General features: G+C 31.9%; 2 protein-coding genes across 3 annotated transcripts; both read right to left on the reverse strand.

Annotated features, from left to right (window-relative positions):
• Window positions 1-17706: 17706 nt before the first annotated feature.
• Window positions 17707-107303, reverse strand: LOC126737367 (homeobox protein unc-4-like). 2 transcript variants are annotated; one of them, XM_050442236.1, is made up of 4 exons: window positions 106840-107303; window positions 65364-65548; window positions 32786-32990; window positions 17707-19356 (listed from the first exon to the last, which is right to left on the reverse strand). In XM_050442236.1, the coding sequence occupies exons 1-4, from the start codon at window positions 107078-107080 to the stop codon at window positions 19088-19090; spliced, it is 900 nt and encodes a 299-aa protein (XP_050298193.1). In that variant the 5' UTR covers window positions 107081-107303; the 3' UTR covers window positions 17707-19087. The 2 variants fall into 2 exon arrangements, with proteins under 2 accessions (XP_050298193.1, XP_050298192.1); XM_050442235.1 differs by having other exon boundaries at window positions 106834-107303.
• Window positions 107304-132685: 25382 nt separating this feature from the next.
• Window positions 132686-134419, reverse strand: LOC126737366 (uncharacterized). Its single transcript, XM_050442234.1, has 2 exons — window positions 133947-134419; window positions 132686-133560 (listed from the first exon to the last, which is right to left on the reverse strand). The coding sequence occupies exons 1-2, from the start codon at window positions 134122-134124 to the stop codon at window positions 132761-132763; spliced, it is 978 nt and encodes a 325-aa protein (XP_050298191.1). The 5' UTR covers window positions 134125-134419; the 3' UTR covers window positions 132686-132760.
• Window positions 134420-144179: the final 9760 nt, after the last annotated feature.

The following is a 144179-nucleotide window of genomic DNA, read 5'->3' on the forward strand; positions in this document are numbered from 1 at the left end:
ATTACAGTATTCCGAGATAATGATTTATTTTTATCTTAGATATAAATTACAATAAAGCTTATTTATAATTTTATTTAATAAAAACCTAATAGAAATTCCAAGCAGTCAGCCTTTTGAAAAAATAAATTATGTGATATTTTATGTTTGAAAATATTTATTTTCTTTTTATAAATATGTTAAATGAATTAAACGTTTTTTTTTTCCTTAATGATTATAAAAATTTTGGCAGATTCTGATAAGCTTAGCAAAAGCTAAATCATTTTTGGGTCTTAAAAAATTAAGCAAATACCAGCTTGATTTGAGTATGGGATATCGAAATTAGTATCGGATGTGTTTTGAATGAGTACAGAGTTCCAAGTACTATACCCATTACATATATTGTTCACAAGTATACTTGCTTGAATTTCAAGTGTCTGTATTATCAAACCTTCGATAATAAAGGTTTGGTCAGATCCCGTTGTGATCCTGACAAACAAAATCAAATCCATATTTAAATGTAAATTAACGCTACATCATAGCTATTAACTTAATTAAAGAGTAGTATATCTTTATTTTTAATAAGTGTCGAAGCAAAACTTTTTATAATTAAAGTTTCAGTAGAAGGGCTTATCGCTTGAACTGTTAAAGGCAAATTAAGAGTGGCGCGATGAATTTACTCTATTTTTTATAATTTTAGGTTGTATTTTTGCTATAACTGTTAAATTTATTTTTGTTAATTTTTTTCCATTTATATTTATTTGAAAAGTTTACCTTTTTAAAAAGGATTAAATATATTAACTGTTTTCTTATTTGCAACAAAGTATAATCCATTGTTTAGATATATATTTTTTTCATGGAAATGTTAACAAAGAAAACTATCAGTATTGGTCTCACAGAAATCCTGTGATCTAATTGCTGAAGTGTATTTAAATATTTAGAATGAGATAAGTTGATGGTCTCGTTAGTCAAGCAGTAGAAAGCCTCAGAGACTAATATAAAACCAACGTTTAAATGCCGTGCTCTCATATATTTTGAAAATTATATAAATGCTAAATGCATTGAATAAACTAAATAAATAATCAGATACTTCTGGGCTTTACCAGGTGTTGCACATTAATCAAAACATAAGAACTTGAAACTGATAATTTCTTGTTGTGTTATAGCTTATAGATTCGTTTTGCGTATCAGTTTTACTATGAGATAAAATAGGATTATTTGACACAACCTAGATTTAATTTTTATTATTTTCTTTTAGCAATGTTTACATTTTAAGGCTCCCGACATACTTATTGTATCATATTACATATCACATTACAAAAAAGTGTCAGTGAATAAAAACTCATCTTTACAATGTAACATGTATCTATTGTGTGTTACATATTCTATTTTTTTCTTAAATATTAATAGACTCTCATTAGCTTTATTGATTTTCTTAGTAATATTCAGAATTCTTTGTAGGCCATTATTTTGTTGCTCTAATTGTCCCTTGAGGTTTTGTATAAGATTTTTTGCAATAATTCTATTATTCTATTTATTTTATTTACAATTTCATAAGTTTCTTTTAACTTCCTGACTTGACGCTGACCACTCATTTTATTTACTGCATGCACGTTGTTCAAACAGGCTTGGAATCCATAACTATATAGTTGGTTAAAATCAAGAACTACCCATAAATTCTTTTCTATCCATTTCTAGAAAAAAAAATTAAACTAATAATTTTTCTTTTAAAGAGAATAATAATTGTAATAATAAAATAACATAAAATAAAATATCTTTTATGACTGTTTTGAATTGAGATTTTTCCATTTATGTATGAGGAAAAAAAAAAGGTATTGCTCTTATTATCCTAACTTTATTTAGCGTTTATTAAATTAAATTTGTGATTATTGCATAGCAGTATATTGTTTATACTAGATGTAAGGATAAATTAAATAATGACCTAAGCTAAAGTGGATTTCTGTATACGGGAATATACAAATGTATTTACTACCAAGGAAGAACTTATACTAAAACTGTTGAGGCCAGCACTGCAATGGGGCATGTTCCACTTACATAAATATGGTGTATTATATTGTCGATGGTAGACGTGGTTTTTATCTAAAAACCTGTCAAGAAAAACTGCCGTCACCTAAAGTGTTTATAGGCAATAGGCCTGACTTAATTTTTACTGAAGACTATAGAAAGGCTTTTAGATAGGTATATAACAGAGGAAATTCTAACAGAATCCTTTAAGGATTCTCCCAAGCATACGCGGACGAAAGACTAGTAATGGTCACAGGTAAATTCGTGAACACAATCTGTGAGCGGATGCAAGCCGCGTGCGAGATAGTGCCTTACTTTGGGGCAGCAGATCAAATAATTGAGACTTACTTTAAACAGGAAGCTTACCTTTAAAACTCACGTAGAGCAGGCAGTACATAAGGCAACAACTCTAATATGGCAATCACGGCTAACAATAGGTATAAAATGGGGTCTAAAACCCCATATTCTCTGGTGGCTTTATACTGCCGTTATACGACCGAGGATCTCACACGGATTCGTGGTATGGTGGCCAGGTGCATTAGAGGTCATTAACACCTAAAAAACTGACTAGACTGCAAAGACTTCTATTTGAGAATTACTGGAGCCATGAGAATAACACCTGCGGCACCACTAAACATTCTTCTTGCGAGGGAGGCCATGGTGGCGCATAAGATGATGAAGGATAGCGGAGAGTGAAGCAATATTCACTTAGGACTAGGCCATATGATGACTGCTCTCAGGATGTGTAAGAACATACCAATTCTGATATTCGGATGCACTACAGCGAGTGGCAAACTAAGGTTAAAGAAGTTAAGTCTTTTCAGGATGAAGGGAAGAATGTTCATCGAGCCAAATGGTTTCCAGGCCTAGTACACAGATACGTCATGGACAAAAAGCACGAATTCGGCCAGAGCCGGAGTATACAGGATGGAAACAAACAGAAAGGAATCCTTTCCGCGAGGAAAACACACCACAGTTTTCCAAGCGGAGGTGTTTACTTGAAGTAACAAACCAACGGAAAGCATGTGAAGGTAACGGGGAAATTTACATCTACTCTGATAGTCAAGCTACCCTTAAAATAATCCAGAACACCAGGACCAGCTCAGCGCTAGTCCAGAAATGCAGAGATGCATTGGAAAAACTTGCAGCACATAGGGAAGTGAAGTCGATGTGGGTCCCAGGACACCAGGGTGTCGAGGGCAATGAGCGGACGACGAACTGGCAAGACAAGGTTCTATTAGCCCTTTCATAGGCCTCGAATCGTGTCTCATTCTCAGTTAAAAACAAATCTCCTAGATACTTATTAAATGGGCCTGGGAAAAAAACAAGAAAAAATTGGAGAAGGTCAGAAGGATGTAGGCAGGCCAAGGATGACACCAGACCATGGCCGCTCAAAAGTAAGACGACTGCTTGAAAAGACCCGACAGGATATCAAAGACTTGATGAGAATCCTGACTGGCTATAACGGTCGAAACAGATATCTATACTTTTTTGGTATAAGAAAAAGCCTCCGCTGTCCGAATTGCGGTACAGGGGAGGAAACTTCATATCACATGCTAGGTATCTGTAATAGGTGGAGTCGCCTGAGAAGGAAAACTTTTGGGGCAACGACACTCCAATAGGAAGATCCTAAAGATCTGGACTGGAATAACGTGCAACCTTTTATTAAAAGGACTTCATTAAAGGGCCGACTCAGTGAAAACCGCGCACTGAGAATGGAGGCGTAGAGGTAAGTAATTCTGGGGTTGGCGAAAAGAGACTGTTTAGGCCTACTTGCCGAGCTCTAGCTCCCCTACCTTTACTATTATTACTACTGTTAATAACTTTTAAGGTAGTTAAAAGTTTAATCAATAAAATATTGAAAATTTTTAGTAGTAAAGGTCGTTCCTGGGATATCTGGTAAAGCAAATTATTGAGTCTTTAGACGTCAAATTACACTGTACTCTAGAAATCGGTAGAAGCTATATAATTAAGATATTTTAATTAAAAATCACATATCATGGATATTTGACATTCAGCTTTTAAAGATTTTACTCTAGGAAGGTTTAAGAAATATACGGGATACAGTTTTTTACTGGAACTGAAGAATTTAGATTGACATGAAAAAATTAGGAAGATTAACTTATTTTTAATTTGGCTGAAAAATTAGACCGGGTTAGCACTAGTTAAAAAAGAAATTTCTGCCAGGGAAAATCTTAAGTATTTATTAAAGGTAGAGCAGATTTGCTGCAAACATTAAAATAATCAAGGACTAGATCTAAGAAAGATTTTTATAGGCTTCATGATAGAATGTGTAGAAATTGAGTACAAAGAGCTTTCTTTTTAATGCAAAAAGATTGTGCTCTTTGCTGAGGAAGAGAATATATTTATAAGGTATATAAAGTGTTGCTTAGGGCATAATATTTTATTAGGTTTTAATGAAGATATAGCAAGATATATTCCAATTAAAGGGAAAGAGATAAAGGCACATATAAGATTAAAAAAAAACAAAATGCATATGGGGCAAAGGTTCAAATTGATACTAATAATATTGAAAGATGCAATATTATTGGTGTATCAAATCGCTTTCAATTAATCAATAGTTTATTCATATCAATGACATAAAATATATTAACACATGTCAAATAATATGGACAAATAGGTCCTAAGAGTAAACGATAATTAAAATTACAATTTGAAATATAACTACTATATATTAAGACTAATATAAGAAAACAGATCCAGAACTATCACAACAAATTAAAATTTGAATTAAAAAATGCTTCATGGGAATAGAAAGCTTGACTAGTAAGAAACATTTTTATACGAGTTTTAAATAGAGACATTGGCAACTCTCTTATTCTAAGAGGTAATGGATTAATAAAAAAAATATCTAATCGCCAAATACCCTGGGCTATCTTGACATCTGTGTAGGCGACGGTAAGCATGAACCAAATCGTCCCTTCCCTTCCTAGCACGAGTTTTATAGCTGTTCACATCCCGATTAGTTGGAAACACGAGTTAGTTTTCCCTTACATACACGAGACACGCAAACAAATAAAGACAAGGCACATTCTATAACCTCTATAACCTAACACACTCTATAACCCAAACCAGGTATCACCCTAACAGCCTTTCTCTGCAATCCAAAAACTCTATGTCGCCCAGGCGAATGTCCCCATGCAAGAATTGCATAGCTAATGTGAGAATGAAGAACTGCGAAATAGGTTGTTCGCCTTATTGGTGGAGACACACTGACAAATATGCTGAAGAAGATAAAGGTCCTTTGTAAGTTTTTTTGCAAGGGCATCAACATGCTCACACCATTGTAGCTTGGGATCCAAGTTCACACCCAGAAAAGATTCTGCCGAGACACCCAGTGACTCCCGTATGTCTCGAAGAGAAAAAATTACCATCTGTGCCTTTTCTGCATTCAACAGTAGCCTGTTAGAGCAGAACCACTTTTCTGCTCTCTCCTGTGCCAACTTGGTAGCCTCCAATGCCTTACCCAATATATCAGCACCAAGAGAAACAGTGGTATCATCAGCAAAGATAGTATATTTGGCTATTAGGTCACTATAAGGAAGGTCATTGATATATATTAAAAATAATATAGGCCCTAGAATTGACCCCTGGGGTACACCTAATCTCACTCATTGCTGAGGACACCCCTTCCTACTCTGACAACTTGATGTCTGTATTCTAGGTATGAGCAAATCATGTTCACACATGTGGTGTCAAAATTATAATATTTAAGCTTTCGAAGGAGGATGCCATGGTCAACACAGTCGAAGGCTTTGGTCAAATCCATAAATAAAACATACTGTATATTGTGGAAAGCATTCAAAATGGCAGATACAAGAGCTGCTATTCCATGAACTGTGTTTCTTTTTTCTGAAATCAAACTGACATGGAGAGAGAATATTTTCGGTATTGAAAAAATTCACCATTTGAATGACCATACATTTCTCCAGAAACTTTGAAACTACAGGCAGAAGAGATATTAACATGTAGTTTTCAGGTGGACCCAGATACTCTTTCTTACAGATTGGAGTCACACTTGCAATCTTTAGAACATCTGGAAACACAAGTTTTTAAACATAGATTGATTAATTTTATCAGAGGAACAAGTATTTTATTTTTGACTGATTTTAATAGTCGTATGTTAAGGCCATATATGTCGACGACTGTGTTTGTTACTTAGATGATCGAAAATATTCCTTATATGATTAAAACTTACTTCCTTAAAAGAGAAGGCAGATTTAGGCTTGATGACATTGTTAACATATGTTAAAGGATCTGTTTCTGAGTTTGGAATTTTGCAAATTATATGGTCAGTTATATTAGAAAATAATATTAAAATCATTAGGACTGAGCAAGGATTTTATCTGAGGATTTCATCTAAGACCCCATGACGGTACTTATTTATTATTTGCCACATGATCTTATTGGGATTTGTAAAAGTAAAAATTAAGTGGTCATTTGCTCTGATTTTTGCCTCAATTATAGATTTCCTATACCTTTTTTGATAAGATTTGTAAGAGTAGTGGAATATTATATTGGGCTTTGAGCTTATATAAAAGATTAAGTTGTTGCCGCATTGCCCTAAAATATTTGCCAAACTATGATATATTACAAGATTGGTCAGATCTTACAATATAAGACTTTTCCAGAAAAGATTCTAGATATCCATTTTTCAAGATGTTTAAAAACGATTTGATTCTTGATGAGCATTAGTGTTTCATTAATAAAATCCCTGGATATTTTTTTAAAGAACAGGAAGAGACCCCTTTTTATTATCGGTCTGCATAGCTTACGAGGCTAAACATAATCATCTTTCACACTATCAACCACACTGTTTAACACTTAACCCATATGATCTGATACATTCAACTCTACAATATTTACAGAGCTCACAGTCACACTGGGGCTTACAAATAGATTATCCAAACATGCTTCCATTCTTGGGGTCTGGAAAATGGTTATGTCTTAAGCCTAAACTTTCTGCAGTATTCCCAAATCTTACTGCATTGGGATGGCCTGTATTGAAATGGATGTTAAAATCGCAGGCAATTATGATGTTAGTACCATTCTTAAAACCAAACATAATTAAAATAATTAATATAGACGGAACAATATTCAATACACTTATTAATAGTAAAACTAGGATTTGTACTGTCTTTTACCTCCAGGTGATTTCTAACAAAGAATATGGTGCCACCACTTGTACTCTCACTCCTTGCAGAGTACCCTGCTACTTTAAAACTATTTAATTGATAGTTACTAGCTTTCTCCTGACATAGCCAGTGTTCTGAGATGCATGCTATGTCCATATCTTTGTCCTCTACAAATGCTTCAAGCTGACCATCTTTAAAAGTATAAAAATGGTATCGCTGCTTTAGTAAAGATTAGGTATGTCTAGGACAATATGCAAAACTGTGTAATATTGTTGGATTAGGATATTTAATGAGTTATAACAAAAAAGGCAAATAATATGTCTGTTATAGGTATTTATCAAGATTGTTCATAGATTACAGAAAGATACACTTTGGGAAGTGTATCCTCTTAATAAAGTAAATATTAGTACGTTAAATCTTTAAAGAGATTTTTATTTAGAAATTCCTCGATGAGCCAGGGGATGTTGATATAATTTTCGGAGCTTTTTGAGTGTACATTTCGGAGAATTTTTGTAGAAGGGAGAATAGAGCTTTGTGCTTGTAAGCTTAGTTAACTATGGAAGTTGGATTCTTTCAGGGAATAATATAAGTGCAGAAAATTGTTAAAAAGAAAAGAAAAAGCTTCTGAGCACAAAAATTCAGTTCTTTCTTTTTAAAAAATCTAATAGATTTTCTTACACCAAATATCATTTCGTAACCATACACCGTACCTTGAATAGATTATACCATGTATTGTCTAATTGCTCAACAAAATAATTTACCGACATACGAAATGGCATCGCGAATCCATTAATCAAAAATTGCTCTCTCTTGAATAGCCTTGCGTGTCTCAGAGGGGCATCGAAAAAACACCAGCGCATACACCAACAAAAGATTTTCGTTTTAATTCTTCGGCTTACGCTATTGCCGCTAAAATAATAAATTTATTGTAGGCTATAATTAACAAGCCATAATTCTGCTTATAAAGGCAGCAAGATTAAATTAAGATTAATTTACTATTCACCTCGCTTTAAAATAGAATTATATGCACGCCCAGGTTTGGACGCCGCGCCGCGGTTTTCATACCTGACTATCGAAAAAGGGTTAGTTGAGGCTTATGGACCATCTGCACCAACTACTTTATAGATGTCAATAATATTCAATCAAAATCAAAATTAACCAATCACGAAACTATCAGGCGCTTCCCAAGTAGTCTTGAGAAGCCTTGAATGAGATTTAAATTGAGATAGGTTTTCATCGAGACGAGAAATCTCGTCTCAAAGGCGATTTCTCGTCTCGTCTCGATCATCGAGACGAAATTTTAACAAATTCTCGTCTCGATGTTTTTCTCGAAGACAATTTCTCGATCTCGATTCTAGATTCTCGAAATTTCAAGAATAACAATATGTACAGCTCTGTTCTCGTTTTTAAATAAGGAGGCAAAGTTACCAAAACGAAATGCTTTGCGGGCAAAAATTTATAATAAATATTGTTCCATGCAAGAACAGCTTAAAAATTATTTTAGAGTCAATAACAAAGTCAAACAAAGGATTCAAGGTATAACTACAGATAGCGCAGCATCAAATTTTACATTTGCTCAGTATTTATCTAACATGATTGAAAATTTTGACAGTAAATACAATCATTTCGTTTGCTTTAGTCACGTTTTAAATTTAGCAGTACAAGATTTACTTAAAATTATAAAAGCTGACAGTAGCATGACAGACGCAAAAGATCTTGAAATTTTTTTTATTGATGATGAAGACGAGATTTACGAAAAACTTGCCGATACTGAAATTGTTAATGTAAACGATAAATCGGCAGTAGATAATATTAGAAGTCTAGCTCTTAAAATTAAAAGATCGGTACAGATTAAGCTTAAATTTATTAACTGTTGCAAGTCTGCCGATTCAACGATGTTGATGCTAGTAATTGATGTTAAAACGAGATGGAATTCAACATTAAATATGGTAAACTGGGCTCTAAGAATGAAAAAACCTCTAAATATTTTGTGTGAAAATAATGACGACTATCTTATTTCGTCTCAAGATTGGGAGCTAGTAAGCAGAATTTTTAATTATTTAAAAGTTTTTGAAACATTATCCGATTCATTTCAAGGCGAAAAATACTGCACATTACCTATGGTCGTCTTAGGAGTTAATATGCTTTTAGATAAATTGGAAACCTGGGCTTTTGGACTGGATAATTGTCCAAATAGGAATACAACCAGCGAAAAATTTATAGAAGCTCTTCAAGCAGCAAGGGATAAAATCGTCAAACACTATTCAAAAACCAATTGGATGTATTGTGTTGCATTAATATTGGATCCACGACATAAGACTGAGACATTTAACTTTACGAACTGGGGAAAAAACTTAAAACAAAAAGCCATAACTAAATTCGAAAACTTATATAAAGAAATGTATTACGTTAGTTCTAATATTGATATTCCTTTAGCATCTCAACCTTCGACCGTGATATTGATGACAATACTGATGACCTTAATCTGCAAAGTTTGTTTGAAAAAAGCAATGGCGACAGAGAGAACTGGAGAAAAAAAATTGATGAATATTGTTTATCTAAGAGAGCTGAAGGCAATCAAGATATTTTAGAGTGGTGGAGAAAGAACGAAGCCATTTATCCAAATTTATCGAAATTGGCTCGTGATTTTTTAGGTATACAAGCCACTTCAATTCCTGCAGAAAGACTGTTCTCAAGGGCAACACTGACAATTAGAAAAGAACGAAGCCGATTGACTGGAGAATCGGCTCAATTTTTACTATATTTAAATTCTTGGCTATGGAACAAAGATATATTTATGAGTGCATAAGCAATAATTTTGTTATCTATACTTTTTGTATTTCTATTAATCTTTATTTTATGTTTTGTTCATTTTTAAATGTTTAGAATTTATGTTTTAGTTTAGAAGTTTTTTTCCTTAAAAAATATAAAATTATTTGAGTTTTTACCTTTGTTATGTTTCTTTTCTTTCTATGTCTTCTTTTGCTTTGTTAATTTTCTTATGCGTAAAATGAATTAAATTTATTTCTCAACATAGTTTTTCATTTTCATTCTTCTAACCTTTTAAAGGCTATTGAGTTATTGCAGCATCTACAGTCTTTCGAGATCGAAAAATGTCGAAAAAATTTCTCGATCTCGAAAAGTCTCGAAGTGATTTTCTCGATCTCGTCTCGATAAAACAACCTCAGTCTCGTCTCGATCTCGTCTCGAAATCGAGAACGAGACGAGCTGAGAAATCTCGAATTTCGAGAATCTCGTGAAACCCTAAATTGAGACTTCTGCTTAGCCAAACCATAACCCGAATATTGTGGTTAGTGGTGGTATATTTACTAAATGTTGCTAAAAGCTGAAGAAGATCAGTTATAAACCCTTAAAGGCGACAGATAATGCATCTTCTAATATTTTTTCTGAATCTGAATTTTTTCATAAATTTCTGAGAAGAACAAAGACATTTTTTGTCATTTTCTACTTGTGCAGTATAAAATAAATATTGAACTTTGTTAGTGACTTTCGCTCATTTATAATTAATAATGTAATTACATTGTAGAAATTATCAATGAAAAATCCATTCAGTGTGTACTAGTAGTCATTCTGGCAGTCACTCTAGTTCGTAGTAGATAAAGCCAATTTAGAATTAAAAGTAACGTCTTAGTTTTTCTCATTTTTAGCAAAATATTTTAAAGAAATTTTGCCTTGGCTTAAACATATAGTGTGGACAACTTCAGTAAATGTAGCAGTTCTCCTTTATAATATCTTTTACATGAGATATTATACAAAACAAAATTCTTCGACTTTTGTATTATTATAAGAAAAAAAGGTTAATTTTTTGTCTGTTACATATAATAGTTATTTATGTAATAAGTGTGTAAAGTGATCCTTTTTTTACGAATGAGAAATTTATCGACAACGTCCATGATTAAAAAAGGGGATTTTACACGCGTGTTATATACAAAATTTTTTCTACTACCGAAGAAAACATTAAAAAAAAATAAAAATTAAAATTAGTAAAAATGACTTTACGCATTTAAACGACTTTACGGTAAAAAAAACGTCAAAACATATGTTGAGAAATTATAAATTAAATGTGAAATAAACGTCAAATTACTTTTTACGCACTAGTACGTAAAAAGTGAAGTTACTATAATACAAAGTTTTTGAAAGACTTTACAAAGACTTTTTTAGGCGCTAGTGCTTAAAAAGTGGAACCTTACACGCTCTAAAAAGTGTGTAAAATAAGTACTTTAGGCACGATAGTAGAAAAAAAAGTATTAAGAAACTTAGTTTATGTCAACTAGGATGCTACAGTTAATCTCTAGTACTTTTAAATAATTTCGTCGATTTAAAATTCTTTAATGATTATAAGTACCCAAGAAACTCATTATAATGATTAAGAAAAGTAAACGGCTTCCCATGCAAGTCTCTTTTTCTTTCTAATTCCGACGAAATTGATAAAACAACAACAACATAATTTACTTTTTAATCGCTCAATGAAGCAATTACATAGAAAGCTTAACGACCCTTTTTCAAGAAACCATTAGCATTAACTCCACTAAAGAAAACATCGAGGAGTTCTGGGGCATTCAATTAACAACACCTAGTGAATGCAACCTTGACACCGAATCGCTGACTAAACAGAGAGCTTTTTAGAATTCGCTATGGCATCTTGGCGAATAACAATAAAACTTTAGGTGCCTTACGGTAACTGCATTGGAACTAATATGATTCATATTCGTAGCGATATATTCCAGGGAAATTCCTTAAGTCCACATTGGTTCTGCCTTACCATGAATCCACTCTCTAGCCAACTGAATTGAACTAGGTACGGATTTAGTTTAAAAAAGGATACTAGAGAACTAACAAGAGTAAACCATCTACTTTATATGGATTACTTCAAAATTCTTGCGGTAACTCGAAATCAACTAGATCAGATGCTTAAAATAGTGGAAAAATTCTCTGATAAAGAATGACCAAATTAAGATGACCCAAATGATCCCTTTTACATTTTGGACATAAATAGGAGAACGAACTACACTACCTCGACATGAGGGCGGAAGAGGAATGGCCGACATAGAGAAGCAGCTGACTCAGCAAATTAGTAACTTGCGTCCTTTTTTTGTAAGAAAGGCTAAAGAATTACATATTCATTGTGTCGTATGTGAAGCAGACGACTTAACACCACTTAAACTACAGAACCTTGAGCTGTCCATACACCATAGCACCGAGCAAGAAAAAATGCAAGCTTGGATGGGAAAACCACAACATGGAAGGCATGTTTCCGAGGTTCAACAAAAGTATGTCGACATAACGTCGTCGAACTACTGGTTGACTTCGAGACAGCTTTTCCCCGAAACTGAACGGTTTCTTGTGGCTATTCAAGATCAAGTAATACCAACAAAAAATTATTTAAAGTTTTTCGTAGGTGACCCGAAGTACAAAGTGCTAGATGTAGGTATGGATTTGAGACAACGGAGCCTATTCAGCATGTCACCGGTAGATGTCAAACTTTTGCACCAACGGAATATAAAGAACGACATGATCTAGTTGCAAAGATACTGCATCCAAGAGCTCGCAGAAAAACTAAACCTCTTATCAACAGCCAAGGTACCATATTATAACTATAGGCTAGAACCAGTTCTTGAAAATGATCAACACAAATTGTATTGGGATCGCAGTGTTTTTAAAGACCAGCGAGTAAGTAATAATAGGCCTGACCTAATACTAATCGATAAACTTTCTATGAAGACAACCCTTATTGATGTAGCTATTCCTAATAATAACAAGCTAAGAGTGAAAATAATGAAAGAATTAATAAGTACAGGGATCTAGAACACTAGATACGAAGACAATGAGAAATGAGAGAAGTGCGGACAGTTCCAATTATTGTGTCAACAACCGAAGTAATACCAAAGAGCCTGATTGAAAACATAAGACTGCTCAACCTTAAGGCAAACATCTATAAGCTAATGCAGAAATCTACGTTATTTTCCACATCTCGAATATTCGGAAAGTTCATTGGAAATGCAGATAGTTTAAGAAACATATCATGTAATTTTAGTTTAAGTATATTGGGTAAATAAAGGTAAAGAACAGAGTTCGATAGCATGGAAAGGACTCCATAAGAGCTTAATCCTTGTGATATCTGGGATAAGTGGATGTTCCTCCCTCCCCAGGGGAGAGTGCGATTGCCGTTTGGCATGAAATCTTTATAACAATAATATCATAGAGTTTATCTAGACCAATGGATAAGGTGCTATCGGGACCTGTATCGTAGCCGATTAGTATTTTCTTTTATTAGTTATCTTTATGTGTTATTCTTGGAAATCATAGCTATACTACTCAGATATTATCTAAAGCAAGTTGAATATTATGTTCTACATATGGTTTATCACCATGGTACAAATAACACATTGAAACTTTGAAAAACAAATATCTCAAAAACTATTTATTTAGACACTTCTAACAAATGGACCTTCTCTATTGTGGAAATACGGGAAAACAAAGTTTTTTGGTCAGTTGTTGCGTACAGGGTATACAGAAAATGTCTGATAAGTTATATACCGAAATAGTATTATAAGTAGCGCCCTCTAGAAGTTCATAATTTATAAGAAAGCCATAAAAAGTAACAGAAACCTTCTTATACCGAGTTTTATGTCAAAATCTAAAATGCTTTTAAAGAAATAAAGTAAAATAGAAAAATAAAATTGTAACTTTGACACCTTTTATCTCGCAAACTATTAACTTTTAGACAAAGATATATTTCGGTCGATTCACATATTTTGATCTATAGTATTTCTAGTTTGGACATTTCTTTTGGAGAAAAAAAACTTGTTTTAATGAATTTTTGTAGACTTTTTTTACTGAGTATTTAAGATGCATAAGAATACTAACTTTGTATTAACAATTTATATTTAAGGATATTGTCATCTCTTTTTTAATGAATATATAAATCGTAAAATTAAAAATATAACATATCCTCGTATTTTAACTTACAAGAAAAAAGAACCAATTTAACCCTAATAAAATAGTTAATTACAGGTCAGGTCTAAAATGACCTATTATTAATTTAACCCTACCAAATACCCTATTTGACCGAAAGAAAATAATTTTCAACAATTTTAACAAACACACACACGATAGGAAGTGGCGTGTGAATAGTAACAGCGGCCAACAACCGATTTTCTGTTGATCTGATATCAGATTAGGGCGGTGATTTTTTAGCATATATAAGCTAATGACTCAATCGCGCGGCCTCAATGTGTTTCTTTATGGTTAAGAAAATGATAGGTTTAGACACGGTTATGTGGGTAATAAGCCCTCTTTTAAAATAATCAAGAAAAAGGGCTAGAATTAGTACTAATAAAATATGACTAGGAAATTTTGAAACTTATTTTTTGGTTGTAGGAGTATATATGCGCAAATTTTGATTTAATTGAGGTTACATTGAGTAAAGGAGGTTTCAAAAAGTTTTTCAATTTCTTTGAGTAAAAATTGTATCAGTTGTAAGTTAACCCTTATAGTTCACGCAGGCAATGCAAGTAAAAAGAAATATCATATTAATCCAAATGAAAGATGTTCTTTACGTTAATGACGGCAAAGAGAATTAACTTTAGATTTTCATTATCCTAGCATATCTTTCGCAGACATAAAAAACTTACAAAATGAACTCGCAAATATATGAGTCACGCTACCTCTACAATATTATTCAGGACTTAGATCAACTAGCCAATACTAGCTTATTGTCATTCCTTAGTTGGTAAATTTACAACCTGGTAATGATGTATTTTAAAAGCCAATCGGATTAATAGATATTAATCATCGATAAGGAAAGTATCGAAATCTTGTCTTTCACTGACATTCGCTTAAAAATAGCATTAAACAAAATCTGATATGTTTTACAAATTTTAATGATTTTGCCAATAAAAATTAGTACTTGTTTTACTTATGGTCAGTATTAAGAATAAATTCGGTAGACTTTGTATTAAGTCATTTTTAACGAAAATAATATAGAATTAGTGTTAAAATAGCTTTTGGTGTATTAGATCGGGTATAGTTTGATAAAAAACGACAATAAATAAAAAATCGAACTTTAAAGACGCAAAGATATTATAAGAGAGTATAAATTTAGGCGAAACTTTTGTTATCCATAAAAGTCAAAGTTGCACAATTTTGGAGACTTCCAAAAACATTACTGCAACTGCCTAAATGAATTTTAACCAAAAATTAAATAGCTGTGGATAATCGGTTTTTTCTGTTATATACAGGGTAAATTAATATTGCACGAAAATTTAAGAGCGTATTTCTTGGGTCAAAATATTGTAAACACTTCTTATAAACCTATGTCCGAAAATGCTTCCATGTGAATATACAGGGCCTTGAAATTTTAATTTTATTTTTTATTTTTCTAAGTGATTTGAAAGTAAACGAAAATAATCATATGCAATTAGGTACAGAGAGGTTTTTTGAGATGCTAAATTTAAATTTCTTTATAGTTTTGAGGTCACTAATATAGGGCGCAACGTATTACATTTTGAGTGTTTTAAATGAAAACAACCATTTTATTTTTTCAATTTAATTCTTATAAGATCAAAGGTATTAACAAAAGGAGGTTTTTATTAGAAGTTATAAAAGTAATCGTCTTAGGTAACCCCAGACGAAATAATCTCATGAGTTTAAATCGGGAGATCGTGGAGGCCACGCTTGTGAACCTCCGCGGCCTATTGAGCGATTGGGATATTCTCTATTTAAATATTCTCGAGCAATTAAGCTAAGGTGCGCTGGAGCACCATCGTGCATAAAATACGTTTGATATCTTAGCTCAAAGGGAACTTCTTCTAATAATACAGGCAGTTTCTTTTGGAGAAAAAGCCGATAAACATCACCAGTTAATCGTTCTGACAAAAGAAAGGACCAATCAAGTTATCTCCAATAATTCCCACCATACATTAACCGAAAATTTTTGCTGGTGCGGAGTTTTAATAATTCCATACGGATTTTTGTATGCTCATATGTGATTATTGTAAAAATTCACATTTGCGTTTTGTGAGAAATCTGCTTTATCTGTGAATAGTATTCTTACCACGAATTAGGGATTTTTTCTATTTTTTGTTATAGCTATAGACAAAATGCGAGTATTTGAACAAAATCACCTGATAAAAGTGTTACTTACACTCGCTGTAATGGTATGGTTATAAGAGTTCCCTCTTCACTATTCTGGAGACTGTCCAATGACTAATATTTAGTGTTGTAGCAATCTCTCTTGTGCTTGTTGTAGGGTTCTCCTTTATTTGGTTTAATACTACCTCTTTCGGCTCTTCCGCTCTACAGTACGAAGTCATTCATTATATCAATTTCTCGAAACTGCCATTTTCACCGAGTCGCTGATGGAGCCGAATAAACATTTGACTATGTGGAATAGCACGATTCAGGAATATTTCTTCGTAAATACGCTTTGATTCGTAGGCATTGCCGTTCGCAATACCGTTTACAAAATGCATATCACATATTTCTCGGTTACTATAATTCATTTGAAATGAAAATTTTAAAAACTGTAACAAAAACTTAAAGGTAGAGTGTATCTAAATTTTGACTGACAATCGCCTTTTTTTATTGCATTCTTTGGGACGTTCGAGCGATGTATAAATATGTTTTTCTTTGGCAACAAAAATTAAATGAAAGTTCCCATATTTTTTTTTTAATTTACTTTTTATTTTTGTTTAATATTTTCGGCATTTTATAAGCATTTTTAGACATAACTTTATAGGAAGTTTTTATATAAATTTAATATTTTGACCCAAGGAATACGCCCTTAAGTTTTCGTGTAATACTAATAACTCACCCTGTATGTATATATAATCCTCGAAATGTATTTTTATTCTGCGCTACAGGTTAAGAATTTAAAAAAATGGCTCTACTTTCAATCTAATAATTCGCGACGGCTTAAAGGTGTTAAGGATAAGGATAGCTGATATGAACTTATTATTATAATTTTTTATCCAGAATTATTAGTGTATGATATTGCAGTTGACGCACAAAAAAAGATTATTATGCTTAATTAGTGATTCAATAATTGTAAAGGCTCTAACAATCTTTTGTTAAAAGAATTAGAGAAGTTGCGTTTGTTTAGAAGATGCAGGACTATTTTTTTTAGAGTTTTTTATAGTGTTTAAAAATGTTAAGAATGTAATTGAGCTAATTCATCTATGGTAAATAATTATTCAGATATGTCTTTATGGGTTCCTTTTAAATAAAAAGGCAGCTCATTCTAATCAAATTAAAAATTTATTTCATAGACTTATAGTAATTTAAAATTAAATTACAAAAAAATTATATTTTAAGAGGTGTGCTTCAGAGAAGTATAACTCATTTAGAGGAGCTGTAGGAAATAAAATTATTTAAATTTTGCTTGCAAGCTACCTAAATTCTGGAGATTACTAGCATATTATAGCATACCTTGTCCATCTTTCTGTGCTGGTAATACTCTGCCTATAAAGACTTGTACTATGTGACTTAAATATGTACACTAAGAAAGTAGAACGGGAAATAAAACCAATTTATAAGGAATAAATACTGAATTTATTTCAACCTAATTATATTTTAGTTTGTTATTTCCAACAAAAAATGTGACCACACTTATTTATCCAGGTAATAATGTATCTTCGATGATTCAGTGAAAATTGTACAAATAAAAGTGTCAAGTAATAGGTTTTTTGGAATATTCTAGGGCAGTAAATTTTGACACACCCTGACTTATTCCCCTATATACTGCTTTAAAATCTTTGATCTAACCTATTGATTTATTATTAAGGTACTTTTAAAGTTCTATAAATACACTCTAGCCTATTTAAATGTTTTCTTTTTACATGCATTATGAAAAAGCTAAAAATATCTGCACTTTAGTTACATGTAAAATAAATATACAGCTGGTTTTTACACAAGGTATTATGGACTATTATGTACAGTTATTTAAATAAATTATGTCAGTTATAACTAAAGATATGTATTAACTCTATATGTACAATTCTTAAGTAGTATAACAGGAAGAAGTATCACAAAATAATTAGTTATTGTTGCAATGTACATTTTTACAGAATATAATTTTATAGTACGGACTAATTTTGCTCTGATAAAAATAAAATGGCTGGTTCAAGTTTTTTCACTATTTTCATTTAAATACCAAATATTTTAAATGTTTTTGGTTTAAAACTTGCTATAAAGTAAGTTCCTGGCGATTACAATAATTATGAGTGGACACAATTTTAATTATAAAATCAAATAGGAGCAATGGGTTCGACGACTTCTGCCTTCAGTTCCTTTTTTCCAAGTCAAATTTATGAAAAGTGCTCTTTAGATAAGATAATGTTTAGTTCTTTTTTCAATTTTCAAGATCTACATAATTTACAAATTCCGATGTTTTTGTGTCGAGAAGATTCTATTAAAATTTTTCTAATTAAAAAAAAAAATTTTAATAAAAAAGTTAATAGACAAAATATAAATATATATTTTCCATAACATAATTTTGATCAAACCAATTTAGAAAACCATTTTAAATTTTACTTGATTTTATCTTTCTCTAGTCACTTTTCAGTTTTAGTTCTCTATATTTTTGGCTATAAAAATAACAATTTTAGGTATTCAGTAGTGCCATTCATATATTATAACGCTCTTATATATAAAAATAAATTAATGCCTTTGAACAATAAAGAGAAAACCGTATTGCACATTATAATAATAACTTTAAAGAAAAACAACAACCCTATATAAAAACTATTTATAATAAAGCACTTTTAATCAGAAAAAAGAAATTTACCCGCCTAATTAAAAGAAAATCTTGTATACATTCGCAACATAAATTTAAAAAAAAAATAAATAAAATATTCTCAAACACAACAATGCCCATAATATTTACACGGCCCAAAAAAATCTACGTTAGTTCAAGTGTTGTTGTTTAATAAAGAATCTATGCTAAACGGATTCGGCCGCACTCGGCTTTTATCGTCGTGCTCGTGCGGGTTTGAACTTAGGTCCATACCGTTATCACTACTTTCAGTCATAGAGGGCGCGAACATCGAGTTATCACCGAAGTTTTCAGATTCTGCGCCCGAATCCCCAACGACGTCGATATCTGAATCGCTGTCCAGCGTGTCGGTGCCGCGTTGGGCGAGGTATTCTTTTTTTAAGGCTATTAGGTCTACTGGTATTCCTGAAACAATTTTAAAAATTAGATTATAAATTTATTTAAAAGAAAAAATATGTTATTTATTTTTCACTAGTTAAAAAAAACTGTGGTATATACAGGGTTTCTGCAAAAAGTTGGAAAATCTTGAAACCGGGATTCACATTTATTTTGGTCTGTAGCACGACCAAAATATGTTAATTAACCCACATATACCTTAGTCCAAAAGTTTTTTCAATTTTTTGAAGAGCAATTATCCATTCTGCTAGAAAATCTTCCATTACAAACATTCATGAGTATGTGGTTTATGCATGACGGCTCTTCACCTCATTTTAGTTTATTATTTAGAGAGCATCTATTTCTTTTTTTGTAGTGATTTAAAACGACGCGTATACGATGCATCAGTAAAAAATAACTAAAGGTGATCTTCGACAAAGAAGTTCCCACCATAGCCAGGAAATGAAAAATAAAATCCAAATGCTTTGGAAAGTGGAGCAAGGACTAGTTCGTCGAGCTCGAGAGTGTTTAGATAAGGTGGTGCTCATATTGAGCAATTTTTTTATTTATTATTTTCTTTTATTAGTATTTTCTTGTTGCCATCCTCATTTGTTATTATTACAAACCATAGCAACAATACTCAGATATTATCCAAAGCAAATTGATCATTACGTTGTACATATGTTTTAGCATAATGGTATAATTATACAAATAATACTTATTTGCTTGGTGCTGTCATTTCAACAGGAACCACCCTTAATACATTCTTAACAAACAAGTTTTTTTTTGCCAGATTTAATTTTTTTGGCATTGTTGTATAGACATTTTAATGCTGCGCCACACGATGAAGGTTTCCATTTGATATATAAAAGAGAGGTTGGCTAGAGATGAGTAGGTGATTGACAAAACCTTGTCAAATATAAAATTAAATGTCCCTTTGTATATCTAAAGTGACGTAATTTTTTTTAAGAAGTTTTTAAGGATGGTTCGTTTTGAAATGAAAGCACTGTCTAGTGGTAACTTTTTAAAATAAATATATTGAAAACAAATAATTTTAGACAACAAGTGGAATTTTTTTGTTTGCTGAATTATGAGAAAAAAAGATTTTTCGGTCAGTTGTTGTATACAGGGTAGTACAAAAAAAAGGTACGATAAGTTATTTATTTAATAGTGCTGTAAGTGGCACCCTTTAGAAGTTTGACTATAAAAAGTAACAGAGCTGTTAAGTTCAAAAATTTGTCACACACGCGGCAACGCCGCCAGCCTTGGTTTTGTAACTGCTCCGAACGAGACGATCGCTCTCTTCTCTAGCAGCCGCCGCCATGCTCGCATCATTAATATTTTGTTAGTTATAAAAATATACAATTTAAATCAGTTTAAGTCTTTTAATGCGGAAAATTAATTAAAAGCGATACAGTTTAGGAGAAAACAACATTTTATGGTCCTTCGCAGCTCGGATTGGATAAGATTAGATGGATTTCGGGGTGTACAGTGTTATTAAATTGCATGGCCGGCGGCAAACCTGTGTGTGTAAGTCTCCATTTTCCTTTGTGTTTATTCCTACTCGTTTAGTGGTTTAGATATTGTTTATTTTAAATAGGTGTGCCTTATTAATAGAATGAATAATCCCTGTTGAGATGATCTAGGAATAAATTGCCATTTAGTTATAGAAATTGAAAAATTCGCATAGATTTTATTGCCGTTGTCTGTTTCGCTAGTCTAGTCGCAGGGCGCCACGGTCCAAGGCTCCTGTTTGCACGACTCGGGGGAGTCTTGGCATTTCAGAATAATAGTGAGTCTTCGCGCGTCGTACGTTAAGTTATTGTTTTGGAATTTCGTAAAGAATAATACAATTAACAGACAGAATTATAGAGTAAAAGGGTATTAAGCCACTAATTAGCCAAAATGGGAAAAAATAGTGTGCAGGGCGAAGAAAATCTTAGTAAACTGTACAAAAGGGTAGAACAGTTAAATTTACAGCTAAAAAGATTTGTAGAATTTTTAGATAGAGTAGAAGGGGAGCAACACTTAGCGGAATTAGAAATTAGATTAGGAAAAATAGAAGGGCTTTATACAGAAATAGATACCGTTTATTCGGAAATAGAGTTGCTAGATGAAGCATTTGATGGAAATCAGGAAAGGGGAGAATTTGAGACCCATTTTTACAAGGCACTTGCTGACGCAAAACGTTTTATAGATGGACTTAAAAAAGATAGTTTAAAAAATAGTAATTTAGGTTTGCAGCAAGATCTTGCGTTGGATATTGCAGGTTTGGGTGGAGTTTCTGGCGGTGCTAAGCTTCCTAACTTAGGGCTACCAAAATTTAAAGGCGAATACGACAAGTGGACACAGTTTTTTGAAACTTTTCAAACTTTAGTAGATAAAAATCCGCAGTTAGATGAAATTCAAAAATTTTATTACCTCCTTGATTCAATAGAAGGGAGCGCCCGCAAGGTTCTAGATTGTCTAGAAATTAGTCGTAGCAACTACCGAGTTGCTCTAGAGCTTTTAGAAAAAAGATTTTTCAATAAGCCTGTAATTATTCAAACTCATTTAAAAGCCTTGTTTGATACCCCAATAATCCATAAGGAAGGGCATTTCTTATTAAGATCTTTAGTGGACTTAATTAATAAACATCTTAGGGCTTTGGAGACTCTTGGTGAGCCAGTGGAAACATGGGATAGGCTAATAATCTTTTTCATGAGCAGGAAATTAGATATGGCTACCAAGGTTGAGTGGGAAGAAAAATCCGTAGAGTCGTTTGAGGGTAATCCCAACTTAGATAACTTTTTAAATTTTTTGATCAATAAATGTAGGGTTCTAGAATCGGTGGGCTGTAGTAACAGTAGTAATAAAACTATGAAGCAACAAGACAAGACTGTATATAGATCATCCTTGCCAGCAATAGGCACTAACAATCAAATAAAATGCGAGTTTTGTCAAGGTCCACACTTCGTTTATCGGTGTGAGCGTCTTAAATCATTACCGGTTTCAGAGCGTTTAGAAAAGATCAAAATGTTAAAGCTTTGTATAAATTGTCTTAGGTCTAGTCATGAGGCTAAAAACTGTAGGTCTTTTGGATGTAGAAAATGCAACCGACGACACAATACGTTATTGCATATTGATAGAGAGACAGACAATTTAGAAAATAGAACAGCCGCCAACATATCTATTAATAATGGTTCGGAGTCATATAAACATGCAGAAACTCCAAATCAAGTTGTGGATACGTCTAATATAGGAGCGGCAGCGTATAGTATGGTAAAAGCCAGTAGTCAAGTTATTCTTTCCACGGCAGTAATCGATATTAGGGACAAAAAAAGGTAGCTACGTTAGATGTAGAGTACTGCTGGATAGTGGTTCACAAATAAATCTCATCACAAATGATTTAGTTCAAAGATTAGGTCTTAGCAGTCAAGAGACTAATATACCCGTTACAGGGGTAGGCCAAAAGGTAACAAATATTTTAAGACAAACTTACGCAACTATCAGATCTTTACACAATACGTATACAACTAAGATTTTGGTTTTAATAATAGAAAATGTGACGGCTCATATCTCAGCAAAAACTTTTGATCTTTTAGATTTAAAAATTCCCTCACATTGCAGGTTAGCTGATCCAAACTTTAATCTGTCTGGTAAAATTGATATGCTTATTGGGGCCTCGTTATTTTACGATTTGCTTTGTACTGGCCAAATAAAGTTGGGAAGAAATCTTCCTACTCTTCAAAAAACGCTTCTGGGGTGGGTTGTTTCTGGGCCATTCTTCGAAAATAAAGATAAAAATAAAACGTTAGCTAGTCAAGATGTAAGCCTTTGCAATTTTTTGTCAACAGAAGAGAAAATACAAAACCAGTTAGAGCAATTTTGGTGTTTAGAAGAATGCTCGAATAGTGAGCCATTGTTTTCCTTAGAAGAACGAGATTGTGAAAAGTCATTTATAAATAGTGTGACGCGGGATAGATTTGGTCGTTTTAGCGTAGGTTTACCATTAAATGAAAGTTTAAATAAATTAGGGGATTCCTTTGAACAAGCGAAAACACGTTTTTATAATCTAGAAAAGAAATTCATTAGGGACCCAGAGTTGTACAGTAAATACTCATCTTTTATTAATGAATATGAACGGTTAGGCCATATGACTAGACTAGGGCCAGATGACATTTCCACTAATAATCCTACTTATTACTTACCACATCACGCTGTAATGAATGACTCTAGCATTACAACGAAGCTTAGAGTGGTTTTTGATGCAAGCGCCAAGACCTCAACTAATATTTCTTTGAATGACATACTTAAGGTTGGGCCAACGATACAGAGTGATCTGTTTGATATTCTTATTCGATTTCGTAGACATAGCGTAGTCATAACAGCGGACATAGAAAAAATGTACCGTCAAATTAACCTTTTGCCTAAGTATCGCGATTTACAGCGGATAAAGTTTAGCTCAAAATTTAGCTAAGTTAGAAAAGAATAGCTTAATTAAAAATTACTGTATGCAAAATAAAATAGAATGGCAGTTTATTCCCCCAAGATCCCCTCACCAAGGTGGGCTTTGGGAGTCATCAGTAAAATCGGCAAAACACTTAATTCAACGGGTAATAGGGAGTCAAAATCTTATATTCGAACAGATATCAACAGTTTTCTGTCAAGTTGAAGCCGTGTTAAATTCCAGACCACTAACTCCTTTATCCCCCAGTCCAAATGACCTCCAAATTTTGACACCTGGTCACTTTCTCATTGGAGCATCACTGAATGCCGTGCCGCAACAAGATGTTTCCTGTATTCCAACCAATAGACTTAATAAATATCATATGCTGCAACAAATGGTGCAGCATTTCTGGCAGCGATGGTCTCTAGAATACTTGACGACTCTGCAACAGCGCAACAAATGGTATAACACCGCAACTATCAACATTGGAGACATGGTTGTTCTTAAGGAAGATAATACCCCGCCACTCATGTGGAAATTAGGCCGTATTACAGCTGTTCATCCTGGTAACGATGGTGTGGTACGAGTCGTTAGCTGCCGTACGTCCAATGGAACCGTTAAGCGTCCAGTTCAGAAGATTGCTCTGCTGCCGTTTGCAGATTTTAATGAGCAGTAAAAGAAGACTGTATGTAATGTGAATAGCCTACATTATTTTGTGTTAGTCTCCTGAAACTGGTTTCAAATTCAAATACTTATGTAGTATTGATGTATAGTGTCTCCTGTGAAACAATGTTTATTTTGTAATGTGATCTTAGTGCATTAGGATATTACTGTTTATTTCTGTTAAATAATTCTTAGTATACATAAGTAACATTTTTAGAATTTATTTTACTTTTGTTTGTTTATGCTTTATATTTCCATGTAATATTATTTTTTGTTTTTTCGGATATTATTGAAAGCCATACTTTCAATGGCCGGCGGTATATGTTAAGTTCAAAAATTTGTCACACACGCGGCAACGCCGCCAGCCTTGGTTTTGTAACTGCTCCGAACGAGACGATCGCTCTCTTCTCTAGCAGCCGCCGCCATGCTCGCATCATTAATATTTTGTTGATTATAAAAATATACAATTTAAATCAGTTTAAGTCTTTTAATGCGGAAAATTAATTAAAAGCGATACAGTTTAGCAGAAAACAACAAGAGCCTTGTTTCTTATACTAGAAAACCTTCCTATACCGAGTTTTATGCCAAAATCTGAAATTCTCTTTAAGCAATAAGAAAAAATAAAAAATAATTAAGTAACTTTATGTCTCGCAAGCTATCAACTTTTGGACTAGGTATGTTTGGGACAATTCAAATACTTTGGACTGCAGTATCTCCAGTTTCGAGATTTCCCTGCCTTTCCCAGACACCCTGTATATAAGGTCACTTTTCTGCAAAACATCAGTACCCCATCTTGAACGAAAACTTGCAGAAAACCTTTTTTATTATCTTAGAGATTTAATAAGGTATAAACTTCTTAGTTGGTTTTAAATATTCATTTTTTGAGGGACTTTAAGGGATGTGGGGATATTTTTGACCAATTGTAAATTCCGCCTTACATTTTAAAGGGCAGATTTTAAAATGAAATAATATACTAAAAAAAACAATTTTATGCTATTTAGGAAATTAATATACTATTTATAATTTAGCAAAAAAATGCAAATATTTTTGAGTTTAGGCTAATAACTAATTGTCTCAATGGCAACTTAAAAAGCAGTAGAATAAGACTGGAGCCACACAAACAAATTAGGTAAAGTAAACTCCAATAGCATGGAAAGCTGTCAATTCTCTGAAACACTTGTATGTGAGATGTTATAACCTATTTCATATGTCTCAACGAAAAGACTCATTGGTGGAATGCAACTAAATCGAGAGAGTTCAACTCCCGTTCATTTACTCATCGAACACATCCGGGATATGATAGGTAGAAGTGTAGGACTGTTTCTGAAATCTTTAATGAACTTATCATAGCCGCATAGTGTTTTACAGATTGCCCAGAATGACGTGCCGTCGCCTGGGTATTTAAATATGCTTAAGCGACTCGTAGAACGTAGTTCTTTAAATAGATTAGCAATATAATATCCATTCCGGTTAGGAAAGATTATAAGATTTTTTGTATAAAATTCGATAAGGTTTTAAGAAAGCTGGATCTACGAAATTTTATCACTAATAAATACCAGCAAAACACCCAATATTCGACATATGTCTGGGAATGATATAAGTATGAAAGTGAACGGGAAGATTTTCAAGAAAAAATGAGATATTACGTAAGTACTAACCAACAAAATTAAACTCAATTGATGCGACCCATAGTTTAAATTAAAAAAAAAAATAATGTAATGCCTTACATATCATGACATGGCCCTTTCTACATGAAAAAACTAGGGTTAATATCGCTGATGTTAAAATTAATGATTTAATATAGAATTCTGTCAAAACAAACCCTCTGAAAACAAAAGCAGACGGATTGCAGTTTTTTTTTAATTTTCACACTCTAAACTTCACTATACTCTCTTCGATTGGTCACCTTGCATAAAGTAGCAAAAATTCATCCTTATAACATTAAATTTAAAAGAGCATGTTGCGAATTGCTAAAGATTTAATAAATAATTAAAAATGGAATTATTGTTGATGAAAGGACAAATAGGAATAATTCCTATTTAAATATACTGTTAAAGATACTAAAAGAAGGGCCAAAAAAAGGCGTATTTTGACAGTGACAGTTTTAAAGCATAGAAAAAACGTCAAACCAAAATTGAGATTTTCTAAAATTAAGTTCTTAGTGGCAAAAACAAAACATTAATTACGAAAAACCTGCATTGATATATTTTCTTCACGGATACACTAAAAAAATATTCTTGGATTCTATTAAATTAAGATTTTAAACGCCTTCAAAAGAACTACTTTATTTACGAAGCCAAATTAAAATATTATAATAATTTTAATTTGGTCTGATATGAACAATAATTAAGCTACTATTAACTTTTCTATTAAAAAAAATATAAAATTCAAGGTCTGCTAGTATTAGTTCACTCAAAGATATACCGTTGATCTTTTGACCGCAATAAAACCCTTATTATTTGTTGGGTCATAAAAAGACGCAAAATTATCATATCTGTAGTCAGAGCCGAATTAGAAAATTAATATTTACCTGTATTGCAAAATAATAAGTAGGTACAATTTAAGGCAACAAATGTGAATATGTGTATACATTTATACCTAAGTTTATTCCGAAATAAAACTGTAATCTTAGGTCTGTAAATATTATACCTACCTTACGTCTGTCAGTACCTACTTTAGGTCTAACATTAAGGAGAAGAAAACGAGTGTGACAATTTAGTTTTAATTAAGTTCTTTAAAAGTTTACTGAAGGGGCTATTGTTGTTGTAAACAAGTGAATTAAGCAAATTGTTTGTTTGTTGCATTTTAGCGCAAAAATGTGGTGACCACAGGCGAGTGCTGATACTCGGCCATCCTGTAGTAACACCTTGAGAAGAAGGTATTTAAGTCCCGATGTACCAATCTTTACTATCAAAAGATTTTAACCCTGGCGAGAGTGTGCCTTGGCAAAAATACCTTTGTCTACAGTTTAGGATATAGTGTGTCTCCTTTTTCATAGGGACAGTATTGCTATCTCCTATACTATAAAAGATACGAGGGCGGTTGTATTAGAAAAGAGTTGCGGCATTTTATTCTGATTAAAAAAGTGTATTTAGATTTTTTATGCGACGTTTCGTTTTTTAGATATCATCATCAACTTTTTTTTTTTAAATGATATATTTTTAATAAATTCAAATCACTCTATTCCACACATTTTAACGAGCCGAAGTCGTTTCGCTTTCTCCTACAAATTGTAGATTTTCCTATTATACAGGGTGTCTCCTTTTTCATAGGGACAGTATTGCTATCTCCTATACTATAAAAGATACGAGGGCGGTTAAATTAGAAAAAAGTTGCGGCATTTTATTCTGATTAAAAAAGTGTATTTAGATTTTTTATGCGACGTTTCGTTTTTTAGATATCATCATCAAATTTTTTTTTAAATACGGACCTGGATTTTTTATTTTATATTTAAAAAGAATTTTTATTTTCCTTTTCAACAATGTATAACCTAAATGTCTGTCTCGACGTTTCGGTATAAAAATAGCAGTTTTCAAGCTTTTTTCTTTAATACGGACCTGATTAGTATTTACAAAATTAAAATACCCTTTGAATGCATATTTACCTATTTATCTTCAATATCAAACATAAAATTTTAAAACTACAGTGCCCTTTTTTTGTGGGTAAGAAAAAGAAATTCGAAAATTTGGTATGGTTCTCTTAATTTACGAGTACTTGCTTTAGATTTAGACGGGGAACAATAAATATGTAAATAAATTAGAATTTTACACTTTTAATAAGAAATATTTTATTTACTTTAAAAACAAATGACAAACGTGTATTAACCAAAAAAATAACAAAACAATACGATTTAACTAAAGAAACAACATTCTCTTTATATACATTAGGCAAGAAAAGTTGACTTTATTTTTTAAAAATCCCCATAAGAAGTAATCCAGAGTATTAAGGCATGGGGAACGAGGAGGCCACCTTACAGGACCGTTTGTTCCTACCCAGCAATTAGGGAAATTTGTGTCGAGAAAATCTCGGGCAACAGCGGAATTGTGAGCGGCACAGCCATCCTGCATAAACCACCGAATACTTCTTAATGTTTCCAATGGAATTTCATCCATAACTTCCGTCAATAGGTTAACATACCTTTCATTATTTAAATTTCCATCAATAATTTTGGGACCTATTATGATGATTCCGCACCACATATTAAGACTAAATCGATTTTGAGGCTTAGTTTCTTCTACTAAATGTGGGTTGTTTTGCGCATAGAAATGCTTATTTTTTCGGTTAAACATGCCACTATTAGTGAATGTAGTTTTGTCGGTCCATAAAATGGTCGTAGAGAACATAGGGTCTGCATTTAACATATCTTGATACCAACGGCAGAAAACAAGTGTGCGTTCTGAATCACCTGGATGCAGTTTCTGAACCGGTTGGAACTTGTAGTCATGATACCTATGTTTCTTTAAAATTTTTCCGACCACTGAAGGATGTATCCCACATTCAGAACCTATAATTCTTAATGAAGACCCCGGATAAAGATGAATTTAAGCTAAAACATTAACATCGTTGTGTGTATTCTTGGCACGGTATTTTCCGCGTTTTTTTGATACACATCCAAATTCGGTGAGGTTTCTTGAAACCAAATAAAAAGTTTTTCGCGCTGGAGCAGTTCTGTTTGGATATAATCTAGCATACTCCCTTACTGCATCATCAACCTTTCGATAACATCCTATAAAAACATCGTACATGTCCTTTTTTTCACTATCACTATACCGTACCATTTTACAACTTGTATTTATTTTGTTAATATTGAACTAGGAAATTGCTAAGGAAACAACCAAAGCTTTTAAACTAATTTAAGAAACTAACTTACGGCAAAACGTTAAAATATCAAAGTAATATTTTAATAATTTTGTTGTAATTAATACTAATAATTGTTGTCGTAGCTACGACATATTTTTGTTTTCATGGCCTACCTAAATAAGTCACAGCCGTAATAAATCTGACATTGTTATAAAGTTTGAACTATTCGGCAAGCACGGTGCCATTTTCATTAAAGGTGGCTCTCCATACAGCTTTGAAAATAGATTTTCGTTATTGAATATTAATATCGAACAAATCACATATCGTAATTTTTTTCCTAACCACATAAAAAAATATCAGCCGCAATTGATGTTAGTGAATAATATTAGCAGCTAACCCAACTCAACCCAAATCTGCCGTATTTTAATTTTGTAAATACTAATCAGGTCCGTATTAAAGAAAAAAGCTGGAAAACTGCTATTTTTATACCGAAACGTCGAGACAGACATTTAAGTTATACATTGTTGAAAAGGAAAATAAAAATTCTTTTTAAATATAAAATAAAAAATCCAGGTCCGTATTTAAAAAAAAATTTGATGATGATATCTAAAAAACGAAACGTCGCATAAAAAATCTAAATACACTTTTTTAATCAGAATAAAATGCCGCAACTTTTTTCTAATTTAACCGCCCTCGTATCTTTTATAGTATAGGAGATAGCAATACTGTCCCTATGAAAAAGGAGACACCCTGTATAATAGGAAAATCTACAATTTGTAGGAGAAAGCGAAACGACTTCGGCTCGTTAAAATGTGTGGAATAGAGTGATTTGAATTTATTAAAAATATATCAGCTGTATGAACAACAATCAATGCCTACTGTGGTTAACCTAAGAAAAATTTACCGAAAATGGGTTTAAAGTATAATACGATTTATAAACGCCAAACCATCATGGAGTCTCAATGGGATTACGGGAATGACGTTATAAATATTTAACGGCTATAAGACAATATAGGGATAAAACAAAATAAAGGAACGAGGATAACAATAATACATGCAGGCTCAGAAAGTGTCTTTGTTCCAAACTGTCTACTACTTGCAGCTAAAAATATAGCAGTTTCTTTTCTGGATTATCACCAAGATTCTATACTCTATTTCAGAAGTGTATAGAGCAATAAACTGGGGAATTCCGTTCTGTTTGGCTACATTTCGTGGTAGTTCATAGGCGCAGGTACTTATAATATTTATGAATTTAATTTTCACGGATTAAATGCCTTTATTTTGAAAGAGATTAAATACTTTTAATCCTTTTGTATAGGTACCTATCTTTTAACGCTTTGTAACATGCAAAAATAGGGTCAGGTAATATATACAGACTATAAATACTTTTAAATCATATTTTAAACGTTAGTAGTCACTGCTACGCTGTAGTGTAATCACAATAATATTATCCCAATATTTAAAAAATGGAGGTATTCAGTCCAACGAAAAGATGTACTAAAAATTCTCCACTATCGCTGAGTGAAAAAGTTATTATTTTAAATGTACATGATTGCATAAAACACGATTACCCTAGTTTTACTGTGCAAGAAATTGTTGAAAAATGTTCTCGAATGAGTGGAATTGGAAAGTCCACCATTTTCAAATTGTTGCGGGAAAGAAAAGTAGCAGGTCAAGTGGAATCTCCCAAGCAAAAGCCAGGACGACCTACAAAAGTCCTTGATGAAAATGCTAAATGTATAATTCGAAGAAAAGTTCACTCTTTTTATTTTAAAAAGGAAATACCTACCCTAGACAAAATTTTAATGGAGCTTGGCCGAGATGACAGTATTTCGTTGATAAGTAGAAAACTTTTAAAAAAATTTGATAAAAAAAGAACTGCTGGCAATAGCAAACTTACACAAAACTCGTTTCATGAAATACGCGGTGGAAGATATAGCCGAAAAATATAATATAACTGTACTGCGCTTACCGCCCTATCATTGCGAACTAAATCCTATAGAACTGATATGGCCGCAGGTAAAAGGATTTGTAGCAAGACAAAACACGACTTTTAAAATAAAAGATGTTAAGCTACTGTTTGATCAAGCCATTACGGAAGCGACACCAGAGAATTGGCGAAAAGCAGTCCAGCATGTAATTAAGCAAGAGGACAAAATGTGGGATCTTGACAACCTCATCGATCAGACAGTCGATCCTTTAATTATAATGTCAAGAGGTGATGACAGTTCGTCAGATGACGAAGAAGACTACAATCTATTATAATTTAAAATTGTTATACACTGTTCAAAAAGTGCCAGATCCAAAAGTGACATTTTCAACTGTTTTACTCTACATATTATGTTCAATAAATTTGTGAAAAAAATATATTATTCCATTTAAACAAAAGTAACTTTCTAAAATAAAATAGCATTTAGGTACATTAATTATAAGGTAAAAAACAAGTCCCAGTTGCACGCCTTTGGCGAACCGTTTTCAATGTTTATCAGTGGGTAACAATGAGCAAAACTCATAACTTGACCCAAAACCGGGTGGCACTACCTGCAATCAACGAAAAGAAAGAATTTTACATTGAAACTAATACCCAACTAAGGTAGTGGCATAAAATATTGGTGGATCACCAGGTACCACTTTTGCATACCTAATGAGGTTTTATTGCTCTACACACTTCTGAAATAGAGTATAACTACAATTTTTTCATTGGTTTGAAAATCGGCTTCTTAAAAATATTTCTAAAAATAGTATTATGGTTATCGATAATGCTAGTTATCATAGTCGTCAACTTGTCAAGTGACCTTCTTCTAATAGTATTAAAGCAGAAACTCAAATTTTATGGTAGACAATAGCATATATTTTAAAGAGACGTACAAAAATAGAGAAAAGACCAAATTAAAATTATTATACAACATAAGTTAAAGGTAGAAACTTCTTACGCGTCTATAAATACCAATGTTGTTCGGCCCTTAGGTTTAAACAATGATAGTAGTAGTGAAACAGAATTAAATATTGAAATTAAATAAAGTAGAGTAAGGTAGAATAAATTATTGAACAGTGTTTGAATTTATAAGAAATAGTTGTATTTTGTATTCTATATTATTTTCCTATTTTTTTATTAATTTTATTTACTCTTGTAATTTTTTATAAATAAATATTATTTAATTATTTCGTCACTCTGCCGTACCTTGAAGAAGAAAGTAAGTAATATTATTAAAATATTGGGTATTTTTTGTACTTAAAATACTATTCTTTATTTAATTATTAATTTTCATTTAGAATCATTTTTAAGCTGACTCTGTTAACCTTTATTATCTCTGAAAAAAGTTGGATATTGCACAATGGAGCTTAATAGTCTAGTTGATTTATGGTAGTAGGAGTCAACGAAATATCTTTGAATGAACTATAAAGTTTTCATATTGAAAAATCGTATAATGAAATGATTTAGTTTTATTTATAGGAAAAAATAGCATACACAAATTTTGGACAAACTCGTTTGACAAGTGACGCAAGTGAGTAGTAGTGACACGTAGTGAATGTTAGGTTGTTTTAAAAATGATTAAAATGGCCTACCTTTCGCTCTAAGTTTCCGTGCTTGTCTCTCCAAAGCTTTTTGTAACTTTTTTCTTCTTCGCGCCCGCTCTCTTGCCTTAAGTTCCGCCGGAGGAATGGGTTCTCCCGAACAAGATTGAGGATGTGCATTGTGCGCTGGTCGGCCCGGTCCTTTTTTTGTGTGTTCTTTTTTTCGCCATTTCGCACGTCTATTTTGAAACCATACCTGAAAACAAAAACAGTTTAAATAGTCTATATATATATATATATATATGTAACTTAGATGAGCATATTTTTTGTAATACTATATGTAATGAAACTAATTACAGATAGCATGAGCAAGATACAAAATATTTCTTAAGAATTTAAAAGACTTTAAAATTCAAAATTAGTGTGATGAAAAGTTGTATGTAATTACGTCAAAATAATTACTAGGTGTTTATTCTTTTAATAAGAGGGTCTTAATGTTGTGTGTAATCAAGATCTTAATTGGCTGATAGGGAAGCCACTGTAAAGTTTTTTTGTAACAGCAGATTTCGACCGTTTAATTTGTTAGTTTAATATTTAGCCTTCAACAATAGAGAAGAAACGAATTATAACTTTTTTTATTTTTTACGTGGTTACTCTAAAAATACAGTGCATCTGTAAAGTAGCCGATAAATTCAATAAAAATGAAAGGGACCGTTTCTGAAAAAAAATGCTCGAGTCCGTCAATTTTAATATTTGGTTTAGGGTTATTCTACGTGGAAAGTAAATATACAGGGTGATTCAAAAAAAGATATGACGACATCAATATGTTTTTTAAATAAAAACCACAATTTTTTATTGCAGAATTAGAAAAAACGCATTTTTTTACCAAAGATATAGTATAAATGAATAATGGTTACAAAAGCAATTTTTTTAGTCAGTGTCAAAAAGTAAATGTATTTTGATGCAACTATTTGAAGTATTTTTGTATTTGCCAGTAGTATTTATTCTTTTTAAGAGGCGAAAGCAGTATCTTCCTGCGTTTTTTTAGTAACTACACTTTACTACCTACTCTTATTGTATGAAATATGAGAAAACTAACCGAACGTTGTAGCGTTTTATTTTTCTACTCCTTATGTTCACTAACGCTCCATTGATATTTCATTAATTTCAATAATTACATTAATAATTTCAGTCAACTTCTTTTATTCATATTTCTTTAAATTCACACGTCAATGACACATTACTACTGTAACGCATCACTCTCATGGTTAAATTATCCATGCTTTCTCTTGACGGTCTTAATTCATGTTTTCTCCGATTGGCTGATATTGACAGCTCAGGCGAGAGGTGGGGTCGTTACTGATTTAGTCGGTACTGGGTCCATTATTCGAGGACTTGTTCCCGTGTTGCAGGTAGGAGCGCACGTAAAAGGCGAGTTTTTATTTCCGAAGTTTGTGAAGCAGGAAATGGCCAATATGGTTTGTAATTTATAGTCCATAATCTTGTTCCTTTGGGAACCGTTTAATTCATAATCCTGGTGCAGGATGCCAAAGATTTTTATGGGTAGATAATGAAACTTAACAAGATGAGTGTGTCACATTTTTAACGCCATTATTTTTTTTATGGACAGTAAATACAATGGCAACCGTTGTTTTAGGGTTTTACTTCTCCGTTTTCCTCTTTATTCTCCTTCAATTGTTGATGACTGCAAGCTTTTGATTTTCCCAAAAATAGCTGAAAGCGGTGGAGCTGGAGCCAGAGTTAGAGCTAGTATTAGAGATTCCCAGTCCTGATAGCTGAGCTACAAATGGCATACATTCACAGCCTCGATTTTGAAGGCTAGCCGTTCATTTCTTGGAGGAATATACTGGCCAGTTTATTCCATTTATTCAAATATTACTAACCATAAATTTGTCTCACTTATTTAAATTTTTATTAATATACCTTTTATTTCAATTTAACGTTACAAATATTTAATCAATATCATAATTTAATACGTCAATTTCTTATCTATAATTTTAGTTATTTTTTTACAGTATTTTTCAGTACCCTTTTTGGTAGTTAAATAGATATAACACGGTTAAGGCTGATATGCCTTAGGTAAAAAGGTTCATCAACTTTCCCCTGCGTACTACAAATATATACAAAAAACTTTAATAGTTGCAATTTATTTTTCAAGTGCTGAAATTTACCTAGTAGTGAAATCATAATTTAAATGTTACTTTTGTCAAATTCATTTTAATCATATCAACATTATTCATATTTTAATTCATAGTAAGTTATTAACATTTATCAGATTAGAACATGAGGTGTATACATATCTTTGATGTAAATATAATTTGGTTGTATTGTTGAGATTTTTTTGCCTCTTTAAATTTACCTTATCCAGGGTCATTTAATTGTTAATTGAAACCTATATACCAAGTCTTTTTCTTAGTTTTCTTTCATTTATAAAAAAAACTAAGTGGCGCCCTCTTATTTAATAGTTATAATCAAGTTTAGATTCTTTAATAGCCAGTCATAAGTGAACCTTCGAACAATCCCAAGCCTCCAATGATTCTGAGCTACCGTCTGCTAACTCTTGGCAAAATAGTAACACTGTAAAGTTAACGCCTCAACGTGAATGAATCGAAATCTTGTGCATGATTGGTTTCGGAGATATGTGGCGTACCTACTCAAAAGGACGTGGTTCAGTTATTTAATGCAACTCATCCTGATCGGTCGCTTATTAGCCAAAGCATGGTAAGCAGAGTTGAAGCAAAGTTTCGTGAATTCGGGCATGTTAAAAAGATTTGATCAATGAAATGAATTTTGTGAGCAAATGCAGTAATTATGTAATGATACCAATAATTTTGTAAAACGGATAATATTTTCTGACGAAGCAACATTTACTCTAATTGGCCATGTGAACAGACAGAATTGTCGATACTGGGCGACTGAAAACCTTCATTGCTTCACAGAATGTCATACAAAACACCCTCAAAAAGTCAATGTGCGGTGCGCTATGGTGGAAGGAAAAGTTTTAGTACCTTACTTTTTTGATGACACTCACTGGTGAGTGGTATTTGGAGTTTTTTCAAAATTATTTTATCCCCGCTTTAACAACTTTGTATCTGGATTTGGAAGAACCCGAAATGCACCAACATGATCTTTTTTTCAGCTAGATGGAACCCCGCCAGACTATGCTTTATCGTTGGATACGAGGGTTCATTGAATGACCACCCAGAATGCCAGATTTAACTCCCTTCGATTACTTTTTATAGGGATACTTAAAAAGTAAAGTGTATGTCACTGAACTAGCGAGTTTAGAACATTTAAAAGAACAAATACGCCTGAAAATTAGAAATATTACTCCAGATATCATTGACAACGGTCAAAAAGAATTTTTAGATTGTCTTGGTTGTTGTCAGGTGGTTAACAGTGCTCAATTCGAACATTTAATTTACATAGATATTTCTTTAATTTTACATTTTCTCATCATTATTCGTTCAAAATTGCTTATGTAACCACTATTTATTTGTACCATATCCTTTGTAAAAATAATACGCACTTTCTGATTCCGCATTAAAAAATGATGTTTTCTATTTTAAAAACATATTGATGACGTCATATCTTTTTTTTTGAGTCACCCTGTATATTTAATTTCCACGTAAAATAAGCCTTAACCAAATATTAAAATCGACGGGTTCGAGCATTTTTTTCAGAAATGGTCCATTTCATTTTTATTGAATTTATCCGCTACTTTATGGATGCACTGTATATGAAGTTTGGTGGAAAATTATTAAATTATAATTTAAATTTTAAAGATTAGAAAAAATTATAATTTATCACCTAATATAGAAATTATTTTTAATATTAAGTTAAATTAAGATAGCGGTATTGACGTACAATTACCTAATGGTCTTAATAGCCAATAAAATGGAGCATTTAAATACAACGACATTTATTTTAGAGATCAAAATTGACGACATAACACGAAATTTATCTGAAATCGGATCTGATTAATATCCTAATTATTTGAATTATTAGAGAATTCTTTGTGTTTTACTTTTTATTTGTTAAGCGCATAACATATTTATGATAAATAAAACACCTTTATACAATCAATAATAAGATTGCAGTGTGAGGATCAAATCTGCAGCAATTATCTGCCTAGCGATCAATTGACAAACTATGACAAAATCAACGAACAGAAACTAATAAAAACTAAATGTTCTTGGGAACCTTTCTTAAAATAGCTCTCAGTAATATTTTTGTCTAATAAATATTCGGTTTTGATCCCACTGGCTAGTAATAACTTCATTACGTTAAATCTAAGAGGGTCGTTAAGCTCTACTTAAGCCACAGATTTCTGACTTCTAAAAACGAACACGGAATTGCTCCTAACAATTTTTTAATAACGGGTATTAACTCGAGGTTTTTCTAAAATAAAATTAATTTGCTTTCACGGAAATTTCTTTACCTTGATGGTCGTCGTAGTTTCGGGACCATAATTACGGTTTTTGAGTCGATAATAATAAAGTGGAGTAAATATTTTTTAGCCCGAATTTGATTGAACCCGCAATTATGTCGAGTATAATAATGGTTTCGTAGTAAATAAAATTCTATTTGTGCGGAATAGAGGAACTATTTAGATTCTTTGGTATTTTTTTAGGTTATGAGGTTGGTTTTCTTTTACAATGTTTTATTATCTATTTTGTTATTTTACTAACTCTAATAAATGCTCAGTAAATTTTTAAAGCGTTAAATTTTTCAGGTTTTTGATTCAAAACTTACTAATTCGGTAGAAGTTTTGTACCTTCTAACATAATAAATTAAGATATACGACTTTGCGAACTATAGAGCTAAGACACCGACTACCTCTCATTTTTAAAAAAGCGTTAGATGATTATTAAGGCGTTAATTATAAAAAAATCTATTATTATGAAAACCTTTTACTTTATGCACGGCATAACTTAAGTGAACATTATTAGTGTGACTTTTGTGATTTGTGACTTTCCTTATATATATTCTGACTCTCCTGTTAATTGCCATCGAGAAAATCGACCAGTTATTAATGAAGCCGCAGGAATAGCAGTTTTGTAACACGTAGTATTTGATAATACAAAAAGCACTGGACTCGCTATTTCATTAAGATTCACGCGTTTAAGAGTTCAAAGAATTTTCACAGACTATAAGTGTAATCAAGAACGCAAATAGGTTATTTAATTTTTGTTTTTCGGATGAAAGTACCTTCTACTCATAACGCTGGAGCCATAAAATTCACATTTGTTTCGAGAGACACACACGCAGAATCCAAAAAAAATTAAATGTGTGGGCCGTCATTATCAGAAATCATATTATAGGAACTTTCTTCATTCCTGGACACTTGACAGACGAGACCTAGACTTATAAAAAAATACAATAAAGCTAAAAATTACCGAAAAAATAGAAGCTCTTTTAACTTGTCATCGAGATTTCCGGATGTAAGTCCTTAAGATTACTTTCTTTAAGAGCATTTTCATTCGCTGAGCATTGTAAAGATTTTAGTAGGAAGCCAGATTTTATTCAAAATCTTCGGGAGCGTATTACGCCTAAATTTGATGAACACCATTAAAAGAAAGAAACTAGAATACCTGGGGCATGCTATAAAAAATAAATATTGATACTTTCTACTGCAAACTATAATACGCGGAAAGGTATTGGTTAAAAGAGGGCCTGAAAGAAGAAAAACATCATGGACTTGATTGGGGAGAAGTTTAGTAGAACTGTTATGAAGTTATAATTGCTGACATAATTGATAACATCCGAAACGAATAGGTACCTGAAGAAGTAAAATACATAAACATCTAAAGAAAAGATTTAAACAGTCTTTAATGCATGGAGATAAATTATTACTTTACCACATTGACTTACATAGCTTTTTATAGAAAATTAATTTTACTTGAACTGTAATATACATGTAAACTCTAAGTTTTTTTAGGGTTTGGAAAGTTGTTTATTCTTAAAGTAAAGTCTTATAACTATAGGAACTATATTGAACTATTACTATTCTTAGGATATAATGCTTTTTTATTATTTCCAGAATTTTATTACCCACAGCGCCGGTAAATGCTCAAAAGGCGATCGTGTGGTCTAAGGTTCGAATCCTGGCATGAGCATGGTTGTTTGTGAGTGTTCGACTAGTTTTAAGGTGCCGGTGTTTACTCATCGTAATCACACCGGTAACCAAGTCAGATGATGTTAGATGGTGGGGTGATATCGTACAAGTTTTAATATTGTGATATTGTAAATAGATAATGGTGCTAAACATAAGGCCAAAAAAAGGTGAAAGTTTTATTGGATTTTAAGAAAGTCCAGGATCGACAAATCGGTTTTAGCTTTCACTCCAAATCCATGGTTTTCTTAATAATGTGACAGATAGCATGGTGATTACGATGCATATATAGAAGGCATCCCATCAGAAGGATAAGCTATTCTGTATTGTTTTGTTTATTATTTTTTATGTTTAAAATGATATTGCAAAATCGACATTAATTGTGAACAAGACCATACACATAGTAATTTTGACGAAAAAAACTAGAACTATTTACATTTTCGCGTCACTTAGTACTGTGGTTAGGCATAATAGTTGAACATCGTAGACGTTTATATTTAGATATAGTGATAAAAGATTTGTATGTTTAAAGCGGTTGGAAATTTTCCTGGTGCAAAAATACAAAAGAGAATTATAATACATTTTTACATACTAGGACTTTAAATCGTATGTTAAAGATTAAAAAGGTAAGCTAGGCTGTTTTCATTTCTACAATATGTGCGAATGTTAAGATCTTATTACCGAATCAGGTTATCACATAATCAAACTGCTTTCATTAATAGTTTTTTTTTTCACGTTTCTAATCACGTTTTAAATCTGGGCGAAGTTTGGAGCAATAGTTGTAATTTTAAGTGAATTGCAAAATAGATATTATTATGACTAAATTTGATTCTAGAGAAATTTTATTTAAAAGTTAAACTATATGAGATTGAATATTATATGAATTCATCACATTTTTTGTATGTGTATATATTCATATGTACATGCTTCTCTTTCATTTTAGCACTTTGACATGATAACTAACAGATTACGTTGGACAAAAGAAAATGGCGGAAGAAAAGTACATTGCAGCTACATAATTGCATATTGCGTTTTTTTATTGATGATGAATTTGAGTTTGTTTATTCATAATTGGTAAGTTATAAAATATCTTTCTATGTCTATATAGTTCCTAAGAACCAAATATTTTGTTAATGTTAATTTTTAGATTGCATATGTAATATATATATATATATACATACTACATTTTAGGTTTTGGTTTATTCCAGAATTTCTTTTTATTGAAATAAATTATATATTTATAGTTGTTATACTATATTATTGTTTTTTTCATCGAGCCATTTGTACTAAGCAAAAAAACTAGTTTTAGATAAAATGACAGAGGAAGTTCTGGTGACCTGTTCCATTATCACAATCAAAATTTTTGTTAATAGTTATATTCGTTATAGCTTCTGATATTCAAACAGAAGTATTTTATTGGGGTAAGCTATTCGATTGCCAAAATAGACGTTTCTTTTAATGGATATCAATATATTTGATATTCATAATACAGGATCCGGCAAAATGATCTTCCACATTTTGCGCCGCCACTGAGCCCGAATCACTAAAGAGGGAGCCAGTTTAGCGTAGTCGGTTGGCTGCGCGTGCCTTGCTATTTCTGATGTCGCCATGAACTGGACGGGCGAGCATCGTGCCTTCGTTATCGAAACATTTTTCAAAAGTAACGAATCTGTGATTACGACACAAAGAAATTTTCGTACTCACTTCGCTCTTGGTTGACATGATCCAGTTCCAGATCGCTAAACAATACTGTTGTGGGTTTCACATTTTAGAGCTACAGGTTCAGCCTTAAAAAGAAAATCAACTGGTAGACTCAGAAGTGTTAAAAACATGAAACAGCTGAAAACATTGCAGCTGTAAGAGAAGCAGTTGGACGATCTCCTAGTTCAGCTGTTAAACATGCCTCTGCTTTGCGTTTGTCAGATCGTTCTGTGAGAATTTTGCACACCGATTTCGAAGTTCCACCCATACAAAATGATGATCGTGCAAGAACTTAGTGAACGGGACAGGGAAAATCGCCGAGAATGTTCCAATAATATTCTTCAAAATGTCCTATAAAATGCGCTTTTAATAACGAGCGACGAGGCTCATTTCCATTTGTCTGGCTGTGTGAACAAGCAGAATTTTCGCTACAAGGCGCCAGAAAATCCGCGGCAGCTCTATGAAAGGCCACTTCACAGCCAATGTGTTACCGTTTGGTGTGCTGTTGGTTCTTTTGGTGTTTGGAGTCCCTATTTTTTTGAAGGAGGGGTAACGGTTACCGTAACTACTGGTCGATATGTCGACATGCTACATAATTTTTTGAAACCAAAACTTAGGGAACTTGAACATCCGGATGTGTGGTTTCAACAGGATGGGGCTACAGCTCATACGGCAAGAAGGACAATGGACCTGTTAAGGGAAATGTTTTTACGACGCGTAATCTCGTTACGTGGAGACGTTGCGTGGCCTGCGCCTTTATCCGATCTTGCCCCATGCGACTTTTTCCTTTGGGGCTACCTGAAAGAGATGGTTTTTCAACATCATCCCCGAACCATTGACGAATTAAAAGCAGCAAAACGCCAAGAAATTACAGGAATATCGCCTTAAATTACTGCTCGAGTAATGGAAACTTTTAGAAATCAGCTTCGAATGTATGTCGAAAGAAATGGTCGCCACTTGGACTCTGTAATTTTCAAAACTTAATAAAAACAAAATGGCATACCATATATTTTTGGATTTTTGTTTTTAAATGAAAGCAACATTTATTAAGGCATTAAAATATAAGGAATATCTTGGAAATGCATATAAAGGAGGCTTATCTCATTAGATGAACTAAGTAACATTCAGTCTCATTAGATGAACTAAGTAATAAAAAGCTTTCTACTTGAAAAATGTGAAATTTAATTACGTCAAACCAATAATTACGCATTAATTAAATTTCGATCACCAGTTTAATTTAAGTTGTAAATTGAATTTTGATCAATAAGTTAGGGTTTGAAAATATCTTATCAAAATTATTATTTATAGAAAATGTAATAAATAAACACAACACACACTTAAAGAAAACTCGCATAACACTACAATAAGACTTGAAATCAAAAATTATTTAGCTCTTCCAAAAATAAACTAAGCTAGTTGCCAGTAAAAACTTAAGCTTTTAAAAATGTTTATAATTTATGTATTTTATGTTTATGCTTTTTATTGAGAAAACAAAAAATCTGTAACGTAGTACCAAAACTCCAAAATATTATAAAATCTTAGTATCGATAATAATCTAAGTTAAAATAAATATATAGCTAACTCACGATATAAATTTAAGTAACCTGTTTGATATATCCATTTAATATTTTATTTTAATTTTTTTTGATTATTTTAACATTTAATTGTCCACAATTAAATATTAATATCCTAACTCTGTTTCTGTAATAGCAGTTAATGCTTTGCAAACATACATATAATAGGCATATATACGGTTATATCTATTAATATCTAGTGATACCTAAGGTGCCTCATATTTAAAAGTAGAGTAGTGGAATAAGTACAAAAATTTATTAATACATTAATTTTTCACGTTACTACAATTATACTCAGTGTGAAATGCCAACTTTATATTTCCTCATAATATAGTGACCAATAAATCGATCAAGAATTGAACACCATTAGCACAAATATTAGTTTATCCTACACGTATAAAGTTGTATAATCAACGCCTTTACAGCCTTATTCGCTTTAAAGGCAATTTGCAGCAATGCCATTTATAATCGTTAATTTAAACCTGCTTTAAATTCAATATCCCATGGATGCGAAGGCAAATTTGTTGTTGGTTTCTTAGTGCCATCGAATTCAGTAGGAACTTTAAGGGAATTTTGATTTATTTATAAGTTACAATGACTTAATTAAATTTTTGCAGTATGAAAATGAAAATATTAAAAAATATATAAAATTTTATGTCAGTGCTTATTCGAATTTTATCACGTTTTTTTGTTAAGTAAATGCTTACCCTTTCATGAAAATGGATTTTAAATGACTTAATATTTCGTCATTATTCCAATTTTGGTCGTATACCTGTATTAGTGTTAATAATTCGCCTTTTTTTTGGCCGACGTTCTTGCGCCGCTATATAATTATTTTCAAATTATCCCTGGTATAAAGTCATTTTGAGCCGTAACACGGCCACTAGGCTTTAAAATATTTTGGGTAACCAGTGGGACGAAATCATATAAAAATTATAACTCAAAAATATCATAGAATTAGGTAAAATACATATTTCCTAAATTTAAAAAAAACTAACTTTATTTTTCAAATTAAAAGTTCAGTTTCGTAAGCCAATAAAATTCAAATGAGTAAAAGAGGGCACGAGCCTTTTTCCTTAAGGGACCATTTGTGCAAATCGAAAATAAGAGTAGGCATCGGCCACATTTCCACAAGCAATTGGAAGAAAAATACTTGCGTATAAAAAGAATATCGGAATATAAAGCAGTGCTGTAAAAAATATTTTGCAAAGAAAAAAAATACCTTCATTTATATTCTTGCAGAATACTAAAAAGCATATATTCAACATTATACAATGACGTTTTTTTTTTGCATTTCAATCTGAAGAATATGATATGCGATAGAACTTTTTCGTTTTTTTAATCGGGGATTACTGGCTAAAAATCTTAGTCAATATTTCTGTGCTTTTTTTACTTAAGCCTGTTTATAACAAAATAAAACTTTCAGTAGCTATATTTCTCACCAGAAACAAACGCCTTTAAAATGTTTACATCCTAAACCATATTAATTCCAAAACTTGACTTTAAGAGGTCAAATTTATGTTTTTTTATCTTTGGATACTGTTATTAAAATAATTTTATGAACCGTGTGCCCTTCTAATATTTTTTACTAATAAAATTAAAAAAAAAACATAGATAGCTTAAGCTATAGGGTTAATTTCATAATAATAATAATAATAATAATATTATTTATTTAAATATAATTTCAAATTCATATATAGCCAAATATATTAACATAAATACATAAATAAACATAAATAGGACCTGAAGCTGTAAACGTTGTTAGGACAAGAAAAAAAACAAAATCCGTGAAAAGTCCATATAGAAATAGATATTTCTGATCCATTTCGGGGTTTTACACACGTTAGGGGCAATTTACCTAAATAACTAACTAGAGTTAATAACATCTTGCCATAGACCATGTAGTACATACCTTACAAACACATTAATACCTATTGATTGTTCAAATTATTTTAAGCATGTTTCTAGTTACGAAGCATATGGACTCTTTTTTAAAAGTCTTCCAGTCTTTTAATTTTATTTTAAAGGATCTCTTATTACCTATTAAGAGTTTTAGAGTTTCTAGAAAGCAATTATAAAATATTGCTGCTAAGTAGGAAGCAGATTTACGACCATATTCCTTTTTTGAATCAGGAACCATTACACAGTCAGTGTTGAATCGTGTTGGTCTATTTCGTTGAACAGGTTAGGGAATTATTTTGTTTTTGGCAACACACGTAACAATATTGAAAAAATATATCTCTGGATTCAGCAAATCTGCTTGCTTGGATAAGTTTTATTTTTATTGTAGAGGACTTTAAAAATCCATTTTTGAATTACATCTATGTATTTATGAGAACAGTTTCTCGCACTTCCTCAACCTACATATTAAATTGTTTTAAGTTTGTCAACTTTAAGTATTGTTTTTAAATGGGAAAATTTGTTTACAAGGTCCCTAGTTTTTTTAGTTACATAGTTAATCTGTTGGTCCCATTTCAGGTGACTACCTATCATATTGCGGAGATATTTGACAACATTAGTTTTGGAGATTCTGACGTTTATATTGAGTTCTAGGGTGGAAAAGCTTGGCAAAAAGAGAATAGGATGTAAATAGCAAAAATTTTGATTTGTGCTCATTTAGTATTAATTTGTTTATTTGAAACAACTTATATATTTTGTTAAAATATAATTCAATGAATTCTTTTATTAAACATTATTCCTTCATAAAAAAAGTTCGTCGGTAAAACTAAGTATCAGTCCCTGTAAATGTATTTTTAAAAGATCATTTATATAAGCAACAGTAGCGACGCCTGGGGGGGGGGCAGAGGGGGCCGGGGTCCCCTCTGAATTACAGCCGGCTCCCCCTGAATAGAAAGCTAGATTTCCAGTTAGATCTTTTTTGAAAATATAAAAAAATTAAAGATAATGAAAGTCATAAAAAAACGCCTACATCACAAATTATACGAAAAGTCGACTGCCGATCACATGGTCAATTCTTGCGAAAATAAGATTGTCTACTAAGCATTTTTAGGGGAATCACCAGACTAGCACAACAATGGCGATTGGCGTCTTGGCGATCACTCGAAACGGGCTTGAAGGACACGTGCACTTTGCGCTTCGGCCGCTTTACAGAAACGTTTTTTGTGTGTTTTAGGTTTTAGTCAATCATCAGCTATTACTAACTGGTTGCGTACGTTAATACCACGACAAGTAAACAATTTTTGTGTGCTTTTTTTAGCATTTCGTTTTCCATAATTTTTCTGAGAATTAATAGTGTAACACCTGATTCAGTTTTATTTTTAAACTACAGGTGATTTTTTTTTTATTTAATAACTAAAAATGCATACAAAACTGTATTATTCTTAGAAACCAAAATGGCCAGTAAGGGTTCAATAAAAGATTACTTTTCAATAAGAAGAAATCACCATCATCAGACCCCAATAAAAGAAAAAATGAAAATGGTGAAGTAGCTGAGTTAGGCAAAAAAAGAAAAACCGAAAATAATGAACAGATTGAAAGAGAGAAACTTGAACCAGAAAGCGCGGATAGATCGAATGAAGATCTCAGTGATGCCCCAACGTCAAGTTGCAATGTGGAACGAGAAGAACATAATTGGAGTCAATTTTCTTTCCCCCTAGATTTGTCAAAAAGTCCTTATGAAAAGCCCTCACAACCAATTTTATGAGAATACCCAGGAACAAAAATAGAACATCGTTTAAGAGCTTTTAACAAAAATTGGTTTAAAATATTTCCTTGGCTGAAATATTCTGTTATAGAAAACAAAGCTTTTTGTTTCTACTGCAGATTCTTCTGCAAATCAGATGTGAAGGAAAAAACATTTATTACTGGGTATAATAGGTGGAAAAAGGCTATGGAAACTAATAGCGGATTTACTGCACACAGCAACTCATTGGCACATAAAGAATGTTTGCTAAAATATAATGAATTTAAAAGGTCTTCTTCCGTCGGTGGCGTAGAAAATTTAATTAAAAATAAAAACTAAGAACTTATTGAAAAAAATTGGTATTACATTAAAACACTAGCCGAAATTTTTCTATTAACTTGTAAGTTAGAAATTGCACAAAGGGGCCACAATCAATCCACTGGGAGTGCAAATAAAGGAAACTTTTTGAAATTAACGGAGTTTGTCGCTAATCACGTTTCTGTGTTTAAAAAAAAAGTCTGAAGTGCTGCAGGTAATGCAAAATACCTTTCTATTTCTTTCTATTTTTCTTTTCTTCATTCTAGTAGACAAAATGAGTTACTGCAAATACTTTCTAATGGTAAGTTCTGCAATCTGCAAGAGATGAAATTAGCGAAGCTAAATTTTATTCAGTCTTAGCCGACGAAACTAAAGATTTATCGAAAAAAGATCAAATGTCAATACTTATTAGATACATTTATAAATCAGAAATTAAAGAAATATTTTTAGGATTTATTCCCTGTGAAAAGTTAGATGCGACCTCATTATTTGCAACAATTAAAAATACCCTATTAAAAAACGGTATTTTGATGGAAAACTGCGTAGGACAAGCATACGATGGCGCTAGTGTAATGAGTGGCCATCTGAATGGTGTTCAAGCGTTATTTAAAAAAGAAGTTCCCAGTGCAGTTTACGTACACTGCTACAATCACGTCTTAAACTTAGCAGTCGTAGATTGTTGTAAAGGTATACCAGAATTCTCACAATTTTTTAATATGACAGAACAGTTATATATTTTCATGAGTCATTCATCTATACACACGGAATTTTTAAATGTGCAAAAAAGAATTTATCCTGGCAAACAACTCAAAGAACTAAAATGCCTACAACAAGATGGTCCATTCAGTACAAAATGTGTAGCGTGCTTGAAGATACATTTGAATCTCTATATGCTACTTTATATTTAGTATCTTTTCGTAATAGTGACAGAAGGCTAGAGGCCAAAGGACTATTGCATTCCTTAACCAAAACATTTATCACTTACATAGTATGTTTTAAAGATGTTCTCAACATAATATCTTCCTTATCTGACTATTTGCAATCAAAAGATATGGACTATGCCCGAGCAAATATTTTGGTAGAAGAGACCCTTAAGCAACTACAATTAATGAGAGTTGAAAACTCATATTGGGATGCCATTTGGGAAAGAGTAAATATATTATGGTCGCTAACTGGCGGTGGCGATTCGTCAGAAGCAATCCCCAAACGTAAAAAACAACTACCCGCTCGTTTTAAAATGTTTTTTACAGAGCTTGAGGCCGAAAATGAATTGGATACATAGAAAAAAGGTCTAAAGATTGGCGTTTTTTTTCAGTTTTGGATAAAATAATAACTGAACTTCAAGCTCGCTTTTCAAATAATAAAAAGCTATTTAATGGATTAAGTTCATTGCAGCCAGGACACGAACACTTTTTAAAGCTATCAGACCTTTTGTTAATTGCTGGTTCCTATACCAATATCTGCTCAGATTGGGACGAAGCTGAATGCAATAAAAGCTAAATGCATCCTTTTAAAGAGATTAATGACTTAAAAATCGGAAATTAAAACACTGAGAGAATTATTGAAACTGCTGGACGAATATTATCCAGCTTTTGAAAATATCTATGTTTTAACAAAAATAGCCATGACAATACCTGTATCAACTGCTTCTTCAGAGAGATCATTCTCTTGTTGAAGTAGAGTAAAAACTTATTTAAGGACTACAATGCTGAATGAAAGACTTTCCTCAATTTCTATTTTAAGCATTGAAAAAGATCGGATTAAAAACATTGATTTCAATAATATTGTGGATACGTTTGCGAAGAATCATAATAACAGAAGAATCTTACTGCTTTAAATAACGAATTGCTATACGTTATAAGTTTGGACATTTCACGTTTTTTGTATCTTTTAATTGTAAATAAAGTGTATGTTTATAACCTTTCTTTCTGCTTATAATTATTTTAAATATTACCATAGAACGCTATTTCAACGTAAGTTAAATTAAACGTAGGTAAGTACCACAGCAAAATGTAAAAGTAAGTGCCTCTCCTAAGTTTTTCTGGCCCTGTCTGGCCCCCCCTAACAGAAAACCCTGGCGTCGCCACTGATGTAATGAATAAGTAACCCGCGGGTTACAGTCCTTGTGCTACTTTTAAGTCCTTGAAAGTTAAGAAACCGGAACCTGTTTCCTAAATAACTTTTTAAGAGTTTCAAAGCATTTCCTCGTGTGCCCAATTTTTCCAATTTCCCTATAAATTTTTTTTGACAAATCTTATCAAAAGCTTTTTTAAGATCTATAGGTACAGAGATGCATGATTTTCTTTTATCATGAGCCTAACAGAAATTTAGGCTAACAGCATTTTCGGTTGATTTGCCTTTTCTAAAGCCAAATTGATTATCAGAGATAACATTATTTTTTCCAAAAAAAGTAACAATTTGGGATTTAATAATGGTTTCTAAGATTTTTGACAAATTAGGTAAAAAGTGAATTAATTTCTCCTATTTTAAGGGTATCTGAAAATGTTCGAATTTGAAAACAAAAATTTAATTAATAAGATGAGATATGTGCTATTTCATAGACAATTTCTTTAAGAAGCTCGGAACGAACTCCATCATGACCTGAAGACTTTTTTGTTTTTATTTCTCACTACATAAAGTTTATTTATTTTGTGAAATAAAAATAGGCTCTTTGGACACCATTACAATCTGTCCACTCGATGGTTAAATAACTTTTCGATTTTTGTTTTTTGAGTAGGTTTGTTATAAATTAATTAACACAATTCCAAATAGCACTAGTTTGACTTTTGTTTCGGGAATTTAAGTTTTCTGCGTATGATTTTTTAGCATTTTTGATTAAATTTCGCAATTTATTATTAGGGTTTTTGTGACTTAAATTATATAAATAATTTTTATGCCTAGTTGTTCTTAACAATCCTTTCGTTATCCATAGTTGTTTACCGGTTTTTGTATTTGTTTGTTTTATTGTCTGGGTATTTTCATGTATAAGGTCAATTAGTGTTTTAGAAAGTTATTAAAGGCCAAATTTATGTCTCGCCCTTGGTAGAGTGTCTGCCAAGAAATATGTCCCTTAAATGTTCTTTATTATCTCCCTTTACAAAAAAATGGTCTATACATGTCCTTGACTAAGGTCTAGTATTTCTATATATGTATGAACTAAAACCATGTATAGACAAAACACTCTTCTATTCAATGTAGTTCTTATAGTTTCTAAAAATCTCTAAGTTAATATCTCCAGTAATAATATGTGTTTTTATATTTTGACTTTGATGTAAATAGCTGCCAAAATTTTCTTGAAAATTTATTTTGTTAGTTGTTGGAGATCTGTAAATGCATTAAGGTAGAAACTGTTAGTTCTTTTCGGAGACCTTAATTTCGACACACTTGACTTCACCAAGAAATTTTAACTTATGTTCATGTGAAACAGTTTCCTTAACATAAATAACTAACCCATAAAATTTGCTAAAGACACCCGAATTATATATACAGTGATATTCAGGCTAAGTTAAAGAGTTGTAAATCGTATATAAGATGGGTTTCAGACAATAAAATAAAGTCAAACTGATTGGTAGCCTGATTTAAAAAGAATTGAAATTCTTTAAAGTTGGTATTTAGTCCACAAATATTTAATTGAATTATTCTAAATGTTTTCTATATTTTCTATTCGGTTAAAAAAAAATTAAATCATTAATTAAGTACGTAGCAGCTATGGTTTTATCTCTAATAAAATTCTCCATCATGATTGAGTGTTCTATACTTAATGCATTTATATAAAATATAATAATACATATTTTAAAATTTAAATAACAATGACGAATATTACACATTAAAAATGTACCAAATATTAAAAAAAAAGTTTAAAAATTTTAGAAAGCATTACGGTCTAAAACATGCACCTGATATAATACAAAAAAAAAATTGATTTATTTATAAAATTAATTTTATCAAAATAGACAGGTAAAATTAATTAAAGTACCTATATGTCTATTACTTCCGTAGCTTTTTAATTGGGGGGGCTGCACACGTTTCTTTCTGAGTGTGTGATTGCTTACTTTTAATAGAATTTGATCTTGTTCTCGTACCTATCGAGTTTCTGTGTTCTGGACTTTCGTTGCTTTTATTTGGTACTGCATTAGAAAAAACTGGTGGAAATCCCTAATTTAAAACTAATTGGAAAGTTTGGTTAAGTTGAACCTCAGACTCTGTTGATTCTAGTTGTTCTATAGTGAATTTGCCATTTACTATAAGTGTCTTTTTAAATACTTTGGCAGAATTGTTTTTATTACTGGCTATTTGAAGATAATTTACTAAGATTTTTTGCTGCTCTCTGCTTTCAGGTGTCAAATCGTTTGCAATAGAATATCCACTACCGTTTAGTTTTTGGCAATTTTTAAAAATTTACAAAAAAAAACAAATTCTACCAAAATTGGTCTTGGTTTTTAGAGTTATTTTTACCCAATCTGTATAAATTACTAATGTCAGATTCCTCTGCTATAAGTTGTAGTTTATCCTGGTATAGGGTTTCGACGGCACTAAAACTACTTTCCTCTTTTTCTGTGATATCCTCTTCAAGTGCAAAAAACAGTAAATTTTTCTTCTTGGCTTTTAGTTCAAATGATGCTAGATTTTTCTTTAAAGGCGTGTTTTCTTCCTGCAAAATCACCACTTTCTACTCCAGATCTTTTATTCATGTTCCCTGTTCTTTAATTTCCTGTCTGCCGCAAAGCCTGCATGAATCCGATTATTATGTATCATAATACTATTGTTTAACTTTATAATTTGTTTAACTATCATTAAAAGATCACTATTTATTATTTGTTTTTCCCTCATAATTTTTGAATAACGGTTGATTTAATACTTAGTAGGCCCAGTAAACTAGACTGCCAGTAGTACAATGGAGTATCTGATAAGCAAAATTCCACTCTGTTTTTGATTTTGAATCTGATAGTTATTATTATTTATTGGTTTGGAACTAGAAATGGAAGTATACCTCTAGTGAGAAATACTCAAAGATTTTTATAAGTAAAAAATCAATGGTCGAAAGAAAATTCCGAAAACAGTTAACATTTCAAAGTAATATAATCTCACGCGAAAACATTTGCACCTGCTCATTTGGGAGGCCGGCTTTCCCGTTTCACAAACAAACTTTTTTAATCGTTATGGCAAACGGCAAGTGTTATGATGTCTTTATCTGGCACATTACCATAACGGCCACCATTAAGTCGGTGGAACAGAGAGAAACAAGACATACTGAGTCGAGCAAAAATTAATGAAAATTAGCCCGCCTGATGCCAGTGTTTTCGCTAATATTGCTTGGATACACGCCATCAGCTAGCTAGAGGACAGAACAGGACTTAAATTGAATTTTAAAATAATACGTTTAATGATGATCATTCCTAGTATCTGTTTTAAAATTCCATCAAGGATATATAATTATCTCTTTTATTTTTTGGTTTTGCTTACAATGTATAATACTTTTTTGTGCTTTTCATATATGAAGTCTTTTACAACAGACGACTTTGTTATTTTAAAAAATATATATATTTTTTTATAAAACAGGTCATCTTTAAGCACTTTAAAACAATCTCTCTCAGACTACTGATCTTCTTGGCAACCGTCTTCCTTTCATTGGTTTTATCATTTTTCAAAATAGAAAAAAGCACAAAAACTATTTTTATAAAATTAATAATGTGTCAATAATAAGTCAATAATGTGTAAGCTCAGAATACAAACTGAAATCCATTAGTTTTGTGTCTACAATTCCGTTTTTTTTTCAAGCATTTAAGCAAGCAACGCATTAATATGCAATGGGCTTTAATGTAATATTCTTTATTACCCAAATGATCTTTTGATAAGAACTCATTGTAATCAAAGAAGAAAGGGCAAAGTCTTCACATTTGACTAGATTAAACGTGTTTTTTTTTTCAGACGTTAATAAATCGGAATGATTGAGCTTTAGTCTCGACTGTTTATGCATTCTGTAGCTTTTAGGCTAACCTTTACGTCAAAATATGACAATTTACAGTACTTACAAGCTTGTATTACTGATAAACTTTCTTTGCTCGGTGCATTACAACATTACATTTTATTTTTTAAATAAAATATAATCTATGCTTTTTCCAGCAAAAATTGCACAACGCAAATACACCTAATATTTATCTCTAAAAATACAAAACCCTTATAAGGAATAAATTCGAAAATCTAATGTTCGTAATCTACAAAATTTAGTTATATTTTTTAGTAAATCTCTGCCACTAAATTACATTATAAGTTATTGCAGTTACTAAATTAAAATTGAGATTCATAAAAAATTGTAAAACTCTTTATACATTTTAACTAACTATAAGCTATACTGTATTGATCGAGCAAGACAATGAAATCCTAATTCCAACCCTGAACCGGGAGCCTCATCGTAATTACCATGGTAATTTGAGGGCGTCATGTTGGCAGCAAGTTCGATGGCGTGTAGTGGCTAGCCTGCTCGCACCTAGGCCCTATTTTATGGCCGTGATCCTGATAGAGCCCTTTCTGCTGCCTCACCGTAATTGAGCGATATACATATAAATTGATTGGTGAATTTATGGGTCTAGCTTTTGAGCCCACTTTTCGGCATGGGGTTTGGTTTACCTCTTATAAGTTGACAACATTTTTAACAAGATTTATTGAAAGATATATAATTTAAATAAACAACTTAGCCCAATTTTAAAAGGTATTAGAATATTTGTATAACTTCTAAGGTTAACGTACTGAAACGGAAATCAAAATAAAGAATTAAATACATGTCATTTAGTTGATACTTCCTTCTCTTTGTTAACTTGATGCAAAGTTCATACATTTAAAGTTGAATAACTTAAATTGACTTTAAAAATTATTAAGAAATTTGTTTATATTTCGTGTTCCTAAAATTTTCTATTTTATTATTACCTAGGGAAAGTTAACAAGGTGTTTAGTTAAGGGTCTACAATATCTATATCTCAAGAACCCTTAATCCCCTTGATAATAATAGTGGAAGAAACTTTGCCATATTTAAATTGCTATATCTTGTATAATTCTGAACCAATTTTAATGAACAAGGTGTCTTATAAGAGATAATTTTTATATTTCTTCTTTTTTTTTTCGTTCCCTCAAAACACAGTTTTGGTCTTAGCTGCTATGGCTATTCAAATCAATTTCTGTGTCCTCGTATCTAATAGGTACATGTATACTGAGCGAGGGGTTCTATTTCATTCCTTTAGATCTACTCCCCACTGTGTAGTAAGGTTAGGGTTTCTCAGTCTTAGGATGTAGGCTTAGGCCATAGGAGAAGCAGATTATTGTGCAATAATCTGCTTCTCCTATGATGCATCCCGCCTGGATACCGGCGTGAATAGGATAAGCTAATCTTTTACAAAGAACAGCCACGGGTTGACTGGTGAAAGGTGACGCGGAAGTCCGTCAATCTTTCTTAATAGCCGTTCGCAGTGACATAAGTTAGTTTAAAAAAATGTGGGCCGAGTTGAATAACCAATATCAAATCCCCCAATTTAAATTAATATTGTCAGAACAAAGGAGGAATTATCGGAGTGCCATTAAGGCTGCAAAAATTGTTGCGAATGACACTCTTATAAACAATTCTTTGCTTCGACTTTGTCAATGAAATGTGGCAGATACTCAATACCTAGGGGGAATAATAGGGGCAAAGACCATAAGGATGTAAGCAATACCTCCACCTTCTTCTATACCACCTAATACATTCAATAATTTTTTTCCACTATTGCCTCAGAGGTCCAGACCCAAATCCCTCTATCCAATGCTGATCCTGTAGAGAACATTCCCCTCCATAATGTTACCTCTTTTGAATTTACTGAAATTACATTCATAGAAATCAGGGATCTACAACTTAAAAAATAAAAAGAGTAATTATCCTTTTGGCTTTACTGTTGGCCTAATTAAAAGCGTAAAATATCTGTTGGTGTCACCCCTAACCAGGCTATGTACCTAGTGGATGACGTCTCCAATTACAGACCAATATCTCTACTACCCTCCGCAGCATGACTGTGCAAAGTACTGTCCAAGGAACCTGGAACTAAATGGGGTTGCTGTCACTTTACTACCAATGAGCGGGCGTTACTGGAGGTCATGCTGCGCACTCACTTCCCAGACTCCAACTCATCTCGCGATCCTCCTAGCTGTTCTCGGGCTCCGATTCGCTTAGAGTACGAGACTGCTAGAAGACTAATTACCTATGAGAGGGTGAAGTAGGCAATCAAGACATTTCCCCCCTTCAAATCTTCGGGCATGTATGGATTATATCCATGCCTTTTACAAAACGGGTGAGAAGTACTAACCCTACACATAGTCAGACTATTCAGGACCGCCCTTGCTCAGGGCTACGTCTCAAAGTTATGGCGTCAAGTGAAAGTCGTCTTCATTCCGAAACCCGGAAAAAGCGATTTTACAGATCCCAAATCGTACCGACCTATCAGCCTTACCAGCTTTATGCTGAAGGCGATGGAGAGGCTGATTGATCGGTACCTTAAGAAAAGCATCCTGGCCAATAACCCACTGCATGTGCACCAATACGCCTATTAGGCGGGCAAATCCATGGACCTGGTCCTACACCACCTCGTGAGGAAGGTGGAGAGTGCTCTGGGTAGTGGCAAGGCCTGCCTGGGTGCGTTTCTAGACATTGAAGTGGCGTTCGATTAATCTGCTAAGCACTCGAGAGCCGCGGCTCAGAACCCTGTTTGGTTAGCTGGATAGAGGCCATGCTCTCGAAACGTCATGTATCTGCCCAACTTAATAACTAGATTGTCAAAACGTTGGTGTCTAGGGGCTGCCCGCAGGGAGGAGTATTGTCCCCTACCTTATGGTGCTTTGTGGTCGATAGCCTGATAAATCTTTTAAACAATGCTGGCCTATGCACACAGGTCTACGCTAATGATCTGGTAATCCTTTGACCGGGAAAAGGCGCCGTCTCAATGCGGGGCCCTATGATGAGAGCCCAGCATATGGTGAACATATGGTACCTCTCGGGGGATCTCAGGATTAACTCCAAAAAAGCAGAGCTCTTACTATTCACGAGAAGACGTAACTTTGGTACGCCCTCTGTTATATCTCTAGGTGGCGTGCAGCTGCATTACTCCAGGGCAGTTCGATTTCTGGTAATCAAGTTAGATCCCAAACTGTCCTGGTACGATCATGCAGATACCATAATGAAGAAGGCCACCTGCGCGCTATGGGCCTGCAAGCGGGCTTTCGGCAATACCTGGGGTCTGTCTCCTAAGATCCTCCACTGGATCTACTCGCGCATTGTGAGACCTCTTCTCGCATACGGGGCTATCGTTTGGTGGCCATGTATGGAGAAAGCGAAAATTCGTGCTCAACTGGACAGAGTCCAACGTCTTGCATGTCTCAGCGCCAACTAGAGCGCTTGAGACTCTGCTGAGCCTTCCGCCTCTGGACCTCGTTGTGCAATTCGAGACATGAGGACTGCGTACAGGCTATACGTCCATAGCAAACTACGTGCTGGCGAGACCAGTCACGCAAAAATTTGGTCACGGGCCATACAGGAATGTCCTCTCTTTCTGATGGGCAGTGACTGCATGGCTCCAGTGACTGTGGACTGCGAGGGATTCGTGACGCACATTGCAGGCAGAGAGGAGTAGCATTCCAAAAGACCTGCATTGCTAAATAGGGGGACCATCTGGTACACAGATGGCTCCAGAATGAATAACAGAGCTGGATCAGAGCTTTGTGGTGGGATCCCACATACCAGTAGGGCATACTCGCTGGGGGAGCACGCCACTGTCTTCCAGGCCGAAGTTTTCACTGTATTAAAATGCCGACAGAAAATCCTAAGCTGCGGACACCGTAATACAGTCGTATCAATATGCTCGGACAGCAGAGCTGCTTTAATTAATAGCCGTGATAGCCGGCCGCAAAGGTAAGCTTCAAGCTTGTACTAGAGTGCATAAAAGTCCTGAATAAACTGGTGCAGGTTAACTGCAAGGTCCAGCTCATCTGGATACCTAGCCACGCAGGCCATGCAGGTAATGAGGAAGCGGACTTTCTTGCCAGACTGGGATCCGCGAATGTGCCGATGCAGCCGGAACCCATAATTGGTATCGCCAGATGCGTAGCGGTCGCGTCAATGAAGGGTCTGCTGGACAAGTGGACCCACCGAAGATAGACTGAGTCCCCTCGTATGAGACAGACCAAAGCGCACATAGGTGGACCCTCTGCCTGTCTCACTAAAAATAGAGACGCCTAAAAAGACGCGAAATTCGGCTAGTGACAGGTCTTTTAACCAGACACTGGCACTTAAGAAGCCATCTCCATACCATCGGTATTGCGGACAACCCGGAATGCCGATGGTGCTGTAAGGAGGATGAAACCCTTGACCATGTAGTCGGGGAGTGCCCAACACTTTCGCGCGCCAGGTTCAAATACTTGGGTAACACTTTCAGTGCACCAAGTGACTTTAAGTCCTTCAGACCAGAGAGCCTTATCGGTTTCTCTAAGGCCGTTGGGCTCTGGTAATATCCGGTGGGGCATGACGGGTCCATCAGGAGAGCTATATGCACAACTGCCTTGGCAGCCCACTGTTTCGACAATTTCAATCTCTACTACCTCTTTTCTCAAAAATATTTGAAAAATGCTTTGAAAGAATTGTTCATTTTTTTAAATCCAACAAGCGACCTTTTCACCGATAGGCAGTTTGGCTTCCGAGCAAACCTGAGTACATCAATGGGAATACTAGATCTTTCAAATTATATCTTGCTTTGAGAAAGATAATTCTGTGGCTGCTGGCTTTTGCGACCTTAGTAAGGCTAAGGCTAGGGATTGTGTTTTCCATGACATCCTCATCAAGAAACTGCCTCATTATTGGTTTAACACAAAAAGTGTCTCTCTCATCAAAAGTTACCTTAGTCAACGGTTCCAGAGATTCCGTCTGGGTGGGGTTAATTCGGAGCGGTTAGGATTGTGGCGGGTCTTGCTTATCAGGATGACTACAGGCCTGCTTTTATTGTCCTTGGGATTTTGATTCTTTCTTCGGTCTTTATCCTTAAAAGTCTCCTTAATTCTAAAAACCATACTTTCCATTACCAGACTCATGAACAGATACATTCTCATAATACCAGAAACAAATAAGATCTTGTTCCGAGTTACCAGCTCTTGGAGACATACAGACTGGTCCTAGGTGTCTGGCAGTGCGGTTTTATAATCGGCTGCCTAAAGCTATTAGAGATCTATCTTTTGAGTTATTCAAAAGACACATTAAGTCTATTTTAGTCAGTAAAGCGTTCTACAACCCAGACGAGTTTTAACTGTTATGTGCCACTGCAATTTAAAAACTATTTTATTAATTGTTACATTTATTGTACCGATTTTTTATTTAGGCTAACCTTTTAAAACATTTAATTCTCAATTACTGTTTTAACTGCTTTAGCATTAGTCTGTGTATATCTGTTACTGCAATATCCTTGTATTTTATTGTGTGACTGATACTAATCATTACTCTAGTGTTTAAGTTTGTTAAGGATACTTAAATTTAATTTCTTGAATATTGACCTATGTAAGTGTTTTTCTCTTTGGCAATGTAAGCATTGATGAGCAATAAAGTATAAGTTAGATGGCGTACTATTAGCTTATAATTAGCTTAATAATTGAGATTTAAAAAAATGCTATATGACTTTGAATCAAGATAAACGGGTCAGAATAATGTTGAAAACCTTAAAACCAAAATTATAAGCCAAAAAAGTGATACATTTTTTTATTAAAAGCTTTTCTATTCCCTATTATTCTTACGGTTAGCTGTAAAATGGTATATATTTTTAGACTAAGGTAGTGAAATGACCTAAGGTTTACAGTAACCTGTAGAACATATAATATTAGCAGTTGTTTTGGTTTGTTTATTGTCTTGTGAAAAAAATTTTACTTATTTCTGCTATTAAGGTAAATATGCCATTTACAAATTAAGAGACATTGGATAGGTTTCTTTTGTATTTTGAGTGCTTCCAATATGCAACCAGGCTTTACTGGATGCGGATTGCAAAAACCGCTTAAATTATTAGATAATTGTCGTTTTTCGGATAAAGTGCTATGGACAGATGAAGCCTTATTTATCAGCAATGGTATACTAAACCTGTACAATATGCATTATTTGTGTGATAATAATCCTCACTGGATGCGTAAAGTTGACCATTAACATTTTTGGACACTGAATGCATATTGCAAAATTATTGAAGCAAAGATTATTGAACCTTTTGTCTTTGATAGAACTCTTAATGGAGAATTATTTGTTATATTTTTAATTAATGATATGCCACAATTATTAGAAAACATCACCCTTGCGGCAAGAAGAAATTTATGATCTTAGCACGATGGGTGTCCTGCCCATTTTGCAAGAGAATTAGAATTGCTACAAACAGCATATCCGTGGCGGACATTGAAACTGCTGTCTCGTCAACACAACAGAAACTGTACCACCATTTCGAACACATTAAATAAGTACCTTATTTTTCTAAGGAATTTTATTTTTATTCTTGTCACTTGTTACCTCTTGTAAATTATCTTTCATATGACCTTGTTCATTAAAATAGGTTAACAAGATAAAGCGGTTTAAATATGATATTATTTAATTGTTTTACTCACCCTTATTATTATTCCAATGATAATTTGGCTCAAAGAATTCATAGAAAATTTAAAATTATATTCATATAAAATAAAGATAAAATTTATATCTTTATTTTAGTAACTTTGGTCAAATTTTAAATTTATATTTTAATTTTGATAGCTGCACCCTCTTACGGTCATTTTGTAATTTTTCTTTGTGAATTCTTTTTTAATTGGCTTAGGTTAGGGGTTATTAAAATATAGGCAGTGTACACCATTAACTGAACACCCTGTATATAACTTATTTAAAATTGAACCTCAGGCGTTCTATAGAAAGGTTAAACGAGAACTTCTTTCATTAGTTGTTATATTTCGCTGAACCTAAAGTTAAGCAATAATATTAAAATGAAATAACTCTGCCGAAATTATAAACTTAAAAGTAATTACGAAAAGATAACATTCACGTTTAAATATTGGAAAATACATGAAATTATTTTCATCTTATATTTCTTAATATATTTGTTAAATATTTCTATATGCTTGTGACTTTTATGCTTTTGTACTCTTTATTCGTTAAATAATTAAAAAACATTGTACAATAATTGAAAATAAACAGCGAATATAAACTTTAAAAAAGACTTTCTGAAGCTCAGAATATATTTTGAAACTTATGTAAAATGTATTGATGTTTGCTACGAATATAGGATGAATATTATGCATCTTTCTATCAAGGTAAATATATATTTATGAGTAATAACCTTACCTATATAATAATGGAATGTTACAGGCATTTCCAAACTAACCGAAAACATAGCTAGACTTGAGAACATATTGCAAAAAACTATTGCTAACATTGGTAAGTAATTTAAGTGAAAAAAGAGCCACTACTCCATAAGGCTATATTCCACGTATTTTATAATTAAACGGAAATATTAATTTACAATTACAAACTATAGACGTCAGCCTTATTCGTACAGTTCTAAATAATTTTTTTTAGTATTGGTACCCTCAGTAAAAAAACGTAAACATTTAAATGTTAAGAATCCTTATCAGCGCATATTAAATTTGCGTCTGTTTTTATTAGTCTAGTTCAAATCTTACAGTAAATGTGTACCTAAATGAGTGTACCTAAATGAAGTTGAAATAGCTATAGGCGTAATGTCAATTAAGGAAGTTTATTCCAAAAGAGTCGCAGAAATTCCGGTCGCTATAAATAGAGCATGGATTCGATATCTTATTTATGGCATTATCAGAAAAATGCCCTATTGTCAACATCAAAGAGCCATATCAGCACGAGAAGACCGTTTATTAAGTCTGTGGAACCAGAATTTCTGATCAAACGGTACGTAATAGATTTCATCAGTCTCAGTTGCATGCTAGGAGGCCGGTTAGAGTGCCTCGTTTAACAGCAGAGAATCAATAAGCTCGAAGAATTTTTGCCGAAGCACATCGTCATTGGACAATGGAGTAATGCTTTGTTTACGGATGAGTCTAGAATTTGCTTACATCACAACGATGGACGAGTTCGGTTATGCCGACGGACAAGTGAGCGATATGCGGATTCAGCTGTGCAAGAAGCTCGCTGTTCGATTTGGCGAAGGGTCAATTATGGTATGGGCTGGTATATGTTTAAATGGACAAACAGATTTAGTGGTAATTGCAAACAGTTCCTTAACGGCATAACGTTACTTTATTTTTTTACGAAGAAATTTTAAAACCACACGTGATGCTCCCATATAATCCTTTTGCGGATTATATGGGAGCAGACTTCATTTTACAATGCGATAATGCTAGTCGACACGTGGCTAGAATAACAACAACTTTTTTAAATGACCACAGTATTGAAGTTATGGAATGGCCGGCTAACAGTTCAGATCTCAATCCCATCGAACATCTGTGGGATATATTGGGATGAAGATTGTTGGAACGTTAGCCTATACAAACCATCCACTAACTTGAAGAATTTATCTTCAAGTTATTAAAGAATGGGAACAACTACCCCAGGAGTTGATAAGAAACTTGATTGAGTACATGCCCAGTCGTTGTGCTGAAGTTATCAGAGCCAGAGGAGGGCATACTCACTACTAAGAATACTTTTAAAATACTGCCTTATTAAAAGATCATAAAATAAATAAAATCATTATTTATTGACTTGTTTTTAATAACACATCCGACAGGTTTAAGACATGTACAATTTTATTAGTAGTCTTTCACAAATAAAGGAGAAAATGATGAAACTTTTTCAAAAAACTATTAAACAAAAAATTATTTGAATTTTTTCAAGTGGTTCCTTTTTCGTTTTGAATAGTTTATTTTAAATTATTTTATTTTTCGTGGACGATTTAACATATTGATTAATTTAAATAATCGGTACTAGAAACTAATTTTTTTCAGGATGACCTAGAAATAAAATTCCAGAAAAAGAGTATTAATTTTGTTTCTGTCTTTTTGTTTTTAAATTGTAATAATTATTACTCTGTCGCTAAATATAAAAAAAATTCTAGAAAGTACAATACTACCAATTTTGATCACTAGAAGATATCTTTAAAGTGTAAAGACCAAATTTATTATAACATGCTTAAAACTACAGTTAACTTAAATAGCTACCACAACGTAATTTTAGTTGACTGGACTTGATCTTTATCAAAAACAACGTTGCTCATCATCCGTATATAACAAGTTTGCTAACAAACTAGTTATTCGGACTGTAGTATATCACTACAGTCCCATTTGCGACCATTGAATTATAGCTAACATTGATATTAAAAGCCTAGAAGTAAAAACGTTGATGTGGAAAGTTTTTTTTTAATAGATATAAGCAAAATATAAGAAAAATTTAATTAAATATTTCGGTTAGCTTTAGGCCATTAAAAGGCCACTTCAATCGGATCGTAGGTTAAATTAATTATTGAAGATAATTATAATATCTTACAATCATGACATATAATTACGATTCGGGATAGACCGCATTAGAGGCAGGATATGGAATAAAAAAATAATAAAATAATAAGAATCTTCGATAAGGAAACATGTTATTCGATTGCATTCGCGTAAAATTTGTAAAAAAATATATTTTTTTAGACTTGAATTTTGCTTAAAACACGTTTCGATAATATATCTGTTTTGAATTTCGTCAGTTGTACGCTGTAATTGACAATCAGTAAAGTCAAATAGAACATCAACACATAATTATGAGCATAAGAAATATATTACTATAAGCCGTAGACCATCATCATTTATTTCGAAATAGAAGAAAATAGTTGCATTAATTTTCTTGACTTAAATATTTCAAAAACTGAAAGTGGTACTTTAAAATTTAAAATTAATCGAAAACCGACTCAAACTGACCACATTATTCGATCTAATTCAAATCATCCTTACTCCCACATAATATCAGCTCTTGTTACGTGTACCGAGCTCTCAATATCCCTTTAAGCCCTTTTAACTATAATGAAGAAATCAATACTAATATTGGCTATAATAGCTACAATCCAAAGGTTGTTGACAACATATTCTTAAAATATAGGTCTAGAAGTAAAGTTCTACTTGGATGCCCTGAAATAAATAAAAATTCTTTAAATAATAATTTAATAATTTTTTAACGCTTACATTTCTCTCTATTTTATAGGTCCTATTTCCTTCCGATCAAAATTTCTTTTAAAACTTATAATTCACTTGGGATGCATTTAGTCAAAATACTAAACAAAAAATTCCTCATACCGACCTATCTGGAGAAGCTCGAAATTGAAAAGGAAATAAACCAAAATTCTGAATGCTTAAATTTAATTATATATAACAGTAATACCAATAACCCACTATATAAAAACTTCCTATAATTACATTTTAATGCCTCTGCCCTAAGATGTTTATTGATCCTATAACTGGCCAATGGCCAACATTTCATATGAATACCCCTTTAATTTAGAATAATTTAATTTCTTTTACTAGTCCTATGGACAAAAAAAAAAGTAAAATATAATCATAATGATTAATTAAATTGACTGCACTAATCGGGATTTACTTCCAATATTAGTATACTCAACACTTACTACCATTTTTTTGGGTAATAAGTGTAAGATTTAAATTCGCATCCTGTTACTCAATGGACGAAATACTTTCTGGTTAGTGTATAAGTTTAGTTAAAATACGAAGGCCATTGGTAGAACGATTGTTTTCCTCTATGTTCATTCTAGTAGAGTCGTCCTTTAACGACTAAGTAATTTTTAATTTCGTTTAGTTTCGTAATTTTTAGGCTTGTGGGACTTTATGTATTCTGTAAAGTAATAAGCTAGAATTTCAATATAAGTAATTTTTAATGATTTTAAACTGTTGACGTTTTATGTAGGGTCCTAGCCCTAATAGCTAGCTAGGCTAATATTAATACATACTGGATACCTATAGTTGTTCTGTTTGACTTTCCTGATAATATATTTGTTATTAACAGTATTGTAGTTTTTAGCTATAAAGCTATAAAGTATAAAGCAAGAATCTCCACATGAGAATTTTTCCACATCTCCGAAATTAAATATATAATATTTAAAAATTTAAATTAAATATTTTAATAAATTTTAAACATAATTTAAGGCACTCTACTGAGATATAAATTTTTAAACTCTAAACTAGCCCTCTTTCCTTATCTTAAACTTTTTCTATTTCAAACTTTTCGCTCCCAATAAAGAAACTTTTCGTACCCCATCAATTCTAAAACAATAGACATATCGGTCTGGCAGGAAAACAAGTGGGGATTCGTCGGCTCCCCCTTGGATTCCTAGTCAATATTGTGAAGTTAGCTCGTATCAAAGACCCATCTTGAGGTCCGGCCAATCGATCCTTCGGGAGTCTGACTCTTTTGCGGCCGTTTTCTGGGTGGGGCCTTTTTAACCCGTCGACCCCCGAGTTAGCCTTCCGAATTTGTCAGGAAATTTTTTGTAAGAGAGGTAGAATAAAGTAGTGGCATTGACCAGAAAATATTTAAATGGAGATATTTTGTCGAACACGAACTTTTCTTGCTTTTGTAAATAGTATATATATATTGCAAAAGTAATCCTTCATTAATTAAAGAACATCAGAAATATATCCATAATAATTTTTTAGTTTTAAAGTATTAATCAAAGATGGACCGAATATGTTTGAGATTGTATGATAATCATAAAGAATTAAAGGCCAATCAATGAAAAGAATAAAGGTTTAGTTATCATAATGTACATATATACAGTTTCATTTCAAAACGCATCACGCATAACAACTTAAAAAAACAGGTCAAATTAGATATACAGGAGGACATTTAATTTTATATTTGACAAAGTTCTGTTAATCACCTCCTCACCTTTAGCTAACCTCACTTTGATATGTCAAGTGGGAACCACCATCGTGTGACACATCATTGTGAGCAGCATTAAAATGTATGTTTAACAGTGCCAAAAAAAATCAAATCGGTTGTCGTACCAGCGAAGAAGTTATTAAGGGTCTTTTTTTTAATGAGAGCTCTGTATAATTATTAATTTCATAGATAAAAAATAAATATCTGTAAAAGGTTACAGTATCAGTTTTGCAAAAACTCTGAACCTTTATAAAAAAAATAACAAATTACAAGTTGAATTCAGTTTACTCAAGAAAATGACGATAATTCCTAATTAAGTAGAATGAAAGAGAACTCACTATTACCTTTATTTCACTTACTATAGCACAAAATTTACTTAGAGTTTTCACAATTTTCCTCGTTTTTTTTTCCCACTTGTAAATCGATCATAAAACTACAACAGGCACTGTTTAACAAAGCATTTAAAACAAATTATTACTTCCAAAAGTAATGAATTTTCATTTTGACATTTTGTGTCTAATAAATAACTTCATGAATAAATGATATCGGTATCAAGTTTCCTTGCTTGAGAAACTTTAAAGTGTGTTTGTTGCACTTTGATATAAATTTAAAAAATGTGAGTGGAACCATTTTTTGGGACTTTAACTTCTTTCTTCAGCCAATTTTTTTTATACCACTGCTCTGCTATATGATACCAATATAACTGTCATTCTTTTCCATTAATTATTTCTGCATTTAGGATTTCTAAGGTATTCGATATTATGACCCTAATATAGACAGAAGCTTTGTTCTTCATCTGCCCTTATATTTACTGCCTTCTTAAAACGTTTAAACAATGAACCGGTACCCTACGGTACGCCAAATAGGTCTAGAATCAAATGGTTTACATTTTATTTGAAAAAGAAGAACAAAATCCGAATTTTTACATTTCTCATTTAATGAAATCATTTCAATCGACAATATTTTACATAACTAATCAAATTAAGGAAAGAGGAATATATTCGCAAATATAAATGCACGTAAACTGATTAACATATAGATTTAAAGGATAATTTTCGTTCAATTCTCAGTCGAGTTAGGCCTGCAATAATTGGTTTCAGAGTTTATTATGTTATCGATTATAATTATGGTCACTTTATTAATTTTGCCCGTTAAGCGAATAGATTTTATTTTAAGATTGACATAAATCAAAACCGTCGGTTGCGCCGCTTTGGAATAATTATTTGTTCAAAAAGATTAATTGATTTTCCAAGCCAAGGTTGTAATTAATTGCTTTTGTCCGGCATTGGTTAGGTGGAAATTTATTTATGAATGAATAGAATTTATTTATTTCTACTTACAGCTACTCTGCTTTCTTTAAGGTCTAATCTCATAGCTAAGGCCTCTCTCATAAAAACATCAGGGTAATGGCTTGCTATAAACGCCCTTTCTAACTCTTCTAATTGCCAACTATTAAAATTGGTTCTACTTCGTCTCCTTTTTGATGCTGCTGATTCCGAATCAGCTTCACCACCACTTCCAGCTCCTGCAACAATAAAAACGTCAGTTGGCACAATTTTCAATTAGTACGTAAAAATTTCACAAGGTTGACCAGTATAATTAAAAGTACTCTACTAAATATTCAGTAGTAAGGAAAAAATACAAGATAGTTATACACAATAATAACAGAAAATTACCCCCATGTAAATTGAAAATAAAACTGTTTGGTCTATAAATTGGAATTATTGTCTATATATATCCGGCAACCAGTTGACAATATATTAAGTGATTCCTTGACACAAACGACATGTTTATGGGGCTTAATAACGGTTGGCGATATGCAGGTGTCAAAACTACGTCTAAATTAAATCGGCTATAATAATAGGTATCAGTCATTAAGTTGTTTTGCAAAATGCAGGGTGCGTAATTAATCATCGGAATTTGCGCTGTGTAGTATATATTATTATGTAAATATATACAATTTAAAGTACTAATTATAAAAATGGAATTAAAAGTGATTAAATTTTGGAAATTTACAATAGTTTACACGTTTATTACCATTTGTTTCTTATACATATACGAATACGGCGACTAACAGAAAAAGAATATAGTCAGAGTTAAAGATAGCGAGAATATGGATTGAAAAAAAAACTGTATTAAATATTATTTTTTATTTTAGCTGGCCAAAAATGTTAGGCCATTGCATCAGCTATTTAATTTTAGGATAAGTTTAATTAGGTATTCAAAATGTATCCACACCACAGCTCATATTAATAATATAATTCGATGCCGCCAAATTTCATTAAATTATGCGTTAATTAAGTGTTATTAAAAATTTTTGGCACCTAGATCTAGATTCTTGTATTATCAAAAAAAAATTCAATATAATGTATTATCTACATCCATTTATGTCCCAAAATTTCCTGATCAAACTGATTTTATGAAGAATGTTTGAGTATAAAGCTTCGAATGATACTTTTAATATCTTTCAAATGAACTTTTTTTAGTCTTGAATATGTTTTTCAAATTTCAAGCAAACCTTTATACTACCACATATCAATAAACACTATAATGTAAAATTAGTGGTTTACGTCAATTTCCACTCGGCTTTATCGATATAACAAACAAATCAATGCATTTACTTGCTAATTCTAGGCCTTTATCAATTTGTACCGATTAGTTTTAGCACCGTGCCATTAACTAGACTAATAGTTTTGTTAGCATCGATGGTTCGGGTCTTTTAACATCGTGTGCTAACTGATCGTTTACAGCCCCCGTGAAAATAGCAGTACGGTATTAACCGATGATTTATTCAAACGATTTTATTGCTATGTATGACAAGTGTTTTAATAGTTTTAGTTACAATAAGTCGTTTCCAAATCGAGGATTGTAATGAGGCTTAATTTAAATAACTTTAAAAAATCTATTTACTACTAATATTTAAATAAAAATTACATAAAAGTTAAAGTGGTCAATTAAAACAAAGTATATAAAATCCCATAATTTTTACGACGTGACCAAGAGAATCTTGAAGTACGTCATTTTAGGTCTGTAGAGCATCACACAGCTATAGTAAGTTTTAGAACTATAATGTATTTTTGGGTATTTAATTGGCTTTTTTTGAAGCACCAAAATTAATTCACTAAATATTACTCCTAGGCTGCGATTACTTCACAATCTGGTAATCCGCCTTAAATCTCCATCACTACCCTAATAAGTGTTGTTTCTTGATTAACAGCAAGATGCAAAAAGTGCCTTTTACCTTTTTGATGCCTGTTCTTCAGTTCTTCGACCATTATAGGCCAACAGGTAAATTCAGGATTCGTTTGATTAGTCAGGAGATAAATCGTGATTTTTGTTTGTTTTTCTATAATGAATTCGTTTCCATTCTTTTTTCTAGTTCTGTGTTCCGAATAACAATAATAAAAAAAGTTTAAGATATATACCTAAACCAATTCAACGTCAATATAATACTGTTAATTCATCTAAAGTTTTTTTTCTCTTAATCCTTATACACATATTCTCCATTGTTTAACATAATTAAAACTAAAATTTTTTAGTTACCAAAAAAAAACTTAATAACATTGGAGGGTGGTAGACATTAGCATTCCACGCCGACAAACTCCAAAAGTTAAGTTTAACCAAAGCGCCGAATATAATGTAGCGTCAAATTGAGAATGGGGCGGCGCCCCTCTAGCCATCGCTTGAGATATGAGCCCCACAGGGCTCGTTTCCCGTCAGACTCTATTATTATTGTATAGAACAAATCAAAAGGTTAGCTCTGTTAGAGCGGCTTAATAACGAGAATAAATCATTATGTGGGGACGGAGAAAGGCAGAGAAGCTGGTATGCTCGTTTATCTGGTGGAAAAAAGGATATTCTCTAAAAATGTTTTAAACTATTATAAGGAAATTTTATGATCAGTATATTCTTTTGTTTAAATAACACTAGCTGTATAGAAAATCAGGCTAAATTCATTCATATTAATGTACCATTTGCATAATTCAAATGCATATATAAAACACTTTTTGTTTAAATGTTCATTTTTAAAATATTTTATTGGTAGATCCAAAACTGTCGACAAGCAAATTTCGGAGAACTACCCTTAAATATAACTTGGATCCCTCCCTACGCAATACCCCAAGGGCCTTACGCAAAATCCCAAAGGCTTGCTTTGGAACCCGAGGGTTGTTTGCGGTAAATATGTTGTTGTATTAGCTATTGATGATGTTCTGGAGATTTGATTTTAGAAATTGGGGGATGATCGGATAAGAGGGTGTGAACTTAATGACAGATTATTGGATTTTGGGTTGGTGGTTTATGTTTGATATTTGCTCACTGGGGTGATATTGTAAGAATGAATGAATTTGTCTATTGTGTGCCTAACTGGAATCAGTTTATAGAAAGTATTAATAAAAATCGTGTTTTGATTTGGTACCTTCTATTAAAGAATTAATTTTAAATTTTAATTATACATTTATAATTCCTCGTTCTAAATTAAAGTATTTTATTATTTTAATTTGGTTTTAATTTACCGCAATTTCGTTCTATAAGTACATTTTTGTTTACATTAACAATAATTTTGCTGAATAAAAAAGAAAAGTATTTATTACTAAGAAATAGTTAATATTATTTAAATAAATTAAAAGCTTTGGAAATATTCTTTATTTACACTATGTAAAAATTTAAATAAAAAAATATATTATATAAAAAAAGTTAATATTGTCAGACTGAATCAACAGTATTTCTTAACAAGGCATTTAGCATGATATGTTTATTGAACTTATTCCTTTTCATATTTCCAGTTACGATAATGGTTAAATCTTTTTTAACCATAAATACAGAAGTGTCTTCTAATAAGTAAGTTATTTTTTTCTATGAATTCTTAACTGCTCTAATAAACTGATTTTTTTTTATTTTCTTTTACGGTTTTCGTATGTCAAGTATATAAACTGAAAGTAGTGATCATAGATAATACGTTGATGATACCGCTATTTTAACTACCTTCATGTAAAAGTAGCTAGTTTAAAATTCATAAATTCTAAAACCACTTGTAGTGAACTAAAGTAAGACCAAGTTAAAAAAAAGTTTTTTGAGAATGTAAGAGTTTTATTTGGCAACTTAAGATGGAAAAACAATACAAACTATATTGTTCAGGATGTTCTGAAACTATTATACCAAAATGTAAGGGTGGGTAAATCTCGCGAAAATAAACTTTTTTATTAACCATAGGCGCATGCGCCTTAGGTACTAATATGTATCACAAGAAAAAAGTTTAACACATGTATGTACATACACAAATACTATCGATATTAGCCGGCCACACACACAGAGACTTCTCTCGAGATTTAATCCGTCGCGGTTCAAGTCGTATGTTTTTGGCGGATTTGGTATGTCAGAGGTAAAAACTTTCGTTACCATTAACGTAAAGACATATTTATGAACAAATCTGACAGACTTAATATGTTGCAGACAAAACCGTATGTTAGTGGATATAATCTGTACAATTATCTGCAGACTATGCTTGAAAATAAGTTTGTGGCCTCGGCAAAAGTTTTGAGAGAACGCGATCGTAAATAAGGCTACTAATTTTTGTGTTTTTGTGTTTATAGGTATGTGTGAACAGGGAAGATGCCTAGCAATAAGAAAAAGATTGCACTGTGTTTAGCTATGTCTGGTATGATTCTTATGGCAACTAAACATCGTACTATTAGAAAACGTAGCAAATGGGTCAAAAAATGTTTGTTGGAAAGAGAGTCTCTAAGCCACGTACCATTATTAAGAGAAATAAAACAAAACGAACCTATGGATTTCAAAAATTATTTAAGAATGGATAGTGCAACTTTTGGTAAATTATTATCCATGGTAAAAAATGGTTTAACAAAACAGCACACTGCTATGAGAGAGCCAATTTCTCTAGAACAACGTCTTACAGCCACACTTCGATTTCTAGCAACAGGGAGATCTTATGAAGATCTAAAATATTCTCTAGGAATATCCGCACAAGCATTAGGATACCTTATACCGGAAACATGTGCTGTAATTTTTGAGGAATTAAAGCAAGAATATTTAAAGGTAAGTAATTTTATTATTAGAAATCAATAAACAAAAAAAATATGTTTAATCCTCTGTATGTATCGAAATATAGAAATTTACTTTCATTACATATTAGAAAATCTAAAAATATAATAATATACAACATTCTAATCTGTTCATTAATACAAATAAAATATTCAAATTATTATCTAAATATCTTGTGGACTTGAGATACTTCGAGCACTCTTAGCGTAATATGCAGCTAAATCGTTGCTAATAATAGATGACTGAGGGCTTCGTTGAGGAGATGGTGTAGTTACAGGAGTACTGGAATGGTATGAATATCCTAAGTTGCTTGAAATTTCATTTGTCGGCCAAGTATTGTTTATGATGGAAGTATCTACTATACCTACTGACCGAGATAGTTCTTTTAACAATCCTGTTGTTAGTATTTTATTGATTAGTGTTTCTGCTAAAATTTGTTGCATGGAGTCTATTTTTTTTAACTTAGCTGCGACATTAATCCTGATAGCTTCAAATTCATTCGGCGGCGGCGTATCAGTATTTTGTTTCAAAACTTAAGTACATGTTCTTATGAAGTCCACTTGACTTTCTTGAAATGATAATAAAATAACTTTTGTTTTCAGTTTCCAACATGCAAAGAAGACTGGAGAAGTATCGCATCCGGTTTTGAATCCCGATGGAGCTGTGCAGGAGCCCTAGACGGAAAGCATATCCGAATAGTACCACCACCAAGAACAGGTGCTCTGTATTATAACTATAAAAATTTTTATAGCGTTATTCTGATGGCGTTAGTGAAAGCGAATTGCGAGTTTATTTATGTGGACGTTGGAAAGCAAGGCAGAATGTCAGACAGTACCGCTTTCGAATGGACTTCATTTTATAAAAAACTGCTTACAGGCAATTTAGGTTTTCCAGACAACAGTGAAACTAAAGAAAATCTAAACTTTGTTATTATTGGTGATTCGGCATGCCTTCTACAAAATAATTTTTTAAAACCTTATCCAGATAAAGATTTAACCTATGAAAGAAAGATATTCAATTATAGATTGTCTAGGGTACGAAATGTGGTAGAAAATGCGTTTGGTTTACTTGCCGCCCGTTTTCGGATTTTACACACCAGTTTGGCAATGGATCAAAAAAACATAATTAAAATAGTCCTAGCAGCTTGCACTTTACATAATTTTTTAATAAGAAGTAGTCCGTCTTATGCAACAGCTGCCGACAAAGAAAATCTTACTACACATATAATTGAAAAAGTGAAATGGCGGTCAAAAGATGTGGAACTGGTTTCCCTCTCAAAAAGGAATCATGGTAAAGCATCCATAGAAGCTAAGAATAATAGAGATAAATACTGAGAATATTTTAATAATAAAGGAAAACTTGATTGGCAAGATAAAATGATCAAAGCTGGTAAAGCATAGTAGATATTTTATTTCTTGTTAGTTACAAAATAGATTTTTAATTGATAATATGAAATAAATGTTGTGAACAATTATTCTCTAGGTATTTTATTATTTGAAACAGATTTACTTACCTCCACTGAGTTATGTGTATTTTCGTCATCTTCAGTTATTTCTGAATGCTCTGTTTCAATTTCACTTTCTTGTGACTGACTCTGTATCTCCAAATCTTCACTTTCAGTGCTTTGTACCGGTACTTCTTGATCACTTGTGAAGAGCAGAAGATCAAAGTACCATAGACGGGGCTCGTAAATATCATCGCTTGCTGCCCCTGTCCTTTGTGAATTGAATACTTTTTTCAGTTCCTTTCGAAAGCATCCACGCAAATTTTGAATTTTTTTGTAAACAAAATCACGATCTGCCTTAGAATAGACTTTTTTCGAATATTCCACCAAATTTTGATAACCTCTGTTCTTTAAATTTTTGTTTGAGTATTCGTTAGATTTTGTTTTCCATAATGCCGGATGACTTTTATATATTTCGATAAATCCTGATAGAAATTCTTTTCCCATAAACCGTGTATCAATATTTTCACTCATGTTTGTATTTTATTAAATTGCAAGAGACTAAGTCGTTAAGAAAACTATGTACGTTTGTGGTTCTAAAATAAATTTATCGTTTGCAAAGTCTGCAGACAAGTCTGTGCAGGATCAAGATCGGCACGGCGCTCGCACACTAACCTACGTATTTGCCTCGAGACTTTGACGTATGCAGTAAAGTATGCAGAGAACTCTGCATGTGTGTGGCCGGCTATTGACTGCCCAGCTCTACCGATTTTGACGTTCGAGACTAATCGCCGCGCGCCGTACACTCGCATTGCTTTGGCTACTCATTTATTATTGCATCGTGGCAAAATGTAAAACACATAATTCTGTAAAAGTGTAGGGTGGCCGTTTAAAAGTTTAAAATGGAGAATTTTACTTTCGCTGAATAAGCAGATTACCATGACTAAATGGAGAAATTTACTTGATATTTCTGCAAAAAACGCTTCCCGAATGTAAGAAAATCTTTGCCTGAATGTCAGCCAAAACATGGAGTACCAATACGGCGGCGCCCCAGCATATTACCCGTAAGCTGTAAGAAAACATCTGAACCAGGTATATCAGGGAAGAGTGATTGGCAGGGGCGCATCAAATGTATGGCCCAGACCTGACCACATGCGATTCCTTTTTATGGGGCCACATGAAAGCGCTTGTATACGACGTTCAGACAGAGGAAGTGTTAGTAGGAAGGATTGTTGCGGCTGCTGCTGAAAAATTTTTGTTTTAGAGAGATCTACGTTTCAGACCACCCTGTATATCAAATAAAAGCCTGGAAATTATGTAAGTTAGAAATAAGCGTGCACTCCCGCTAATTAAGCTTTACTTATTTTATACATTACTATACATATTTTTCATTCATGAATTCTATGTAAAGTTTTTTATTACTAGAACATTGATTCTACAGTTTAAAGATCTTCGATTCTGAAAGACTTTTTAAAATTGTTCAAAGCAACTCATATAACAATTAAACTTAATCATTCTAAACCATTTTATCAAAACCGGAGCGGTCTCATTTCCATTAATTTTCATGCCAAAAATAACGCCATTTTTAATTCGTATAAAATTAACAAAGATTAACAAGACCGTAAATTCCAATATCCGCTCGCAGAGCGACATTCATTGAAAGTGTCATGGCTGCCGACACGCTTTGAATGGTAATCGTGTCGAAATTAAATTTCCAAATTCCAAAATTGTATTAAACATTTACGTGACGAATTTCTAATTAAAATGGCATTCGTTTTGTTTGGTTGTATTGACTTATGTTATATTTGTTTCAAAAATGTACGTGGTGAGTCATAAAATTGTAACAATAGTATTTTTGAGCAGCTAAGAATAAAATTTGACAAATTTAAGACAATAAAATTTGTTAACCTTAATTTTGCAATTAGTCAAAAGTTTTTGATTTTACTGACCAAAAAAAGAATAGAGAGTTTTTGAGAAAATGTGGAACATGTACTTTTGCTAAATGGAATTCCCTCTATGTCTTCACATAAATCAAGAGATAATAATTTTCTTAATAAAACAGTTTTTAGGTTATTTACACTAATAACTTAAACCGAAAAATAATAAAGTTACTGCGATATCAATAATCTTACCACATTTAGGCAAGTTGGCTTTGAGATGTAAAAATTCCATCGAATAAAGTTACTTATATAAATAAACTAAATAAATAAATAAACAAAAATAACGACAGCTTGTTCAATATATTTCTGAGCAAACTTAAGCATGCTTCTTGGAGCTTTTAAGATAGATCTTCTATCTATTAATCCAATTATTTGCCTAATATGTGTTTGAAGTTCATCAATGGTTCTTTTTTTTATACACTTCATTCTCTATGCAACCCCAGAAATAAAAGTCAAGAGGAATTAAGTCTGGTAAGCTAGGTGGTCAACGAATGGGCCCATCTGTCGCAATCTATCATTAAACAGTTTATTTAGTAATATTCTTACATCATTTAGTTGATGGGGAGTTGCTTTAGCCTGTTGGAAATAGATTTGTTGTCTTTCCAAGATACCAGTATCTAAATAATTTTCCAGCCCTCTAGAGATTATGAGGTCAACATGTCGCCTTTCGGTCAAAGTGCTATCATAAAACACAGGTCCTATTATTTGGATTCCAATTAAGTCGCACCAAACGTTTATACTAAATTGATTTTGAGGGTTTCTGGGATCAGTATGAAAAATATTTTCGTTGGCATAATAGCATTTATTCTTAAACATAGTTTTGTTTAAAAAATATGCTTTGTCGCTCCAAATTTTACAGTTTAAAATATTATCATTTGATTTATATGCCTTAGATAAGCAGTTACAAAAGGCAAGTCGGCAAGTCTTCTTTCGTTATCGCCAAGCAACAATGTTTTTACTGGTCGATATTTATATATGCCATATTCTAACTAAGCTAACACCGTAAGCTCTTGCTAAATCTCTATTTGAGTTTTCCATATGAGCCTAATATTTTATTTTAACTTAGTTAGAACGAGAAGACCAAGATTTCTTCGTAAATTCAAAAGCTGGCTTTTTCGCTACTCCTAACATCACGGTTGGTACTTTTTCATATGTTGCCACATAATATCTTTATTTTACTGTTATTAAATGTATTTACCTAAACAATCAAGAAATAAAAACCAAGATACTCATGCAATATAACACACTTGCATAAAAGATTGCCGAAGAAGTCTTAAATAAAAAAAAAAATCTGAGATTTCTGCAGCTTGAACCGAATATAAAATTTTTAATAAATGTTGTGAGCTAAGCACAAACATCTAAGTTAGTGCAAAATTAAATATAACAAAATTCTCCAATGTGGATAAGGTTACAATAAATATTATTATTATTTTGTTTAAAGCAATAAAAAAATTAAGAATGTCGTACCTTTACCAATATTCTGTATGCCAAAGACATACAAAAACCAAGAATGAAAATTTTCATTGGAATAAAAAAGTTAAATGTAGGTTATTTTAAATTAATTTTTATAGTCCCGATAACCTTTTAAACAGGTAAAACTAGATATGAGGGCAGTAAATGTAATAATTCAATTTACATATTTATTTAATTGAAAAGCAATAAAAACTCGACACTTAATTAAGCGGCGGTTTCAATTTGCGACGCTGTTTCGTAATGCCTTGTTGGAGGAGACACAAATCAAAGTATTAGCGTCATTTGATTAAATTTTATGCTTATTTATATCTTTTTGATTCAAATTGGTACCGTTTTAGTTTTAAAATATACGACGCTTAAGAACTATGTTGCGAAATATACACTGGCCCGCAAAATTAACCGGCCAACAAAAATTTGGTTCAAATTCAATCCAATAACTTTTTTAATATTACATCGATTTTGATAATTTAGCCGAGTTTTAGGCCGTCATAATTTTTTCATATTGAAGCTACAAAATTTTCTTACTGATTTATTATTATACAGGGGTTAGTAAAAAGTAGAATTTTACTCTACATTTTTAAACACCATGTGGTGTTTAAAAATTCGTTTACGTTTTTTCTGCTTTTTTACGCTACATGTTTTCTTCACAACTTGTTTTTTGATTCATTCCGATATCTGCATTCTTAAAGAAAAAGGACTTAAAGGAAATAATGCAATAATGATTTAGTAGCAAGAATTTGTTTTCAAAAATATTGGAAAGTTGATTGTTATGACAAAAGAAATGTGTACAAGTTGCCATGGCACCGTGACATGTCAAAAAGATTGTGGTCAAGGAATTACCGATTTAATTTTGCTGTACATTTTTGAGGCGTTTTTTAAGTTACTTTTGAAAGTGGTTCTCAGAGCTGTTGCGTAAGCGATACGTTTAAAAACAATTAGCCCCACAGAAGTTGGCACAAGTCGTTACTCTACGAGATGATGGTCGCCCCATTTGATATATTGCAGAAAGGCTGGGCCTCCGCGCAGTCCGGTACCCGATGCGATACAGAAGTTCAAACAAACTGGTTCTTATTCAAGTTAACCTGGACAGGGAAGACCAAAGGCCACAAATGTAGTAAAGGGTCAATTCTTTGACTTCAAGTTCTTCGAGATCGAACAGCCTCTGCTTCAGCTTAGGTAAGAAGACTGGCAGAAATTAACGGTACCTTGATTTCATCAGATACCGTATGGAGAAGATTAGCCCGGAGAAAGATACTCTTAAAGTTGTATCTCTCCTAGAGTGCAATTTAGTGGCGGCGAGGTGATGGTGAGTGGTGGCTATTTCATTGGAAACTCCTACGACACTTCAAGGGGGTATTAACGCCGATAGATTCATTAGAAGTGCTTAGAAGAACATGTGGTGTATATAAGCCATTTATAGGAAAACATTTTATCATGATGCACGACAATGCTTGACTGCACATAGTACATATAAAAAAGCAATATTTAATTGACGTTAACGTTTATGTATTGGACTGGCCCCCAAGAAGTCCAGACCTCAACCCTAGTGAGCACTTGTAGAATAGTATACCAGTATACTTAAAAGAAGAGTTGAAGAAGAAAGAAGAGGCGAAACTCTGGCGAGTTTAAAACTTTAGTTGTTAGAAGTTGCACTGACCATTGAGTGGCAACAAATACGCCAAGATGCAATTACTTCTTTAATTGAATCTATGCTCAAACGAATGAGAGTTGTTATTTAAGCTTAAGGGAGAAATACCCGATTTTAGAAACAAATAAAATAAAAAAATTCGACTTTATATAAACCCCAAAAAATCCATTGGAAATATTTGTAGCCTTGATATAAAAAAATTATGACAATACAACGCCTTAAAATTCGGCAAAATATAATAAAAATCGATGCAATACTAAAGAAGTTATTAAGGATTGAATTTGAACCAAATTTTCGTCGTCCGGTTAATTTTGCGAAGTGTATTTATCTTAATAGTAAGTCTTACCGGAAAAGGGTAAGACTTACTATAGTAACACATTTAAAAGAAAAAAAACGATAAAAGGTGTAGTATATAATTATTTAATAATCTTATAAGTTAATTAAAAATGCGGTATAAAACTTTAATTTATTATTAAAGATTAAGCGGATTAATCTCACCTATTGATTTAAAAAAAAAACGATTTTTTTTCAAGATGAATAAACTTTTAAGTTGATACTTATATTTAAATATATTTTTTTAACAAGTTCTGTACTCATACCAGAACAATATTTAGGTAAATGATCTTCTGTTTTTATAATTTCTTTGAGAAGCCCAAGTGCCGACTCAATTTGCTGCAGTTGTAGTATAATGCTTGTTGGAGAATTTCATAGAAGAGTAAGAACCAAAACCTAAACCTAAATAAAAACTAAGATTATTTCTGTTTATTTCTTATATTTCCAAAAGGGTCACAGTACACACAAGGTACTCCACTCACAATAAACCTAATCTAGCCTAACCTATATTTAAGAAATCTAAGAGTGAATTAAGATTCCCAGAATTTTCAACAAATCTAAATAGGGCACAGGACAGAATCAAACTAGTTATAGATACTTCCAAGCGTGTTAGAGCTGTGCCTATCTTATGCTTCTAGAGAGCAGCGTTTCATTAAGAGAAAATATTGACCACAGGTTACTCTGAGAAATACATTTAATATAGACGATAACCAGCAACTCTAAAATTAGTGTTTTCCGTATAGCTAATAATATTATTTCATAAATAAGCGATGATATTATATAAAATGCCCATAGTATCAATAATTCACTCGGTATATTTTTAATCCAGTAAACATTTCGACCTCTTTTGCCTCCACATTATCCATAACTTTTGATTAAGATATAGGTTTTGTTAAACGGCGCGAGAAAAGCTGTTTTTGCATCGCGCTACTCGTTGGCTAAGTCGACAATCCTTCTTTACAACTTTTCCAGGCTTATCTTCGTACCGATTGTGCATTATTTGTGTGTATTCGAGGCACACATAATGTCCATTTAAATGCTAATGGATGCATTCGCTGCTAGTTATTAAATTTTTTGAAGATTATTGATGTGGTAGCCGGTTTTAGATGCAGTTAATATTCAGAGAATTAGTTTTAAGTTTTATAGATCTTTTATTGGGCATTAATATACTGGGTGGTGTATGTATCGTTAGGTAATATAATTTTGATATAATACGTAATTAACTAATACAAAAAATAACTAAGATATTTGTGGAAAAGGGTAGATCGTTATCTATAGCTTTTTTAAATTGATAAAATTTATAATTTTAAAATTTTCGATCTTGACGTCTAAGAAGTCACCCTCAAGACAATATAAAGCTTTCTGCATGGTATATGCTTGCGAAAAAGTATACTTACAAAACATTGCACATTACTTGAACGTGTCTATACGTGTATTTATTTATTATGACAAAAAACTCAGTTTTATTGCCTAAGCATGACCTCAAAGTCGTTAAAATATTGACAGAATATAACGTAATGGTTGTCTAAGAAACTTTTATGTGTGGCCTGCATCCAAAAACTTTAGTTATGCAAATTTTATGTTATCCTTATAGTTTTGAATTAAAAATACATGTTTCTTAATTAAATATTGTATTATTTTTTTATTTCAACGAAATACATATATTTGAGATACTAGGCAATTAAGGAAGTTAACAATTTTATGTGGATTTTGGTAAAATCGCTAAAAATTACTAGTAACCTTAAACATCTCTTATTTTTGCTATTCTATAATTTAAATATTGTTTAAATTTGTTTCGAAACAGGCAAAATATAATATAATAAGAATAATATATAATACGTTAAGAATAAAAATTAAATCCTTTTGACCTAAAAAGAATTAAAAAAACACTTAAACGCATGTGCGTCATGGCAAGCATCAGCCACTCAGACTATAAGACATATATAAAATAAAATATAGTTTGTATGATATTAATTTGGGTGAATCTATATATGAACATACTTGCAGTAATAGAACCCTTGCTAGTGTTGGTTAGTACCTCAAATTAGATCCAAGCCCATAAGCGCAAAAACGCCAGGTATTATCATAAAAGAAACTTGTTTAATAAAATCCATAAAAACTGGTAAACACGGTATTTAGGAAAAACGCACCGTTGTTTTATTATCAATTTTGACGATCTTAAAATGCAAAATAACAAGACACGGCACATTGGTCATTACCATATAACTACATAACGTCTCTATTACGATGACCAATAATTTTCATGTAACGTTAAATTAGGGACTAGTTGCAAAATATTTAAGGGTGAGGGGAACTTTTATTATTTTATTCATTAGCGCTATACAAGAAAAGCTGCAAAGTCTTTTCTTGCTTTTATAAAGCTGCTTATATTTCAGAATTATTAATAAATATATTAAACAAATCCACTTTTGTATAAAAAATAACGTTATCGTTTAACGTGTTTACTTATGACACACCGCTATCCTATTAATTTCCAATTTTGAAATGGGTAATTGAAAAAATTGAATGGCTGTAATTTAGTCGGATAAGCTAGTGATTTAACACGGGCTATCTTGAACGCTATGACTTTATTATTTCTAAATTTTAAATTTTATTAGCGATAAAATCTGACTTGGGGGAGCTTGAATGTTTTAAATTGCTTAGTCGAGGTCTCACTTAAGTTCTAGCTTGTCGTATCGTGGTGTTGGTTAAATCGCTAAATTATATGGCAAGAGAAAAGATGGCTGACCGAAAGATGGTGAGGGCATAGCATTTTTTTAAAAACTTGAATAGTACTGATGCGAAAAAATTAGTAAACTTGTAATGCGTAACGTAAATCAGATATAGTAATGTAATGTTTATGTTGTAGTTTGTCCACTTAGACTAGTTACAAGTGTCTAAAGTTGATAATTTTAGAAATATTTATCTTAAAAATTTTCAACGCATTATGTGCACCATGATGATAAAATATTTTTATAACATAATATCAACTTGCTTTGAATATTATCAACTTGCTTTGAGTAATATATGAGTAGTGTTGATATAGTTTATAATGTTTGTCACCATTTAGAATAATAATAAGTTTTGCATAGTAAAACCGATTTGAGTTCAGGTAGTTTTTCTCCAAATATGGGCCTACATAGTGGAGCTCCCAGATAGTACAGCTGAAGTTGAAGAAAATGTTTTAGATGCTGTCTTTGAAAATCCTACAATTAAGGTTAGGAACGTAGCTCGAGAACTTGAAGTTTCCAAATGTACAGTAAATACCATTTTATAAGAGCAACCATGCTCCATCCACTCCATCCATACCACCTGCAAAAAGTTCAAGATTTAAGGGCAAGTGATTACCCAGTAAGGGTAGAATATCGTACACGGCTCTTAAGGAAGTTTAACTACGATAATTGATTTATTTCGTTAATATTATTTTCGGACGAAGCAGGATTTTAAAGAGATGGGCCGATTAACTCGCATAATCTTCATATTTATGCAGAAGAAAATTCTCATGCACTATAAGACAAACCCGTCACTAAGTACAATTTCCAATTAATTTATGGCCAGGAATAATTGGACAATGTTTAATAAGACCCACTGAGTTACCACCTAGACTAAATGACCAGGTATTTACAGTTTCTTGAAGAACAATTGTACATTCTGCTGGAAGATCTTCCATTACAGACACGAATGAACATGCGGTTTATGCACGACGGCGCTCCACCTCATTTTAATTTATTAGACCAGTGAATAGGCCGATTAGGTCCTGTATCATGGCCGACTGTCCTAAACTAAAAGATTTCTTCTTCGGGGATAATTTAAAACAACGCATTTATGATACGCCAGTGAAAACTTAAGGTGATCTTCAATGAAAAATTTTACATAGCCAGTAAATGAAAAATAACATCCAAATGCTTTGGAGAATAAAGCAAGGTACCTTCATCAAGCTCGAGAAATTTAACAGCAAGGTGGTGCTCACTTTGAGCAATGTTTTGGTCTGTAGTATCTGCTGTTTCAAGATTTCCCTACCTTTCACAGACTCTCTGCAGATGTATAGCTAAAACTTGATTAATACATAAATTAGTTGCCTCAGACTAATAACTAAATCTGTTTCGAGTTGTACCTCTAAATTACCAAGGGACGCTAATTCTCATATAATGTTATTAGTTACATTTCTTTTACAGTCAACCTTTAAATAAAGCGTCCCCCTATACAAACCGCACGACCTAATCCCGCAACGATAAAAATAGGGATTTAAGAGCGTGAAAGAAGAGAGCAAAAGCTAAAGCAAAGTCCGGGATTCCGACAAAACAGTTATAGGGGGATTATCACCCTCCCTCTCGTACCCTGAAAATCCGGGAGAATTTCCACTTAACTCGTACCGCGCACTGACGGGCGAGGAATAGAAATTAAGGTTATTTGCCCCCGGTAAATACGTCCCATTTGTAACGCAGCCAGTCTCACTTTTAATGATATTTATTTGCGGAGATTTCGGCGTGAAAACAGTTATTATCCTGTGATAAATGAATTGTGTTTTGAAAGGGGGACTCAGAAGTTGATGAGATTTTAGCTTGTTAAATGTATAAAATTGGGAATTAATTTATTTATAGAATCTGTATATAAAGGGTGCACAAAAGTTTTTTTTGTTTATAACATAAAAACTTGTACCTAAGTTGATAATAATTGACGGGTTTGTGAGCTGTAAAATTTACATAAAAAAATAGTCTTTTGTAACTTTTTTTGGGATTTTTTTAAAACTATCAAAAATATTACGCAACTCAGGAATACACTTTCTTGTCAGAAACACACTTATTTTTTCTGACAATAAGAGATTACAACTTTCAACTGACTCGCTTTTAATTGTTTCCAACATAAATAACTGAATTAATGAAAATATCACGAAACGCGATCTATTATAAAGACTAAAGTTTCTATATTGTTTTTATCGATCGAAACCAATGATTTCAAAGAAAGAAGGATAGTCAGAGTAGCAAGTACATACACAAAGTATAAAAAATTTAATTTTCCAGGATTTACAATAAAATCCCCTAAATAACCTCCAACAAGATGAACTATTAAAAAATAGACCTTATAGGTGAAAATAATAGATTAAACTTAAGTAGAATCATAAATAAACCTAACTGACCAACTTAAACTAGGAAATAAGATTAAACCAGAATATAAACTAAAAGAATAATTAATATATTTTTATTTTTCAAAAATAGATTCATACATCTTTGCACTAACTTATTAATATACCATTTCACCCGATAAAAGTATCGACCGTGTCACACTATAAAACTGAAAATTTACTTGTAATCAATACTTATTTAACATGAATTATAAAATAAAATTAAACAAGGACAATAAAACAAACATACCTAAAATAAAATCTATAATACTTAAAATAAAATATATAAAAATAAAAACATATAAAATTCATTATTTTATATGTTTTTTCTAAAATATGCAACAGCAGGGAGCTTTTTATTTTATATCACAGCAACTCTTGAAAGTCAGTGTCTTCTAGGAACTTGTTGATAGTATAATAACATTTTTAATGAGTTTTTTTTAACATGTTTTCAATTTTGGAGTATTTTTAGTTTTAAAAAGTTTAGGTAGGCGGTTCCATATTTTAATAACCATAGTTCGTATTTATGTATGTGCAATTTGGGCTTTAGGAATAAGAAAAGTTTTTTTTTCTAGTATTGTCCTCATGATCACGCTGTAACCGCTTAAAGAAAGAAGGAAAGTTAATGAATAAATGAAGAGATTTTTTATTGTAACAGTATAGACACAAATAAAAAGTTTACTTAAAGATATGTCATAATTTGAAGGGGGCCTGGACCGACTTAAAGTCGAAGATTTGATATAAACACGGGTCCTAAAGAGCTTAGTGTTAAAGTTACAGTGTGTTAAGTTTTATTTTATTTGTAGTTTTTTCAAAGACAACTTAAGATATTGGACTGAATTTTGACACAGAATAAAAATATACATATTAAAAATATTTTATATAATATATATATTATTATATATATTAAAAATAAATATATATTTATACTATATTATAGTATAAAAAAAAGACACTTATTACATGGTTACCAACTTTTTTTGAGCAATCAGTGTCGTAGCTACAACGAACTTTTAATATAGTTTTTCAAAAAAATACTACTTATGATGAAAAAACTATGATTTTGTAATAATTTCAGTTTTCTTGTAAAACTTACCATAAAGAACAAATAAGGAAATACACTGGCCCGCAAAATTAACCGGACAATGAAAACTTGGTTCAAATTCAATCCCTAATAACTTTTTCATTATTTCTTCGATTTTAATATTTTTTTGCCGAATTCTATACCATTTCATTGTCACCATTTTTTCATATTAAAGCTACAAAAATTTCTAACGGATTTGTTATTATACAGGGATTAATAAAAATTTAAGCCTTAACTTTAAAAGATGCGTCGAAAAAATTCACAGCCAAATAATGATTCTTTTATTAATAACTTGTTTTTTGATTTATTCCGATATCTGTATCCTTAAAGAAAAAGCATTCGTTAAAGGAAATAAGTGTACCTTTATTAGCAACAACATTTAAAAAAGAAATATGATATGATGTTGATATGATGTTTGGACTTCTTGGAAGTCAGTCCAATACATGAATGTCAACGTCGGTTAAACATTGTCTTGTTATTTGTGCTATATGCAGTCGAGCGTTGTCGTGCATCAAGATAAAATTTTCTCCTATAATTGGTTTATAAGGCTCCACATGTTCTTCTAAGCTTGCTTCTAAACCTCCTGCTGTAATGTATCTATCGGCGTTAAGACCCTCTTAAAGTGTGACAAGGTCTGTACGGGCTTCCGGTGAAATACCATCACCCCTCTGCCACCAAATTGCACACTAGGAGAGATACAATATTGAGAGTATCATTCTCCGTGCCTTCTCCATACTCTTTTCCATTCACCTTCTTTCGTTAGGTGAATATCTCGTAAAATGAAACTCGTCTGTTAAAAAGAATATTTTGCCATTCGTCCATTACCTAATCTGCATGAGTTCGAGCAAACTTCAGATGCAGCCTTTGCATCTAATAGAAAACCTGTAGCAGGTATATGAAATATTAAATTCTGATCCGCTTACCTTCTTCATACGGTATCAGGTAAAACCAGGGTACCAATGAACATCTGCCAGTCTTTTTACCAAAGCTGGAGCAGAGGCTTTTCGCTTTCGAAGAACTTGTAGACGAAAAAATAGATCCTAAACTGCGTTTGTAGCCCTTCATATTTCCTGCCCAGGTCTACTTGAATAAGAACCACTTTGAATCTTTGTATCGCATCGGATACCCTACTGGGTGGATGGCTAAGCCTTTCTGCAATATACCTAATCGGAGGACCATCGTCTCGTAGACCAAAAGTTTGTGCCTTCTTCTGGGCTCATTGTTTTTAAATCTATTGCTTACCCGACGGCTCCGAAACACTTTCAAAAATACCTTAAAAAACTCAAATGTATCTACTGCAAAATAAATCTGTAATTCGTTGACAACAATCTTTTTAACACACCATAGTGCCATGGAAACTTGTACATATTTCTTTTGTCATAACAGCCAACTTTTCAATATTTAAAAAAAACAAATTCTTGCTACTAAAGCATTATTGCATTGTTTCCTTTAAGCCAGTGCTTTTTAATTAAGAATACAGATATCGGAATAAATCAAAAAACAAGTTGGTACTAAAAAATGGGGCTTGAAAATATAGTAAAAATATTTATTATTTAATTATGAATTTCTTCTATAAGGTTAAAAATTAAGAGTAAAATTTAACTTTTTATTAACTTCTGTATAACAATAAAATAGTTAGAAATGTTTGTAGCTTTGATATAAAAAAATTATGACAATAAAACGGCCTAAAACTCGGCAAAAAATTATCAAAATCGATGCAATACTGAAAAAAATATTAAGGATTAATCGCCATTCATCTCGCATAGACTTCGACACATATTTATTATTACATTTCTATATGCCCTTCCCAATCAGCAGTACGATCTGCGTGTGCAAGAAAAATTAAATAATAAATAATCTAATTTAACAAGAAAGCAAAGCAAGTGAAGATGATATTTAAACTAAAATTTAAAGACACCGTGAAATGGTGTAAAATAGCAAGTTTAGAAAATAAGGACGACTTTTTGAAAATTAGTAAGTACCTACCTATAATAAATTATTATTTTTTGGATGTTTTTTTTTTTTAATTTCTATGTTAGTCTTATGTATGAAGGTACCACATATGAAGGCTTTACGAATTGGGAATATTATAGCATATCATATGGCTGCCATTCATTTTTAACATTACTTACTGTATTCTGACATTTTACTCAAAATTAGGCCATTTGACTCAGGTAGAGCACCTACAGGTAACAATGAGTTAAATAATTTATTAATGATTATTTATTTGATGTTATTAACTAATTTAAGGTTTAAAGAACTCACTTTTAACTTATTTCATCATTATCATTATGGCGATCATTAGGCGAACCAATGAATTCTAGAATAAAGTATTTTGAGAAAAAAATAATTAATGAGCCTACTTTTGAACTATAATTTATGTTAAATTTTAATTAAATTCAATCACTAATTAAAATTATAAACATATCAATTAATGCCTTATTACAAAAAACTCTTTTTTATACCCATATTTCTAAAAATATTTTTGTGTACACAAAATTCCCAGCTGAATGCAAAAGTATTAACATTTGTGGAGAAAGATGATGTTAAGGTTAAAGAAGACTTTTCATTTAAGTACTTGCTTTCTTCAAATGAGCCACTAATCCAAGTCAAAATAACAGAAGAAAATAAATTCATTTATATGGGTGGGTACATATTGATTTGCCTTTAAATAACCACCTTTATTTTTAATGATTTTTAAAATTTTATTAAATATTAGGAATTTCCTAAATTATTTATGAAAAAATACATCGAAAATACTTACAGTTTTTAAAAATTAAATTTTTAAAGCACTTCCAATAGATTTGATAGGAAAACATAATATAGTTTTTATAATTTTCTACTGTTTTATCCAAGTATATTGTCTCCTTTTTACTGTTTGTAAAAAGTTGAAGTTAGCAACAAGGTTATAAATATGTAAAGCTCTAAAATTTTATTTTCCTATGTGCCTTATGCTGTAGGTACCTAAAAAATAAAGATGATTTATTTAGGCTTACATACAGTTTTGGCTACAGCCTTAAGTATTTTTGAACACTGTTCAAAATATTAAAATTTACATTTATAAAAATTGCTCAAGCATAGCCAAATTGAACTCTAAACCAATTTAGTCTGATCAAGGCTTGGATGAAGAGTTATATATTCTATAATATGATATATTATATAATATTGTATTTATTAATATACTACCCTTACCTACATTGAATGTAATTAGTGTGTTTGCTGAAATTAACCTATTAGCAGGATTTTTTCTTTCTGTAGAAATAGCACCAAAAGCATTTTGGACAGGTGAATCGACCTGTTTAACCCGAACGGATGAATCTCGGTCCAGGTATCGATGTACGGGAAATCAATGTTTTCAGAAATCAGAGTTTTTAATTTATTTAACTAGAGACCTTTGTTTTCTTTTAATTTCTGTTTTCTTAATAAAGGTTTTTTAAAGTTTTTAAATTCTTTTATTCTAATTACATTTAGTTTGTTCGTAATAGATAAAACAAAATATGAATCGTAATTTTTTTAACGTAGACCATAGGATTTTACATAGTTAAACTTTAACTTTCTGTTATATGCCTATATGATCCTAAAAGTTTTTATATGTAAAATGCTACAGACTGCGATAAAAAATATGCCATCTATAATCTCTTAAAATTGATCCAGGGAACTCATATATGAGTATATATACTCATATATATATTTATCAAATTTGAGTTTAAAGTTACTCAATTTTAAGTCAAATTACTCCAATATGAGTATAAGATTAATAATAAAATAATAAATTAAAGTGGAATAAGATCACTCATCATTAAATAAATTTTACTCAATATTTTATTTAAAGCTTACTGCAATAAGTAAATCAAGTATGATAAGGAATCTAATTTGAGTGTCGCACCATAGGAATATAATGAATCTTTGATATTGTCTGATTTGAGTTAAAATACTTATTTTAGAAAACTCTCTTTTACTCTTACAATTGATAATCCAATGAAAGTTTCACTCAATCGGGTGTCGCTCGATATTGAAAAATTAATGAGTAATATTTCCCTCATTTTTTTTTACTGTGATAGTAATGAAATTTGTTTATCCTAATATGATAAAAGAAATAAAAACACATAATGATGTCAATCCTATAAAATTTATAAAACCAACCTCTCGTTCCACGACAAATCGAGCTTGAAGGCAACGCAATAATAAGTCGTATCAAGATCGCGATTGGCCTGAAATTTTATATCAGGCCTTTACGCATATTATTAACCGTGGTTTGGTAAATTGATTATACGATGGCGAGCGTCTTGTCTTGTTTGTCGAGAACTCCTCGAGTGCTTTGCTCAATTTCCATTACATCGATGAATTATTTATAAGTGACGGCATATTTTATCCGTTCCGTCTTTTTTAATTTCGATCAAATTGAAAGTAAAATGTGATAGATTGATGGAAAAAATACCAAAATTACACAATCAGCATTATAATAAAGTTTGTTATAAGATATCTTTAAAACTTTGAATCTTTACCAGGAAAAGATTTTTAATTTAACTCTTTTTCTATTTTTTTTGTAGTTAGCTATTGGGCTATCATTCTTCCAAAGATTTTAGCTTTTGAGTAATTTACTATTTTACTGGGAAAATATGGCGTTTCTGTAATGATTTATAAGTCGAAAGTATCACTTTTTCTCGGAGACCAGAAATAGTAAATTATAGATAGTTAAATAAAACTTCATATTATATAGCAAGCAAGGCAAGGTCTAGGGTGCAAAGCATGCAATATATTTAGTCTCGTAATGTAATAGTATACCTACTATACTATACTATACTATACTATATACTTACTATAACTTCTCTTCTATTAAAAAAATGTATTTTTTTATAGTGATAGTTAATTAATTATAGCTTAATTATATAGCTTATACAAGTAATTACTTATACAACATTTTATTTATTTCAAATGATAATGTAAAAGAGCTCTACATATCCGTGGTTTAAAATTTAAGATTATTTTCTAAAAAATAATATATACTTAATAAATATATTTTTTAAGTATTTAACACTACAGTACTAACTGTTATCCATCTAGCATTAAGATTAACATTAACAACATTTTGCTTATTTTTCTTATTAAAAAAAAACAATATTGATTGATTCAGGAGATATGTTGTGCCTTTTGAAGATGTCTACTAGGGGTATATGATCTCTTTGGATAAGAAAATCATTACTTGTGGTATTCCTAGGGGTTCGTGTTGAACCCAACTCTTTTCCTGTTTAACTAAAACTAAATGATTTACTAAACTGTTACTAAATGGTCACTAGACGTGGACAACTCTCTCGATCTGCAAAATGTTATTGCTCTTGACATTCAAAAGGTCAAAGATTGGTGTGATACTAATCAACTAGCTCTTAACCTATCAAAAATCTATGTTAAACTTAGAGACATGTGCTTAGAAAATATTGCCATTGAGAAAATTTTGATTGTTGAAAATTATATAGATTACAAGTTGAAATTTGACTCTCATGTGAGCTTTCTAAATAGGAAGCTGGCTTCTGGTTGCTTTAGCGTTAAGGTAACTACCAAGGGAATTTGGTCCTGTTATTGAGCGGACTATTTATTTTGCCTTGATGGAATCACATTTACTATACTGTATTTCATTTTGGGGTATCTGTACTCAATATCTTTTTTTTATTTTGGAAACAGTGTATATTGTTTACAAAAATCTTTCTAATTTTTCAAATGCTACAACTTATCAAACACGTTACAAACATGATTTATGTTTGCTCATGCAGACACAGTTTGATTACATAAAGATCGCCATTATCTATAGGGGCATTAAAATGTATACTTGCCGATTGAGTGTTCGTTGTCTTTGCGAATTTGAAAATGTTTCGACATAAGGCAAAAACCTTTTAATTGATCATGCGTTCTATTCTGTTGATGAATATTTTTTGTGTAATCTCGAGTAGCCTTTAGTTTCTTAGGCTTTTAAGATTCTCCAAGTTGACCAATAATTGTATTATTATAATATTTCTGTAATTGTTAAATGTTGCTATCCTTGTGAGTTCTATAAAATTTTATTGTTTTATGGTATATTTTATAGAAATTAATATTTTGGGTGTCTTTCAGGCTTAGTTAATAAGAATTATATATGTTGTAGTTCTTAAACAATAAAGTATGGTGTTTATCTATATTTATATATATCTAATTCAAAAAAACTGCTTTTTTAAACTTCTTATGAACTACAATTTGGTTACTAGATGTATGGGCTGGGGACTTTCTTGTATATAGTCTTCTCTTTGGCAATTTTAAAAATGTATTTAATACTACTATTTCGTTGTTTTCTGCAATTTTCTCAAGCCTGTCTCCTCTATTATTTCTTTGTCCTGAAGCAAACAGTCCAACGGAAACTATTTTCAGCTCATCTTCCAATTTGGCATTAAAATTGTCTTTTATGAAATTTATTTCGTGCCTTAAGAGTCGTTCTACTACTACATCTTCTATGGTTTGATAAAGACTTTTGATTTTTCTTCTCTGTCTGCAGTGTGGGTGTATATTTGGACTAGGTTTATATTTACAAGATGAGCTTTTACTCAGAGTAGCATTGGTCTGCCATTCATTATAATTATTAGATAAAATTAGATACACATCGGCCAATATGGCTTTCAACTATTATTTCAACTCTATATTCCATCCGCTTTCCATCTGATGTTCCCGAATAAAATACTGCCTATACTTTTTCTTTGTATACTTCCTACTCATGGCCATCTCATCTCGCTTATTCTCATTATGTCGATTTTTTTTAATTTCTTAGATGGCGTTGTCTATTTTTCCTGCATATTTTAATACATTTTTATAGTACTCCTTGAAGGGTATAGGAAAAAATCCGCAACATCGTGCAAAAATAAAAAAAAAAGGTTTACCATTTCGACATTTTCTATTTGCCGTGCGTTTTTATATTGGCACATCGTCAAGGGGAACAATAAACAGAGTCCTGAGATATTTAAAGTTTTAAATATCTATTGCAGGGTAAAACCAACAGTTCACATGAAACATGGAAATAACCAACATAGTCCATACAATTTGTTATAACATACAGGTCATCTCAGATGTGTTGTTATTAGTACTTATTGTTTCGATACGTTTAGTGAAGGTGCTAAATTAAATGAAAACTCCTACAGCTATAAAGTAAGAGTTATTAGAAATGTCAGTCCAGTAGAGGTATCAGTATGTTTAAAAGCATTTCAATTATTTTCTGGAATTAAAGTCTTCCGGTTACGTACTATCAAAATATCTTTAAGAACGAGAAAATGGAAGGGAAAATATACTAATAGACCCCATAAGATATATTAACAAACTGGTGAACTGGTTTTGCACTTTTTTGGTCCATTAAAGGGACGTAAAGCGCATTACAGTTGTAAGTACTCTAACGGAGTATACCTTCCGGAAAGTGTGAAAGCTTCTTGAAATTGCCGTTGCAAAAAGTATTGACGAAAAATTAGAGAGGGATATCAGGAAGCTAGAAACTAAAAAAGTACTCCACCTAAAGAAGACTGATGAATGATTTAATTAATTGAAAAGGCATTGAAAAACTAAAGCTAAAAAATCATCAACGCTAGAGGCTATCGCTAAGGATTTGACGGAAAAAATCTTCCTACTCCGAATATAACTTCTGCTGAAATTTCAGAAGACAGCTATTATTCTATATTTTTAATATTTATATTTTATCAAATGGTGTTTCAGTCATGTACACATACAACCAAACCATCGCAAAAAAGAGGTCAGATGACATTGCCTCAATGCTCTAATATTTTTTTAACACCTTCCTGGATTCTGCTCTTAAAAACTTTATGTATTCGCCGGCTCTTGCGGAGGATAAAACAAAAATCACACCATTATCCAAGTCTTCTACTACGTAACTGCTACTTTAAAAAGATTTGACACTGTGCAAAGGCTGAAACCCCAGATGGCTGGAGACAGGTTATAGAAGTCGCCCAAACCAAGCCGTATCCATTTGTTGTATCATATGAACAAGTTATGAATAAAGAGTCGAGCAAATTTTTGTCCTCGACGTTCCATAAAAAAAGTTTGCAATTCCTATTCGCAACTAAAGCAGTTATTGTTCTTTAAAACAAATTGCTGAACCATGAAACTCAGGAAAACATATAACAGATCTTTCACTTCATCCTTAATAAAAGATCAATGGAAGAACCAGAAAACGAAATCAAAACTGCCGGCTTATAACTTTGTCCAAAGAAAAGTGTGCTGATCTAAAAGTTTTAATGAAATTCTGTGAAGAAGAGAGATCCAAAGAGTACTACAACCAACTTCTTTCTGCTAATGACGGTTACCATCTGAGCCCGATGATGTTCCCGACAGTCAAAGCGATTTTTAGAAATCAGATTAACTTTAGTCAGTCGTTTTTTTTAGCTTGGATTGTTCTTCTAATATGATGTAGAATTGCCTTATGAAACAAAAAAATTAAATAAAAATAAATGTTTTTATCTGTTCAGAGAAAGGACCAACTTATTTCATATTTTGTTGAAATAAAAAATAAAGAGCTACTGAATAAAAATACAAGCATAACTTTATTTTAGCTATTAATAAAAATTATTAGCAAAAAAAATTTTAAACCTTGGATTTTTAAAGCTTTTTGTTTAAATATTTCATTTCTTCTGAAAAAATATAGTTCTTGGACTTTCCCCTGTACCCTTTATTTCTTTTCTACGGTCGCTCATAATTGTCTCCCCCGGAAATTCAAATGGAAGACTTCCTCCGAAATAGATGATTTTTACTAGGACTATGTCGTAGGATGTTTATTGTAGCGGTTGTCCTTTTCCATCTATATTCTTGTGCCACTGACCAATTTTCATTTGCCTTTAAGATAAAATTATTATCCTTAGAACAAAAGAGTGATTCTCCATTTATTTTTCCGCAGTGAAATGTAATATAGTTATTATTTAAATAATAACTATTACTGTAACTTTCAATTACAACAAAATATTCATGACATACCATTTAAAACAGGAAATATTATTTTTATCCAATCATTAAGTACCAGATATCATAAAGCATAAGTCATGCAAACCCGCCAAACATACAGCTAATACTGTTTTAATAATTCTTTATTACCTCCTCGAAGATGTAATAAAAAAATACTCTGCAAGTAAAATGAGAACGCGCAGTTTCTACCCAACTAATAAAGACATCAGATCAGCGGAACGGCCGCGTCGCACAAAAAACACAAGCCTCTGGGTTATAATCAACCCATCGAAATGTTCCCATATTTAACTGTTAACTCTTATTTATGGGGAAAGAAGCCAACTTATAGTTGATTATCCTTGCGCGTGTAATTATCCACAGGTTTGCATATTTTGCGCATTTCAAACTGCTTCATAAGTTTAATCAACGCAAAGCATCGTCGCGTATGTAATTATGGTAGTAGCACCAATGGGCTGATATTGTTTTAGACTGCTTGTTTTAGCTCGTTTTCTACAGGTAATCATTTAATTATTATGGCTACCGGTTATTTGCTAAAGTAAAACGATTTGTCAACTAAGTATTAATTATTATCATGATTAAATTTTTTAGTAAACTATTAAAAGGTTTTTTATTAAGGTTTTATTATATATGATTCAGAAAGAATAATATAAAATGTCATTTAAAGCTTAAAAAAAAATTACATTTAGCAACAAATGGTTGAGTTCTTTACGTCTATAAAAGCTCTTAAAAGCCCACTTTCACAATATCACTCACTGTGCATTGATGTGTTTTCCATTGTGATATAGACTTATGCCGTATTTACAATTATGTTTAATATTGCTTCTCACTTTCCAAGTTTGCTCATACTGCTTATAGGACGTTACCCGTATTGAATTCATATGAATAAATATGGCAATTAAAAACTCTCGCAGACCATCGAATGCCTTTTAATGGAGAAGCCTTCCAAGTATCCTAAAAGACTATAGCTACATTTTTTCACGATGAAGTCTTGTCTTAGATTGAGTAGCCTAAGCGTGGTAAATTCGAGAGTCTTAAAAGTTAACATAATTAAGTTTTGCACAATACCCACCAATGCACTAATTATTAAAAGTACTAAAGAACTTAAACAATAAGTTTATATTGATCTCAAACAAAGTTATTATTGTCGTTATTTAAAGAGGCAAGACATATAAAGATACCTACAAACAAGGAGTGGCAGCAGACATCAAAACAAGAAGTTTTATTATTTTAGAGCATCTCTTTGAACCTTACAAATAACATATAGTTTCTACACGACTGGATATCTTACGCTGGTATTTAGATCAACTGCGGACATATGTTTGATAGAAAAAATTGTTTTGATCTGCCATATCCTCCCTTAAACTTTCTTGGAATCATTTTGGATGTCAATCAGGGTGCCCCTGTATTACCATCCTAAACCAAAACTCTGCATATTTATTTTTTATATTAATTGAGTTATCAGCAAAAAAATAATACTAGAGGTTTGCTATAGCCAAAACTCCGAAATTTTTGTTTAAAATTAAATTAAAAAAGTAAGACCGTATAAGTCTATAAATTCACCCATGTTCCAAGCAAAAAAAGGCATTGTACAATTTTTTAGGATCAGCCTGCACACAAGCACGGCGCAGGCGCATAGTTTTATGGTTATCTTAAAGTAATAGATTTAGGCCAGATTTTTATTAGGTATATATATATATATATATATAAAAAATCGGCCATTTTCACTATATATATATATTAGGGTGGAGTGAAAATGGCCGATTTTTTTTTATTTGTGAGATATGGCGATGCCTATATTTGAAAAAGTTGCCTTTTCAAACCGCTGATTACTGCGCAAAACCTGGGTTTGGTGTGACTTTATTTTTGGCTGCCCAACGAGGCATGAATATTTAAAAAAAAAATCAAAATTTTTTAAAATTTCTATGCAGCTCTTCGCTTATTTCCTTTTAAAATTTTATTGAAACTATTTTTTAAAAGAAAATAACCCAGAACTCACCACTATATTATATGCTCATAATTTTTTTAGAACTCTAAAACTTTATAATATTGACTTTTTGTTTCAAATATTGGCAATGCGGCTCTAGAAGCTATTTTGGACCTTATATAACCATCACGTACATCAAAGCCACAGACTGCAGTTGATGCTTCAGTTATCAATTTGACGCAGCGTTCCACTGCTTGTAAATGGCATGGAAACTTTAAAATGTCAATTTCCCTTGGAATTTCTAAGATCATTTCCATAAGGCTACTATCGGAAATCGACACTGTAAGGGGAGGCTCGGTAATTGTTATCGACTGCCAATCAATTAGGTTAATGTAGCCTGTGGCCTTGAAATTTAATAAGGGTACCTTAAACTCACGTACTTTTAGTCCTAATGGGTTGTGTTCTCTACATTTTAGCAGTCTTCTTAAACCTAATTCTCTTACTGCTTTTCTACTATCAGAGAGCATAGCTAACAACATGTTTTCTGGGTGAGCGAAGTACCCGTTTCTTTGAATGACAGGATCAATAATATTTCTAATTTCTTCTGGTAAGAATCTGGATTTTTGAATAATTCCAAAAACATGTTTGCTGCCATGCCTACAGAAAGGTTTAGATTTTATTTCAAACCATGAAACAGCATACACTTTCATAATATATTGCGTTAAAATTTTAAGATTTGTTGATGGATTTTCGGTACCAACATATAATCTTAAAATTCGATTGGCTGTAGTTAACCACCTGAAATTATTCAATTTTCCTCGTCCTCTCTGCGACAAACTCAAAAAAAAATTTTTACTGTTGAAATTGCAGTACAGATTTCACAAAGGTGTTGCTGGTCGGTACTAAGTTCACTTGGAGTAATTGCAGGCTAAGTATCGATTTTTTCAAACATTTTAACAGGCATTTTTTCACAGTTTTCCAAATGTTTTCCTATTTCGCCGCTATATCCTTTAGGCCCAATAGTATCGCCGTCCAAATTTTGCAGTAAATGACGCAAAGGAAGTTCGTTTGCATGTAACAAACAAACGAACCATTGTAAAGGTCATCTAAGAGAAACTTTAACTTGTCTCAGTATTCCATTTTTTACACCAGTATTGACTACTGTACCATCACATCCAATAGCTTGAAGTTTAGAAAGATCCATGTTTTTCTCTAGGAATTCTAAAATGCTTTTTTTGATATTGATCGAATGACCAGAAGTTGGAGTTACATGACCTAAATACGTGGATCCTGGTTCCGATACTAGTACAATATGCTCTTCTATTATGGTTTTTCTTGATGAACATGTATTTTCGTCTTTGACTTGAATTATTGTTTGGTCTTTCCGTCCATCAAAATATAAACCATATAATGGAAATTATATTTCCTTATCTTTTCTTTTTAGGTCACTACGCGCTTTTGTTCTCTCTCTTCTTATTTTGCTTCGATCGACGATCTTGGAGGGGTCTTCTTTGGTTAAAATTCCCATATCTGTTAGAGCTGCATTTACAATAATTGCGGCAGATCTATCGGATACCCCTGTTCTATCGCAAGCTTGGGCTAAACTTGGAAGTTTTAGTCTCATTTGAGAAGTTGAGGGGCAGCTTTCTTCGCTATTTGCCTGGGAATATTCTTTTTCTATAATTTTACTATTTTTACTCGAAGAAGAAGGTACTTCCGACTGGCTATCTGTTTCAGTTTCTTTCAAGAGATGTCGTTGTTTTCTTTCTTCCTCCTTAGTTTTACGCTCTAATTTTTCTTGGATTATTTTACTAACCTTGGCGTCAACATTGCCAATTGCCATTACTTTGAGTGGTTCGCTGATCTAACAGAAAATCCCGTTCAGCTACAGGCACTTTGGTCTTGCAGGCACATTTTTTAAAATCTGTATATAAAAGGCCCGCGTAATATAAAAAGCCAATTTTCAAGGTCATTTGGGCAGCCAAAGGTGACGTCGTAGAATATATATATATATATAATATAGAATAATTGCTACTTTAGTATAGAGTGCTTTAATTTCAAAATAAATCACCCTTAAAACTTCTTAGAAAAAAAAAAGAAAAAAAAAACGTCAATCTAGATATTATATAAGTTCTGTCAATCACGTCCTCACCTCCAGCTAACCTCACTTTGATATGCCAAATGGGAACCCGATTATGTGATACATCATTGTAAGCAACATTAATATGTCTATTTAACAGTGACAAAAAAAAATCAAGTAAATCGGTTGATGTTCCAGCAAATAGTAAGCTTACAATGTCTGGTAATAATGAAAATTTTATCGACGTCATACTTTGGTATGTCAAATGGCTCTCCTATAGTGTGGTACATAATAATACATATCCTAATTTGTCTCCTGAGGCTACACGTTAGGGTGTTATGTATAATATAGGAAAAGTAATATGGTTGGACTTAATTGTAATATATTAAAGATCTATCTCAACTCATCTTGAAGCAGATATCTCATGCAACCACAACTTACTACTAAAAAGAAAACATAAATAACATACTAAACTTAAATGACAGTTTTAATAGAAAAATAAAGATAAAGTTAACTAAGAAGATTAAGTCGCTCACATAATTTGTTGAATCCTCACAAAAAATGAAAGAACTTTTGGAACATGAAGTAAAAAAGGTAGTATGACCATTATCAAGACATATTATTATAGTCAATAATAATCTTATCATTATAAAAAAAAAATTAAGAAAATATTAAAAATGGAAAAGCATTTGCAGTCATACTTATAAAATATTTCTTAGGCTCGGAAAACAAGACATACAATTAACTTTAAGCAATGGTCTAAGAGATGCCATATAAATACAAATAGATGATATAAATTGAAAAATTATTTGTAATTTTTATTGGTAATTGATCAAGCATAAATTATTACATTCAGCTTTAACTGCATAATATTAATATAATATATTAATATAATATTGATTTCTGGATTATGAAAAACATATTTTTAAAGATCGTATTGAGACATCTCCAGATAAAGAGAGAAAATATCGCACTTAAAGCAAACTTCACTGATTGGATGACTTACATAAGCTAAATTAAAAATATATATAGGAAGTTTTTTTAATATTGAGAAAAAATTTAGGGCCGTGTTCCTTAAACGAAGTTAAGCAAAAAAGTTCCTATAAGCATAATATGTCCTCAACGTCTTAGATTTCGCACTATAGGGCAGTAAAGCTGAAAGAAAAAAACTTACTTTTTTCGATAAATTTGATATCTCTGTACTGGTTTTTCTTGGAACAGAAAATATTTTTAAATTCTTTATGTCTTTTAGAGCATATCTGATCTTTAGGTAATTTTTCGCTCGATGCACGGTTTTCGCATAAAATCCGTTATTGTGGATAGCCATAACGCCTTAACCTGATTATCTTAATCATGTATTACTTTTATAACTCTATTTTTAGCGTTATTATTGTGACGTTTTTTCCGGTAAAACATTCGAACAAAATTTATTATCATTTTTTCCCTAGAATTAACAAAATCATTAATATAAATGTTTTTAGAAACTTTGTTATCGGTCAAATCACCCGGGATAATGCGCCTGACCCAACCCTGATTTTATCCAATTATAGCCATCTTGTCTCGACTTCATCTTTTGATTTATTCAATTTTTGGAATAGCTGGGCCGTCTAGATATATGGATCCAGATAAGAAATCCCGTTCCAAAGGGGCATTCTATATCTATATACAGTATGCATACACACTCTAGAGATACAAAATACAGACACGATTTATCGTCTTTGGCAACAGAGAAGTTAAATTAAAAGTTTTTGTTTCGAGTTGCTAGTCGAGAGAGCTTTGTTTGGAGTTTTATACGATTTATGCGCGGTTTAAAGGAAGTTCGCGAAGAGTTTGTTAGTTAAAGTGATTTGTAGAGAAAGTACAAAATTTAATTCTTAAAGAAACTTAAAACTTCTCGTTTCAAAACTCCTTTTATTAAGCACTTAACCCGTCCACCGCACATAAATACGACAGTTAATATACCTATATAGGATACGCTGGCGTTATTAAATTAATAGTTAATCTATGGCAATTTGTAAACCATCTTTCGACCGCGATGAAGACACTCATTAATATTCAATAGCTCACCAGAGAGAAACACTTAAGTATGGTAAATGCGGCGAAGAAATTATAAAATAATTTTTTGCCATCATCCTTAACCAGCGACGAGGTCGTACTGGTCTAACTGGTTTTCATCCTAACTGGTGGATCCTAAAAGGTGTTCGGAGAATTTTTAAGGATATAAAAATTAGGGTTTTGATTTTCTTTTACTTACTCTAATGTTTTGTTCCATTTTGTTTTTTTAGGTTCTTTCTCTTATTTAAGAGCGACTTCATAATCTTAGTACCAATGTATAATCCAAAAAAATAAATTAAAATGATGATTATATTAAATAGCTGCTAAATTTATATACAGTAACTTTTATTCATCTTTTACCTCTACGAATTTAGTGCTTTGAAAAACATCCCAAAAATAGATTGCACAACAGGATTATCATAATACAAACTGAATATTATTATAACCTAAAATTGACAGCTGAGAAAAAAGTGTTTTTTCTTAAGAAACAATTTATTTTTTTCTGGATGTGAATAGACGAGCGATTGGTTTGTGGTTAGGACGATACCAGAGGAATAATCTACCGTGAAATTAACATTATTGACTTGTGTAAACAAGGTGAAAATTGAATCTTAACAAGACTGGGGTTTTGTGGTTGAAAGAAATTTTACTTAAATAAATGATAGAAGAATAATCTCAAAATTCTTTAACCCGTCTCTGTAATATATCTAGCATCAAGATAACTCATGTTTCCCAGTCAAATGGCTTATGTTGGCCCGAAAAATTCTATTTTCCAAGACGAATTGATTCTATCTTTCATATTTTATTTTAGCGAAATGTCGACCGTATAAAATTATATGATTTTTCTGGGGCCCCTTATCTCAAAATATCAATAGACAGTAGCCAAATTGTATTGGGAATGGATTTTTATTTCATAACAAGACGAGATATTCTCCGGATTTTATTAGTGACCATTAAATAAGCAATTTAAGAGTAAAAGCTGTTTTTCCTTATTAATTATGGCTTTATTTAAATTTAAGAAAGAAAAATAAGCCAATAAGCTTATTTGAAACTATATATATATATATATATTATTTAGAGGTATATATAATCTTATTTAGAGGTATTTTTGGTGTAACAAATTCGTCGTTGTAAACAGGTTTTAAGTTTTAGAATGATCAGCTTAGTACAATAATTAAGGTCCTTTCTTTTAAACCACGAAAAGTACATTTTTACTGCAAATGAGTTATATGTATATCCGGATGCATGGAGATTCAATGCCCGATCAACTGCTAGTATCCGATACACGATCCGATACCTTGCGTTTTTTTGAAACTCGATAACCACATGATCTACTTGAAAACTCGATAAGTACCTGATTAGCATTTGTCATTGCTACGTGCTTTTATTTTTACGTGTTTTTTTTAATTTACATATGAGCGATATTTATGGAGAGTATAGTAAAAATATGCACCTCACGAAACAGGAAAGAAAATTTCGCATTTCTAAGAAAAATCGTAATCAAGCTAGACCAAAAATTACGTGCTATAAGTTCCCGTCCAATGTCAATGCCATCTTTATCGCACATGGTACAGGGTAATTTTTAATACTTGGCTATAACCACTTACGTTTAACTTGTTTTTTTTTTAAATATTTTTTTTACCTCTTCCGCTTTCCGAGAAATGATTTATGGAAACGATGCGAAAAAATAAAGCAAGATAAAATATAAATGTATGCAAGAAGTTGTGCCTAAGCATTGATCCAAATACGATAATCAGAAGAGAAATAGAAAAATTTTAGTAAAATACTCGATAAGAACTTTTGTTCTTTTTGTGAATTTTTGAAAATTTGTGTATGCAAAGATATTTGTGCTGCTATATTTCAGAAAATAACAAGAAGTTTCTTTATCCTTTATTCATTTATTATTCTAGAACTTGACTTATGTTTTAGGTACAAGCAAAGATAAACTGTCTAGCAATTCAAAAAAATTTCCTAAAGGAAAATCGTTGGTTAAAAAGGCAGGAGGTCGTGTACAAAAACAAATCGATCATGATATTTGCAAAGTCATAAAGAACGACATGGCAGCTACAGATGTAGAGAGTGTTGCTACTGAAATGTCGAAGAGGCTATACTACTTCCAGAATTAAATATACAGAAAATATATAATAGATTTTGTAGTACTTTTACGTCTTTTAAATATTCACCAGCTAAGAACAAGAAAATTTTCTCTACCAATTTTAATATTGGTTTTAGTAGTCCACACTTAGATACATGTTTAATATGTAAGGAGCTTTTGGTAGAAATTAAAAAAAACTAAGAATTTAGAAAAAAGAAATGAATTTATCACCAGCTATCGACTTCATAAGATAAGAGCAAAACCATTTTTCAAAAAATTGAATTTTTTAAAGGAAAACACCTTAAAAGTTTGTTTTGGTTGCCAACAACACCAGCCTTTGCTAAAAATGTCTGTAGATGAAGTTTTTTATTCGAGACAAGCTTGACTTTATAACTTAAGTATCATGCATCATCAGAGTAAAAAGCAAGCAAAGAGGATATCAGCTTCTACGTTTGGTTGGAGACGCAGGCAGGTCGGGGATGTGACGAAATAGCTGTTGGACTGTTACATTATATTAGTTAGCTAGATAGAAAGTAGATTATCTGATGAAAGCAAAAATCAGATAATCTTGTGGTTATTTTCAAACTCTTGCAGCTCCTAGAACCAAAAAAGAATATTGATGGCTGTTCTTATTAGCTTATTGGAAAAGTCTAACGTGTTTAATGAAATTCTTCATTTTTTCCTATAAGAGTTCACAGTATTATGCCTGCCGATAGGGTTTATGGGAGAGTTTAAAAACAATATTGGAAACAAGAAGAAGTTATACTGCCAGGAGAATAATGTGAAATTTTCAAAAACTATGAAGGTGTAAATGTTGGGGGAAAAGACTGGAATACATTTGAAAATAAGTCGATATCGCAGAATATATTAAAGAGAAAACTACCTTTTAAAATAACTAAAGCTCGTGACCTAACGTATACTAGAAAATATCAATCATCTGTAAAGTTCGTACCACTTATACAGGACATGACATAGAAATAGATATTTTTAAAAAAAGAGTAAAAAAAGTGAGTCAGATATCGACAGTTAAACAGCTTCTAGCAGTTAATTACGTTATCAACTTAATAAAATCGACATCAAAATGCTGCAGTATTAATGTTACCGATGAAGTTTCTTATTTCTATTCTGAAGTCGATGTCTAAAGTAAGCTTATTTTTAGCTTAAGAACTATATTTGCGTTTTTACTTCATTTTTGTAACCGTATAATAAAGTTTCAATCACAAAAAAGATACTTACTTATCTACTCCCATTTAGTACTAATTTCATATTTAATTAGCCTTTAATACAGTAAAGTAAAGTAGTAGTGTAGATCTTAGATTAAAAAAAATGCCCTGTTGAAAATTTTTCATTGTGTAGTTATGGAGTTTTAAAACAACGGTCCTCAATTACACCATTGCTATATATAGTTAATTAATTTAGTTAATGTGCTTAATTATTAAAGATAGGATATAATTAAGAGGTATAAAAATAATTTTTTTTATTCTTCCGTAAAATAAGAAGTACTGATTTCAATATTATGCACAACATCAAATATATCAATCTTCTCTTGGTATCTGAGAAGCTCAGTAGAGATCATCATTTTTGTTCCTTAGAGGAAAATAGCCTTAGCTATAATCTTATTTGAATAATAAAAATAAATTGAATAGTTAACCTTCTTATCCGTTATATTTTTGATTATACCTACTTGTTTATTAAAAAAAAAACTGAAATTTTTTTTAAGTTTTTCCTAGGGGAAAGAACTAAGCAAGAAAAACTTCAGTGTAGTACCTTTATTTTAACTATAATATTAATTATAGGGTTTTTAACCGTTTTGCTTGGTATTCAGGACTCAGATGAAATTTTTTAGTTTATAAATTTGTTAGACGTAATTTAAGATTAATCTTTTGAAATGTATGTCCTTAAAAATTGAATGTCCTCAAAAGTCGGTTTAGATATTTTTTAACTTGATGGATCTGACAACAACGGACGAATAAAACGTAAAAATAGAATTTTAAGTAAACAGAAAAAATTAGAGAATACATTAAATTACATACGTACTTGGAATACTTTGGATCGTATTGCCTTTATGATCAATACCATTTTCTTATTTAAATAATTATTTTTTACGAAAATTAAGTTAATCTTTTACATTTAAATGTTGATTTAATACTTCTTTTCAGTAAAGAATGAATTTAATATTTAGAAATTGACTATATTTTGCATAGTTCAATATTTAAATACTTTTTTATTACTTATTTAATCTTCAATAGACCTTTTCATATTAATTTTCTTTGTAATGTTAATCAGTTCTTTGTTATAAGATCGATTTCTTTTCAGCTATATACTTTCAATTTTAGTGGATAGTAAAACAAAAACTGTTCTTGGTGTTCCGTAGTCTTTCATTTGAAAAAAACTGTTTATAGATATGTCAAAAAATATCTCGATCTTAAATGCGTATTTTGTTTATCTTGAGAAGGTAATCAATCCCTAAAAAAATACCTAAGTCATCCCAAAAGGCGTCAGGTCAGAACAGGACTTACCCCACATATCTCTTTAAGCGGAATGATACCTCCTGTACCACCGTGTACGACTGCTAGTTTAAAATGGTTGATGGTACTTTATTGTCATTAATTTATTAAATTTCTTTTTAATTACTTAAATTAAATTGAAACATATAGTACTGTTACTGTTTAAGTTTTAACGATAAAAAAAATATTAATATGTAAATTTTTTATTAAACAAAACTATTTAAAACCTATGTACTTGTTCAAAATAAATAACGGTTTACTTTTTGAAAAAAGCCAATACGATAATAAAATTCTTTTCTTAAACTTCTTTAAACATTTGGCCTAAGTAATTGAATTTCGATTCTGATCCTCTACTATTGATTTACAATATTTTTGGGTAAAATTACGGAAAATTAAAACTATTAACACTAGGCATAGCTTGTATCTCTTCGTCCAATCCATCTATTACGAAAAGAGCTATTCCTAAAAGTAGGTTCCTTTATCATAATTTTTATTTTAAATAGGAAATAGTCGTTTTAATTCTGGTACCAATGAATGCATTAACTGTCACTAACTAAATTATTGTCAAAAAATATTGGGCCAATAAATCGATTTGCAGTGTTCTAGCACCCACATTAGTTTTTACTTGATACCTATATAGGCTGCTCGATTATTGGAACCTAATTAGGATTTCGGCAATTTAGCGGATTTACCTAAAAAGAAAAGCTATACGATAGTTACTTGCAAAGACCATATAAGATTTTTGTTTAAACTTTAAAGTGGCATCAGCATCTATTACGTACCTCTCACTCACCATGTATATAATTTAGCTAACGTGAAAAACTAAAAAAAATAATTTTTATACATATTGATAAAGAAAAACTTCAAAACAATGTCAAAGATTCTTACAAATTCTGTGGAATTGCAAACAAAGAGTTTTTGTTAAATGGTAGATATGATGATAAGAAAAACGTTATAATAAAATACATTACGTAAATAATACGTCTCAATTAAAGGCTATACTCTACGCTTCTATATTTAATTATTTGTCTTTTAATGTTATTTAATTTTATTTAACATGGATAGATGTAGAGGCATCGTTTAATTATCGTACCTAATTGTAACAATCAATGGGTGACAAAGTTTTCTTTAATATATATCTTTACTGATATGCAGCCTTCCCATTCTGTTACATAAAAAAAATGTTCTTCGAAAATATCTTGAAATGATTTTAAGATTGGTTAAAATATTCTTTATTTCCCTTGGGTCAATAAAAAAGCTATGTATTCCATGTTACTGATTTAAACATTGTATAATAATCGAAATAATGTTTTTCTACTTGTACTTCCTAACAATGTATTTAATGTTAGCACCAATATAGTTGAAAAGTGGTTACTTAGCCCTTCCGCGCTTTCCAACACATTACTTGTAAAATATTTTTCAACAAAAAGTTTTGAGATACTACTACCATTAATGAGGTTGATTTTTTTAAAGTCGTTAATTGTTTTTCATTGCTCCTTACAGTCACTACCATTTACAAAAACTATTTTTAAGTACTTTTTTTTTCACATTTACTAGATTTTTAACTTTTTTTAAATTTTATTTCCAACATGATATTGCCTGATTTTTGTCCATATATGCCAAATTTATTTTTTTAATTAACATAATAAGTGTCATGGAAACCTAATTATTCTTTATTTATTTATTTAGTTGAAGGGATCACAAACCTTGACACCCTACCACATTTAGTGATTTTATAAATAATTTTTTAGAAACTGCGAAGGTTTTTGCATGATCATTAATACAAATTTAAGTTATAACCCCAGGGTGTAAAATATACACCTGTCTGCGTTAGTTCTGACTTACAATAATTGCTAATAATAAACAAACAGATGAAGTTAGGAACTTAAATTCCTAGAAAAATGAGGAAAAAATTTGTTGTAAACATACTTTTTATATTCTTTGCAAAATTTTTTTTTTACTTTTTATTCTCTTTAACTCAGGTGGTGGAATATTACACATTTTTGGTGCAAGATAAACTAAACATTTAAAATTTATAAACTTAATTATATATCAAATTTATTACTTTTAAAATTATTTGGTATGCTTAAGTTACCTGTAGCTCTTGCTCTTGTATTATGGGTTTTATTATTGGTTTTTAATAATATCCGGGTTGTAAATGTGTGAACAAATTGAGGCTACATATAAAGTTCTTATGTTGGTGGTTTGTTCAGTAAATAGATATTCTATGGGATAAAGTTTCGGCTTGTTGTATATAGTTTTAAAAATATGTATGTACATTATTTACCCCAATACCAAAATGCCATATCTCAAAATTGACTCAATTAAGAATGTATAAATGATAATAAGTTCTTTTAAATGTAAAAATGTTAAAACTTTTAAAGTTTATTTGCCAGATATGCAGTACGTATACGCTATTTATGATTTTGATTAATTAATATTCCAAGCTATTTAGTCTGTGAAATTTCCTTTATTTGATAATTATTTTTAATTGAAAAATATGATTAATCCAGTCTCTTTACCCCCAGTGAGAGAAAAAGTAATGTAATTTGTTTTTGCTATATTGAGGCCTAATTTATAAGTTTTTAACCAGTTTTTTATTTTATTTAGCATACTATTTTGTTTGGTCCCAACTCGAACCATTAAAAAGTAAGGTGGTGTCATGTGCATATAAAATAATGGTTCTATTTGTTAGTTTAATATCAAGAAGAAAATTTAGGTAAATGATAAAGAAAATTGGACCAAGTAAATTACGTTGTGGTACTCCTATTTTTATAATTTCGCCATTGCTTAATATATTATTAACCTTAACAAATGGCATCTATTTTGTAAATACTTTTTCATAAGTATCATTGCGCTTACCCTTATACCATACTGCTCTAGAACTTAAAACAGCTTAGTATATGTGGTACCGCATCGAAGGCCTTAGCCATAGTTATAACAGAAGTAAGTTCGCGTAAAGTATCTGTAGTAATGGTAAAAGGCCATATTGTTTATCCGAAATAATATTATGCCTATTTAGGAAGTCTAATAATCGATCTTTTAAACACTTCTCGAAAATTTTAGCAAAACGTGTAATTGGACGGTAATTGCCTGTAACATTTTTAGGTCCCGATTTGTGAATAGGGGTAACAACTGATATTTTAAAACTAGATGGCCCTGTTTTATAAATTTTGTTTATTATATAAAGTAGTGGTTCAAGAATTTCTACATGGGCTTTTTTAACTAGTGTAGCAGATATACCATCAATACCTGGATAACTTTTGTTTTTGAGATCTTAAATTTTTTTAATTAGTTCGTTTTCATTACCCGGAGATAAAAACATAGACCGATTATAAGTTTTTTGAAGGCATAGAATATTGTTGGATTTTAGAATTTTCTTTTCCATTTTAATACCAACATTTATAAAGTATTAGTTACAGAAGTTAGCGATTTAAAAGTCATTTTTAAAAGCCTTTTCGAAGTGATTATCAACTTTAATATGACATTTAGTCAAAGTTCTTTCATTAGTGGCACCTTTTATAATTTCTTTAATTTTTGCTTTGTGAATTTCGATTTTATAAAAGGTTCTTTTTTTTGTTGTATTATTTTAGTTAATTGGTTCTATAGGTTTTATATTGTACCTAGTTATTGATCATTTTTTTTAAGTTTGTCCCTATGTCTAATTAAAGACTTCAACTTTAAGTTGCATTAAATTTTACTGAGTCGGTTTTAACAGTTACAATTATATCGATTCAGTTTTGAAATGTGTTTATGTTGTTACTATTAAGTATCAACTCTGCTGTCTTTGTAGATGGATGTTTTTGGTTTTAATTTTAGAGTTTTCTTTAAATTCTGTGTATAATAATTTGTGATCAGAAATAGCTGTATCATATACCTCAACCTATGAAAACCCGCCATTACTATAGAAACGCTTTTCTAAATTTTACGAAACGTAAAAAAAAATACCCATATAAGTACTGCAATCAAAAGTTACCAATACTTGAAAGTTACGAAGTTTAATCACATCGACTAAACGACTTTTTTAGTTTTTTGACTCCATCCAATCCCAAATATAAAAACCTACCTTTACCATTTAATTCGCTGCCGGAGTCTTCCGAAGGTGGTCCAGGTTGCGTTCGCATTCCTGGCCCAAGTCCATGCGGATACCTCGGTCGATTCAATGGCGAAAACGCTCCAGGAAATTGACCGAACAGCTGAGCAGCAGCGGGAAATTGTAGCAGAGGAGCCCATGGAGGTCTTGGTGCTAAGTGGGCAGCAGCAGCGGCGTAGAGCTGCAGAGGCGGAGGAAGCACCCCCGACTCAAGCACCATTCTGTTAATCTCTCGGGACACTTTGGTGAATTAACAGTCACTTTGTTTCAAGAGGCACAAAATGTCATTTCAATTCACTGTGCGTTTTTGGAAGTTCTCATAAATGAACATATAGTTCCTTAACAGGTATAAACACTCGCGTCTTTAAACTTATCAATTTCTTCGCGTTCACGATACCGGTTTGTAAGTCAATAGAGGCCGTGTCGAAACTCTCAACTTATCGTTCAACTATTTCAAAGGCAACTGTGTTTCGATGTTATTTCACGATGTAACGGGCCAGTGCTTCAGCGTTAAAGAGGGCGTTAAACATCCACCTTCCCTCTCTTTCTACGAAGTCGCATGATTGGCTAATACGAGTGACGCCTATAGCATCGCACCGCCCCGAACAGTTTGAATATTATTACGGGAAAATATAAGGTGGTGTCAATATGTTTGGTTATATATATGCCGTAAATTGATGGACCCTTTTTGGGGCTAGTTGAAATTTAGCCTTTATTATTTTTTGATGGATTGGCGGCGTGATGCGACGGTTTTTTGGTCTGAGGCGCAGTTAATTACGGAAGCGGAAGAGAGGGCGACCGTTGGTGGTAGTAGGGGGTGGTTTCTGGGGGTCCGGCGCGGAAAGAAGGGGGGCGCCAGGGGTCACTTTATATAATTGGGGATTTAGTTTAACGCCGGGTCATTAATTATTTTATTAGGTTGTGGCGAATTTATTAGCTCTAATGTGGGTTAAAATACAATTTATTTGTGCGCTCGAATTAAGATTGTTTTTAGGGATTAACAGTATTTTGTCCTATTTCATTTTTGTAAATAAAATATATTTTATTATTATGTTTTTTTTTTATAGTTAATATTATAATTCTTGATAGTTTTAAACAGACCATTTTTGAGCCTACAAGGGTGAGTGCACGCATTGATAATATATTTATTAACTTTTCTCCTTTAGTAATTTGAAAGCAACAAACATAGATATCAATATTTTAGATCATAAAATGCGAAATTTCATTTTTAAATTATTATGTAAACTATAATAAAATTTTTTAGTTTACATAATAAATTATTATAATTTATTTATAATTTTTTTTTTTAAATAGAAAACAAAACTCTTAGGTCAATTACACAAATAGGTCTACTAAAATTTTACAATATGATAGAATAGGAATCTTTTGAATCCATAAATAACTATCTATTGAGAATCACTTAAAAATTTAATAGGTTTATTGATATAATTAGAGAGTACATAGAGTGTGTCCCAAAAGTTATGTTTAAATTCATTTAAAATTATGCGATGGGTTTTTTGCAAAAACGCTCGGAATCGTCGATTTTTATTTTAAGTTGCCCTTGTTCGTACATGAAGTTTCTATAAACAGAGTTGCTCAGAAATAAATAATGTCGACCATCGTCTTTATTTTTTCAAATGAAAGCATTTTTTTTAGTTAATTTTTGAATTTCGCGTGGATTACTACGTATGTTTCATGCATCATGTTCTACACCTAAAGTCAACACTTATAGAAAAAAACACGATTCATATAACAAATGAAAAAAGGACAAAAATTAAATTAAATGTTTAAAATGGTTGCCATTCAGGGCTTGACAATATCCAAGACGATCAAAAAATCTCGTTGCACATTTTTAATTATTTTTAATCTATATATTATGGCGCGCACTTCTCTGCTAATCCTCTCCTTCAAGTCATCAATATTATTTGGTCTATTTACAAATACCTTCGACTTGAGGTATCCCCACAAAAAAAGTCCATTGGTGATAGGTTAGGCACCCTAGCAGGCCATTCGATGGGTACTCTCCTTCCTATCCACCAATTGGGAAATATTTTACCTAAAAATGTACACACATCAGTGGCAGCATATTGCGGTGAAGCACTATCTTGCTAGAAAATGAGTTCTTCGTCAGAATAGTCTGGATCCAATGGATTTGGAAATAAAACTAGTAATGCTGATGGAACCACAGATTAACCTATCTACGCAACTAGCTATGCTTGCGCGTAGTTAGTTTAATCTGTGCTGGAACTAATTCAAATTGGAGAAAATCGAGATATATTTGTTCCGTTAAAGTCTATTCAAAGCAGAATGGATCTATTTTTTTTCGCGCACTAATCCATACCAGACATTTAAATTTCGAGGGTACTGAGTGTTCCCCTCTATCATCCAATGCGGATTTTCTGTTGCCCAATATCGACAATCTTGTCTGTTCACACAACCATTTAAACTTCAGCAGAAAAAATTTTATTTGTTACTAAATTATTATTTACTAAAATGTCATCAAATAATACTTGCACTGGAGTAACTTTATATGGGTGATATTTGTGCTTTTTAACCATTCGGTGACCATCAGATCTCACTATGTGTAGATTAGTGCATGGATTTTCTTCCAAATAAAGTAAAACGTCAAGTTGTTAACTTTGATCTTGGGCAGGACGATGAGATTTCGATAAATCTCTAACATGACCGAATTCTCCAAATTTAGCCTCTATTCTACTTACTACCTTTTGACATATCGGTAAACCCAACTATGCATAAAATGTCTATTTTCTCTCGTTCAGTTAACTTTACCATTGTGGGAACCACAACTTTGCACGTTCGCTTGACAATATCTCTTTGACGTACAACTGTCATATAGTTTCTATGAAAATACACGGTCACCAGCCAACATTACAAAAACACGAATAAATAGAATTTTGCTCGGCTTGTAAAAATTCTCAGAGATAAGGTGCGACCTTCAACATGATGCATGAAATATAGGGATAATTCTAGGCGAACAAGATCTTTTTGACGATATTCCTCTCGCCGTTAGAGGACGAATGATATTTCAACATGACGGCTGTCCAGCTCATTTTCGGCGGTCAGTTCGGCAGTTCCTGGATGAACGTTTCCCGAATCGTTGGATTGGTAGGTCAGGTCCAATAGCTTGGCCAGCACGAAGCCCTGATTTAACCCCGCTTGATTATAGCATATAGGGTCAAATGAAAGCACTGGTTTATGCAACCCCAATAATTACCCGGGAAGATCTTATCCAAAGAATAACCAACGCTGCCCAGCAGATCAGGAATACAATAACAACTAGAACAACAAAGACTGAAATGAGAAGGCGCTGCCGAGCCTGTATTCGCAATAGAGGCTCTCATTTTGAACAAGATTTGTGAAGGTAAATACTGATAAATGCGTTACTTTACAATTTATAATAAAAATACAAAACCATGTCACCTAACTTTTAAGCATTTGTATCCTGTGAGCTAGCTTAGGTAATAAGGAAGTTTTAAGGAAATTTTGAAGAATGTAGCATAATTTTTTTTCAAAAAATATCCACTAGAAAGTGTAATATTTTATTTAAGAAAAAAAAATTACACTTTGCATCGAGAATTTACCTATGGTTACAACTATTTGCGGGACTTTTGCCATTACAAACGTAACACTATTGTGTTGAGCATGTATTTTGCCTAAAAAGTTAAAAAAATATATAGCGGATTTTCTGGAAACTGCCTTTTAAACCACTAAGGTCTACATTTTGAAGAAAAACAGAAAAAATTAAATATGTCGAAAACTATCAACTTTTGCATAATACATATTAGGGTTCAATTTACTTCTTACCCCCTCCCCTATCACATCTCCAAAGGAATGTATCGAATTACCAGTAACCCTGTATAAACTTCACGTACAAAAAAGCGAAACTTCAAATAAAAATCGACGGTTCCGAGCGTTTTTGCAAAAAAACCATCGCTTAATTTTGAATACATTTAGACAGATCTTTTGGGACGCACTGTATATGAAAGCTTTTTCTGAAAAAAGATATAAGTCCAGGAATGCCCATTTGTGATGTATTGACTTGTTTAATGATGAGTTGAGAAATATATGAGGAACATTTCCATTTATTGAGAGAGATATGCAGGCAAGACAAATATTTCTCCAGAACTTTTTAATAAATATTTTAGGAACATAGCAAAATTACTTATAAAAAGCATATCAACACATAATAATAATGATAATCTGTTTGGCAATTTTTAAAATTTGACTTCTCCAAATACTGAATTCTTTTTCAGCAATGAAACTTTTAACGAGAATAGGAGCATAATAAATAATATTAAAATATAATCTAGCAAAGACATATTTGGTTTGAGTGTACAAGGTGTCCAAATTTGGACAATTTTGTAGGTTATCTGGTTGTTATAGAAGATAGAACCATGCGGTTTTCGCATGACTGTGCTAGTTTTTTATGAAACGAAATATGCCGTTCTCAAAAATTTGGCAGTGATTTAGAAAATTTTGGATTTTGGAACCCGCCTTGTATCTCCGTTATTATTTAACATATTGAAAAATTAAAAAATAGTTTTGATGGGTTTTTTTTCCGTAGAATACAGAAAAAATATATAATCTGTTACACTGTAATCGTTTAATATTTTGAGATAAAAAATTAAACTTATGTTTTTTAAAGGAACACCCTTTATATTTTTAAATAGAAAAATTCGCTTTATTTTTCGTTTAAAAAAATATAACACTATTCACATCTTTTTAAAAATGACTTAATACGAAACAATTTTCGTAAAATAATTACCTATTATTTTAAATTTAATAGTAGGCCCTAGTCTTGCATCTCTATGGAAACAATGCAGTCTTATTTTTAAAAAGGTGATCATAGAATGACAAATTCTTATAGAACTATTAATTAGGAATAAAATAATAAAAATAAATCCATAATTATTATTTTTTTGATATATTTAATGTAATTTTATATTTTGATATTAATTAATATTTATTTTAACATAATCTCGTAATGCGTTTTATCAAATTTAAAAGTATAATTGGACGCGCACTCAAATTCTGATAGCTGGCATTATTGATTGCTGTAATAAAATTGTTCAGAATTTGTATGCCTTACCATATAAACTTTATTTTTTAAGTAGCCTCACAAAAAAAAGCCTAAAATAAAGAGATTGGCAAATCTCGCTGGCCATCTTATGAAAACGAATCATCTGGGACTGGCCGAATAATCTTAGCATTACCATCACCATCTTGTTGAAAATATATTTTGTTTAAATAAACTAGTTACCCGCACAACAATGCAATGCTAAATTGGAACATTCAAGAGTAAAATGAGAATTTTCTTGGTTTCAATGTCTGCTATTATGTGTATTAAAGATTCATCTGATGAAAAATAGGCTTCATTGCTACATATTACCAATCGGCCAAAGTTAATGTTTAATTGTGTCGGGGTAATATACCAATTACAAAAAAGTAAGCGACGTGCAACGTTTCTAGGTTGTAACTGCAATTCTTTTCGTATAACAGTGAAATTTGTGTGTTTTTAGAATCAAATAAGCCTTATTTTTCTTAATCCCGACTTCAGACTCAATGAATCTACAAGATGTGGATGGAGTTACAGTTACGCAAGTCAAAACATTAATTTTATCCAATTAAATCTCTTTTTATAAATTTTCTTGGCAAGAAGGCGTCTTGATTAATTACATTTTCTTTTGGTTTTAAAAACCTATCGGGAAAAGGTTGTCTTCTCTCGGGATAACTACAAGACGTAATGTAACCCGTTAATAAGTAGGTATATAATGGATAAAAGATTTGTAGGTATGTACCTCTTAAAATATAAATCTGCCGCCTAAAGGTCATTTTCATTACATCTTATGTAGCAAACTAGCAGATCATATTTTTTAATTTTCGTAATTTCTTTGTTCTAAATCAGAATAAATGCGAATTACACTGCACAACTAGAAAGATACACCTTTTTTTTTAAATTAATAGTTTTTTTATTATCTGTCATTGTGTCGTGGCCTTCCTAAAAACAATACCGCATTGTTTCCATAAAGATGCATGAATATGGGCTATTTATCACATTTAAAATTCATAAATCATTTAAATAAATAATTTTCAATTTTTGTAAAATTTAATTGTTGTGGCCCTTACAAAATTGTTTATTCAATGTTTTAATGAAGGGGTTTTTCCGGAATGTCTAAAGAGGACTGTTGTTATACCTATATAGAAAAAAGGAGACCAGCAGGATGTTTCAAACTATAGACCGATTTATTTGTTGCCAGTGATTTCAAAGTTTGTTGAGAAGGCTATGGCATTGAGAATGAAAATTTTTGAGAACACTTACAGCTTATAGGAGAGTCATTGGATTCCGCAGAGGCAGGCGCACTGTTTTGGCTATTCTACATCTTAGAACAAAAATTTCAACGTTCGACTCTGTGTTTGTATAAAGTTATGCATAAAATGTCAGCCGTAAAGTTACCGCTCCACGCGACCGGCCTAGTATTTGCGTCAGGCCGAAAATTTTTAAGTATCTGAGGAAATGAACCTAATCTGTAAAAAATTATAAAATACTGCAATTTTTTTTTAAATTTTGTCATGCATTAAAATATAAATTTGCGTACATGAGAACACATAATATTTTTAAGTTTAATATTAGTTATTTTATTTTATTAATTTCTGATACTTTATGGTAGATGAGCTTTTATATATTGTAATATTATATTATTTATTCTTTTGATACTTTTAAATATGGATAAATTTAAATTCTACCTCATAAATGAAAATAGAATTTGAAAGAAATCCAGATTTTAACTAGATTTTTTATTAGTTGCTGCCCTCCTATTTTTGTGCAAATCGGAGTGCAGGTGTTTTGTTATACCAGGAATTTTTGGGATATCAGTAGGTATCCACTTACACAAGTTTAGATAGTTGCCACTCCTTCATAACTTCAAAGAAAAATTTAATTTGGATAAAATGTCGATTTTTTTGGAAAGCATAATAATTTTAACATAATAGATATAGTAAAGCATAATAAATATAGTTTTAAGTTTACCCTAACACTAGCTTACGCGGTTTCCGCTCCCTTGATAGTACATTAAAGAAACAATATTCACCCAAAACTGAAAATCAAGAAAACTTAAAGAAGCATTAGTATTTTCATGATTTTGGATTACATAAGAATTATGTAATCAAATATTTTATTCTCAGACGCTGCACAAAGAATGCTTATCTACTTTAAATTAAAACTACTAAAATTTATTAGGTCTACAACACTAATTGCTCCTCACCTTTTGGTGGTCGAGTAGCAAAAACGCGATTCAAAAAAAAAAAAAAACGTCGCGATGTGAGAGCCTATTACCTCCTCCGGCGCTTTTACCTGGTCCGTTAAAAGCGACGTTCCTTCGGGTTTTCAGTTTCCAGGCCAGAGGCCTAATAAACCCTCCAGACCTCTCGACGTGAGACTACAGAACCAGCTCGGTCCCCCGCCCTGCGTAGGGGGACGTCACCTTCGCTCTGCACCCCGCTATACGCATTAAGCAGGGTTTGGGTCGTCTCATCCCGAAAAGGAAAAAGAACATATTTTTCATTAGCGTTATGGCTTACTGTCGTCCTTATGCTGTTCTCGAAGTTCTCTTTCGCGTGTTGTCCTGGTCGGCGCGTCAGGTCCGGGGGAGCCGGTTGGTTCTGGAGGGCCGTTGGTCCTGTAGAGCCGGATGGTCCTGGAGGGCCGGGTGGTCCTAGAGGGCTGGTGTCCTAGAGGTCCGTTGGTTCTGAAGGGCCGTTGTTTCTGGAGGGCCGGGCGGTCCTAGAGGTCCGTTAGCCCTGAAGGACCGCTGGTCCTGGAGGGTATTAACGCCATCTCTTCCTTATATCTCGTCCCCTCTACACATAATTTTTCTTGATCGAGAAACTGAGAGACCGCTAAAAGCAAAATGTTAATATTCCAAGCACTGGCCGCGGCGTTTAGCCTTCCGATTTGGGATTTAGTGATCAGAGTTTTGGACTGCGCTAATTTATATTTCGTTTTTGCGTTTATCGAGTTTGTATAGTAGAGGTATTTTTTAGGAATAGAGGTTTTTTTTAGGAATAAATTACAGCAAGGCTTTATTTAAGTTTATATTTGCTGTTTTGCATGTATTTAAATTAATGACAGAATTGGTAAATGATTTTTTATGATAGAAGATGCCTGAATTTTGCAAATGGTTTTAATATTTCTAGATTATTACTAGCTCCAAAAACCACAATCCTATAGTAAATAACGCTTTTTCTCAGTTGGCAAATTTCTCTTTAAAAGTCGATCTGATCAGTGGCGAAGCGTCAACTTTTTTTTCGGGTAGACAAACAATAAAAATCGTTAATTACAAAAAAACGTGCATTCAAGATTATTCACTTAAATGAAATAGAGAATGAAAGCGCATGAAATATTAACTCAAAGAGAAAAATTATGTAGTGGTAAAAAAAAGGAAAAAATAATTACTACTAGCAAAAAAAAATAGATAGATAAAAATAAATACTACTTACAAAAAAACACAACTAAAATACAATTGCCAATATCGAACAGTCGTTCATAAATAATCAATAAAATCTCCACTAAAAAAACCTTTTCTATACACCCAAAAATAAAAATACTAATTATTAAATTACTATAACACCCGCCTCCCACCAAATGCCAACATACCATGAAATCATTTGACATTGCAGATTTATCAAAACAAAACAAAACTGAAGATGTATTGCGGCCGACCAGATCATGCGTGTCCATAAACAATACCTCAACAGCATAATAAAATAGCTGGTCGACTTCGATAGACAAAAGCTCGAATGTCTTTCCCGCCAGTAAATTTTGCATACGTAATAGGCTGAATGCTGATGTGGCCGGACCTCTGTAGCCTGCTTGATGCGTATTTGGTTCGATTAGATGCTCCAAATTTCGGAAGACAAATAAATATCAATGTGTCTTCCTGGGGCTCGTATATATTAATTGGGTGTCAGCCCTGTATTTTTATTTTAATCGTTGCGGCAGGCGGGGCGCGCCTTCGGATTAATCATGTTTATATACTATATAATAATAATAAGAACAGCGACTACGTTTTGTGTTAATTTTTTTTAAAATTTTAATTCAACAATTATATAAAATAATTACGTCATAAATTAATGACAAATAACTGGATAATTTTGGGTAGACAGTGTCTACCTTGTCTACTCGTACGCTTCGCCACTGGATCTGATTCATCAATATGATTCTGTCTCGAGCAATAATTTTCACTTTTAACTAAAAGATAGTTTTCATAAAAAGTATATATTTTATCAATATTTGAAGCAAGTTATAACTAAGTAAAAAACTAAAATTGGGGAAAATAAAACAAACAAGGGAAAAGTAAATATTTATTACAATAAGGGGTTTTTTAAAATTTTTTCGAAAAGATACATTTCCTATTGTCCCATGTGAAGTAGGCTTCTTCTTAAGGATACACGGCTTAGTAATAAACCTGTAGAAAGGTGGTTTGGAATCATAAAAAATGATGCTTTGAAAAAACTTACATCGCAAAAATGTAGCCATGTAGGTAAAACCTAATAAAAAATTTTCTTTTTATTGCAAAAGAGGTAGACCTGCAATTAAAAAATAGAAAATGTACGAAACCTTACTCGTTTCCAGTTCCAATATGTCACAGTACAGAACATTTGATAATGAATAAGGATTTTTTTCTCAAGAATCGTGGAATAAAAAGAATAAATCCATGAAATCATCAAATTTTAAACCCAATAATATTAAAAAATTTATACAATCTGCGAATTTAATAAATAAGGTCGAATTAGAAAATGTATTATGTATATACTGCAGGTATTAGAATGACACCTCTGATGGCCCTATTAAATAGCTGGGTTGTGATAGATGCAAAAATTGGATCCACAGAACTTGTGTAGAAAAAAAGGATCTAAATAGATAAATCAGAATCATTTTTATGGCGAAAATGTTTATTACAAAAAAATGGAAATATTGCATTAGAACAAAAAACTATTTCTCCCAAAAGGAATGTACCTAACGGTTTAGAACCATTTGAACTATTTATTAACGAGCAATATTATAAATCAGCGCAGGAGCTTTGCAAAATAGAAACTAAAACAAAAAATCAAAAAGAATACTTAGAATGGACAAATTAGAGAAAACTGAGAATTACGATCACCAAGGTAGTAAGTATCTGTAGAGACAAAAGTAAATTTAAAACATTTTACTTCCCTTAAATATAGTATAAAGTGAAGAATTGGCTTTAGGGGAATACGAGCACTTAACAGGAATAAAAACCCATAAATCTGGACTGCAAGTGCACGGTATTCACCAGTTCATCGCAGGCTCACCGGATGCGCTCGTGGAGATCGATGGACTCCGTGAAATTATTGTGATACCAACAAAAACTAAGAGTAAATAGCAATTACTATTATTTTAATAATAATTGTATTTGTAGAAACTTTACTAGAAATAACTGATCGTGATTGGTGTGACTTTTTCATTTATACCAATCGTGGAGTAAACATTCAAAGAGTAAAAAGAACACCTACTTTTTGAAAAAACACATTTCCTAAATTAGTCTCTTTTTTTAAATATTATTTGGTTCCTTCAATTAAGAATAATTTTACTGCTGTAACAAATGCAATAAAATGGACTGATGAACTGTGAGGAAGATAAAATTATTTGAAAATGGACTTGTATTATTATTATTATTTATTAACACTAATTATACAGGGTGATTTTTATAAGAAGGTCATGCTTTTGGGGGATAATAGGGGACGTCAAACTTTTGATATAAGACACTATGGGTCGAAAATGCCTTAGAAGCAAAATACAGGGGGTTAAAGTTTTTAAAAAAATTAAGAAATTAATTTTTAGTTTTTTGACTGTTTAAGATATCGGTGTCAAATTTTCTCAATAAAGCTACCTAATAAAGATGCTTTAAATGTAAAAAGTAACTGTTTTAGTTTCAACCAGTGGCGTAGATCAGATAGGCATTAGAGTAATTTTTTAATAAAAAAAATAGTACGCCACTGATAATCAAAAATTTTAAGAAACCTTGGTTTATTTAAGAGAAAAAAAGGTATCCTGCGTCTTCTTCTCAAAAGGCACCATTTGATCAGAATTTAAAAATAAATAACTTTAATAAAACCTAAGGAAAAAAAATATTGGATAACGTTAAAAAATACTAAATAATAATAATTAATAATTAATTTAAAAGGTGCTTAAAGTGGCCGCTATTTTGTTGGATACAGAGCCTGCAGCGTAATGTTAAATTATCGTGAATTTTCTGAATAACTTCACCCCTATCTTTAATTTCACCTGCAGCTACTGCAATGCGAGCCAAAAGATCATGTTCATCTGGCACAGGTAGAATAAATAAGTTGGTCCAAATGACCCCACAAATAAAAATCACAGGGATTTAAATCGGAGGAGCGCGCTGGCCAAGCCACTGGGCCTCCCCTCCCAATCCAACGTCTAGGATATCTTTGGTTCAAATATTCCTTGACAACGCGACTATAGTGTGCCGGACAACCATCATGTTGAAGCCACATTATTTGCCGAACATCCAATGGCACATTTTCTAAAAGTTCAGGCAGTACATCTCAAAGAAAAATCAAATAATTCCCTGCAATGAGACGTCTTGGCAAAATGTACGGACCAATCAAGTTCTCCCCTACAATGCCTGCCCAAACTTTCACAGAGAATTTTTGTTGGTAGCCACGGATAAATTTAGCATGAGGGTTTTCATACTTAATGTACAATAATTTCATAATGTCCCTTTCGGCAAAACGTTGATTTGTCACTAAACCAAATAGCTTGGCGAATGTCTGGGTGTTCAGCCCCTTGTTAAAGATACCAAGTGGCAAACGCGAACCTATTAGCATAGTCTTGGGGCAACAAATGCTGAACCTTTTGTTTTTTAAATGGATAAAGATGAAAACCAACGTTTGGCTTATCCTCAGCGTGATCAGCAATTTTTCGGGTACTTGTATTTGGATCCTTCTGAATATTGTGACGTATTTCCTCCTTAACATTATCACGAATAGGTCTTGCACGAACTCTTATGGTCTTGCACGAACTCGCCTGGGTTCACCTAAAACAAAAAGTACATGTTAATTTTTTGTTTTTATTTTTTTTAAGTAGGTACTTACTTGTAATTGTCCTCTCTCACGTAGACTTCTGTCGACCTTAAGAAGAAATCTTCTCTCTGGGACCATTCAATTGGGAAAACGTTCAGCATAAATCGCGCGAGCCAATACAGCATTTCCTCTGGATTCACCAAGGGTTAAATGCATATCTGCCAATTCATTCCACGTAAATCGCTCCATAACATTCGAAATAAAGCAACGGCAGAACAACTACCTTATTTAAATTAATCAGGAAGATGACGTTATAACAAAGTTTTGATTCGTATGTCAAAAATATCCTAGCAACCGTCAAAGCTATTAGTTATTTTGTTATCATGTCCCTCTTTGCAATTTGCGTGGCATTGAAATAGGGGATATGCACACTCGGCGAATCCGATGAGTTCGTGCGAGACCAAATACCGAAATTAAAGATAGGGGTGAAGTTATTCAGAAAATTCACGACAATTTAACATTACGCTACAGGCTCTGTATCCAACAAATTGGCGGCCACTTTGAGCACCTTTTAAATTAATTATTAATTATTATTTAGTATTTTTAACGTTATCCAATAATTTTTTTTTCCTTAGTTTTTATTTATTTTTAAATTCTGATAAAATGGTGCCTTTTGGGAAAAAGATGCAGGATACCTTTTTTTCTGTTAGATAAACCAAGGATTCTTAAAATTTTTGATTATCAGTGGCGTACTATTTTTTTTTATTAAAAAATTACTCTAATGCCTATCTGATCTACGCCACTGGTTGAAACTAAAACATTTACTTTTTACATTTAAAGCATCTTTATTAGGTAGCTTTATTGAGAAAATTTGACACCGATATCTTAAACAGTCAAAGAACTAAAAATTAATTTCTTAATTTTTTAAAAAACTTTAACCCTCTGTATTCTGCTTCTGAGGCATTTCCGACTCATAGTGTCTTATATCAAAAGTTATTTGAACGCCCCCTATCATCCCCCAAAAGCATGACCTTCTTATAAAAATCACCCTGTATTTTTATTATAATTATTTGCGTAATATCAATAGAATATTTTATATCGGTTCTTATTCCAAGGTTCTTATTCCAAGGAATAGGAACCGATATGAAATAGAATTCGAGAAATTACTCAAGAGGATTTCGAAACTCTTAATAGCTCTACATGCCTTTTTTATTGTTGATATATGTTTCAACATTTTAAACGAGTCCAATAGTTACAATTTATTAACCTGCAGCCTATCCATTTCACTTCTTTTTGATGGCTTTATGGATCACGCTGTCAATTAGTTAGATATTTTCGATGAAGACATTTTGATTAAGACACTATTTTCCCAAAAATACATGTCACTTAAAAATAATGCATTATAGTGTATACTAGTGAATACTAAAAATAAATTAGTATAAGTGTAAACTCAAAAGCGTCCCCGAAACAAATGTATCAAAACTTAAACAACTCCGATTTGCATAATAGTAGGAGGGCACTAAATAATAAACATTCTTGAACAAATCAATATTTTGTCTTAATTTTATTTTTATTTATGAGGTAATATTTAAATTTATAAATATTTAGAAGTATGGAAAGAAAAAATATTATAATATTACAATATAAGAACTCATCCACCGTAAAGTTTCAGAAATAATTACAATAAAATAACTAATATTAAGCTTATGAATATAATTTGTCCTCATATACGCTTGTTTTTTAAATTAAAATTATTTTTTAACACATGGCAGAATAAAAAAGATAAAAATTAGCAGTATTATATAATTTTTACAGATTATGTTTATTTCCTTAGATTCCTAAAAACATCCAGCCTGGCGCAAATAGTAGGGCGGTCGCGCGGAGCGGTAACTTTATGGCTGGCATTTTATGGATAACTTCACACAAACCGACTGTGTTGGCCACTAGCTTCTACTTAAACATCTTGAATATTATAAATTCCCAAAAGGGAGCATAGATTTATTGAAATGATCCGATTTATCTAATGGAGTGCAGATAGTCACAGTTGGAGTTTTACCAATATTGAGGTTTGAATTATTTGTTTAAACATGTATAAAATATCACAGTTGTTTATTTTTAGTATATTTCCTTGTCACCAGTAACGATCACCGCTTATTGGATTAATCATTAAGCATTACTTTATCAACTTAAGTTTAATAAAATAATATAATTATCTACATCTGTAGGTATATTTTGAGAGTTCAAGCACAGATGTAAATAGCTCCGCACGGAGCTATTTACATCTGTGGTTCAAGCTATCGAACGTAAAACGTACGTCTACGTATGACAGATTTTTGAAAGCTCTTTGGTTCTTACTGACATTGACTTTTCTGATGATTTAGAATGTTTATTCATTAAAGTAAATATAGGCAAAATAATTTTTCTTGTTGGAACAGAACAGAACGAAGGTCGGATTTAGGGCGTTGTGTTGAATGTTTTGATGATGAATTATCACATACATGTCTACAGTATGAAAATATTATTATCCTGGGTGATGTTAATGTTAATCATTTAACAAATAATATTTTACTTGATTGTCTTAAGGCTTATGATTTTACTCAGTTAATAAATGAGCCTACTCGTATTGCTGGTATGGCACAAATACTCATTGATGTTATCTATTTTAATAAACCCTCAAATATTACAAGTACAGCAGTACTTAACGCTGATTTAATTAGTGACCATCAAGCTATATTCTGTAGTATCGAGATTGAGGCACATAGTAGGGAGATAAAAACGAAACTATTACAATTTTAAACATTTTAATAACGATGATTTGTAGAAGGACCTGAATAAAGTTGTGTGGGATAATGCATACTATAGCAATAATTTAGACGAAAAAATTCAGTATCTTAATAATAATATTTGCTCAATATTTGATAGACATGCACTTTTTACGACGTCAAAAATTTCTAAGCCTTATACCCCGTGGATAACTGCAAATGTGCAGCTTTTTATAAAAGAAAAAATAAGGCATTGTCAAGTTTTAAAAGTCTAAAAATTTGGAGGTTTGGGCGTGTTATAGACAGATGCGTAATCTTTTGGTGGGAATGATTGGGCAAAAAAAAAGAAATTATCTGCAATTTCATCAGAACATCAGAGGTAAACAGTTATGGAGAGCTATTAATAATCTAAGTCTAAAAAATGTCTCTAATCATTCTATTCCTTTAAATCTCCGAGATCCAAACAAAATTAATGACTATTTTGCTTCAATTTATAGCCCGTTAGGTACTGGCTCGGAAGAAGTTGCTAATTAAACCTAAAATCAAATGCACACGGTTGTGACTTAACATCAGCCTCAATGTTGCAACACTGTATTCCAAAGCTATCTCCACATATTACGCATATAAACTGTTGCCTAGAAACTCGGTATTTCCCTGCTATGTGGAAAACTTCTCTCTTAACACCTTTGGCTAAAGTTAATAACCCGACTCATTTCTGCGACCTTGGACTAATTTCAATTATCCCGGTGATCGCTAAAGTTTTGGAAAAGTTTATTCAGCCGCAAATTTATGACTTTCTCACCTCCAATAATATTCATAATAATATCCGCATAAACAATCTGGGTTTAGAAAACAACTTACATAGCACGACATCTGTCTTGCTAAACGTTACCCAAGAGATAATTTCTGCAATGGATAAAGGTGACTCCACAGCACTTATAATGCTTGACTTTTCTAAAGCATCTGACACCTTGGACCATCATATTTGCTTTTAGCAAAATTGGCTTATTATTGCTTTGATAATGTTTCTCAAATGTTTTTTAGATCCTACTTATCCAACAGAAGGCAAATGATTCAAATACCAAATATATAACATCTGGAGTACCTCAGGGATCTGTTTTGGGACCTTTCTTATTTCTGATGTATGTTTCTGATTTGTTTAAAGTTGTAAAATACTGCCAGATCCAGGGGTTCGCAGATGATATGCAAATTTATCATTCTTTTAAAGCTGAATCTGTATTAGAGGCATCAAATAAAATAAACGACGATCTTTCTAGAATGTCCTGCTTTTCCTCTCAAAATAATTTAAAACTCAATCCTTCAAAGTGTTGTGTTATGTGCTTTACCTCTAAGAACAAAAAAAGATTTGCAATGAACGGTTTAAAGCTTTTTGTGGGAGGTAATCAGCTAAGTATGGTTAAATGTGCAAAAAATCTTGGATTGCAAGTTACACGTTTCTAATGTCATTAAGAAGTCATACTATTCTTTAAAGCCATTGTATGTAAACAGAGATATAATTAATTTTAAAGTAAGGAAAAAACTGTGTGAGTCTTTAGTACTACCTATTATGAATTGAGAAAGTATGATAGAGTCTTTGCAAGGCCATGTGAGCTTGGTTGGCTGCGCTTGGAAAATCTATTCTCTTTACAATTGGCGATTTTTGTGCATAGACTGCTAGCGTCGTCTACTCCTCCCTACCTCTGCAAAAAACTTACTTTTTGGAAAAATTTACATGAAGCAAAGTTGTCAATTCCTAGATATCAAACAGCCTTCTTTCATCGTAGTTTTCTGTATAATGCTGTGGTAATTTACAATGACCTTGTTCCATATTTTCTTTCTGTTGTGCTATCTAAAATAGTTTTGCTTACATTTTTTAAATAAGTTAAGTAGATTAGCCTTTAGCTAGACTTCGCCTATGCACACTATTGAAAAGTACAAATAAAGCCATTATTTATTTATATATTTATTTTATTTTTTTATTAAATACAAATAAAAGCTGCAACTATTGTAAGTACCAAATGATTAAAGTAAGACACTTATTAATAAGAATTTAGATGTAGCTTGTAAAAGGATTAAAATAAGACATGCTAACATTACAATTTTAAAATATGTACTCTTAATCGTTTAAAATGAATATTAATATCGCAGTTCTTATATTGATATTTTAATATTATTAGGTAATCTATATTAAACACTAGCAAGAAATAACCGTTGCCTTAAGGCACGAATTCGTAGAAATTGCTCCTCAGTATAGGTTGTAACTCTTTCACGACTTGTAATGTTGCTACCAGTTTGTGTAAACCTGTCTCAAAACTCTGGAGATGGTCGACATTAAATCTTTCAGCAAGCTAAATTTGGCTACACTCTTCTTCGTTGTTACTCTTCAAGCTCTAACACAGTCAGCTTCTGACAAATTGGGGTTTTCTCATTCACGCTGATTTATTTTGCAAGAACTCAATATCTATAGTTAAAATAACATCGAATATCGAAACTCTACTGAAGTAAAGCATATGAAATTCTAAATAAAAAAATATCAATATAAACAATTCTTATCTTTGTTTACAATTCATCGAAAATCAACCGTAAATAGTCCAGATTTAACAATACATATACTTCCACGGTTTTAGAAATAAAAATTATTTAACGTTAACAATTTTCAAAATTATGCGTTAATTTTGGAGCGCAGTGTATGTTGTCCTTGTCCAACAACGAATTTTGTTTAATGTTAATGTATTTATATTTAAGTTAGAGAACGACTTTTTACATAGTTATAGATGTGATAAGTTAGCGCTGTTTCGTGATGTGCATAATTATAATACTAAGAGTCGTACTAGTTTTAATTTTTATGTTTTATCATAAGTTTTTCACTGTTCAAATGCTTAATTCTGTACCCTATAAAACCTTGCTAGAGTTTAATATAGATTACCTAATAATATTAAAATATCGATATAAGAACTGCGATATTACCATTTATTTTAAACGATTATTAAGAGTACATATTTTAAAAATTGTAATATTAGGCCTATGTCTTATTTTAATCCTTTTACAATCTACATCTAAATTCTTATTAAAAAGTGTCTTAGTTTAATCATTTGGTATTTACAATAATTGCACGTTTTTAGTTGTATTTACTTTTTATAAAAACCTGGTGTCTATAAATAATTATATATTTTTTCGTATCTATAAACCGTATCTATATAACTGATATTTATGTTATAACTTATTATAATAATAAAATCTTTTAATTAACCTATAGCGAAATTTGCTAAATAAATATATGTGTTCTCTGCGCATTATTCCTCAAGCTGAAAGGCACAACTAACTGTTGACGCCAATCCGATCGTTCTAGGCCGCACATGAAGATCTGATTTTCAATAATCATTTAGGTGGTATCTATGTAAGACTCAAAACAATGAATAATTAATTTAAAAAGTTTTTAATAACTTAATTTACTTAAAAAAATTTTTGTTTTTTAAAATTTTTCTTGCTACAGTTACTCTAAATAAGTTGAAAAAATATTTATTTACAGTATGAAAACATAATCAAAAAATACGTTTACGACTATGTTTACAAGGTCCATGGCACTTAAGGTATTACTATGTTTAATAAATCCATATTGATATTGTGTATAAATGATAACATTCTCTTTTTTATTACTTTATGTAATTTGATCTATTTAACCTTATTCACTTTAAAGACATTTTGTTGACTTATTCTAAGGGTATGTATAATATTATTTTATTCCTTACGCGGATTATATTAAAATTTGTTGTAATAACATATTTACATATGTAATATTTGTACCTATTATAAATATACCATTAACAAATCTAACAAATAGTTCCCATAGACCAGGCGCAACCTATAACGTAATCGTATGTTAATTCCTCCACGCGATTTATTAGATATTACCCAGATAAAAGGATTATCGAGATAGTGGGAGCTTAAGCGGGAGGCGGCATCATCGAACGGTTTTTTTTGAGTTCACTGTGGGAAACAAATTTTTGACTGCCCATCGCAATAAATTACCCCGATGGATAGACCAGATAAAAAGATTTGGAGGTGTCCGATTTTTTGCTATACAGTAAATGGATTTGATGTTCAACTTATGGATTAATTGTCTTCTGTTTATGAAACATAAAGCATAAAAAAATAGTCAATTTTCACGATTACATTGTTCTAAAAAAGAATATTGAAGAAAAAATATAAAATTAATATGTAAATACCTATTTGTCTTCCTAGGCATATATCAGATTTTCTATATATTAGGAATATAACTTATTTTAATTTAATGGTATTTCTAAGCCAAAATTTAAAAATAATAGTTTTCAATGTTTATATGATTCATCCTTTAAGGACACGTATTAAGTTTTACAGTATCATTAGGATAACTATGATTTTCTCTTAGTAATAATTTAATTATAGTTTGTGGCTATAGATCCCCATTGGAAGACTTTTCTACTTTTTTGGAGCAGTTGGAAACATATATATCTCTTTCAACTTAAATGCAATTTAATGTTTTTAGGAGATTTTAATTATTGTTGATTGTTTTGGGAATTCTTCCAGGCTGGTGAGTCTTGTGTGTATGTTGAAATCGTTGCTATTAACGAGTCAACAAGAGTTACTTTTCATTCTAGTAATTGTTTGGATAACATTATTACTAATTTTCCTTTAAAAAACACTTTTTCCACAATAATTGACCCATGTTTATCAGATCACAAAGCCCAATATATCAGCATGAGGGGAATTTGCACGACCGGACGGGGAAAGATCCACTGCTTAGTAAGAAAATTTACAAACAATAACATACGTAAGCTTGAACAATCCTTGTTTCATTTAAATTGGTGTTGTTTTTTTCTATCTTATGATGCAGATTATCTGTGCTACTTACTTGGCAGGATTTACTCAAGTTTGATAAATAGATATTTTCCGCTAAAACAAATTAACATCTCAAATAAAAACGCCCCAGTAAATTGGTTGCCTGACTCATTACGAGATCCGAAATGCACCGAAATCTTAAAAAAATCTTAAAAAATCTTATGAAAGAGTATAAGAGAGAAATTCAGTTTACCAAAAAGCAAGCTTTTAACAAGTTTATTTATGATTCTAGTAACGAAAATAAAGATTTGTGACATCTGATCAATATGTCATTATATGCAATTAATAGGACATTATATGGCATATTTATTCAAATCGTTTAAATGTCCATTTTACTACTGCGGCGGAAAATATAATAAAAGGCGTCCCTATAAGTAATGTTGATATAAATTATGTTTCCCTTATGCAAAGTGAAGGAACGAACTTTACAAACCTTTACAACTTTCCATTAGTTACAGAGAAAATGGTTTACGATGCTATTTTAGAGCTAAAGAATTCATCTAGCTTAGATCTCCATAATATCAATTTTAGGCTCGTAAAAGAAACTGCATATTTATTGGTTCCACTTTTAGCTTATCTCTATAACTGATATGTGGTCTGGTATGTTTCTCAGCCAATTAAAATTTTCTAAGGTTATACCGCTGTATAAAAACGGCAAACAAGATGATGGTAATTACTATAGACCTATTTCCATTATCCCATTTTTTTAAATTATTTTAAAAAAGTTTATTTTGAGAATACCAGTGGAAAATTTTATTTTTTAGCTAAAGACAATGGGGGTTCTTGCCAGGTAGCTCTACTGCAAAAGCGGTAAGAGCAATTCTGTCTGACAACATTGAAGGCTTAGAAGAATATGTCTCTATCAGTATACGATATCTCAAAGGCATTTGACTGCAATAATCATGATATTTTCATACAAAAATTAGATTCCCTTGGGTTTTTTGAGAATGTTTTAGCCTTTTTTTATTCTTATCTCTTTAACAGAAAGCAGAAAGTTTTAGTTAACAATGAATTATCAAAATCGTTACCCTAGGGGCATAAAGTGCCTTAGGGCTCCGTTCCTTTTTCTTATATATATAAATGACTTATCATTATATTTATGGCTCTTTACTTGTTTACTAATTGCAGATGAGACAAACATAGTTTGTAAGAGAAAATCTAAGCCTGATTTAAATTCTGCAATTTTATTAGCCAATGATCGGGCCCTAAATTGATTTTGTGCGAATAATCTGCTTTTAAATGCTGCTAAAATTTTATGTTAGTACTATTAACCTTTAACTGCTCGCACTGGTGTAAAAAATACACCAAATTGGCGCCAACCGCTGCCGATTCCATACGATCACTTTTTCGGCGTCACCGAGCTAGCTATGCTTCTCTCGATGTGTCTTCCAAATGCAGTGCCAATACGGTTTTGATCGCCTAAGTAGAAGGTCGAATATCCCGAGAACATTGTCGTGGTGTACAGAATACACCAACGCGAGTAATTATGTTAGTATATTAAAATAATATATTTTTTAGTTTTTCAACAAAAAATCGTTTATTTTGAAGTGTGTACATATGTAAATATTATTAGTTATGGATTTGTTTTGAGTGTGATTAAATAAAAATTTAAATAAGTTGAAAGATAGGTATGCAGTTTGAAAGTAAAAATCTAAGTGGGAGTACAAAATTACCTCTGTTGGTGCCACGAAGCTACCTATACACGTTTGTATAATTAATTTATATATTTTTTATTTTCAGGCATCGAATAAAGATAAAAAATCCGAAAAGCTTAACCCAAAATGAATTGGAAGCTGTGGCCCAGGTTATATGTGATACGGATTCCGAAGAAGAAATTGGCGGAGAAGGTGACATATCTGATGAAAATGAAGATATAGAGGAAGATAAACATAATTCAAACTCCGAACAAGAAATAAGCGAGCAAGAAGAACAAGATGAAGTGGAAGATGATCAAAGTTCAGCCTCCGAAGATGTTCCTCTCTCCGTGTTAGTGGCCAATAGAGAAGGTCAGTATGTTGGCAAGGATAAAACAACTATTTGGTATAAAAGTTACCCTATGTGTAAATCTACGAAACCCAAAAGCAAAAATATAATAAAAATACTACCTGGGCCAAAGCAATGCGCCCGTGACATAACTGATGAGATGAGTGCTTTCTCAAAAATTGTTGATGATGAAATGGTATCATTTAGTATACTAATTTGGAAATTTCAAAAGTTCGGGCAACTTTTAATCGAGAAAGAGACGCAAAGGACGCTACAAAAACGGAAATGCTTGCTTTTATCCGGTTATTGTTTTTATCTGGATGAAGAAGCAAAATCACACCAGTTTTTTGGAATTATGGACGAAAGACGGAACCGGATCAGAAATATTTCGAGCTTGCATGAATTATCAAAGATTTCTTTTTTTGCTTGCAAATATTAGATTTGATGACAAAGGAACAAGGAACGAAAGAAAAAAACCGATAAGCTGGCCCCGGTGCGATTTATTTTGGACAAATTTGTTTATAATTCAGGAAAAAACTACTCTCTTGGTGAATTTATGACCATAGATGAAATGTTGATTGCATTTAGAGGGAGGTGCAGCTTTGTCCAGTACATACCCAACAAACCTGCCAAATATGGGTTGAAGGTGTTTGTGCTTTGTGATGCTAAAACATTTTATGTCAGAAAATTAGAGCTCTACTGTGGAAAATAACCAGACAGACGGTCAATACAATCAATTAAACTCGCCAACTGCCATAGTTCAACGATTGAAAACATCTTGTCGGACTTGCATTGTCTTATTTATTTAATGCAACACGACGTTTCTGTTGGTAAGTATCTCCAACCGTTATCAAGTGTAAACTAAACCGTTATCAGTTATCTACTCTACCTATAGATATCAGACATTTTTTATCTAGGTATAGAAAAGCTCAAGTAAACGACGCAGAGGAAGAGCCACCCAGAAAAATCAGAGGAAGATGCTTCATCTGCGGCAGAAAAAAGAATAGAGTTACTACAATTACATGCAATACTTGTCATCAATTAGTGTGTAAAGAACACAATGATAACGTAATTACATGCCATAAATGTAAGGAAGGCGGATCTGGCAGTGAATAGATAACTTTTTGTGTTCGTGTTGTTAGAATATAATTTTTGAATTTACTTTTTGTGTAATCTCATTTCTGTTCATAATCATTCATTTTTTGCCAAAAATATGCATGTGTTGTTAGAATATATTTTTTTAGTAGCTAAAGGTTAATAGTGTTTGTGTCTTGGAAATAAACATTGATTTTGTATTGATTCTTCTCTGCAATATTTGCACCACGAACTTTGAGAGACACTTTAAATGTAGCAGCATTGAAGGTAACTTATTTTGCGTTATTTCACTCAAAATTGTTATATGGTATCACTCTCTGGGATGGCTCTTCTGGCGCATTTTCGTATACAAAAAAAGATGTATGAATTATGACATACTTGGTACCATTAGAGACATGCCGTAAACTTCTTTCCCCTCTTGGGAATAATGACATTGCCTTCAGCATTTATTTTTTATACATGGAGATTCATGCAAATCGTTCCAATTACTCAACTGGTTTATCATCTGGAATTTTCACCCGCGGATCTGACAAAAAAAAGAGTAAAGTTGCTTAAGAATCAAATATTCAAAAGTGCCATCAAATGCATTTTAATTACCAACTTATTTTATTCAACTGCTGAAATTCTAAATCATAGTTTTTAACAAGCGTGTCAACATATTTATTATGTCACCTGTTCGAATATTGTTTATCGTACAAAGTATTATATTTACTTAAAATTTCTTTTGTTTTTTTTTTATTTTTGACTTGCTACAAATACTTTGTATAAGTTAAATTAAGTTAATTTTTAAGTAATAAAAGTTAAAGGTAAATAAATAAACCTAAACCTACACCTAAACCAATTCCCTTTTTGGGTAAATTATTATTTAGCTTCATTTATTCATTGTTACAAAGTTTTATATGATTATCAAGTAATTATATAAAAAGAGACATAAAAATTTTAAAATAGAATTAGTCTCCAAATAAGTTAAATCTATGGAAATTTAAAAAAAAACACAGTTTTGTCATGCTAACAAGGTAAATATGATACTAAAATAAAAATTAATAAACTTCCATTATTATTCTATTCAAGTGCCATTTCAGGGTAAACCAACCTGATAGAAAGATCCATGCTTGGAGTGAATTTTTTATGAAAAATCTTATGGCTTTTACAAAGCCTGACATTCACCGAGCACAAATATGATATAAATAAATTATATGTTGTACATTTTTTTTGATAACTTTCTTATTCGCATTTTTCCTATACAGCAAATATCGAAAGTAAAGTAAATATTTATAAGTTAAATACATGCAATAAGTTAAATTACTATATTTTAAGGACTTCTTATCATCCTTCTTAGGCTAGATTATCAGCAAATGTTATACTCTCTAGGGGTAAAAGGTATCTTCAAGGATAAGGAAACTAAGTGATTCATACACACTTATTTTAGAGATAATCATGAAATATGACTTTTTTGAGAATATTTCAGAAATGTTCTTTATAATATTAATGCTCTGAGAACATGTTGCTGAAACTCAATAGGTTAATTTAGGAAATGATGGTAGAACTAATCCTGTGGTATAAAAATGTCAGGGTTCCTGCAGTTTTCCATGGATCATCTTTTTATCTTTGGGAATATAGGAAATGTCAAAAGACACTATAGTAAATAACATAAGTACTATAAAATTAGTTAATAAAAATATTTTAAATATTTTCTTTTTCATCTTATTTATGTTGTCATACTTTCACTTTTTTGGTTTATAGTATTGAAGTTTATAGTATAGTAAGAACACCATTGTGCAAAATTTTTGTTTGTGGTTCACTATGTTCTTATGCTTTTTAAATTTTTATGTATGTATTTGTTGTCGGCAATATCAAATTTTTAAAACTTGAGTTTTATTTGACCCCACATCCAGTTAACTTAACTTAACTTAGCATAATAGAAAACATAAAACTATATATATTAAATAAAACTATATAAGTAAACAAAACTATATATATTTTTTCATTGTGTAAGTGGCGTGTAGTATTAAATGAACATGCCTGTATCTTAAGACCTATATTTCTACCATTTATGGAATATTTTTTAATATCATAAAAGTGAAATGTCAGTTTTTTTATTTTACATCAAAATTTCAAACTGAACAACATATTTTTACATCATATTTAAACCGTAGATAAAATTTTTAAAGATATTGTCAAATCCGGACGATTGTATATTTGCTCGTTTAAAGTTATAGCGAATTAAAATTTTTTTTACGCACCGAGTCAAAACTTATGTACTGTAATCTAGCATTCTTATATTTTTCAAAAGAATTCTTACAGAAAAAAAAAATTATAGTGTATATTAAATTATGAATTTACCAATTAAGGGTGCCTTAGGGTAAAAACACACGAGGCGGTTTGCAAGCGGTTTGCGCCGCGACGGCGGCCGGTGGACCGCCGCTCGACTTAAAACACACGCGACGGCTTTTGCAACTACGAACGGCACGAAAAATTACAAGATCAGTTTGATGTTGCCAAGCTTTGCGTACAGTTTACAGTTTTTTATTTATCGTGAGCAAAATGGACTCCGACAGTGAAGATGATTTTTTATTTTTGTTGGCGGCATCGGCACTGGCATTACGCAAAAAACCAAAAAAAAAAAAATAGAACGAAACGTAAGCTATGGATACATCCCATAGTTATGGAAAGAAACAAGAAGGGATATTTCAATACCATCTATAAGGAGATTTGTGAAGATCCGGAAAATTTTTTAAATTTCACCAGAATGTCAAAGGAATCATACCAGGAGTTACTTTTATTGATACAAGAGCCATGTACAAAAGCTAATACCATTATGAGAGATAGCATATCAGTGCAAGAAAAGCTTTTGATAACTTTAAAGTAGGTGATGAATTTATACCTATTTCTACAATTTTTGTCTTTATTAAATTATTGGTTATACCCCGTTTGCCTGCCTAATGAGGATTTAGTTACCTACTCCACATCTACTCGAAATAGTATTAACTCAATGGAAGTCTTAAAAAAACGCCTAAAAATGAACTAGATATAGATATAATATATTTAAACACAAACAAAAACAAACAAAAAAAAACTAAATTAAACTTATATGCCTATAAACTCATATGCTCTGAACCATCAAGAGAATATGGTGAGAATTGGGATTCGGGTGGCGCAACTCGTTGTAGCCCAGAAGGCCCTGGCTGATTCTGAAGGTGTGGTGTTGAAGTTGGTTGATGTTGTTGTGGTAATGAATTCTGTGGAGGCAATGAATGTGTATACCATGATGGTGGTTCAACGTGGGGTTGGAAGTGACTAGGTGGTTCGGAGAATGTAGTAGCATGATGTTGGTGTGGAGGTGGACAAATATGCCTATTTAATAAAGCCATCAATTCCATTCTGACCAACAACTTGTTATCAACTGGAATTTTTTTAAAAAATGGCAACAATGACAACAAAAAATGCTTGTCATCATCCACACTTTCTTTTTCTTTCATCAGTTTTCCTTTTTGAATATCGGTGTGTGTTTGAAGAGCTTCACACAAAACTGTTTCTACCGAATCATTTTTTTTCTTCTTAATGCGCTCTTCACCATAATGCTGTTGCTGCTGCCTTTTTCGGGATTCCCGCTTGGTTGTATTTGGTTGATCTGGTGGCTCTATCGATGCATCTTCATCTGTACCTTCCTGAGGCGTGGCTGCAGTCTCATCATCTGTGGCTGCCAATTCATGTGTTGCATCGAGCGAACTCTCTGTTGCCCTTCTTTGGACCACATCCGACAAAAATGAGAGCTGTTGGGCACACATATATGGGGTTTTTCCTTTCCGGCCTTGCCCAGATTTGCCTTTACTTTCGGAAAGGTGTTTGGAATATCTGTCCCTGACATTTTTCCATTTTTTTTGTAGCATAGGACCTAAAAAATTAACGAAATTTTATGTTTTTTCAGGTACCTAACAACTGGTTGTTCATTTGTGGATTTGCTCTATGCATTTAGAATTGGAAAATCTACAGCAAGTTTGATTGTTCAAGAAGTTTGTAAAGCACTATGGGCGCATGTTAGGCAAATGGCTTTTCCAGTTTTAAATGCCGAAAAGTGGATGGAAATCGCATGACAATTTGACAGTTGATTCATTTAGCAAAGGGAATCCAAGAGCATTAAATGGCCGAGATAAATTTGCAAATTATTTTGTTAATATTTATCCACTAGAGTGGCAAAACGAATCAATATAAACTATATGTATATTATACCATTATTATTAAAATAAACGTACCTACTTATAGCATATAATATGTACATACCTATAATTTTTTTTTCCTCAACAGAAGCAGCTGCGCTTAGAAATTCTGTAGTAACTTCTTCCCATGCCTGTTTTTTTTTTATTCTGTTTGAATAATTATCATCACGCATATCCCAAATCGCTGGCCTCAATTGAACCTCAGTAATTAATTTTTCTATGTTGAATTCCCTGGTTTCCATAATAAATGAACACTTTTCAACACTGCACAAAAAAAAAACGCACCAAAAAACCCTACGTGTGGTTTGCAACACAGAAGATAAGTAAATGATGTGCCGCGGTAGTGCCGCTAAAGCAATAAAAACCAAGCGGCGTGCCGGCGGCCCATGGTATCGAGCAGGGTACGCGCGTCGGACGCCGCGTTTTATGGGATTAGGCGGCGCCGTCTGTTTCAAAGCTCACAAGTCCCATAAACGAGGCGTCGAGCTCGACCACCGCGCGACAACCGTCGCGGCGCAAACCGCTTGCAAACCGCCTCGTGTGTTTCCACCCTTATGGCAGATAGCAGTATTCGGGATTTAAATCGCCTCCAGCTAGTCCACGAGAATGATGTGGTTAAATTTAACCGAGTATCTATATATGTATCTATAAGCTCCACCTGCTTTACTACCCTCGTGCAATGATACCCCAAATCTTGCCTTAATATAGCTTTGATGTCACCCCGAATCTAAAACAGGAAATATTACTAGATAAATAAGCCCCACCTAATTTGGGTTAGCAAAATGAAACATAAAAAGTAATTTGTAAATTCAGCTTAAGTATATTGACAAGGGGAAATGTCACCGTTGTCAAATAACCTAACCGAATCGGTCTGTTTAACTTTATAAAAAAAAATCCTTTATTCTAATTAAGGAACCTCTATATTATGCTACTACTTTGTAGCTTCTTTAGGAGGAAAGCTAAAATACAAAGAAAAATAATACACACTATTAAAATGTACAGGTTGTAAAGGTTGCTATATTGGACAAACTACCCAAACAGTGAAACAGGGAGTTTCGCAACATAAGAGTGATTGTCGCATAGCTAAAAAATCTTGTGCCTTGGCGGTTTATTTTTTAAATACGAATCACCAGTTTGATTATGATAATGTAACTATATTCCATTCTGAGACTAACTACCGGAAACACTTGTTTATGGACATGGTTCATATCAACAATAAGAAGAAATCGATTAATTCTAGATCTGACATAGACCAACTGATTGTGATATATTGCAATTTATTAAAATAATAATAATCCCTATTTTTTGTTTCATAGCATACCTTTTATAACTAACCTCGTATCTATTATTTTTATTGTTATCAGCGAAAACATAGTCCTATTGTTTAGGGAATGTGGATAAGAAGTAATGTCATGTACAGGCTAGTAACTGTGTAGTTTCGTTTTATTTTATTTTATGTCTCTTAACGTAAAATTTTAATTTCCACATTGTAAGTATTTTATGACTTTAAATTATTTTCGTTTTAATTGTGATGTTATTTTAATTTTTGGACCATTTGGACATTTTAATAGTGTGTATTATTTTTCTTTGTATTTAAGCTTTCCTCCTGAAGAAGCTACAAATTAGTAGCGAAATATAGAGGTTCCTTAATTAGAATAAAGGATTTTTATTAATAAATTTAAACAGACTTCCAAGAATAACCAAACTACTTATGTCGCAGAACGGTCGAGAAGACGATAATACTTATAAATTTTAGTTCAGAGATTAGAATCTTGAGATTAGAATCTTGAGATTAGAATCTAGAGATTAGAAGCAGATGCCGCACTAACTAGTCCATGCGCCTATGTCGTATTTATTGTCGCATGATATACATGTTTAAATGGCAAAATTTTATATTGTTTATCTATAAAATCATTTTAAATATACGTAAAACCCTATGTTTTATACTATTTTTTATTTTTCTTTCGAAAATGTCAATTTTTAGAAAGAAAATAATATCACAAGACGATATTATTTTCTCATCAAAAAATTGACCGCGGACTAAAATCCAAGCATCTTACAAAATATTTTAAATAATTCCAGCACTCACAGACTTGTTACCTCTTTTTAGCCAGTCTATTAAACAAAGATAAAACACCTGCGTTCTGGCGATTCCTATTTAAGGCTGTGCAAGTGATTGTGTATCTCTCTCTATCCCACTGATTTTGAGAATTATGGCGCCGTACCCAAGTAAATTTTTGGGCTGTTTTTAAAGAGATCTCTAAGGATGGGTCTATCACCTGTAATAGTTGGGAGGGGGGCCATGAGGTTATTATTGGGTTTTGCCGGTTTTGCTTTTTACACGTTTATGAAAGTGGAGAATTTAGAATTTGGCCTGTATTCGTCTAATTTTTTTGCAGTTTTTACTGTGAGGAAGTGTGTTGTTCTTATTTGTGTTTGTAGATTTGTTTTGGTATTATATATTACCTAAAGACCTTAAAAAGTTTCCACCCTGGGAAAATAGCCAGGAAAATTGGGCAAATGAAGAGGAAAGTGTTTGTGCGGGCTTATGGAGACCGTGGGTGCACAAGAAAGACAATAACATTTGTGATGAAAACAATAAGAGTGATCTGGACAGTGATTTAGACTTACATAGTTCTTTTAGACTTACATAGTTAATTTTCAAGTGTTGAGGAAGCAAAAAAAAGCAAGGGAAGTAGAGGCTACAGGGGAAAATCAAGCAGTTTCAAAACGTAATTGTTTAAGTACAGACGCCAAACAAATTCATCTAATGATCCTCAGTTTACAAATGATTATAGTGCTTTACAAAAAACAGAGTTTTTAACAGGGATACCCTATAGTACTATATGTAAAAAAAGGGATTAAAGACAGAATAAAAAGGAAAGATGCAGGATAATCAAAGGAACTTTACACGGATATTGCCAAATTGCTAAGGAAAGCTGTGTATTCTAAATACAAAAACAATGAGGTTCTGACCATAGAGGTGGTTAAGGACACCTTATCGGCAAGGGACAAACATTTCTTAGTTTCAACCTTATGGAGATACCTGATAAAACTTGGATTTAAGCTTAAGATGATTAACAGAAGAGCTGCTTTAATGGAATTATCATTTGGTGTATAGGATATTTGAAGAAAATTAAAACATTTGTCACACACAGACAAGTCCCTTTTTTGCCATAGTAAGAAAACCATATTTTTATTATTTAAACAAGTTTAAAATTTTGATTTTTACAGCTTACTGCCCCTGTTTATCCTTCAGTGACACAATAAGTTCTGCCTCTTTCACGATTCTCTGGGAAAAACCGTTTTTTGCTATGATAAGAAAAACACTGTTTTTATTAAGAAAACAAGTCTAAAGTTTTGTTTTTTTCAGCTTACTGCCCCGGTTTATCCTTCAGCGACACAATAAAGTATATATAGGATGTTTTTTATATATTGCGACAAAATTCAGGAACGTGTTCGTTGGACAAAAATTCGCAAAAAAGTTCCTATAAACATAGGTCTCAAATCTTTTAAATTTTGAGCTACAGGGTGGTAAAGTTTTAACAAAAAAATTATTTTTTTTGATAACTTAAATAGCCCTGTAGATATTTGTCCAAAGATTAGTATGCAGAGTCTGTGTATCCAGAGCCATTTACCAACATACTTTAAACATTTTTATGTTCTCCAGTGGCGTGTGTGCGGGTTTTCCGCTGAATACTTTTATAAAGAAAAATGGTACGCCACTGGTTTTTCTTGTATTAAAACATTTTTAAATTCCCCGTTTTATTTGCAACATTTTTGATCCCTTGGACTTTGTCCGTTAGATGCACAGTTTTCGCACAAAAAATTAAAAAACATTTTTCTACTTTGACTGATTTATTTGATTCAAAATTTCATTGTAGTTCATAATATGTCAGTTTATTTAACATGTTACAAAAAGTGACATATGAGTAAAGTGTTAATATTTCACGCTTCCAAAATCGCGAAGTAGCCTGTGAACATAATTTTTTTAACGTAACTACGGACAACGCCGCCGCAACGATAATCACATTCTTGTTTCAGAGTTTAATCTTTTTACCACATTCTTCCTCTGCCCACGATAAAGTTGATATTTGTAAGATTTTGTGATATATTAACTTTTAAATCATAGTCACTGTCCGCCAATTGACAAGATTACCTTGTTAAAAAAATGGCTAACAATTACACAAATAATGAAATGTGCGATATGCACTTCATTTATGGACTGGCTAACGGAAACGCACGAAAAGCCTTGCGTATTTATGTTGAACGTTACCCGAATCGTGTTATTCCTCATCACTCCATGTTTACGCGTTTACACCAACGCCTAAGTGAAACCGGCAGCTTTAAAAAACTCACCGCTGAAAGCGGACATCCCCGAACAGTTACTCCTTAAATTGAAGATCAGGTGCTCAATGAATTCGAGGAAGATCCCACCACAAGCACTAGGAAAATTGCTCAGACGGTACACATTAGTAACTTTACAGTTTGGAATATTCTTAAAAGAAACCTTTTATACCCGTATCATATTCAGCGGGTGCAGGCACTTTTGCCAGGCGATTTTCCGAAAAGAACGGGAACTTCTTTTCACTTAATGTATGGGTTGGCATTATTGAAAACTTTCTCATCGGTCCATTTTTTTTACCAGCAAAGTTGACTGGACAAGTTTATCAAGAATTTCTTGAAAATGAATTACCAACGATGCTAGAAGATGTCCCCATCCAGCTGAGACAGCAAATGTTTTTTTTACATGACGGTGCTTTAGCCCATTTTAGTTTAGTGGCTCGGCAGTATTTGGATATTACGCATCCAAATCGTTAGATAGGTCGGGAAGTATTCACCCTTGGCCCCCACGGTCTCCCGACTTAAATCCGCTGGATTTTTTTTTGTGGGGCCACCTTAAATCACTGGTTTATAGAAATCCAATTGATAATGTGGAGGAATTGCGTAATCGCATTATAACGTCTTGTGACATTCGGCAGACACCAGGAATTTTTGAACGTCTCCGCCAATCAATGCGACGTCGATTAGATGCTTGTATTGATGTTGGAGGAGCACACTTTGAACAACTTTTGTAAAAATAATAATATTACTTAAATAAATAATAAAAAATGAAATATTTTTTTATCACTTAAAAACTTGTATTTTAAATTAAAGATTGTAGAAGCAAAAGTTTAAAATCTTCAATTACAATTTTATTAAATTGGCTTTTGTACTAAATTAATTAATAAAAATTTTATTATTTTATTATACTAGAATAAAGAAAGTCTAATCAAATCTGAGCAACATGTCCATGGTTTTTAATTTTTTATGCGAAAACCGTGCATCTAACGGACAAAGTCCAAGGGATCAAAAATGCTGCAAATAAAACGGGGAATTTAAAAATATTTTTTAATACAAGAAAAACCAGTTGCGTACCATTTTTCTTTATAAAAGTATTTAGCGGAAAACCCGCACACACGCCTCTAGAGAACATAAAAATGTTAAAAGTATGTTGGTAAATGGCTCTGGGTAGATCCTGCATACCAATCTTTGGACAAATATGTACAGGGGTATTTAAGTTATCGAAAAAAAAAATTTTTTTTTGTTAAAACTTTACCACCCTGTAGCTCAAAATCTAAAAGGTTTAGGACCTATGTTTATAGGAACTTTTTTGCGAATTTTTGTCCAAAGAACACGTTTCTGAATTTTGTCGCAATATATAAAAAACACCCTGTATAATGTAATGCTTTAATTTACCCTTTTGTGTCAAAAAGTACATATTTAATGCCTTAATCCACAGAATAAATGGGCCTAAGTAATTCTTACCACCTATTCTCTCATCACTTATAAACACCCCACTGATGGCGCTAAAATCTAAACTTATTAAATTAAAATTTTTGGTTAAACTCATTTTACGTACTTAAATCTTATAGCTAAATTAAATACTATCTTGCTATCAACTATCCTGAATTTCCAACTTAATAAAACTAAGCCCAGAAATCCCGAATAAAGTTTTAAATAGAAATAAATTTTAAGGCCTAACCTGTGCAACTTTTCAAGCTTGAGTGGCTGTGACTGAGGTCAAACGTCTAAGAAAATAGTACGTGGGCGCATGTAGTCAAATTTTACGAATCAAATGTATAAATTTAAAAAAAATGCTTAAAACATTTATTTATTTAATAGAATCATTAAATATCGTTTAGAATATTACTTTATGACTCTTTCCACATACAATTTTGCGATTTAAACATGCATGTCATGTGACAATACAAGCAACATAGGCACACGGACTATTCGCAGCACATCAAAGATTCATCATGTGCGCGGGCATTTGTTTTATGCTTCTAAATGGTTATATTATTTTTGATCAGAGGGCCCACTTGATGTTTATGCCGACCTAGTGTACCTCAGGAATAACGCTGCCTTCAGTGGTGGCTGGATAAAAGATATATAATGAGTTATATGAAAAACTACAAAAATGAGTGAACCACGTGCCATGTGCAAGTTGCCTATTATAATGTGGCCTTTTTTGAATTCTTGTGACCAAATAACACAGAAAACCCTAAAAACTCTTTAGTATGTTTCTCTAAAATTACCCTACGCTAAACTTTACATTCAGCTCACAAAAAAAATCAGACTTAGATAGGGTGTATCCTTTTTAAATCCGGTCAAAGCAAAATCAGCTGAAGTCTTCTTTCTAAGTTTAAAAATGATCTATTAACCCAAATTTGTCAAAATGGTTCCCCTCCAGATTTGTTTAAATGTTTAAATCATCTGTCAATCTGCGAATCTTACTGAAAATAAAGACAATTCTTGCATCAAATAACTAGATCTGTAAGTATGTACCAGACACAACTAAATTTAAAGAAGAGTTCTCGAGAAGAAAATCAATATTTGGGTTTGACAGTTAATTTGCTTACAATCCTATTCACATGGAGATTCATTACATTTTACCTACAATAAGATAACATGAAAAGAAAGAGCATCAAATGTTGCTCAACAAACTATTGACATAATACATAATAAAGTCTTGTTCTAATTTTTAGATCAACATTGTCGAAGGAAACCGAATGAATCCAGACACCTGCACAACCTCGCTATATAACATCAAGGTACCAACAATATCAACGTAGTCAAGATTATGCTTTAATATGAATTTTATTCCTAAAAAGTACTTACTGTTATAAAACAAAATATCCTACCATTAATATTTATATTCTGTTCTGATAAATTTGCAATAAATATGGTTATTTTTTAAACCGAAACCAAAATTTTATAATTTTTCAAACCTATAAAATTAGGCTTGATTTTTCTATGGAAATTACTTTTTTTAAGCCTAAACTCTGTTTGCCTTCTGATTTCATAGCCACTAATCTAAGACTTTAACAAATTAAAGAAGCTTTGTTAAATTATATGCTCACAAAAAAAAACTGTAACACAATTATTTTGGTTAATGATGAATTTGGTAAATTTTGGTCAAAAAAATGTCTATGGTAAATACTTTTCCTTTTTGCACCCTGGACTTCACTATGGTTCCCAGATTACATAAAATTTTCTTAATTAGATACAAAACTTAACAAACAATTTGTGTCACTCCCTTAATAAATAAGGTAATTTAAATTCCTCAAGGTGTCTCCTATTTCCTGATAAAGTATGTTATACTTTTCGATCGGAGTTATCTCGTAAGAAAACTTTTTAATCGATAGGGAATAAATTACTTTGGAAATGCAAGTACTTTACCATGCCATCATTAACGAATGTATTCACTCTTCACTTATAGCTTTCAGATGTTTATAATAGTACAACAGTTATTATTTGCTACTTATTTCTTATAATAATTAACTTACAATAATGAAAAACTATAAAAAGATGTTTTCAACGCTGTTTGCTAAATAAATGAACTGCTAGTCCTCCCTCATAATATAGCATCCTGGTACCGCCCGAGAAAACCCATATATCAGAAAGCAATTACCTTTGAACAAGTTGTCAAAAAAAGAGCATGGTAAAATGGTTCTCGCGGTATAATCGGCCGGAGAGGTTCGACTCTCGGGATAATGAACGTACACTCGTAATAAACATGTAACCTGTCAAATAAATCTGCTCAAGGTGCGAGGAACACTCACAACTAACGTTTCAATCAGGCTACTCATTTCGTTTTAAATTAAATTATCTCTTCTTTTGCCTTTTGGTTTCCTTTTTCGTTCACTGTATACTAGAAGTTTTTTCGTTCTCGGTACATATATATAAACGATTATATATTTGACTTGATTTATTTATAAGCAATATATGTTTTGTATTTAAAATATAATTAACAAAGGTGCTTTTCATAATATAAAATAAATATCCATTTAATTTTGTAATATCATTGACAATTTTTATATTTCCAATGCATATTGAGTCTCAATCATTTATAAAAATGTATATCTATTATATCCAGAACACATAGATTCTCTGAAACTTCGACAAATCAAATAAAGGATGCAAATCCCAATACAATTTCGAAAGTCAATAAAATTTGTGCGAACGTAAGCCTCGCAAATGCGGGAAAAAGAATCCGAAATAAAAGACGACCTAAAGGCCACAATTCGCCAGTCAATTGTCACGTCAGAATACAATCGCTCTGGGTCCGACCGTCTGCTTGTTTCGTTTATTTTATTGGATTTTCTATTTATTTTATTGGGCAAGCCGGACGATTCGCGGTGAATTATTCGATTTCGCGGGAATAGAAAGGGAATTATGAAAAATACGATGTGGGGTCGGGGATTGGTCAGGGCTTTGGGGAGATTTTGGTCAAACAAGGAAATGAGATTTATATTGTCGAAATAAGATATTCGTAAAGATACGGGGTGTCTAGAGTCAGAAATATTTTATTATCATCGAGATTAAATCTTTCATATAGAAGATTTAGTCAACACAATACCTAAATTGACTAACCAAAAAAAATACATATCGTTGTTAGAAATATATGACTTTTAATCATTTTAAGTTTTTAGCAACTTATAACTAGCAACTGTTGTTTAATAGACCTTTTTTTGTATATTTTCAAAATTAATTTTAGTGCAAATACACATACGCTTAAGGATATGATAAATACTTCCATGCATTATAATTCTGTTTCATTTAACTTTCAATAGTGTAATTAATAGTTTATTAAGGTAAGTAATTACTAAAATACACTACCGCATCAAAATATTAAATAAATATTGAAATAAAATATTTTAAGGATTTTTTATTTTAATATTAAAAAAAAATTATAATTCATACAATCAACATCAACAAATATGTATAAAACAACTTTTTGAAAAGGTAATGCAAATATTTATAAATAATAACAATCAAATAAATAATAACCTAGTGCTATAAAATAAAGTGTTTATTCTATCTTAAGCATTGCATCAAGCAACTCTTAAAAACAAAGTAGAATAAATAAATATATTTATAATTAATTATTCTGAAATTTCTTCTTCTTTCGACCCAGACCTCCACTTACAGTATTATTCTTGCACATACCCTAACTCACTGCTAAAACTAAATCTCGGAGCAGACTTAGAAATAATAAAAATGTCAAATTCCTTTACAAAAATCACAAAAAGACTGACTGCTTGACCGAAAAATAACAGCACATTGGAGTTCTTTATTTTCTGTTTCATTTTTAGTTTGCCAAACATAAAATCAAATATCGTAAAAGTTTACAAATCGATTTGAGTTTGCTCATTACCTATGAAAACGTATTAATTATCTAAGTCTGAATATTTTTGGGAGGAAATGTATAGTTTATTATAGTTTACCCATATTTAAATATTCGCATGGAACTATTCGTAATTCGACAGGTATAAATAGTTTTATTTAAAAACAAACTACCCTTAATAACTTCTTGGAAAAGAAGCTGATTACCAGTAAAAATGTATGGTAATAAATAGTTTATTGATTGTCCAAATATATTTTTTCAAATATACATCTATTATTTGCGAAAAGATAACTAATGTTATTTTGAAATTCTTTCAAAAGTTTTTTGCAGTATAGTATTTGACGTATATATTTACTAGTATTTTTTACAGTAAATAGGTACAAAAAAAACTCCGCAGTAACTAGTTTTTTAACATTTTTTTCAACACTTTTAAAAACCAGTTGATTATTATTGTTAAAATTGTCATACTGATGTTCAGTTAAAAATGTAGAAGTGCGAATAATTTAAATTATTATTAATAATTTTTACGGTATCCGCAAAAACAAAAATGTTGGTATTTCCAACAGGTCAATGCTCCCCGCACTATGCTTTGACAGTTTAAGAGCGGCTTAACAGTTTTCAGGACGG

This window comes from Anthonomus grandis, chromosome 6, assembly GCF_022605725.1.
Source record: "Anthonomus grandis grandis chromosome 6, icAntGran1.3, whole genome shotgun sequence".
NCBI classification, from domain to species: Eukaryota; Metazoa; Arthropoda; class Insecta; order Coleoptera; family Curculionidae; genus Anthonomus; species Anthonomus grandis.

What these genes read in the sequence shown, in the direction of transcription:
- LOC126737366 (XM_050442234.1), bottom strand. Translation starts at nt 134,124, where the DNA reads ATGGAAACCAGGGAATTCAACATAGAAAAATTAATTACTGAGGTTCAA. An exon ending in TGAGGAAAAAAAAATTATAG is followed by an intron (nt 133,561 to 133,946) that starts GTATGTACATAT and finishes TTAATTTTTTAG; the next exon opens with GTCCTATGCTACAAAAAAAA.
- LOC126737367 (XM_050442235.1), bottom strand. Translation starts at nt 107,080, where the DNA reads ATGGTGCTTGAGTCGGGGGTGCTTCCTCCGCCTCTGCAGCTCTACGCC. An exon ending in TTAAAGAAAGCAGAGTAGCT is followed by an intron (nt 32,991 to 65,363) that starts GTAAGTAGAAAT and finishes TTTTGTTTTCAG; the next exon opens with GTATGGTTTCAAAATAGACG. An exon ending in ACGGAAACTTAGAGCGAAAG is followed by an intron (nt 19,357 to 32,785) that starts GTAGGCCATTTT and finishes AAATTGTTTCAG; the next exon opens with GAATACCAGTAGACCTAATA.